Source organism: Eimeria necatrix, genomic scaffold (assembly GCF_000499385.1).
Source record: "Eimeria necatrix Houghton genomic scaffold, Enh_scaff58, whole genome shotgun sequence".
Classification (NCBI taxonomy): domain Eukaryota; phylum Apicomplexa; class Conoidasida; order Eucoccidiorida; family Eimeriidae; genus Eimeria; species Eimeria necatrix.
The window spans coordinates 1-139,263 of record NW_013654440.1 but is presented as its reverse complement, the minus strand read 5'-3'; the positions used below and the strand labels follow the sequence as shown (position 1 = coordinate 139,263).

Here is a 139,263-nt window from a genome sequence, read left to right as displayed (position 1 = left end):
CAACTCACAAGCTAAGCCAGCGCAAGCCCTCTATAAATACCGTAAGCACAGAGTACGGAACTCCCCCCTTGAGACACATCTTCGGCCTGCAGTCATTGTGCTTTCACTGGCTGTCAGTTCGTACAAGGTAGGCTCATTATCAACTACAAGCCACAAGCCTACATTGGCCCAAAGTACGGCGAAAATCAAGTGCCATCACTGTTTACTCACAACGGATATAAAACATGCCTTGGCATCCCAGGTCAAGAATATAACATCAAGTCAGAACTAAGCCGCTGCGAGGCGAATCGCAGCACAACAGCCGCACTCAAAGCTGTCTATCTGAATCCATAGATTTCCACGTAGCGCGCATCCTGGTGTGCAGCGCATTGAAATTGATGCAAGACTTACGTACTGTTTGACGTTAATGCTTCTTTTTTGCTTCACAACTTGAACAGACGGTCGCAAGTACAAGGGAAGCAACTGATCGACAAAACACCCATGTTGTTCAACTTCCTCGCCAATGCCAACTTTAACCTTCAATGCAAACACAATGCTACAGGCAACGCGGAATAACCGCCGACTGACAAGAATCATAAAACGCACTGCCTGTGGTACCAACGTGCGCTCCTCAATGAGTTGCGACTTTCTGCTAAGCTATTAATGCGTGGAAAAAAGTGCATCGCACAACGTAACAGGGGCAAAGACGAGAGGAAAAATATACGGTAGTTACTGTCTCTCGCTCCGCTGCAATGTTCCCCCTTGCAGCCTGAAGACCCTATGACACCCGGCAACGCGAAACAAGATATTTTTGTCCTAGCCACTCGACCGATATCACCTACCCATGAATATCACTTCAAGAGACGAGTACCATGCACCAGCCGCGCCATAGGAATTTTCCAACACACGGAATGCACGGTATGCGCTGATAAAATACGTAGCCATACGTCATTTCTGAGTAATTCTGAAGTTGCCACAGCATGAAGTAACAAAGCAACGTAAATACTTGAGGCTCAATCCATATAGGAGCACTTTACACACTCGCTGCGCCAGCAGTAACCACGGCAAGCACACCGTCCAATCCTGGGAAGAAATGGCGCTTGCCGGAATTATCGGAGAGATGTCGAAGTTTTAAAATGGCAGCGAACATGGTAAGAACGCACAAGCTATGAAGTGATGCGGCAACTGCCGAAGTTATGGCATGTTTGCAGACCGTCAGCAAACCGCAGGAGCGGTTGCTAACCGTAGAAGTCGCCTAAAATGATGCTGCACATAGCATTGAACGCACCTGCAGGTGCCTGCTACTGTGGAGTTACCCCACTACGACGCGATCTAGTAGCATGGCCTTTTACTTGCAGCAACGATGACCTTGTGACCGGAATGCACAAAAAAATACTCCGCAGTGCAAAAGCTCTAGATGCTACGAAAAGCGAAGGGAGCCTTTGGCCGTGGCTATGCAGTATTCCAATCAATGGCCCATGCATGCAATGCCTTCGTAGAGAATGACAAAAGACAAGTTTTCTGATGGGAGACCACCTACAAGCTGTTCCACGCCGTTGCTCTTCAATGCTCTCGTAGAGCACACGACACTGCTTGTAGTCCTAACTAAATTAGCCGATTTGATCAGCTGCATGATGGCGAAAAAGTCATAATGTTACACTGTTTAGGCCAACTGCACAACAAATTCATGTGCACCCACGGGGTCAGCATCAAACCATCCAAAAAAAGCACTACAAACCGTCAAGTGCTGGGAGCTTATCGGACGTACTGACTAGCACACCAGACACCCCGTTGCAACTAGCGACCCACATTTAATTTTCAGACTACTGCCATCTGAGGCAAGTCCCTGATAAGGTAAAAAAGGAACAGCACTTCGGCAAAAGGCATATCCATTAACATACTCTCTAAAAAACACATCCCCTCAAAAAATGTCCCAACATTCCACCCTACAATGCTTGGGACTCCACTTCCTTTCGAAAGGCTTCCCTTCCCTGCTATGCTTAGCGCACTGTCTTTAATACCTCAGCGAGCTTGATGTCGATATCACTCTAATGCACATGAAAACTCACAACGATACCAAGCCTCATTTTCAGCGTACGCATTTCATCTGAGCGCTTCAAGGCTACTGCCTCTTTCGCCTGAAGAAGCTCACTGCCTGACCCACACGAACAACAGGGAACAAGTTATAGACACATATGACTAAAACGTTTCCATTCATTGCCGCAGCTCATAGTGCTTCTAACCAAGCTCAAGCGCAGCCTTTTTCGCGCAGATGCAAACCCAAAGTAGGTGATGCCTTCTGCAAGCCACTCACTTCCTGCCGGAGACCGCTTTTGTCTACTTGCACAACCCTGGAAAAAAGTATGTTCTTACTCTAAACGTCTAGATGCTTTGCTGAGATACAAGTGTCAGTGCTCCTGGACACGAGTCTTGCTGGTATGAACCCCGGCAGCATCGTTCCGCGGCAATCCAATCTGTTGCTATTGCCCTGTTTAGAAACCTCAGCAACTGCAATGCCGGCGTGTGCGCTACCGAAGCACAACGAGGGCTGCTGCTTTGTATTACGTTAGGAACACGTGCGTATGTGACCGTCTCTCCTAGTCCGACTGGAATGCCCTCCCCAGCCACTGTCTAGCTCAACACCGTAGTGGCTGATCCGCTTCAAGAAGACAAGCAAGAGTCCACGCACTGCCTGGTATATGCGAGAAATTCGGACAACAAGCATGGCATACAACTTGCAGATCTTCTTGCGACTACATTGCAAGATCCCGCGATACGAACACGAACACACTTGCATCTTAGTTATACAACTTATACAACGAGTTGTCTCATTCATCAAAGCACGTGTGAGCCTTTCACCATGCTAGTTCTAACGTTCAATTCGTGTTCATAAATTACGCCTAGTTTCTGCCATGCTACTCTCTCTGAAGATAATATGCGTGCAGGCTCCTAGCAGCGTCATCTTTTGAAAAATGTGTCAAATTACTGCCTGCAAAGCGCCAGAAACACTGCGCGGGACGTAACCTCTTTTAATCATTTCTGCCCTCATCCAAAAATGCTGGGTCGCGAGGCCTGAAAAGGCCTGCAGAGACAAGGCGTGGCGGCAGGTCCGAAGAGGCTTGCAGAGACGATGTGTCCCAACAGCTGAAAGTGCCTCAAGAATTTACGCAAACCACGTGGCTGCAGCCTAGCCCGCGGTTTCAGTCAACTCCGTGTACAAGTGTACATTTTCTGGCAAAACACACTGGCTACTCCCGGGCATACAACGCATACACCATGTACAAATCTTCGTCAGTCCCGGAGTTTCAAAAGCGGCTGTCTGCTTCACATGTAATCAACATGTAACTAGTGAAAACCGCCCCCAACATACTGACTAATTCATGCAGAAGCCTTCAACCCAAGCAATTCGACGCTGCCGATATGCCTTCGCTATTCATTTTCCCAACTATGATTATGCGGCGACTAAACTGCATTCGACAGGCGAACCTTGGCGTTCGAATAGTGCCGTTACGCGATCTAGACGCTAGAGTCAGCAACCATTTCATCCCTGCCTGTGCAAAGAGTCTTCGTTACGGACGCTGCTTGCCTTTCCCGCATTAGGTACCCCTGAACTAGACTAGTCATTTAGGACCGTCGCTGCAGTCGCACGCTGGCCCGTACCATGCATTCACAATGCAATAAAAACGTCTCCATACACCTTAATCTCCTAAAGTTAAGGCCGTAATTCGCTGAAGACCCCACAACTGTGTGAAGTGACTGATATCCTGCAAGGGATTCTGTCCGTGTTCATTAAGATAGTCTAAGCTACTAGAAGCTCCTTCACTCACGTGCTGCATCAAGGCGAAGACCGAAAGTTCACGACAGTTCACTGAACTCAATTGCGGCGCCGCGTTACCTTTTGCAGTGCATCTACCCGCGCCCAATCAATGCTGCTTGAGAATTTGCCACTCACATCCTGCACAAGCAGGCATACCGCAAATTCCCATAATTCACTATGCCTTGAGAAGAATAACCTGCAGAGATTACAACGAGCGTAGTGAGCGGCTTTCATGGCACGCAGATACAATTAATTAGAGACAGCTTCATATCTGCACGTCAAAACAGACAAGAACGTCATTTCTTACGAAGACATCCATCTGCTTATGCACGCCCTAACAAACTTACATCCTTAACCAAAAATGTGGGTATCTCGGAAAAGCTTTGCTCACTCTTCGAGACTCTTCTGTTTGCTGTCTGTCATGTACACTTCCAATTAATCAAGCAAACTGCATCACTACCGTAGCAGGCCAAAGAAGATGACCGGGTGTCTCCGGTGCACTAACCATGATCAATACAACAAAGTGCCCCTTGGACAAACAAAGAAAGTCCAGAGCTCCTGCCTAAACTGAAGATCGTCCTGCACTGTGTTCGCATACGTCCTGTAAACGCCATTACTTATCTACGCCGAGCACCATAATCTAAGTCAACACTAAGGTGACATGACAAGAAAACATCCGTCACAAGAACATCGCTTTGTCCCCAGCATGCAAGACTTCTGCGTGAATGACCCGGCAATACTATTGGCAATGCACTATACTGCGAACGATCCTTTCATCAGTCCTTACTTCGTAAACAGCCGCGAATTACCCCAAAAAAGTGCACATGCACATATGGTCCGAGCACAGGCAAGCTCTAGCTGTACTCGTGCTCCTGATCATAAGCGATGATCCCTTTGCTCAAATGCATTCAACTAGAGGTGCCAATAGCCACGTAGACCTCCATAGCATTAAAGCAAATGAGAGAAAACGCACATTCTGCTCAAGGCTAAGTAAGCTGCTCGCTGAACATGAACACCCGATGACAGCTTCCGTCATCACCCCAGCATTGATGCACGAAGGCAGCACCTTGCCATAAATAACAAGAAATTCAGCGAATGAATCTCAGAGCCAATCACTTTCGCAGGCTGCGTCCTTATTATGAGTTCAAGGGGTCTTTCTCACCAAGGACGTCTTTCCCATGCCAGTGTGCGAGACCTAACCATAAACAAAAGACCGCGGCTGTCCTTGATCCCTTTATATTAGGCAACTGGTGAAATGCTGCGCTCGCGCATTGCTAAACAAGGCACAGCCGGATTTATCAGCATAATGTGAATTGACGAACAAGCTGAGCCATTCAGGTAATCAAAGTGCACCCGGATTGAACATTCCGCGACCCATTTTCACCCTCATCTACAAAACACTTCGGTACAAGAGAACAATTTACACTGAACACAGTACGATGCTTGCAAACTTGCCCAAAATGCTCGCTAATCATTCGAGATAACGACTACCCGAATCACCAGAGGAACAGAGGAATCAAAGCTGGACAGCAAACGGCAGCAAACATACAGACTAGCACATGACAACCTTCTGCAATATTACCATTATTCGCTTGGCTCCGGCAAACCAAACCAAGGTTACAAGCTCTCCATAAGAACGCCAAAGAATGTTTCAAGTTGAGCGCCATTCTCACACTACATCCGGTTTTCCCTGTACAGAGTGAAGGGCAAAGGAGGAGCCCAAGTGCGCAAAAAATTTGCTCGTCTTACGTATCCGAGACGCTTGAACAGACTTAGCGGCGGTTCTGCGTCGCACTACACACCAATCAGGTGCCAACGCACGCGCTTTATTTGGCAAATTCACCAGCAACGTAATTAATACTTTCGAATTCACGGATGACTTGTAGATGTAATAATTCGCTTGAGAAGCAGCGCCTTGCCTTCAGGCAGCCACTCAATTCTTAAGCACGCAGCCTGCGATATTTAAGTCAAAAACACATACCTCCTGCAGCGTGTGAAACCAAATAAAGAAAGCGGGCTTCCACTAATCAATTACATAAGCAATTGATTCCTACAGGTCCACTAGCTATGTGGCAGCATCATGCTCACCGACTAAGCAACGAAAAGTTTCACGAGGACATACTGGGCCGCTATTAAAGGCAGGTTACAAAAAGAGACATGGAATCTAGTGGGACCTACGCGTTCCCGAAGGGCCAGCTGCACCCAGTGCATGCGCTCATTAAATGGAAAACACTTGGAAACAGCAAATGGCATCAATCACTGAAGGAAGTGTGCCTTGACGGCTCGTCAATCCTGATCACATTCCACGTATAGCAAACCCACCAGCTGGCAGAAAATGCCTCTTTGTGCATGGGTGAATAAGCTCTAAAATACAAACATCACGCACTGGAATTGCTAACATGGACGATTCGCCCACTTGACTGGCAAAGAACGAAGGTAACCTACCCGCTGCATATTCAATCAGCTGGCGTGTTCTGCATATGTTGAAAGGAACGCTATCTTTCCATCTCATTATCTGCTTAAACACTGCCTAAGTAGTTTCAAGCAAAATACTGAAGTGTAAACAGCAGCGAACGCACTGCCTGAGCAAAAGTAGTGTTCTTTATCCTGTTGTCGCTCCACATTGGGTTTGTGTGCTCACAAAGCCGAAATATGTTCAACTATGCACGTTAATACATTCCCTCGTACCATAAGAACACAATACTGTTGCGTTTGCCCACGGGGAAAAGTCAGACAACATCTGGCGCCCTTCTCCAAAAACCAAAAAGCAGGTTATCGATGCACAAATATGGCGGCGTGCACCATTCTTGGAAGATGGAGCCAAGCCGGACAATCTCCCGTGTTCTCCAACCAAAAAAATATAAAACACATAATCGGCAAGAATGTGGCGCCGTACAGCACTCTTGTGATTCAACACTCCATGAGATTTGCGTAATGTGGCGGCGTACAGCACTCTTGTGATCCAACACTTCATTTGCCTCCAACAGGGAGCAACAACAAAAAGCTGCGAACCGTTTTCCGCTGAAGCCACTATCAGCGTCTAAGATACAATGAAGGCAGATATGCATTATAACTTGGTATTTTCTCCAAGAATCCAACCCACTGCCTGCGGAGAACCAAGTACTGGCAAGTCCTCACTGCGCGCCCGTCAACACTAGTACTCCAATGCTGCACCCGAAATATGGGCTCAGTGCAGCTGAATTACAGGCGGAGTCAAAAAAGCATTGGCAGTCAGCTCGAACCATATAAAGCTTTTGTTGGAGTACGGGAACAGCACAATGTTCAGAATATTGCGTGTGATAACACTTCAGATCCAGCATCTTGCTGAGATTCAAGCGGAGCACCACACATACATCCTGCGCAACAAGAGATAAAGCGTGATCAAACGTGTGCAGGACTCCAGATTTAAATGCTTCCGGAATGTCTTTATCTGTATGGAGTGACTATGCTGCGTTTTTCGCCGCACTTGCTTAGATACCCGAGCATGCACAGGGCTATGATCAGCGCATCAAACACCCAGTTCCCTAAAAGGTATTACTATTAAGCGCTTACGACTTCATCAATGACCGATTTGCAATAAATTCTGCAATGCATGCGGGCTCTTCGCGCCGAGCTCTGAAATCTGCGCTGCCCTACAACGAAAGCACTGCTGTCAGACTTATCCACCCAAGCCCAAATGAAGAACCAAATCAGCAGCACAAATCACATGCCAGCAAAATGAAAGCGCATGCGTTCTTGCTGCTCCAAACGCACAAGCTGCACGTGTTTACAGTCTTTTCAAGCGTGTGCGGCGCATCCAACCTGCGTTCACCCGTAAAGGTCAACAAGCCACGCACTCTTTCAACCGCATTCTAACTGCGTGCCGGCCTGCGGCAAACTCTCCACGTCAGCTGAATACACAATTGATATATTTCCTGTTTTGAAAAACCGCAACGCCAATGCACCTCCCTAAAGCAGCTAGACAACAGCATGACACGTATTGCCTAGCTAGCGTTGCTGACGTAATACGAAATTAGTCTTTAAACCACAACCTTACATCAGCTGTCAATACGGCACATCTCCAAAGTGTCCTCAACGCAGCTGCCCATAAATTTTGCGGCTCGTAGGCAACATTCTCTAATGCCTGAGCCTGTATGAAAGGAACTAACGAGCCTCGGATTGCCCAGAACACACTGGCACAAATCCACTAGTAATAATGCACAATGTTAGGTAATTCTGTGTCCGCCTGCTTAGTCCATATTTTTTAGCCTTAAATTCCACCCACACACTGCGGAAAGTCAATGAGCAACGTCATATGCTGCCACCTCTAGGCTCCCAACTGACATCTCACATTGACATCCTAAAAGATACTGTGCCGTCCTGCGCGCTATACTTTAGGTTTTTAGGCTGAGCATGAACCGTGAAACATTCATATAGAACAAAATCAGGTTACATATACTTAATGCCGTCACGACAAATTGCACCAGTATAAGGCAGTGCACAATACTTCGTGACTTAAGCCGCTTTTCACGCCTTCCAGGCAACAAGAAAACGCACTCGCTGTTTCAAAGTACCAAATCAAAAGCACAACTGCGTCCATTCTCAAGGAAGCAGCTTGCCAGAGTCATACTAGACGTATGCAGTCCTTTCTCTTAAGCATACAGCTTTGCAGTCCACACTTCATTCTGAAGGAAAAGTAAATCTACTGTGAATCAAAAGTGCTGCCAAAGCCTTCAGGCTGAGCACGAAGCGCAAAACATTTATATAGAACAAAATCAAGTAACATATACTTCGTGCCATCACGACAAATCGCACCAGTACAAGGCAGTGCACAATACTTCGTGATTTAAAGTGCTTTTCACTCCTTCCAGGCAACAAGAAAACGCACGCGCTGTTTCCAAGTACGAAATTAAAAACGCAACTGCGTGCACTCTGAAGGAAGCAGGTTGCCAGAGTCACACTACACGTATGCAGTCCTTTCTCTTAAGCATACAGGTGTACAGTTCACACTTCATTCTGAAGGAAAAGCAAATCTACCGTGAATCAAACGTGCTGCCAAAGTTTACATTTGTTGTTCTCGACTTATTTTGTGCTATCTTCTGTTTCGGCGGCCTTCTGCTCAGAAGGGCTTTCTTTTTACTACCGTGGCCAATATAAACTCAACTCCATTCAGAAAGTTACAGTGCAGCACAGTGTCTCCTAAGGGCTTGAAGGGTTTGAAGCACGTCTTCAATATTTCCCCACTTTCAGGGGGGGTTTTGCTCAATGCCTCTTTACTCACTTCCTGTACTAGCAGAGCGCATATATGCATTTCAATGCGTTGAACCGGCTAAGTCGTGGAGGTATTTTAGCGAATCAGGCGCTAATGCATGACGAATGCACCAAGGCTTGTCCCCAGGTAACCGTCCAACGCTATTCACAGCCAACATGAGCCAGCCATTTCCGACTCATCCAACAAGAGTAGCGGCGACGACCAACATTGGCGTCTGTAGCAAACGCACTTCCTGTTCGCACAAAAATCCAATTGCACATAAAATCGTTAGCCTTTTTTTTCTCTTCGTATGGTCGTTGGTACAAACGCAAATATAGTTAACCCTGCTTCGTTAATAGTACGAAACGTCATTAGTACGCAATACTCGTTGCGGTAAAGCCAGCAAGTATGTCACTCTGGAAGCTCACAGGCTGCTCAAGAGCAAACCAGATAGCACTGCACACCTGTATTCTGAGGTGTGAAGGTCAAACGACTGTTTCTCAGCTGCCCTGGTCTATTTTCTCCAAGGCAAAACACACAATGCGGCATCTGCCCTTTACGATAGAAAAACAACACACTCCCTAATCCATGAAAACGTCAACGAGCAGATCCGCCTTGCCGGGTAGTACTTTAGCAGTTTTGACCTGAGGTACAATCCACCACAAAGTCGATGTAGACGCAGTGCCAGTGAATACAAATTACCACGGTAAGTGGTTCACTGGTATCACTTCAAGTATTTTGGCCTGATTCGCAAGGAACAAACGAGCGCGAAGCTTGGAACATTCTAAAACATGCGACACACGAACACGTATGCTCGGGTGTAGCACAAAGAAGACCTCGAAGATGTGATTTTACAACCCACCTCCTGCTGCAGCCCACCAAAAATGCACTTTATGCACTGCCACCCGTTCTACCCTCAGAATCCTCGGTTGAATGTACTCCGCTATCGTGTACCCGCTGTGACTGATATCCCATCGCATGATCCCGCCGTGACATAGACGTGGTTTCCCGCAATTTTTCCAGGATATTTTCCCCCTCTTCGCTAACCTTCCTTTCACTTTGATCTGACCTCACCTTTGCAAAATGTATGGCGAAAAGCGACGTCTTCATTTGACAATCCACGGGACTCTGGCTCTAAGAGCGGCTATGCCTTTTGCATGAAGAAGTGTAGCCAGACTTGAATGCCAGGCACGCCTTGAAGCCGTAGGATGTTCAACTATAGAATTTGAATTCTGAACTCTTATGTGCTAAAATTTTCTTAAGCATCCTAATAGTTCTTCGGCAGTGGAAGGCAATTGCTGGCATCGCACTCGATAAAGATGATTTATTTCATGCGCTTCTGCTTCCAAACACAAGACAAAGCTGTTCACCAGCACCATCTACCGTTCTGGACCACCTAATGCAGTCCACAGTACCCAACATACTTCCTTAGCCCCGCAGTTGGCTGCGAAAAAATTGCGAGTGACCCTGCCTTGATTCATTGTATCTGTTGTGCAAGATCACGCAGGATCTTGGACAACAGATACAACTGTAGTTGTCATCACGTCAAATTTTTCTATGCTGATTCTGTATGGCACCCACACCCTGAAATGCAGATTGCGCCTGCCAAGCGGCTCGTTAAACTGCTATCGCCTGTCCTTGTATAGTCGAAATTCCACAGTATATTAGAGCACATTGCAATATAGCCCGGAGCATGAAGCAGCACCATTTCGTGCCTTTCTCCACCTACGCTCTGAAGCAGCATAATGCTAAAAACACTCACGGCTCTCTCAACAGATAGGATACAAGTACGGCACTCTGGTAAGGCACACTTGCCTACCTTCATTATTTACAAAAAGCGCGAGAGTATAGTAGAACAAATCGCACAATAATGCGCGGAGCATGAAGCAGCGATTCTTTCTGAATTCCTCCACTCACGGCCTGAAGCAGTACAAGGCTAACAGGAAGAGAACAAGTAGACCGCTCAGAAAAGGCACGCTTAGCTAAATACTAACCAAACCACGGGCGCACAGCCCAGCATATCGCAAAAAGGTGCCCGAACCATGAAGCTGTGGCACTTCCTGGCCTCCTCCACTCACGGCCTGAAGCATCACAACGCTATATCTACGGCTCTCTCTGCAGAAAGAATACAAGTAGGCCACTAAGGGAAGGCACGCTTACCTACCTTAATATACTATACATATCCAAATACGAAGAACAACCGCATACATACAGACAACCACAAGCTGCATTCGCCCAGAAAAGAAGCAGCTGCCGGGTTAGCTGTATATGCTTCGTATATCTCAAGTGCAATCTCGTACCAAAATTACGCTCCTTAGCCATCGTTAAGCTAGACAAATCCAGGGACCACTAGCATTTGCCTTAAGCATCATTCCCATAGCATATTTGAAATGTTCCTGGAGAGAAGCTGTGCCTTTAGGCAGCAGTGAGCAGAAGGCTTCGTTGGATACCAGAATCCGAAAACGCACACTCTGCGCGGGGCAAAGCTACTAAAAAGAAGAGTTCGGCAGTAGCTAGCTCAACAATGCTCAACAGAAGCCATCAAAACGTTACTAGCTAGAGAGCTCAATGCTAAAGATAATTTGTGGTACTTAATCATTTCTGTTAAGATGTTTCCAAGGGCAATTTTGACGTCGCAGTTTTATCTCAGTGCGAGAATGCGGTGGCTGCACTTTGAGCCTACTGACAAACGCATTCAGCTCAAATTTCACAGCCATCTAAAAGTGTTTGAAGCCTAATAGCGTGCAGTCTATAGCTCTTCATGCGCAGCAAACGCACCAGCTGTGCCAGGAACATACCTTGCGCACACTGTAGGAAATTCGTATCGAGGTGCTTGCAGTTTCTTGGTGCTCTGCAAGCCTGAGGCACCGTTAACAGCAAGTCAGGCCCTACTTTTAGTTCTGCCAAACGTTTATAGCGGCCCTTGCGGCCTCGTCATCAGGTTAAATACCTTTTGTACATCCGGAGCACTATGCAAAATCCGAATTGCCTGGAACGAACTTACCGAATTGCAACTCACAGCCTGAAGAAGTGAAGTGCCAATGGCCTTCATTACTTCACATTATCATGGTGAATCAGCACAGTGTTGCAACTGTCTGGAAACCAGGGCTACCTGCCAAAGCGACGCTTCGTGTATCCGCATTCCAAAGGCGCCACATTCCATGTCCTCTGACTGAAGAGAACATACTAGCTACTCAACGTCGTGTAAATGCCAAAGAAAATTTACTAAAGGCGTTTTGGTACTAGCATGCAGATGAATGAAGCATGCCTTGCAACAAAGAAGGCTAAATAGACGTGTGCCGCCTTTACCACAACAGATTGAAAGTCAGGAACACACTAACTGAGCTTTTTGGTTGTTGCGCTGTGAGCAGGTGGAGTATTCAAGCAATCCGGAAACTCTTACTAGTATCAAATTAAGCAAGCCTGAAAAAAAGAAGTTTGGGCAAGCCCGCGTTCGCATGCTGCTTTGCACTCAGCGTACTGCCTAGGAGACCGAGAAGCACGGATGACGCATGCCACGCACAGCGTGAAAATCTTCATTTTGCAGACTTAAATGCCTGTTGTTCCAAGGCCTCCCCCAACTAACGCTAGAAGAACCAGTTGGTGACTTTCAAAATTAACAAATCCGTGTCTCTTTGTTTTGCTATGTCTTGTGGCTCACAAATCGACGTGAGCAGTGTTTGAACATGAAAAGCTCTGGCATTCGTGTCAAGCGTGTCAAACGCACTACCTTCATCAGCGAAACGCGATACAACACCACACGCAAGTGTCACAACCCTGTATGCAGCAGCCTTAATCAAAAACGCATAAACAGACCAACAACGAAGCTGTGGACGTACTTCCTGTGTCATCAACGTGGAACATATGCTTACGCTTTCTCCTGGAACTGCTGGGTCGTCCAGTAGATGGGCAGATGATGCAGAAAAGCCTCTCACGTACAACCTATGCCAGAATAAATCCACTCACGCATCTCCTCCAGAAATAAAACCGCAAAGCCGCGCTGTCTGCTACTTGCTAAGTGAGTGCGCCTTTCCACAGGCGATGAAGTCAAAACAACAGTAAGTGCTCACATAAATCAGCCTCTGCCGTTATTTTTCTACTAACATGGGACAGGCCCTCATGATACACTGGAGAAACATGATGGAGGTCTATGCTCACAGCGGCGTTTGAAAGGTGAGAGAGCTTTCAGGCTGTTTGCTACTCACCGTGAGTACCTGATACCTTATAGAGTCACATGTACTCCAAGGATACTAGATTCTTCCGAGCTGCGTAGACAGTTTCACAGTACTACGACGCAAACGCACATCCTATTCACCGACAACCATTGCTAGTGCAACACTATTTAGTAACGACTGCTTGAGAATAGATCGGGGCGTCTTCTCAACGGTCTACAAAGCTGTTGGCCATCTCTGCCCATCGAATAGGTTTTTTCAGATACTGTGCACGGCTCTACTTTTCACGATATCTTCGATACTCCCACCAGATCCATTCACGATACGAAATTTACCAGCCAACGCAAGAGTTAAAAGAGCGCCTTGATTCACTACAAAGCTGACGTAGATAAAGGCGTGATTCAGATGACAAAGTGCTTTAAAAGGACGCGTCCTAGTTTGCTCAACAATTACTGAATAGAGCATATATTCCACATGCCTGAGCGCTCCTAAGCAAGACTCGAGAAAAATATTTCGCATTGGTGCTTTACACACTTGCTTGTACAAGGAATATTTTGACAGCATTTTAGTCGTGTGCATCCTTTGACAGCATTTTCATCGTGCATTGCGCAGGCACTGCACTACTTTCTCAGCATGCAGATTGGAACATTTGAAGTACCTGCGGTTGATAAGACTACCATCTTCCTGACAAAAAACTGTAGCGAAAGAACGCCTGCAGGACGTATAGCAAAATTGTATTTGTTCAACACTACTGAGCTTCCTTGATCTTTTACTTCTGAATCAAGGCGAAGCTGCTCAGCGAGAAGAAGAATCAGTAGGCAGTAGACGTAGCCCTCCAGAAGACAGGAAGTTTCAGGAACAAACGGTTTTGTTGTCGCCCGCATCAGTCTGTTGCAAGGAGCACGCATTCTTTTGAAAGCGCAGACGCACTGCCTGAGAGACGCAAACATGCTACATACGGCAGTATTACAATGTCGCACAGTCAGGGCCACTAGACGTGGCTAACGCGGTAGTGCTGAAGCAACAACGCAGCTGTGAAACAGCGAAGTTGCCGAGGAGCACGCTACGTCGCAGGCTGTGTTCAAAGCCTCGGCGTGCATATTTCCACTTCCTTAGTACTAGACTAAGAGCTGGAGTTTCGGAGCGCCTGACTAGATGTTGAAATCCTACAACGTTACCAGGAAAACATCTCACCGCCTGTTGCATTAGTACACGCCGTGCCTCCATTCCTCGCAGTAGTCAAATGCTAGCTGCAATAACATACTCCTATGAAACAATCGCCACCACGCCAAGCTACTATGTACCATTCCGCAGCGACGAAAACGCTGCTGCTTGTGCTTTGGGATTGCAAAGCCACAGTCTCTTCCATGTAAGAATGCAGCGGCTTCATGTTTGTAACTGATATGAACATGAAATGGCTCAATCATATGCAAACAGCACTTAGAGAGCACGGTCGTTCATCGCTGTGCATGAACCCGTGGAGCATTTGCCTACACCGCAAGTGGTTCCTTCACTGCCAAGCACTGGACTGTTAAAGCCAACCGAGGTCCATCACAGAAACCACCGACAAAAACATACGGCCTGCATCATCAACATACCCACTGCACTACAGCTCTGTGCCTCCGTTGCATATGCCAGATGCTTGAGTTCCATTCATTTCCTGGGACCGATCAGCCACATATCAAGGCAGATGACGTTACATTACGTGACTTACATGTCCGACTATCCATTATCCACAACGAAAAACTACCGGTATTTGTGTCGCGCCGCGCCGCAGCAAGGAGCTATGCTGAAAGCGATGTATCAGCCAGCTCACTCCCTAATGCACGCAAAAGTTAAAGAGCGTCACACCAAACCCACAACGCTGGGTTCACCAGCTCCACTGTTATGTAGCGGCTATCCAAGCCGCCGCATTTAGCGCTAAAGCGAATTATCCACCGAACTCACTCCCTATTACACAGGGCAAAGTTCCACGGCACGTGATTGCGCTACAGTTGCAGATACGAAAAACTAGTTTAATCGCTGCAAAAAACTCTTGATACGTAGTTGTCCTCCTGCAGAAACGTCTGGGAACATGACCAAAACAACAAGCGCACAATCTGAATCGCTCAGTTTTGCTCGCAACTCTGCTTCAAGTGAACTCCTATTATACTACTACCATGCAAACTGCCTATTTGGTAATCAGCTGGAAGTCTGTAAGCATACAGCCTGATCGATCATATGACTCGCGCGTGCCGCGGACACAGGTGAGCGTACACCTCTCAAAATGTACGACCAGGAGCTGAGGTATTTTAAAGTTTTGCAGAGGAGATAAGACCAGTGGCAGCGTGGTGCTGCAGACATACGTCCTGCGCCATAATTTTGTCCTATGCAATGTTCCTGCATGATCCTTCGGGCTAGCTAGGTGAGCCCTAAAATGCGTTGGCGAAAACTGTCTTCAAAGCGACACAATTTCTAGGTGCACTTGGTAAACCAGGAATGCCGAGACTATGGATCAGTTTAATTCGTTAGTGACGCATCTCTTCTTGAATCAAATTTGCACTGAAGACGCGATAGGTCTTCCATAGATAAGCCAACTATCATTCCTACAGTCCGCATTTTGCATTAACGCACTCTCTAAAGTGCGGAAAGCAATAAGCGCAGCTTGTTCACAATGCTCATGGTCATCCACACAGATGTCACAGAGCAACGTGCACAGCGTTCGATCACAGCAGTAGAGCAGAAAAGCCCATTACTGTACCTCACCTAGTAGACGTCGCACCAAACACCGGGACATTCACGTAACGGGAAAAAACTCACTGCCTGCCCTTCGCGATTTCTGTCTACTCATCTGCGTAGAGCGCTTCTTCAGGACATTTCCTCACTGAAGCCAATAAAGACTCCCCACTGTTGACCGCTATGTCCTTGAAGCAAAAGTAACTTGACCCACTTGCTGTGCGTAACGCAAAGCTTCCCTGAAAAGCAACATCATATTCCGTCCGCACTGCCTGCGCCACTTACTCGTAACGCACAAAAATGTTCACCTCTTGCAAACTACACTATAAAAATACCGTAGACGTACACTCTATGACTCATCAGCCCACCCAAATTCTGGACATTCACAATTCTCCAGCAGAAACCAGTGAATACACGTCTCTCTCGCGATACTCGTGTCCACAGACAGATTATGATAGTGTACTTAGGTCAGCAATCGTTTCCAAGGAAGAAGCCTTACAAGCTGTTTAACGCAAATGCTGTGGTGACGGCCCCATGAGCAAAAAAAAGGAGATAATGCGGAAGTGTGTAAGTAAAACATAAGATTGCAACAGACACTTACTGCCTACACCGAAAAGACACCAGCCAAAACTATTCCATCATCCAGTTTCTTCCAATGCATACAGCCCAAATATTTGCTGTTTCTCGTATGCTTCAGGAAAAGCCACAGTCATCTGAGCAAGAAGACCGATTCATCTTCCCCGTCAACTAAACGAAAGTGCCTAGAATGTCGCCGATCACCACAAGGAGGAACTGCGGGTAGCATATAAGGCAAAAACCAAATCTTTGTGACCGCTACACTCCAAAAAATCAATAATGAAGGTTGGTTTCCGAAACCGTGGGAGGGCTCTCACAGGGCGACAAATTGAAACAATACTGCGCTTATTCTGCCTGACTTCTGTTCCGCTGCGGCCGATGCGTGAGTCTTCCTCGCTCCTGTTGAGGCTGCAAAAGCCACACAACTATAAATATGAACTTATACTGTGCCAAGCCATACCTATGGCCAGGACGCTAACGCACGTCCTGCAACGCGACGTCAAGCAACCCCAACGTTGCTAAAGTTTCTGTTTAGGGTTTGGGGTTTAGGGTTTAGGATTCACTGGCAAATTGCGGCGCTACTGCTGGAGCCATGATACGGATGAAACGCACTACCTGGGCGTGTCAGCGAAAGCACTCGACGTCTCCACTGTCTTCTGCCCACCTCACAAAACGGAATTATAGCAGCGTCGTGTCCTAACACAGGGAGGACCATCGGTGCGATAAGTGCGGGTGAAACACACAGCCTGAGACACATATATTAGAATACAGCTTCCTCATCAGCATACAAATAGGTCGCCGCACCACCGTAGATGGTCACTTGACAACTCATGCAACGTCCCGGCAACGTGCTTTTGTGTTTTCCGTTATCAATGACAAGAGGCGAGCCGAAGAAAACGCACGTCCTGCGGTGTCACTACGAACCGCGCTGAGTAGATCCCTTGCTGCTCTCTACAGGAGTGGAACTACCAGATTTCTTCGGTTTCGGAATCCTCGCAAGTAGAGGTGCTTCACGTGACGATCTGCTCTGCTAACTGATTTCACCACAGAGTCTGACAGAAAAAGAAGTTTTCGTCGGCAACACACATTCTGCATTCATTGTCAAGCGGGACTGCCATTAAGCACACTCCGTTGGAAGCCTCATGGACCATGGTTAAAACAAAAAAAATCCTGAACGTGGAAAAACTCGCAACTTTGAAAGTGTGGTAAACGCACCGCCTTAGCCACGCGAAAACAGTTCGTGATTTCCTGGAAGGTTACCTGTATATCTTGTCGCCGCCGTCCCGCCTCTGCTCAAAAGCCTCCGTTCCTGCTCAGAAAAGTTCTATTAGAAGCGAAATCTAACGCATATACTTGATTTCTTCACTTCCGTGCTTAAATAGTTTGAAATTTTGTTTATACATATATTATTTTTGGATAGATTAGAACAAAGTAATGAAACGTAATAAATATTTGTAAAAGGCGTCGTCACGTGAAGAAAGACAGCGCTAGTTTTCTAGTTGTAAAATTTTATGACTCAGAAGTGAATACTGACACCTAATGATCCGACAGTTCTTTGTGGAAAGGCTCTCAAGCTAAAATACTACCTATTTTCAATTTTATTGCTTCTTCTATAAAAATAAGACCCGCTTTGATCCTTACTACGGGATATATTACTGTACTAGGATCACCAGTATGGGTTCCTCATTTTATATCAAAAATATTGACCGTTTTTGAAAATATTCTACTTTAAATAGGGGATACGGCTGTTGCGGGACTTAAATCAGTGCTGTGCTAGATGGAATGAAACAAAAGCGTATCTCCTGAATAGAGAGGATGCTTGCAAGATGCAGGGCATTCAATGAAGACTTTTAAGAAAGGAGGCTACTCAGGTGCAAAAGATATTAAGGCTAGACGCACTCGCTATTACAAAGGAAAGCAATGTGACAATAGTGTACTGGTAGTTTCGCTGAAGCAGCTCAAGCGACCAAATCACCGTCCTCCGCTTTACGCTAATGTGAGTAAAAGTCTTCTAAAAAGTAGAGTCAATTTTTCCAACTTCGCCTGCTTGAAGTAATAAGACATGTATATATAGGCCACAAAAACTTTCTATTTGCCATGGCGTCCAATTAAAGGGTAATCTCTAATTCCTGCAGTGCACAGAAAAGCGAAGGCGTGGAAAATTGCGATCGGAAACTGTTTTGTGAAGCGGAAGTATCCACGTATATCTGCAACAAACTAGAAAACATACAGGCTGATTTAAGCCGATTCCTTGCAAAACGCGCCACGTTCTAACTTCTACGCGGCAAAATTAAGCCGATTAGAATGCTTTGCACCAGCCCAGTAAGGCGCTTGGAATGTTCCATTGAGGTCGACCCAACTCCACGCAGTTTAACGTCATGTGATCATTGGGCAACTCTCTATTTTCAGGGCGGCGGCCTTAAATCATCAAAAAAATCTATCAAAATGTTTAAATAGGTCCACGCACTGGCTAGTGCGGCATGCCGCGGCGCTGCACTTATGAAACATCCCCTATTCTGGCTGCACACAAGGGAGCCCGGCGAAAACAGGGGAAAATTCTGGGCCAACTTACAAAAGCTCCTTCGAATTAGAGGCGTTTCTCTGAAAAAAGCTTAGTGACTGTGCATTGCAGGCTCAACGGCATGGGAAGTTGCTAGGCTATTCGATTCGCTCAGTGTGAACACATACACATGAAACTGTTTCCACGCAGTAAAAGGAGACAGAAAGCCACTAATTTAAAATCCATATGCATGCGAGCATACAGTAAGAAGCAGTAGCATCCATTCATGACCGAGCATATCGCCATTTTTTGTTGCTCAAATTCAGAAGCTCCCGGGACACTCGTCAGCAATTGAAGCGACGCTGATATTGCCTTCCAAAATGGCAGCTGAACATGATGGTGATAAATAAGCGGACCTGTCAAACCAGAACTCTTTCTCTAAATCTGAGACAGGGTGTAGACTGATCGCAAGCCGAATCGCCAGCGAACCTTCCAATCCGGAGGGTGGACATGTGCTGCACGAAAGTAGTATCAGATTGGACTGCGAAAAGCAGACCAGTCAGGCACCACTTTCGTGAGGCCACAATGCCTGTGTCCTCCAGTTCTGCAGACCTAAAGCAGTGTGAAGACGAGTGTGTGGGGAATGTGAGGACGCCTGTAAAATTACCTGTTTGTTCGAGGATGCTCCAAGGCATCAAACTAGCAGGTCCCCTCTCGTTGAACCGCAAATTGACATGGTTACACGTTTAAAGAGTACGCACCAACAATTTGTGTCATCTACAAAAATGCATTATGCTGGCAGGACTTCATACTGTGCCGTTAATTCCGAGCTGCACTGTTGATGTCGAATGTGTGGGCCCCTCTCCGACAAGGGGTGAGTTCATGCGTTGAACTTAGTTTACATATATATATGTCGGCATCGTATGGATGGAGCTCGCCGGACGTTGCTTCCCTGGATTCCAGGTGCATCGAATTTCTGCATGCTCACTCCCTAGTACAGCAAAAAAGGCACAAAAATACTTTTATGTACTATAAAGTAAGCTATTTTGAAAGCTGAACATTCACGTTTTCAACTTCGGTGTCCTTCCCTGATGATATCCACGATAGGTCACTAGCTTTTCATAGAGGATGCCTTCAACTGAAGCAGGCTTGAGTGCTGTCTTCATACTTCCTGTTCACAAGTACAAAAATGCATTCATCTATTTCTCTCTGAGAGCCTCAAGCACTTAATGATATATGTAAATGAGCCTCAACGAAAAAGCAAGAAGAATACGATGGGGGCCCTGTGGATGGAACACACCAAACATTTCTTTCCTGAGTACCGGCACACCACCTTCTGCACACGTACAGGCTGACACAGAAAGAAGCCTGAGCAATTCATCATTTCTATCTTCACAGTACTATTCGTTGTTTCCCTTGAGCAATATCCTTCGGCAGCGGAGCGCTTCTGCCTTTACCTTCAATATCCTTCCCGTGTGGCGAGCTCCATCATGGGACATTAGGCTTCCAGGAAAGACAGCATCAGCTTTACCAAGTTTGCAATCTTGTCGGCTTACTGGCTGTCCTCAAGTATAGGAATTCTTTATTATTACATGGCAGTTCTCAAAGTGCAAGCACATCCCAGAATTTCAGTTGCCTCTCAGCTTCACTCCGTTTAGTCAGTAACAGATGCTTCAACTCTTTTTAGTGTTTGTGATCAATTGAAGCCCAGTGGTTCATTCATTTTATCGGAATGTGCCGAGAGCAACTGATGACTTTGAAAAATATTTTCTGTCTCATGCCACTAACAACTGTATCGAGGAAGGGATTTTCAACCTCGGAACGACCACCAAGGCTACGCAACTGCATCCCCCACGTACAAGCTGTTAAGAAACGCACTAACGTCCCTTTCAAGTTACAAATAGCCGTACCACACCTCCCTGATCGTCGCCAAAGTGGATTTCATTTTTACTATGTATCTTGTTGTGCCCTAGGCCTTTTAAGTGCTACCGCATTGCTTCGCTTGATTCCATTTCCAGTCTATCTTGAATCTCTTGCACTGGCCCATGCATTTGCATGAAAGGCTGTGGGAAAAGTGGTGAACCCACGAACTGGCCAAGCACCACGCGCAACTGCAGACCAAGTTGCGTCGTGGTGATTTTGCGGCAGAACTATTAGCTTTGGTAGCTAAAGCCATGCCTAAAGTTTATGCTCGCCATGTGTGAAGCTTCGCCAGGGAGGCGTTCTTACTCCTAGCTGTGCTCAAATTCGCATTAGCAGTATACTTGTTTGCCTGGCTTTCCAGTGCCTCAGCACCGAGAGCAAAACATCAAAAATTGTCACCCTCGCTGCAGTGAGCGCACTTCCTGCATTCATTAAGTCGTACTCAGTTAGTTGCCCACAGATTTGCAGCTAGTGGCATTCTGTTGTTAGTTTCTTCGCATCCGCGCCAGTGGCGTTTTCTTCTACGTTCGCCAAAAAACTATTCCCTTGCAGGGGGCTTACTGGCTGCATAATGCAAGCACACACGACAAAGTTCAGAGTTAACGAAGCGTGGCCGATGAAAAGCAAATACAGTCAGAGACACTGCAACACGCACGTCCTGACAAATGGCTCATCTGTGCTTCAACTCACTGACTGATTTGCAGGATATAAAAGCTTGTGAAAGCAGACGGCCTGACTACGGACGCCCTTCTGAAGACCGACATGAACGTGTGCTGAGCCGTGATGCGTCTGGTTTGCCTATGCTTCAACACATTGACTGGCAGCGTACCTTGCAACCAAGAATGGCACAATTCTGGCATCGCCTCGTCTGAATTGATGTTTCACTCCCTAAACCCATGAGGCGTTGTCGTAGTTGCTTTCATGCACACCTTGCGCTTTGGAAAAGTGGAGTGCAGGCAGAGACGTATCAAGTTTTCATCCAGAATGGAACCTAAGCGCAGCGCTGCCACTGACACGTGCAAGAAGCAAACGCTGCCAAACGCACTGACTGAGCAATAAGATACCCTTGGGAGAGCAGTAACATCTTTCAACTATTTTCAACGCTGGGGTGGTGCGTGATCTAAAACGCGGAGAGCATAAAGTCACACCTGGAACAATTTTCAGGCAAGTGGCTTCGCTTTCTTCCAAAATGTAAGAACCTTGGACTGCGCATGCTTTCTTATTCTCTGACGCAAGCACATATGCGCCCCACCTAAAAAGTGCATAATCCTCAGAAATGTAAGGTAGTAGGCCTACACGTGTTCCATAACGTAATGGACTTCGCATTTGCGGGTTACCTAAAAATACCGCTTTTATGGTACAACATATAATAAGATGCACTTTCCCAAGAGCAGACTGGTGACAGTCACTGCACTAACGTTTTCGTTTGGCAAACCCTGTGCAGTATTTCCTTCTGAAAGCCTCCCAACATATCGCAAAGTACGATTACCTCCGATGCCAACGTGTGCGGTTTCGACGCTTGCGTATTTGACGCTTGGTGTGCATTGCTAGCTCAGTTCTACCCTTACACGCTGCATGCAGGAAGCAGCTCATCCTCCAGGTACTAACTCTCAGCGACACGGAGCTAAATTTCCACAAACAATAGTCTTCCGAGACTTCTGGAGGCCAGGGAAGCTTCAATAATTTTTAAGTTTTCGACGCCAGAGCAGACAATAATCATAGTTGCATCCGTGCCGCAATGCCGAGTACCCCTGAAACATCAAGAGCAAATGTAGTAGTGGATCCTTGCACAGGTGCAACATTGGTTTGTCAGCCAAACATCAGCTAGATTCACAGCCGATCCTTGTAGAAAACTCTCGTAAGGACAATGCACATACACGCTGTTCCATTCATGTTGCGCGAAGCGCGTTTCAGTATAAACAAAGTTTCAATTCTATTTGAAAAGAACAGGATATCCGGTTAATTCTGCAATGACTTAGGAAGAGCTCACATTCTGTTGCCGAATCACGGGAGACTGCGAAGCTTCACACTGCATCAGTAAGCGATTTCACTTTTGGCAAATGTTTCTATAATATCAAACTATCACGCCTTCCTAACAGGAAATCTTCGAACAGCCTGTCTACAGCATTACGACTTAGCACCGCTGACTCATAGCGGTTCATGCAAAGCATGCTAAATGCCCATGGCCATCATCAATCACACTTTTTCGCACGGCGCAGCGCCTAGGCGCTCTGAAAGTTGCCTTGTCATCGGTTCTCAAGCATGTTTACGCAGACGCACTCCCTGGCAGGCAGAACAACCGAATAACGTTGGGTGCCACGCTTGTTTAGTACGTAGTCCCAAGAAATGAAACTTCAAGTAATCGCAAATCACTTTTCAACGGCTCTTAATATGTAGTGCCAGTTTGCCATCAAACACTGAATGGCCTGCTTAATGACGCATTCTGTGAAAGAGTCAGCGACGCTCGGAGGAAGAGTGCACTGGACAACGCAAAAACTCCTACAAGATTCTGTGCACGTGACACACTCGCTATCGTCACCAAGTATCGACCAAAATCTCCAGTAACTACTGCATCGACATACACCGAGTTCTCCAGGGGAAAAAGTACCTTACTAATGTTGAGGGGTATTCTGATGCCAAGGCACGATAACGTACAAGCTAAAAATCCCAGATGATAAGCCAATTAATTTTCCGCTAAAAGATAAGGCTGGCAACAAAGCTTCCCGAACACGAAAGACCGACTTTCCAGCGTGAGTCTAGGCAGATTGTACAATGCACCATGGAGCGAGTTAAGGCTCCTACGCGTAGCAGGACAGCATCGACTAATGCGCAAATCATCATTCTCGCTGGTCTCTCACTACCCAAGGCTTTCCAGCTGGGTTACTAGAAGATAACGCACCAACTGTATTGCTCACCTAAAGCTCTGCATTTACAGGCATCTTTACAACTTCAAACCCTCAGAGTACGTATATACCCTATGTTCTCTCCGATATACCGCAGTAAGTGTAACGTCGCTAACAAACACACTAGCTGCGGGATCGACGTAATTTGCTCGCTGACCACTGCTAGTACCTCCCGTGGCAGCCTTCCTGAACGAACCGCGGAACATCATATGAGTATCTGCTTATGATAAATGATATGCAGATGCTAACAGGTAATCAGTTTACTGCCTGCGCGGTGTGGCGGCCTATGAGCATTCGGGCCTCTACTGAAAAGGCTTCATGTTTTGATGCCACCGCAGCTATATGCGGCTAGCTGCATCTTAAAGCACCGTGCAGTTCACCGGCTCCAGTGCTACCGTACTGCCTAAAGAGGATGCATCATACCTAAACACTCTCTATTTGCAGCGCGTTTCAGGATAGAACCTAATGAAGTGCGGGGCCACATTTTATTTATGCATTTTGGACTATTCGGGCTGCCAGATTTCACAAGCGTTCATGGGCCGTTTTGTGCTCCAGGAATCCAACTCACTTCCTGCGCCACAGTACTTTTAACACGCTGAACTCTGCCACGTAAGTTGATACGGACTGAAGAGTCTGTGGACAAATCGGCACCTGCCACAGAACGTTTGTACTGATGTGCTCCAAATATTTCTTGGTCCTTTTCGCCAAACGCAACAACTGCTGCGACCTAGCAGCTTACTCCCTAAGGAGTGCAAAAGCTCGTTGGATTATCCGAGCAAATGGGTCATACTGGATTTGTCAAATTCCCAACGTCTGCTTGTGCAAACATATTCCTGTACTTTACCCATGCTGCCAAGAAGACGGCTGTTCCGTTGCGTTCTAATATACGAAGCTGTAATGCGTCGCGAATGAAAGCAGTAGCACCCAGCGCACTCCCTGCCATTTTTAAAGACTGAGAAGATGATTTCACGCTACAGAATGCAGGAGTGGAACACCCTATTTGCTGCAGTTCTTCACGGCAGCTGCACGTTTTAAAGCAGTTTGGTCAGCTGCACTCTGCAGTTTAGAGGCTGAATGTTGCGTGTGAAGACGATGTGGGAAACGCACGACCTGTGCAGGACATAGCTCATCGCTTCTAAAGTCCGCTTTACTAGGCCGACGGTGTCAAAAACATGCATAAATGGACTTGCTAACCGGTACGACCAAATAGGGCCAGGAAAGAACATACTGCCTGCGCATACGCGGTTGTTCTTTGTTGCACCTAATCAACATGAATGCCTACTTCACTATACGTTCCATAAGCAAGGATCGCCAAGCAATCTACAAGGGCAGAAGAACTGCAGTACGGCGTAACACACTGCCTATGCGGCGCAAGCCCCCCAAACGTCTGTGGCCACTTATGTTGTTACACTGTTATTACACATTGTAAAAAAAACAAGCATAATAGACTTCGTGCTCTACAACGCAACACACAGAATAATCCAGGGTCCAGCAATGCTTGCTCATAGCAGTGTCATCCAGTAGCGCAGAGCCCCTATGACTTTTGTGTGCATATAGTTGTGGAGCGGTTAATGGCTTTCTTCCTCTTAACCATCGGTGCTGCACAAGGCAGCAAACACTTCACAACAGCTTGCAGGTCTAAGTGACAAACGCACTGCCTGCAACACGTGGCAAGACTATATCCGCAATATCAGTTAAAACGCACCTCCGAGGCAGTTTGGGCTTCGCCACTCCGTCTTCCTCTCTGCTCCAACAAGAAGAGAGTTCCTCCATTCAATGAATGGCCATCATAAGAGGCCGAACAGGACGGCAAACTATAGCTACAGTACTTTGGGCACTTCCTGTGCCTGGTGACGCCGTGACACCCCAATATGGGCCAACAAGCCGCACTCTCTTTTCGTTTGTTGGAAAAGCATTGCCCTCATTCATTGATGACAGGAAGCCCAAAACAGCATGAAGGAAGTTTGGTAACTGCAAATCACCGGTAGGCGCACTCTCTACGCAGTGGACAAGTTTCCTGTGTAGCACAATTTTAAGCTCTTCTTCACAGGCACTCCGCATCAAAAGCCCAGCTTTACCTCGGAATCCATCAGCAAAGGATACGGCCACGTGACGCTGTCCAATTTGATCGCCCTGAGCAGCTATCACCTAACACTATCATGCGCATTCCGTTAGTTTGCGCGACACAGTAGTAGACATACAAGCTATGTGATAAACGCGCCTTGCTGGAAGTCACATGGGAAGCCTTTTCTGATTTTTATTCGTTGATGTCTGGACATACATCAAAGTTGGGGCCCAGTCCGATCCAGGGGTTAAATAGTCGCACGTACTAGCTGTACGGTACATCACACGAAAGCCACTCTCCTGGCTATACTTAGCATGATAAAAGCAGCACGATCTTAAGACTTTGTAATCATTGACACGCGCCCGTAGCTTCGAACGCACTGCCTACTCAACGCAAAACAATGCACTCCAGTGCTTTGTTTTCCCGTTTGTTGAGGGCTGCGGAACACCGTCCACCTGCAACATCAGCATGAGCACGCCAGTGACGTCTGCAGGCGCACCACCTGTGTAATGTTGGGAGCAATTACATACACTTGAGCACCGCATAGCTTTACCTTCACCGGCCATGAAACACGACAGCTACAGCGCAATAGCACAAGGTCTGACGGAACAGATATAATCTAGGAGGCACAAAGACGTACCGCCTAGGTCACGCAGATGCAAAGCACCGCGCTTTTCCTTTCATTTGCAGTCTGCAAAATGGAATAATTAATACTTAAGCTTGCTCTATGTTTGCAAAGCCGCGAAACTCACTTGCTGCGTAATGTTGCACTAAAACAGCACGATGAGCAAGTTTATAGACGCTCAAACCTCCGCTATCCCCACATGTATGCCTGGTGCGCTCTTGCAGCAAGAAGAGAATCCACGCTCCTACGCCTTTCCCACCTTCAAAAGCAAAGCGCACTTCCTGAGCCGCGCAAATTTCATTTTCGGTATTACACAAGTGCACAAATGATTCCGTCGCTTCGGAAGTCACAGATAGGTAGGTTCCAAAATTATTAGTCCTGTTGGCAGATAAAACAGCTTATGGGCCCCAGGCGTGCACAGTTTCAAAGTAGCGGGCGCACGTCCTGCATATCATTGCGGTAAGGAGGGCGTTTTGTTTATGTTTCGCCCCTCAATTTTTACATGCAGTTGCCCTGGGTATATCAGGTGTCGCAGGGTACGCCTGTTCCACCCTGAGCACGCCAAACACAATAACTAAACGCACTTCCTGTTTTCATGCAATTCCAAATGCCACATGCTGCTACATAATAAATACTAACAGATGCCAGGGAAAGAAAAGCATATGGACTCCTCAGAATGATAAGCGAGCCTGTAAGCCAAGCGACCTCTGAACTCACGTCCTGAAAGATTTGAAAACACGAAAGAAACATCCTCTATCCTGCAATCGACGCATTCTTGCATTCGATAAAAATTCCGAACTTCGCGCAATTGTAGAGCAGCAAACGCACTTGCTGCAGAATTCCACAGTAGTTAAGCACCGCGCACCTGCTGCATCTAATTACGAGTATCGGGAGAGACCCCGGAAGTCTAGGACAGCGAGACTCTGAAATTGTACTGTGCGCGAATACGACAGCCGAACGCACTGGCTAGATTGTATGAATTTCTTTGCAGGTATTTGAGCCCATCCTACTCCTGCAGTCAGTACAAGCGTATCACCCTCCCATTCTCCCAGAATAATAGAATGCCAAACGCATTCGCACTGCCACATCAACCCACTACCTGCAAAATTCACTTGTAGCAAGGCGGCAAGCGCATGATTTGGAGCATACTGCTCATCAGCATTCGTTTTAAATAGCAGTTACCGCGGCAGCTTAGCCGCTTTATATCTAAGCAGTAAAAAGTGTGCAAAGCTCCTTTAGAGCCAACCTAACGCAAGACATACTGACAAGACTGTTTTTGACTACCTAAGATAATATGGCTTGCATATTGGTCTTCGAAGGAGCACTGCCGATCGGCATTTTAATAGGGTGAGCAGTATTTTGTCACAGCTGAAGCGCCTTAACCGAAATAATGTTGCGAATTTTGGTGTATGTGTGGAGTTAGCACAACTAAGCATTCAATGTCTTCAGAACCCACATATGACCGGATGTGTTTCAATCTCACTGCCACTTACCTAGTCAAACGCGTGTACAATTCTAACATGAGTTGGTCGCATTCATACCACTACCTTGGAAAGTAGTAGTGGTGGTTACCAAGCTGGTGTTTCTGGCAGCTACCTCGTGACCTACTACCTGTTCCGCGGGCATGAGTTGCCAATCTACACAATGGCCCGTACCTATCGCATATCAATATACCCTGCAAGCGCTTTATATTTACATGACTTCCTAGTGAACCTATTGCCTCATTAGCCAGGCACTAGTTGTGCGAAGGCCACCGTCCACGTGCATGACAGATGCACTTGCATCCATAGAACAGCGTCACAGGGCGCAAGCCGACATGCCGTTTACTTTTTGACAAGAATAAAAGCATCCATTTTTTTAGTAGCTCCACACGCATTTTCAAACTTTGCAGGCTGCAGTAGCCTTCACACGCGAGGGACCAGGACGCCAGTCTCTAAGTGCATCTGAAGGCGTGATATATATCGTAAATAACTGGATTTAACGATATGTGCTCCTTACGCTGTGGCGTGCCTTGGACGGCAGTGCGCTAATGCTGCAACGACACAAGCTCTTGTCAGTCACAGGGCCTTACCCTAGTGAGCTGGAATATGGCTTGTAGCTGGAGTTCGTGCTCTCGGGAGATGGCATGCAGGCGCGATACGGGCCGAGGGCTTCCGTTACTTCAGCAGCCTAACAGCATTCAGAAACCCAGCGACAAATGTCTCAACAGAAGGCATCGTCCAGGCGCAGAAGCGTGTACCTAACGCACTCCCTTTTCCAAATGCACTCCTTCAACATAGAAAATCCAAGTTTCTGATGATTGCCAGACTTCTTTCGAGTTCTCCTCTTCCCGCTGAATGGCTTTGCCTCATTATGGATAGCTAGGCCCGAACTGTTCAATTTCGGCAGAGAAAGTAACTCACACACTGTACAAAGCATCGTAGTGCCGTGAGAGTAATACGTAAGCGACAAATTCAAGCAGGCAGCAAAAACGTTCAAATGAGATCAGCCTAATCACTGTTTTTACAAATGGAAGTCGAAGCAGACGTACTTCCTGTTAGGAACAGGCCCGCAGTAACGATCGCATGCTTTGTTGCATTACATATCTATTTCTTTAAGACGGAGCAGTGATTACGCGCACTGAGTGCGAACACCCCAAAACAACGCACCTGCTAAGACACCAATTCCTTCCTGACTGTCCCTTAGGTACAAGATTTGTTGTTGAAAGAAATTCTGCCCCAAAAATCAGCAATTCTGTCCGTTCCATCACACGCCTGCAATATCCACTGTGCTGCAATCAGGGACTAGCGCACGGTCTACATTTAGATTTGCTTTCGCCAGGACAAAGAAGCAGTCCTAAGAAGTTGCAATAAACCTCGTCAAAATTACGTTATTTCTACAAAAAGAAAGACAAGTATTTTTCTTTTTTACACCAATGCCTGCTGGCCGCGTCTGAACTCCGATGCTCTGATGTGCGCACTCGTAAGCCCTTTCCTACACAACAGATTAGCTGATCTCCAGCACATCTGATTCGGGCGCATCTTCGCAGGCTCACAAGCTTAGGCATGGAAGTGACGTGATCTATGTCACGGAGACTCTTAGCAGGACCCTCACTGCACCACAATGCACCCAAGCTTACTTAGCCAGCCACGCTACCTCCCAGAGCCAATGTGCTTCACGTACACGCTGGATTGCGATTTTTGAAAATCGGAGTACAAACCTGACTTTTCCCCCTAGAAGCATAACTACTTCTCAGATAACATGATTGAGGGCTCACGGCCTGTGTCATACCCAAATTGCTCGCGGAACAGCATTGCACTGGCTAACTGCACTGACTCCGAGCCTACAAAACGATCAACAACATCCTATAAGCGACTTTCCATGGAAGTTGGGAAAAGAAAAAGTACATGAAAAATACCAGAAAAGAGACGTGACTAGCAGAACAACTTGCACCATATCAACAGTGCGGCGTGCCTGCCTTTGCAGGCAACTCACTGCCTAAGCAATCCCATATGCAATGCATCCTTGAGCTCATCCACTACGCGTAAAGATTTCGTACCGCTGCCAAAGTCTGTACCGTCACAAAATATCTTAGCAAGAGCAGCTGAACGCGCCAAACCAGCCAACTGCAAGCACTTCGGAAAGGCTCACCGACTACCCCAAGCCAGTCGTCCTCTAAAATGCTTTGTGACAAGCCCTCGCGAAAGCTTTTACTACAATTTAAAAACTAAAAACAATATGAAACGGGGGGAAACGCACCGCCTACTCCACAGCCATATGCGCCCTATCATTGTAGCCATGCCATTACTTAGTTTCGTACGGAAAAATAGTCTCCCTACACATTCAAATTATACACTTCACAAAGATATCAGTAACTTACCAGCTGTTATGTTCCAAAGCATTTTGAAAAACGCGTTAAACTTTTCTCTTACAAGCATACCGGATAGAGCTCCTAGTTACATATCGGACCAGCCGGCAAGATTCCGTACTAGCCTGCTGAAACCGCTTCCATCTCCATCAGCACGAAGTTCATTGGGGGGCATATAAATGTCAAGATGCAGTAAACTGTTAGGCTGTATGAGATGAGCAGCTCTGCGAGCCCATGCAAACTCACCGACTGGTCGAGCTCACTTACTCTGAAACAGTATGTGGCCACCTCAGCATGTGTGCGCTTTCTAATGAAAAACGAGTAAACCACGTCGAAGCTGCTACCAGCAGTACTCCCAGCAATACTTCATTTAAGTGTAAAACGTACTGCCTATGTTGTCAACCCGATGTGGAAGTCTAATGCAGCAAGGTCTTGGCCTCTGGCAACAGCCGTAATCAGCTAACAAGAAACTGTTGAAGGCCTCAACCCACTGCCTGCATGATGCCAAATGCCTTTGGAAACCCATACGTTTCTTGGCTTCTCAGCGAGCCCCAACATCTGTACTGCACAAATGGGACAAGAAACTAGTAGGTCCTGCTGCGCATCACGCCCGAGAGATTCCATCCACGGTACCATTCCGCACTGCTGGGATTGGGCGCGTTGGTGCTTCTTCGCTCAGATTCTTTACACAAGTATTTTCTGGTCGAAAAGAAATGTCATGTTCCTACCAACTACATTGGTCTCTGGTTTTAAGAGACTCGACTGCTACACAACCCAGTTAGTAGCCCCATTCGTGCTGTTCATGCTAGCGCACAGCCTGAACCAAAGGGGTAACTCAGCATCCTTTTAAATCTAATAAAACAATGTAAAGGCATCTCATGCGGACGTGGGAACAAAACAAGAAAACACGCAGCTGTGGCGCCGTGGGCGAAGGGGTAGTATGCTGGGCAGAGAACCACGGCTTTAGCATTTATTTAGCAAGATGTAGAGGGCTGTCAATCCCTCAGTGTTAGAAAGTACATTTCACCTGTCCTGGACCCTCAATAACTCTACACCGGGTGCCAAATCGCGCTCGTTGTAGATGCATTGAGGGTCCAAAAGAACAGTGGAGTGCCAACATACTGCCTGCAGTAGCGCATGGGCAATTTCAAAGTAACAGCTTAATACGGAGTTAGACAGGCAAGCCCTGTCAGAGGCGAACACTGTCCTTCACAGTGTGTTTAACTCACAAGCTGCGTTAAATGTATGTGAGTTGGCGCGCAGTTCCTCTCCACCTCCATGCAAGTACTGTTCCCTAGTCTACTCTGTGGCAGCGCAACCTGTTGTGTTCGGCAGTGGCATACTGCCTGATGTCCAGGATCAGCTCCGATCTCCGCTTCTTGTTTAGAAGAGCTGCGTGTGCTGCAGTGGTGTGCTGGCACCCACAACCGTCCACCAAGCCATATCTCGCATGAGATTTTGCTGTAAACGCACTGCCTATATAGTTTAGTCAACGTGGTCCAACATCAGTTGCCGCCTATGTGCGTGTATATGGTACCACAGCGCGTCTGTCCAACAGTCAGGTAGACCAGGTCAAACGGTCTGCTTACTGCCTGTTTTTGACAATGCCAGCGATTGCCCGTTCAACGAGCGATTCTCGTTCCTCTCCGAAAGCGAACAAGAATGAACCCGCAAAAGGACGTATCGTGAAACAGATTAGCCAACCGGCCTGACACCTGATCCAACCTACCGTCTGAGACAGATTACTGTGATGCAGAATCGCCGTTGCAACGAAGCACACCAGTTCATGCACACTTCGCTTGCGAATAGCAGATGGCAGAACACTTACTCTCTACGTCATGCAGCGAGATTTTGCAACGCAACGTCCAGACGGTTTGTTTCTACCGAACCGGGGGAATATACATGTGGCCACCTTCAAACACTAAACCAACATACTGCCTGTAAGGATGAGCTGCGTTTCAGAGAAAGATTCCGTTGAGATGGCAGTGAGTAGTTGCGTTACCCCTGAGAGAACCCTAAAACGCCGTTGCGAAAAGCCAAACTGCGAGTGGGCATCACACGCACAGTCTTCGTGAGAAAACCAGGTAACTGTTACTAGGAAAATGCCTATTTAGCGCCAGTTAATTCTTAACTCCAAAAATATACCCTCTCTAAAGACTACATAATGCACCGTGCCCAAAGTGTACAGCACAATTTGCACGCAGATCGTTGTGACGCGCAGGCAGAAGGGCAGCTGTTTGCCACGTATATCAGTCAGCACGCAATACGATTTGACTAGAGCCAGAACTGTGAACCAGAGTTAGCAATTTCTAACAGAATGACGTGGCATGCCATATTTCCCTAAATCTATTAAATGCTCTAGAGCTACGCTGTCATCTCCTGAAAGCAAAGTTACAGTATCCAGCCTGTCTAGAAAACAGGTCCTCCTGAAGGTGAGCTCTGGCTCTGAAGCACGCAAGGGCGTTCTGTAACCGCCCAAAATTGTGCTGGCGAAGCGGCGGATTCACGCTGTATGAAACTAAGCGCATATGTGTGGTTACACACTGCCTGTGCAATGCAACGCCAATGCCCCCTTCTAAGCTATCGTATTCCCAGGTATTCTACTCACTTGAACCGTGTACGCACACACACAAACTAATCAGAACAGCGCATGCTGCTAGCTGCTTCCCCAACACACTGCCTGTCACGAGTTGTGTAGGCAAAACTGTATGCTCCATATTTACTGGCAACGTGCCCACAACGCCAGTTTCTCAACGTCATCCTATGTGATGTCTCATATCTAATTATCCCGGCAATAAACGTACGTGCTAAACAGTTGCGATGTCCACTGTGAGGCGCCATCCGGCTTTTTGCCTTTCGATTAAGCGGCATCGCGCAATGCATGTCCTCACAGAGATTCAAAGGGATTTGAGCTAGAAACAACATATGAAGAAGCTCACTCCCTGTTGGGGGCACTTTCCATTTCTCAGGTAAACTGTATTGCGCGTTGTCTCAAAATTCAATGTCAGCGCCCCACTATGTAGTTTCGGCTATTTTCGAAAAACATCACCACACGCACGGCCTGCGCCAGTAAAGCCGCTAAACCCCACGGTGTCATACTGCAACAAAGTTACAGTGCTTCACAAAAGTGTCTACGTGAAGCTTGCGGCCAGCAATAGTTGCATGCGGAACATACACTCTGCCGCATCAAAGTTAGGCTCCGTACCCTCACTCGGCATGAAACAATCAATAACGCCTGATTCACTTGAAGAACAAAACACATGCCTTGGGCAGGCGACTCAAGCGCGCGTACCGACTGAATTACATAAATCACTTCTACGACGCAATGCTGTAACCCACCAATACAGTGACGTAACAATGAAAGCCTCTCTATTCATCTGCCCACCATCGCAAAGATGTATATGCAAGCTAGCATGAGAAAAACGAACAATCTTTCCCGCAGCCGGCATCCTGTTCGACACAGGCGGAGATTGATTTGGAGAGATATTTCACATGAAAGCGTTTGTAGGAGTTCTAGCTCCCCAAGCACCAAGTACATTAGCGAAGTGGCCTCGGCAGCCAGTGCCAACACACAATCTTTGCCATTTCCGGGCACGTTTGACGGCGCTCAAACCAATTAAGCAATCCTCTCCTTCGCGAACTGATCTGTCGAGTGATTCTCTTTTGTGCATCTGAGAGTGCAATTCAAAGTACGTACATCCTGGCCCAGCCAGCATTTTAACCGGACAAAGGCGCGTGAAAGACCTGGAAGTTCTCTCGAAGACTGGATATGTTTTAGCGGCTCCCTCGAAACACATACCGTCTGCTCATTTTACCAAGCTACCGCCGGTTGCGAACCTTGTACTTGCGTAAATAAATTGGTGGGACTGATCCAGACAGTAAAACAATTTTGCAGACGCTCTAGATGCATGGAAATAGCCTTTTTGGTTGAGCCTGAACTCAGCTTACCAACTGCCCCACGTTATGCTCCTAATCAGCTCGATATCAGTTTTCAGCTTGACATTCCACAAAGGAAACCACAAGTCGTATGACCAGCCTCTCGGTTCGGTAGCACTTCGCGTAGACAATCCCACTGCCAGCATCTACTTCGAGCCCGCTGTCTGTTGCACGGCTCTGTATGTGATTCAGCTGTATCTGCCGTTCCTGCTCAATAGACGATAGCTCTTGAAATTCATGGCCAGTTCAGCTTGCGTGCAAGCCTGTCCTGTGTAATGCACGTTTCTGATTGAAACTACTCCACGCGCTCTAGCAGCAGGGTCGCGCTTACACTGTCTCGCGTCTGCACGGTACCAGGCCAAAAGCTTATCGCTCACTGACTACACCACGCAAGCATTTTCGAAAGCAAACTGGCACCTGCTTAAAAGATACCTGTATTCCTCATATTAGGTTCCGCTAAAGCATAACATTTTCCTTTCTGCAGCACCTCAGTTCGGCACCTGCAGCATACGGGATAATCAAGCAATGGGTAGCAGATGCTTGTTGGAGCTGTTGCCTGGAAAGGCTCGTGCGCCTCTTCATGATTCATTGCGGAGTATTGGCTACTAAAGACAAGATCTCTCTGCAGCCTTTGTTTTGTTAAGGCTCCCGTCAGTTTTCTGATTCACTGGAAACTTATTGTTTGCAGTAACTCCTATTTTAAGCATGGGCGCACTTCCTGCTCCATACATGCACTTTGTACATTTAGCCACTGGTTTGCTGCATTTGATGCAACGTCTGTTTAAGTCATCCAATTACCCGAGTCTTCAGCGGAGCGAAAGGCGATTAAGGTGTGCTTAGCCCAATCGTTTGAATGGGATTTCGGCTTCTGTTCCTTCACATCTGTAGCAGCTTCACTCAACAAGTCCCCGCTATGAAAGCCCAATGCTCCCAAGCATAAACGCACTCCACAATTCAAGCATATCACTTGAATAAGCAAATTGAGTGCACGCTTATACAAAAAATAAATGTATAGCTCCCCGTATGTTGCTTAGATGCGCAGATGCAGCAAGCTGCTGCCACTTTCTTCGTTTCACGCCCTTGTGTCCTTTACTAGGGCTGGAAAAGTCCTGGTCTAACCCTGCTCCATGCATGCACTTTAGACATTCAGTCGCTCGCTTGTTGCATCCGCTTCACCGCGTTGCTGACGAAATGCCCAGCAGGGCGAGTGGTAATTCAGGCGTGCTTAAGCTAATCTTCCAGGTAGGAGGTCACCGTCTGTTCCTCAAACCAGCATTGACATTTTCATTCAAAACAAAAACCCGTTTGAAAAACTCACCATGCTTTAAGCATAAAAGCACTTCACAATCCGAGCGTATTGCTTGAACAAGCATCGTAATCAAATTTCAACCAGCGCTTCTGCTAACCACATCATCTGTTCCACCTCCCTAAAACATAACGAAATATGTGCTTTGAAGGCTCCATAACCCGAACACAAAAAAGTCTACAGCCTCTTGCATGTCAGTCAAACGCGACGCTCTACCAAATGTCTGCCATCTGCTTCATTAGGCAGCCCGTGTCGCCTCCCTGATCCATTAAGAACTCTCGTTTCCAGGGAATCCTGGAGAAAGCGTAAACACACTTGCTGGTTCATGCATGCTCTTTGAGCACTTAGTCGCGCTCGTTGCCTCCGCTGCACCGCGTTACCGGCTCATTTAATATTCCCTTCAGAGCACACTCTGACTATGGTGTGCTTAGGTCGATCCTTCGATTTGCATGAAAATGTCTGCTCCTCCACATATGCAACATCACCAATGACCAACGAGCTTTCGCTTTGAAAGTCCCCTGCCAGGCGGACTTGATATTTTAAGCACATGACTCGGATGCGAAATCTAAACGAAGCTCAATCAATGCCTGCAATCTCACACCACCTGAATTCCGCTGTCACGCGTTTTGAAAACCCAACAAGCCGCTAAGCAATTCCCCTACAGTTGTATACATGTCACTGAACTGTGCAAATTCGGCAAGTGTCAGCACATTTGTTTCGTTACGAGCTTCTCGTCATTCTTCTGATTCACTGTAAGCTTCTTGCCTCGAGGGACTCCTGGCCTACGTACTGGCTGCTCCATGTATGCAATTAGCTGTCCAAATTCGGCAAGTGTCAGCACATTTGCTCCGTTACCAGCTTCTCGTCACTTTTCTGATTCACTGTAAGCTTCTTGCCTCGAGGGACGCCTGGCCTACGTACTGCCTGCTCCATGCATGCAGTTAGCTGTGCAAATTCGGCAAGTGTCAGCGCATTTGCTTCGTTGCGAGCTTCTCGTTATTTTCCTGATTCACTGTAAGCCTCTTGCCTCGAGCGACTCCTGGCCTACGTACTGCCTGCTCCATGCATGCAGTTTGCTGTCCAAATTCGGCACGTGTCAGCACATTTGTTTCGTTGCGAGCTTCTCGCTATTTTTCTGATTCACTGTGAGCTTCTTGCCTCGAGGGACTCCTGGCCTACGTACTGGCTGCTCCATGCATGCAGTTAGCTGTGCAAATTCGGCAAGTGTCAGCGCATTTGCTTCGTTGCGAGCTTCTCGTTATTCTTCTGATTCACTGTAAGCTTCTTGCCTCGAGGGACGCCTGGCCTACGTACTGCCTGCTCCATGTATGCAATTAGCTGTCCAAATTCGGCAAGTGTCAGCACATTTGATTCGTTGCGAGCTTCTCGTTATTCTTCTGATTCACTGTAAGCTTCTTGCCTCGAGGGACTCCTGGCCTACGTACTGCCTGCTCCATGCATGCAGTTAGCTGTGCGAATCCGGCGGGCGTCAGCACATTTGCTTCGTTACGAGCTTCTCGTCATTCTTCTGATTCACTGTAAGCTTCTTGCCTCGAGGGATGCCTGGCCTACGTACTGCCTGCTCCATGCATGCAGTTAGCTCTGCAAATTCGGCAAGTGTCAGCACATTTGTTTCGTTGCGAGCTTCTCGTTATTTTCCTGATTCACTGTAAGCCTTTTGCCTCGAGGGACTCCTGGCCTACGTACTGGCTGCTCCATGCATGCATGCCGTCTGCTCTATCAAATTCGTTGCACTGCTTTCCCGACAGAAATCTCTGTCCTTTTAAGGTCGCTCTACTACGCATGGAGCAACTTGCTTCTCCAAACATTTATATGCCCTACTGCAGCTACGGTCAGCTAGATTATCTGGCTTCTCTTACTGGAAGGCGCGTTTTCATTAAACAATATACAGCTTCCTCATGGGCCTCACATCGGTCTCAAAGCCACCAGGGTAAGGTAAAGCAGCGCCCACCTCTCCAAGTAAATTTTCTACGACGAGCCGGTACAATCATCAACTAAAGGAAGCTGCACCGTTCGCCGACCCAATGGATGCGTCTTCCTGGGAGCAGCATCTGAAGTTCAACCAGACCTCATCCGCCCAACAAACATTGTCGTAGCGCACATATCTCGCAGCATTGGAAAGTAATGTCAAAGAAACGTCACAAGCTCCCCGCCTCAACAAAACCCAATATGCAGACAGAGGAATAGTCCCAAGCAACTAACCGGAGCCACTAACTTTCCCAATATGAAGCAAATCGCTAGCGACGCCAAACAGCCACTAATAGCAGTAGACTCACCATCTGTTGAGAGAAAAAAGCATGCTCACCGAAGGAGAGATGCACAAACAGTTCTTGGCAAACCCCAAGCCACAGGTCGGTATCACAGGAAAGCCTGAAATGCATCTATTGCTCATTCAAATAAATAAACTCCGTACTGGGACTGTGGGGCTTAAGCTTTCACACGGAATTTCAATAGTGCAAAGGCTGACTCGGATGTGGGCATTCTTGCAGAAGTCGTGAGCTGCGTAATACAATCACTACCCATATACGTTCGCAAAACAGGCAAAAAGTTCGCATGCTTCCAGATCTGGGCGGCACACAAAGACATTCGTCAGTTACGACATCTTTTTGGCGCACTGGGGCAACGACATCAGTGGCGCAGCTCAACGGCATCAAACTTACAATCTGCGTAGCCCAAACGCCCCAAAGTGAGCGCTCACCCTCGAAGTCGTCTCATTTGAAGTCCAGCCACAGCCAAATATTGCCAATGTGGGTAGCATGCGTCTTTCGCTTCAAAAAACCCAGTTGTATGCAGACTCTAGCGGCCTCCGATTTCTTCTTTTTGCGCAAATCTGTTCTGTTGGCGATAGGAAAGCACGGGCGTACGACCTTCGAAAACCCAAACAGTAAAATTAAAGATAGAGTTTGTAATGTACCTAATCCAAATGTGCGCTATCCTTCAAGAAGGCAATTATTTTGACACAAATTCTTTTGAATACAGTAGCGGAAAACTACGTCGACAGTCAAAGTCAGGCGTACGACCTTTGTCGCATGATTGGTTGACCGAGATATCTCCCGCCGTTCAACTTTCATCCAAATGCTTTCCCGCAACACACAATCAGCATATCAGCGACCTTGCACATCAGGCGGATATGCATACAAAAACGCATTCAATTTTAGCAACGCATGCAATCTCGATCTGCCACAGCACAAAAATGAAGCCATACCACTCATTAGTCAGCATACTCCCTGGACAAGAGATGCCAACTCACGCCATAGAGCGTTACATAATGTGTTTCTTACGCACCAACAGTATGCAAATGAATAATTTAAATGCACAGAGCTGCTACACGCTTTGCCAAGCAGCACTACGCAGCCTGGCTCAATGAGTTCCGGAATACGACGCTGCGCCACAAAACGACGGCAGCAATTGACTCACTTGCTGAGGAAAATTACCTTCGCATGATTGCATTTCTCTCCATCATATCCGATATTAACACCCTTGACACCGCAAAACGTCTGCACACAAGCCAAGTGGAGCAAACGTAAAAGACACGCGATTCATTGTTCAACGAGAGGCAGGAGGCTACTTTTATTCGCAGTATTCATTCGCTCACTCTACAGGGAACATAGTAACTTACCGTCTGTAAGCATATGATTTCAGCTCCGCAACAGCTGCACTACTTTGCTGCCCTTGATTTGCGCTGGTTATCCTGCCTTTGTTTCCTGCGAGCATGTGTGCATGCATGCGAGGTAGGCAAGATAAAAACGCAACTTACTGCCTGAGCAACATGTAGAAGCATCGAGCCACTACAACCGTCTGTTGTACACGGACCCTTCGAAATTTGTGAGCATACCGTTTGATATCTCTGAAAGTTGCTAGGACCACTCTTACACGCATCTGACTAAAATCGACAATGGATGCTTCGATGAAGGCATATCTGTAGATAGCACTGTTTTAGGATGGGCGAACGCACTGCCTGTACCATGTTTGTTAGCACCGTGGCTTTGCTTGTTCGCCGCATCGTAAACGTGGAGACTATGATGCGGGCATATCAAACGTAACAAATACGATCCGGAAAGCAGCTTCACAAACATACTTGCTGGACCATACGTGCTGCGCCTGAAATGCTGCACTGTATGCTCTGACTGGCAATCGCGATACATGGCGCGCCCATTACCGTTTCAGAGATTCACAAAGATTTCTCTTCCTGAGGAAACCCAGTCCACTCACGTCCTTGGGTATTGCATTATTAGCATCCCACACGTATTTCCGTGGCTACGCAGCACTGCAATTCATTCTGCCCTTCATGTGCCACTGAAGCTGCTTTTTGTTTACATCAATGCATGCTTGTGCTGCGCGTTCTGCAAACGCACCATCTGTAGACAACAAATGCATCCCAAACTGGCCGCATCACTGCTAAACGCCGTCTTGAGACTAACTAGAGTGCAGCTGTGCACCCTTCTGCAATGTATTTGCCGTCAACATATGGTCTCTTTGCAGAGTCTTTAACCCTACTCAGCATATTTCCCGACGTGAATCCAAGAGCTCATACTTCTGCATAATCCCACCCATTACGTCCACCAATGCTTTTCGTCAGCACTGCAAATGTGGTCTAAGTCCGTACAGCCTGAGAAGTCCGGACTCAGCCACAGATGCTATGCTTAGCAGACTGTAGCCTCTTCCAGCCCATAAAAAAATTTTCTACGCACGCCGTATGCTTACACTCTGCACCAGTCTCTCCATACACACTTTTTTGACATGCTATTATTGTTATTGCTTAATACGGTTTATTAGGTTAAAAAATGTGATTGTTTGTAAACCAAAAATGCAATGAAAAAATATAAGCTTCAGAGGGTAGAGATTAGGAGCGAAATGCTCATCAAATCACGGTTTATCTGGTTCTCCTCCAAATGCGTTAAGGCGCAGCTATTAAGGGTCTTTCCACAATGTGACAGGACTGCTGTGGTCTGATGGCAGAAAACACGCTCAGGCTATGAAAAGACGTACAAACTGCTCAAAAGCGCTTGGCTTTAGCATACCTGCGAATGAACTATCGCTGAAGTCCCAGCCGTTTTGCCCACCAACACCGCCATTGTCTTGGCCGTACAGAGCTTCATTAGGGATGCCATGTGCACGTAGTGCAATAGCTCTCTTCGTTCACAATGTGGCTACCAAAGAGAAGTGAGAAACTCGCATGATTCGAAACACACGAACTGAAACATACGAATGCAAGCTTTCGAAGCCCAAGGAACTTCTCCCGCGAATTAAAATTTTACATTATACGCATCCAACGAGGCGCAAGCGCTCCATTCAAAGCAAAAGGGACTGTAGACGCACTTCCTGCAATCGTCATGATCCATCGTCCCAGTCCGACACCACCACTTGCATGAACTCCATCAGGCCATCTCAATGATTCAGCTCTGCGTGCATGAAAGGCCTCTCATCCCTAACGCACAACCTGCTCAATATGGTGCGAGCGAGGTTACTAACACATGCAAAGCATGCTACGTGCAAAACGGATATCCGTAAGAAGGTATCAGGCCTGCGAGCGTGCTAGCCTTGAGGTATAGAACTCACGGCCTGGTCAGTATGTCGCCATCCTCTCGCACAGTTAGTGTTCCTCCTATGTTCTGAACGCTCGCTAGTGCTTGGAGAACCAGCATGTCTTGTGAGTGAGCTCGACTAACTTTCTGTTTCATCCACAACAACTCCATGCTATCATCCTGCGTAATTTGATACATTTTTACATACATTATTTGCACCGAAGGAATTGCCTTCTGGAACAAAAAATCCTTCCCGTCGAAAATCCTCGACCTACCCCCTTAGCCACACATGTAAGTTAAGCCCACTGTCAAAGCCGTTCCGTCGCTGCACAATTTTTCCCTTCGCCGAGCACAAGCTGGCACAGGCAACTCTGGCTGCATATATGTTTCTTCTCTACGCACAAACTGCGCGGTGCGACAATGACTCAGGGGACGCTGACACGCATGAATTCAAATCAGGCAATTGCATCTAAACATATATATGACTAAGTGCACAAATCTGGTGCCGAGACGCACTAGCTGTATTAAGTGGCATCCTGTAGAGCGCGATCATTGCTTCTTCACGCTGGTGCATATCCACTAAACCAAATAACTAGCCAGTGCTTGGGCTATGGACTTACACTCTATCGCCCAAACCACTCATTTACCATTTTCCGTGTAAAATAACCCTTTGGCACGCACTTGAGCAAGCAATCTGAAGAGAAAATCTGTCTTTCCAAGGATGACAAAAACCTCACGGTCTGAGCCACATGCGGTGACGATTTTAGACTCTATACTCTTGCGCAAGGATACCGAAAACGCAATCGCCCCAAAACGCCAACGCACGTGGCGCATTTCATCAGGTAGATGCCCAGTAACGAAGATGTAGCACGCTAGAAGCGTGACAGTCATCGCAGCACACTCAAAAGCTTCTTCTTCGGCTCTGCACTTGGAGTTTATCGCTGCTCAGTCTCAATCAAACTTTAAGAACGTACGAGCTGGACATTTGCCCTCAGCGGAATAGACCGTCATGCCCCCATGAGCTTTTCAGAGGGCAAGTAAGCGTTGGAGGTCTGAAAGTCAAACTCGAAGCTTCTAATGCCAAAACCGCTTTCACCTTTTTTTTGTCTCTGAATGGAAAATCATCTGAATGGAAAATGATTTTTAACACCTCTTGCCGCAGCTGCATAGCTCAAACCATTTTCATGAACGAACTCTGATTTAGTATCATACATTAATGAACCGGTTCTCCTTTCCAGCTTTACAAGTCAACCTCCTTTCCAGCTTTACAAGCCAACAAAGCTTCTTCAATTTTCCTTTTCCGCTCCAAAGAAAGGTGCCACCAATTAGTGTCATCATAGTGGCTACTGTGCAACTGGCCCGTAGGGTGACAGCCGCCACTTTAACGGCGCTGGACCAGCTATTAGTGGCCCCTCCGCCATGCCAGACCCACTGACTATCCCGATTAGAAGACTTATTCTAGATATGCTGCGCACTTAACCGCCATGTAGCTTCAGGAACGCCATGCGACCCAAGCTTGTCTCTTTGGCGCAGTACACAACACAACTCCACTATGCCATATGCCATACCTGCATCCTCTTTACCCCGTTGCAACGTTAATCCTCGATCCACTCTTTCAATCCGTCCAGCATATGCAGTGTAGCAGCATCAACGTACGCCACTGGCGTGGCCTCAGAGCCCGTCAGAGCAAAATCAAAGGCACATGTTCGCTTAAAGCACATCATTTTCTATTCAAAACCAAAACCAGCCTGCCACACACAAGGGCGGAAAATGCAAAATTTCCGGCATGCGCCATAAGCAACAGGTGTTACACTACAAAACTTGCATGCCGCGTTCGCCATTCCTGCACTTCGCAGACCGTCTAGGCTTGATATGCCTCTTCTTTGCTTATCACATTTAAAACGAGGATGTTATTATTACTTTTTAAAAACTCAATTACTACTTGCTGGTTCCCCAGTACGAGCATGTGAACAACGCATCGCACTTGCGGTCTAGAAAAAAAGGCTCACAGGCTTTCAAAAAGTTCGGCTAATTCTGTCGCAGTAACCGCTCGGCTCACTGAGTAGCGCAAAAGCGTTGACATGTCGTCCTGAACTTCTTACCAGACCGGCAAGCGCCATACACACACTTGCACCAATGCTCATCAGGCAGATGCCCCAAGATACAGCAACCTAGAAGCCTTGCAGTCATCCCAGCACACTCTCAAGCTCCTTCCACGGCTCTGACCTTGGATTTGAACGCTTGCTCAGTCTCAATCAAGCTCTAAAAATAAAGACGTATAACGAAGAACGCACGAACTAGATGTTTGTCCTCAACTGAATAGACTGTCATGTTCCCATGAGCTTTATAACGGGCAAGCAAGCGTTGAAGGGCTGGGAGTCAAACTAGGAGCTTCTAACTACAAAAACACTTTCACCGTTCCTGTCTCCAAATAGAGAACGAGCGTTTCATCTCTTTTCACCGCTGCATAGGCCAAGCCATTATCATGAGCGCATTCTGATCCAGTGTCATGCATTAATATACTCGTGCTCCTTTCCAGCTTTACAAACCGACCAGGCTTCATCAATTTTCCTTTTCCGCTCTACAGAAAGGCACTACCGCTTAGTGCCATCATAGTGGCTACTGCGCAAATGGCTTTTTAGAGTGACGCACGCCACTTCAACGTTGCTGGACCAGCAATTAGTGGCCCCTTTATCATGCCAGACCCACTGTCTATACCGGTAAGACTTATGCTTGCTGTGCTGAGCACATCACCGCCGTGTAGGTTCAATGACACCATGCGTTTGATTTGTCATCGTTTTGCCAACGTCCCAAGCATGTTTCTTTGGCATAGTACGCAACACAATTCCATTATGTCATATGCCATACTTGAATCCGTCTTACCCCGTTGAAACGTTGGACCTCGACCGCACTATCGCCTAGAACCCATCTTGCTCATTTTCTATTCAGAACCAAAACCAGCCTGCCACACTCAAAGGCGGAATGTGCAGTTGAAAACGTCCGGAATGCAACACAGGCAACAGGCGTTGCACTACAAAACTCGCATGCCGCGCTCGCCATTCCTGCACTTCGCAGACCGTCTAGGCTTGATATGCCTCTTCTTTGCTTATCACATTTAGAACGAGGATGTTATTACTACTTTTCAAAGACTCAATTACTACTTGCTGGATCCCCAGTATGAGCATGTGAACAACGCATCGCATTTGCGGTCTATAAAAAAAGGCTCACAGGCTTTCAAAAAGTTTGGCCAATTCTGTCGCAGTAACCCCTCGGCTCATTGAGCGGCGCAAAAACGTTGCCGTGTTGTCCTGACCTCCGATGCAGGCTGGTAAGCGCCATGCACATAGATGATGCAGTGCTAAGGTTACTGCCACCAGCCAATGTTGCAATTAATTTCTGCGCAGGTTCTTCATTCCACTAGTATCGAGTAACTAACACCCACATACGCTTCCTTCAAGGCATGAATTTATTAGAAGACAAATCTTCAGAACTGTAATGCTGCGCTCCCACAGGCACGCAAAATGCAAGTAGGCCTTCTTCCACTGTCATGCCGTTTCGGTGCTTATGGTGTTCGAAAGAACAATTCATTTTTCTCGAAACGGCATGATAAAATCACATTCAGTATAGCCGTAAGCGTACAATCTAAGCAAAGCAAGAATGCCCAACCGTGCAAGTAGGCACTGACCAAACAGCACTTTGTGGCATGAGACAGGCAAAGCCAACAACTCAGATTTTCGCCCATCTGCCAGTCTTTTTGCAGTGCCATCCTTGATGCTACTGGGCGCACTATATAATGGGCGGCACAAGAACAAAAGCGCACCATCTGAGTAAGAGCGAATAAATTCCCGAGAAAGCAATGCGGGGCTTCGCCTGCCGATTCGCATTGTGTGTTTTTGCCTACGCAGAAGTATGAGTTCAAGCCGCAAGCTGTGTAAATCGTTTTCATTACCTCCGTCGGACACCATAGAAAGCAACGAGCAACTGGTCTCTTTGGGCTTTCCAAAATGCTCTCTGAATACAATCTCACATCCTAAATTAACAAACCCCTTCAACAGCAATAGCGTTCCCCTGTTGCGCTGCGCCGTCAAAAACAGCACGCTGGAACTAGTCACTGTTACGTTGAACACTGCCGAGCAACATCAGCGCACCGCCTGAGAGAAAAACTCCTTTCTAGCACAGCCATGGCCTGTGTTCCACTTGATAAATCGCATCTACCCCACTTGTTTGATACAGGGGTCCGCCAGGAGATACTCAAGTCCGACGCACAAGCTGGCTCAGATCCCCCAGGAATGATCATGTGAAGGCAATGACACTCAGAAAAGCCTGCCAAGTGCGTTCAGCCGTTCAGGGTGGAAGGTGAAATGCGGGGAGGGGTAGAGACACCAAACGCACGCGCTAAACGGTATCATTCCTTGCCAAGAAAAAAAAGCCTTCGCGGTCTTCCCAACTACTTTCACTGAGCCACCTAAACGACGATGTGCCGCCTGACAGAAACGTACATGCTTAAAGGTTTGCGTCATTTCTAAAGTAGACGGTTGTTAATGCTTGTCAAAGCTTCTCAGCCGAGGAGATTGTGAGATCATCTACCTCGTGCAACTGGAATATATTTAACGACACCCACTGCCTGCATCCCGCAAGTGTGCTTCCAACAGAAGCAATCCGTTATTATCCAGGCCCATGACAAAGCACTGAGTACACGCCATTATATCCATGAATTTTTTACGCACCAGCTGGTTCATGCCATCAGATCCCACAGCCTTACTCACGCTGCAAAAATAAGCCTCCTGCCACTGCATGGGGCGTTTCTCTCGGATGCAAGTGTAGTGGAATGATACGGGCGCATGCAAACTTACTCTCTTCGTAATTCATACACGCTCAAGTCACCGCTGTCATGCGGGCTTGCCTTGGATGCAGTCAGCAAGCAGATAAGAATACTAGTAGTGGCTATCGGTGATTCATCTACATCAAGCATTCTATTTCTTCGGCGCACGATCTGTTTCAACAGTACAACTAACAATTCAGCCAGCCGAGTTACAAGTCAGGGTCTTGCGAATTCGGCCGAAAGGCAAAACATTGTTGAAGCTGCCTGGCAAGATGCAACTGCCACAAGCAGGATTTGAGTACAAGCCCACTGTCTGTGTCACAACGCAGCTCAGCTGCACACCTCCGCATATTCCACTCAGCTATGGAAATGGTGGCGTTGCCTTGTTGCGTACGTTGCAGTGTAATGTCAAAAACCTACCGCAGTTCCTTACAAGCAGGTATCGCGGAGATGCCGAAACGTGCAATGCAATCAGTCTCCAGAACTTACCTCCTACGCAGTGTAATTCATGACATTGTTTGAGTATCACGTATCTGAGCATCAAACACTTAATATATTAATATTTGCTAATTTCGTATGCAAAGCTCTCGAATTTTTATTGTCCTCATTAGGTCTCCCTGGAAGAGCAATTTGTTTTATTCGTTTCGGGAACAAAACAAGGAATAGTCTTTGGGAAAATGTAGGCATTTCATACGGACAAGTACAAGGCAAATCAGGAACTCATGTAACGGGCACGGACAAAATAATCTATTAAACAAGGCTACTCAGCACCAAAATGCATGCAGTGTAGTACCAAAATGTGCTGGAAAGTGTCCAATTCTTTTCCTTTAACGGGCACAGACAAAATAATCTTTTAACACAAAGCTACTCAGCACCAAAACGCATGCAGTGTAGTACCAGCATGTGCTGGAAAGTGTGCAATTCTTTTCCTTGGGCGTACTTCCTGTTCCAACAAAAACATGCGCCTGTAGTCAAGGTGAAAGAAACTAACAAACTGCCATGCCAGTACCTGTTAGACAACCATCAATGTAGCATCTAGGTGCTTCGTCAGCTAGCTATTGATCGAGCTCACGTGCTATAACATGTGAATGTAGCTCGCGCTTGTTCTGTTGACGTCAGAGCTGACTGCACCCAGGAACTGCGGAACAGGAGGTTCGCCTCCGCATCAATTCACCATCCGAACAAACCTGGTGCACTCAACACGTTCAGCAACAAATAGCTCATGCCGCACCAAGAATCAAGGTGCATTAGATGTGGACAAGCATCTACGGGAGTGCTCAAGGGCCTGCTCTGCTGGCTGTTGGCAAATCGTCTGCCGAACAAAAATGTTCCATCGCCACCACGCAATGCATCAAATGGCACACGCACTGACTGTTCCACACGAAATAAGTTTCCCCAGTTGCTTTTCATGGTTCACGTCCGAAAAGTGTTCCATACGAAATAAGTTTCCCCAGTTGCTTTTCATGGTTCACGTCCGAAAAGCACGTACTGCGCATGCTGCAGAAAAATACTAAGAGCAGGCCTGATTAGCTTCTATTCGGAAACGAACTCTCTATAATGTCAACGCAGCACTGGTTACTGGCTAACTCCATTCTAGACAGAAAACAGTGCAGAGGTAATCGCCGTGCAACGCGTAGAAACGCCGAATATTCGTGGGCTACTTCGGTCAAGATAATTGCCGTCAGTATCCGCAGGCAACGGAATAAAGCCCACTGAACGGCCTCCGGCTACCAAGTGGCGCACACCAGCATGTATGCTATTCTTGGATTTAGACCTTGTGGAAACGAACTTCCTACGACATCAAAATTTACCACTTTATGCAGCTTTGCCTCAGTCACCGCACGCCGGCACTGTGTAGTTCCATGTCCTGCCTTTTTAGCTAGCAGCGTGCATATGGCTGACTCTTAACCCTCTTATATCTGTTAGTGGGAGCCTGCGCACTGTCTAAGAAATGCAATATGCTCTAGCAGTGCAGCGCAAAGAAATGAACAGTTCCCTTTTCGAAACGTCAGCGGATTGAACTACGCACGTTTAAAAGGAGCAAAGCCTCTCTGCTGTCGCCTCATTCGCGATGCGAAAGTGCAAACTTATGTCACATGGAGAGTCTGGTCATCTTGCAGCTAGTTGCATGTCCACGTGGCGTGTGCTTCGAAGCCCTCCAACATTACGAAACAGAGTATGAGCTACCAACGCGCTGTTCATCGCTACACATTTTCGCATCACATGCCGATCTAAAAGAGCCAAATCGCGCACGGCCTATCGTCAAAAATGTCCTTCCGTAAACCGCCTTGGCTCAAAGCCTTGATGGGGTTCAGTAGATGCTGAGAAGATCGCCGGCGTAAAATCTAGCTCGCTTCACCTACACTCTGTTTGGTATCCCAAGCAACGTAGATTCATGCCTCAAACGCAGGTTGAAGCGGCGCTGCCCAGACAGGTTTCGTAGTAGGTTTGCGTAAGACGCACAATCTACACGATAGCGAACCAATAACAGCGCAGCGTCGCAAGTGGTCAAGACGCATGCCAGGCGAAACGGGGATGTTGAAGAGATAATAGTAACGCAAGCGGTTATAACACAGCGCTGCTAGTGGCTGGGTACTGCCAGCTCACTCCCAACAACAAAGCACCGCCGGTGAGCTGATGGGTGTTTTGGCAGTCTTCCGTCAAAAGCAACGATTGATTAACATAGTTGGCCACTAAACGGCCCGTACGAACGTACATACTAAACTCATAAAGCACGGTGGCTTCTTGCACAGCATTGAGCACGCTAAGAGTTCCTCTCACGTATTCAATGGGGCCTCGGCGAAACATTCTCTGCCTTCAAAAGGCCATGTTGTTACACTCACTTCCTGCGCCATCAACTTGCACATTATCAGTGCTTAATCGTAACTCCGCAAAAAAATCCTCCGCCCCGAAAACGCAATCCTTTCAACGTCTTGTAGGACAACGAGTTACAGGAAACACACTCGCTAAGCCATGCCAATATCCATCACTAGTAAACCACAGACTCTGCGGCCGGTAATTTATGAGCTCGTCGCCTAACCACGCAAGTGAATGCCAAGAACACCTAGTGGACACGCAATATCCCGGCGCGGCAAACGTACGAACTGCATCAGGAGTATGCTCTCTTCTGCTGAGTAATCAAACGTACTTTTGGCCAGCATTTCAACGGAGGATACCTAGTAAACCCTTAACCCTAAACCCTAAACCCTCAGTCCTAGGCTCTAAAACCTCAACCCTCGTACCCGGTATGGCCAACTGAGTGCCAAAAGCCATTCAGGGGCCTCCGTAGGGGATGGCCCTAGGTACCAGTGACGCAGCGTGGCACTTGCTCTACTCATCAAGTGTCCAAGCATACTGCCTGTGTCGAGCAACATTAACTTCTTTTAGTGGCTCCGCATTTCCACTGGGCATATCACTACAGTCCAAATCACAAAGGTGCTCACTAACGCACCCTGAACTCAAGCTTCTTAAACGTTCAAAGCAACTAACACTGAAAATATACACACGTCCTGTTTTGACAGTGATCCAATTTGCCTTAGAGGTATTTTGCTTTCCCTTTACGGCCCCTAGAGATGAGTTTGCCGAAAAACTAACATACCATCTGATCATTCCACATAATCCAACACTGAGGTTCGGATATATGAAAGTTTGTCCTGCTCTATCGGCAAGCATCTATTGTAGCAGTAGCAGCGACAGTATAGATGGCGCCTAAAAGACTTTCTGGCCGTCTTACTGCAAAAACCGATTTGCTCCAGTGCTGCCACTGTGCTCTGACTGCCACTGCTTCTGGAGGGCAGCGTCGGCCCTGTACTCACACAGCCCACCAACTCACTGCCTAGGAAATGAAAGGCTAAGAAAACGGGAAAAGCTGAAAAACGTGGCGAAGCGCTAGGCGTCAAATTCCCTGTACGATGCACCGCATTTCATCATGGAGATGTCCTGCGCACTTGCTGGTCCATGTTTGCCGACCCCACCGCAGCAGACACTCAGATATGCTTAGCTCCACAATTACATTCCTATTACAATGAGCCCAGCTACGTAGATACAAGCAAACCTCCTGCCCAGAGGCAGCCGGCAGGCGACCCACATCCTGGCACATCGAAATGGCGATCCAAAAATTAGAAGAAGGTGTCCAGTCCCCACAAGGCATTTCATTTACAAACAATATTAAAGCAAGAAATCCAACACACCCTCTGTTTCGATCCAATCTCGAGTTCCTCTGTTTTCTCCTCGCTACCTCTGCGGAGAAATACCCCAAAGCAGCAACCACTATTTCTGTTTGACAGTAGCCTACTTATTTCAGCCGGCATACGCCCGTTTCGCCTGGCAAAAGCGCAGACGCACCGCCTGGAGCATGTTGGTGACCAAGTCAGTTAAGTGCAGATAAGACCAAAGTTTCTAAGCCCAAGTTCCATGAGCAGAGCAACGCCCCAAGCAGTAAAGTAAGCAGAAATGGAAATGCGTTGCTGTCGGTTTTCTGCCAGACACACTTTCTGCCCCAAGTGCGTTAGGCTTGTGCTCCTCCTATCACATGTTCCATGAGTTCAACAATTATTTATTAGAAAACCTGGTTGCTTGTGCATTCCGAAGTGGCAATGCTGGACCATTCGCGTCCTGGATAGTTGTGCACGGCTTTGCCTGCATTTTGCAAATCGGCGTGCGGCACCGTTTCAAACGCACTCGCTAGAAGAAACAGTAGTTTACTCGGCATGGAACTCGATCATTATAAGATCCCAGAGATCCGTCCTGGGCAGGCACCTGAACAGCAGAGATAGCCGCATCGCGGCATTAACGCACTGCCTGCAGCATGCGAACAAATCAAATAAATGCGGCTACGCAAATAGTTGTTAGTGATGTACACTGTGCTGCTGCGCTAGCCAGTGGCAGTAGCGGCAGTTAAGAAGACCTGGACCGGTGGACGCATGCTTATCAACTTAGATCACCAAAGAAGCACCCTGTTGCAGCTACTTCCTTCCATTGTCTGCCTCACAACGAACTAGAGCAATTACATGCTGGGCCGGCACACTCTACTGGCGCACTTCCTACAACACCACAGTGGCAAGAGTAGCAGTACCGCATGGTGTACTGTTTCTCTGCAAGTACGCCGATGGCTCTCTTGCCAAAAGACTAGATCGGCACTTTTCCCTGTAGACTTAACTGGCGGCCCGCCCCACTGGTACGAGGAGCGCGCTGTCCCACCGCCGTCTTGTCCCATCAATTCGGCAGCCTGCAGTACCTTTCCAACTTATTTTGGTGATGAGCTAGCAAATTCTGTAGACGCACTTCCTATACCAGCAGTGCCATCTCTGCCACAGCGCCGCACGCTGTACTGCTACTCTATACGCACCATCCTAAACCCTGCACTACTTACAGCGAAAAAGTGGCCCGTACCTTCACTATGTGAATTTCCCGAATTCGTGACTGCTTACGCAGTCCTCTAAGGGCCGACGAGTGCTAAAACACACGCGCATCATTTGCTTAGCTAGCAACTGCCCCATTGTTTTTGTCCGTGAGCTTGGCAGTGCCTTCAATTAAAGCAGTGACGGATTGCGGACAGCTACAATGGCAGGAAAGAAGGGGACTGCTGCGCACTTCCTAAGTCATGCATATTCTTCTCAGCAAGTGGCGAACCACTCCCGCCCATGGGTACCACTGTACCAAGCAGGCCAGCTTGACTGAGCCGTGCATATTAAAAGCAATCATGAGCCGCTTTCGGATATATTCCGTTGCCAAATTGTGATATCAACGCACTGTCTGAGGCGACGAATGACAGCAAGCCAGCAGTCACTACCCCACGACGTCGCCAGCCCATCAAACCCTGCAGCACTACCAACCACTGCCACTGCTGCGTGCGCCAACAAGCTGTGCAGAATCATCCAAAACCCCATGAGAAGTAACCAGATGCCAGGGCCCATAGCTGGTATCTTAGATGCGCGCCACCTCTAGCTGAAGTGCTGCACGGCCTCATCCCGCGCAATCACAAACGCCATCCTTAAAAGATCCACCGATTCTTCAAATCAGAGCCACGTATGGACGCACTACCTGGGGAACAACAAACGTGTCTGACACGCACTACATTGCTGCCGCAGCGGCAATAGACTGTTCTCAAAAGGAAAAAACCGATGTACGCATGATGCAATCAACTGCAGCATTTTCTCCTTGACTTCACTGTGCAACTGGAGCATGCGCAACACAGCGTGCCACGCACGCATGTTAGCGCGTAGCAGCTGTGTGTGACTTCCACACGTCTTTTCCCCACCAGCACCAAGTTGTGAAACTCAACCGACTCCAACACCACTGAAAGCTTAATCGAATGCATGGGCCTATAATCAATATTGCACGAAACGGGAAGCCTGCAAGCTCTGTCAGCAGGAAACCTCAACAAGTCACTCGTATGCAAAAGAATGCTTTCACCTGCAACTTGGAAACCATGATCAGGAGACTCCTGTCGCAAAGACGAATGTCGCGAAGCAGGAAAAGCGCCCTTCATTCAGCTCTCGCATGCCACTCAGCCGCAGCGTGCATATCGGTAGCCTCCTATTCACCACACTCCACCGTCTCACAGAACAAGCAGCAAGCCTGCAGGTTCATGCCGTGTATGATTTGCACAAAACGCTAAGCACCACTAAACAAGGCGTACTCCCTGCAACTACACATAAGCTGTGCTAGTCTCGCCATGGACCCCTGAAGCTTCTCGCGAAGCAAGCAAGCCGCTCTCGTTCTTATGAAGACACAAGTCTGAGCTCGCAGTTGAAAACACACTCCCTCAGCCTGGAAGAAATGAATGAACGCGGGAGACCGGCCTCACGCAGAGGCACAGAGCATTGATGCCCCGTTGCCAAAGTAACTAGCACGAGGCATGAGAACATACGGAAAAGAAGCGAACGCGCATAGCATTAACAGCATGAAGCGAACGCGCGTAGCATTAGCAACATAAAACAATTAACGGACTCCCTGTAGCAATGAACATCTCACGCGAATCTTGCCACAGCACTCCAAAACTTTTGGGCAGGTACGCGAACCGATCCCACTCCTCCGGAAAGAGATGAATCTGAGCCTGCAGTGCAGAACTCAAATCCCCCGCTTGGAAAGAATAAATGAAGGCACAATTAACGGACTCCCTGTAGCAATGAACATCTCACGCGAATCTTGCCACAACACTCCAAAACTTTTGGGCAGGTAGGCGAACCGATCCCACTCCTCCGGAAAGAGATGAATCTGAGCCTGCAGTGCAGAACTCAAATCCCCCGCTTGGAAAGAATAAATGAAGGCATAGAACTGTCCTCACGTGAAAACACGCAAAACGTGTAGAAAGAGTCCAGAAAACGCCATGCTAACATCTGCGCGACTAAAACGGCACACGGCCAATAATCTATATGAATGGACATTCTTCCAACAATCCAAACGAATCGATACGCTCCCAACAATCACGCACACCTCATGCAAAACTCGCCACAATACCCTGGAGCGTTTGTGGGGGGGTTTGCAGGCCGCTCTCGCTCCTCTGGAAACGCACGAATCTGAGCCTGCAATGCAAAACTCACCTCCTCAGCCTGGCAAAAGCAAGTGCAGGCGGCAAACGGGCTTCATGCGGAAACACAGAACACACCTGGGAGTATCCGCGAGAAAAGCGCTGCGCCGCGCCCCGTAACTTGACGAACACAGAACTGTCCAGTTGACAACACGAGCCACGCCAGGCCCAAGGAGCAAACAACCAAGAAAACGAAAACTGAATGATCGCGGCGTCAACAATCTAAACGAATGGACATGCTCCCCACAATCACGCACACCTCATGCAAAACTCGCCACAATACCCTGGAGCGTTTGGGGAAGTATGCAGGCCGCTCTCGCTCCTCTGGAAACGCACGAATCTGAGCCTGCAATGCAAAACTCACCACCTCTTCCTGGCAAAAGCAAATGCAGGCGGCAAACGGGCTTCACGCGGAGACACAGAACACACCTGGGAGTATCCGCAAGAAAAGCGTTGCGCCGCGCCCCGTAATTTGATGACCACAGAAATGTCCAGTTGACAACACGAGCCACGCCAGGCCCAAGGAGCAAACAACCGAGAAAACGAAAACTGAATGATCGCGGCGTCAACAATTTAAACGAAGGGACATGCTCCCAACAATCACGCACGCCTCATGCAAAACTCGCCACAATACCCTGGAGCGTTTGGGAAGGTATGCAGGCCGCTCTCGCTCCTCTGGAAACGCACGAATCTGAGCCTGCAATGCAAAACTCACCACCTGGCAAAAGCAAGTGCAGGCGGCAAACGGGCTTCACGCGGAGACACAGTACACACCTGGGAGTATCCGCAAAAAAAGCGTTGCGCCGCGCCCCGTAATTTGACGAACACAGAACTGTCCAATTGACAACACGAGCCACGCCAGGCCCAAGGAGCAAACAACCAAGAAAACGAAAACTGAATGATCGCGGCGTCAATAATCTAAACGAAGGGACATGCTCCCAACAATCACGCACACCTCATGCAAAACTCGCCACAATACCCTGGAGCGTTTGGGGAGGTTTGCAGGCCGCTCTCGCTCCTCTGGAAACGCACGAATCTGAGCCTGCAATGCAAAACTCACCTCCTCAACCTGGCAAAAGCAAGTGCAGGCGGCAAACGGGCTTCACAAACAACCAAGAATACGGAAAGCTCCTCTGGAAAGGCACCAATCTGAGCCTACAATGCAGAACTTACCACCTGAACATGGTGAAGGCAAATGCAAGCAGCGAACCGATCTCCCGCGGATACCAGCAAAACCGTATGGCAGCAGTCCCAAAAAAGGGCGTGCGCCGATCATGTAATCAGGCAACCGCAGTACTGTATTGTTGACAAGGCAAGTTACGCCGAGCTCAAGGCGCAAGAGAATAGGCGAGAAAGCGATGGAGGCGCATGAAGTCAGCAAGATAAAGGAATAAGTGTGATCCCTACATTTAACCACCACTCATGCAAACCATGCTGCAATACGCATGCACTCTTAACGTAGGAAGCTCAAGGGAACACTGGATATACGCTTGCAAAGCAAGACTCAATATTGAGTAAAGGAGGCCCTTCACGTGCTCCCTGTATGCAAAGCAGGGGCTGCATTGACAAGACCCACTTGCTGCAAATACAGCGAATTTACGGCCTCTACCTGACGAGCATTTCTCCTCGTCCCTCGATATCCGACGCCTCATCCCCCCGTCTGTCCCCATTGGCGAGCTCGGCAGCAGGCGAAGCCACTACTGGCCAATCTGTATCTACTTGTGGCAAACGAAAGCGTCGGGTTCGCAATCGGCAGCATAACGTAAGACCCAATGAGCTGCGGTCGTTGGAGTCGATTCGCATTCGTTGGGCCACCTGCCGGCGAACCTTATTCATCCCTGAATCACCACGGCTTACTTCGCATGCACCTTCATCATCAGACGAAAGTCGGCGCAGGCGGGAGCCACGATGTTGGGAATTCTTTAGCAACATGAAGCAGTGCATGATGAGGAAGGCCATTGCTAGTGTGGCGGCTAGCGCAGACGTCGCCAGGAGCACTCGAGCACCCCTAGAGCGTCTACGTAAAATTGCTTCATGTTTCTGCTGGCCCAGAGGAACATCAACTGAAACCTGTGAGGCGGTTTGAGCCTCATATCCGAAGGAACCCAGCGCCGGCGTCGGGCCGCTCGCAGCTGCAGTCACAGCTGCAAGACTGGCGAAAAAGACAAAGGAGGCGAAGGAACGAACCATTTTCGCTTGAAAACGTTAAGCTTGCCGAAGTTTCAAAAATCAAGAAGAAAAACAATTCAAACGCTCTGAACCTCTCCAGTGCTGATTTGGAGACGCCGTCTGAGAGCCAGCCCCGGTCGGCTTCGTGTGCGCAGCGGACAAGAAGCATGGGGTTCTGACACATTTTGGGGGAAAAATTAATGGGTTCGGACTTCGAATCAATGTTTCAAAAACCCTTAAGGAGTTAACTATGGGCTTCTTATAGCTACATTACAAAATTCTTCGTAATTCTCCTTTTTCTGAAGTTACTGCGGACTGTTACTGAATGATTACAAACTGGGCCAATCTCTGCTCCCTTACCACATTTGCCAGTTGTAACGGGAAGGAAAGAGCACTACTTAGTTTCACGGTGCTATTTATTAATTTATTCTTTTTCTGTGGGAAATTTAACGCTTAGCCGCTGCATCGTTCTGGTCTTGTCCCAGTGCAACTGTGGGGACAGTGTGGCTCGCCAGCTGGCACGCACCACGCGTACCCCTCCAGTCGCTCACAGCCTCTCCCTTCTTATGCTGATATTTTCTGTTATTTTACAAATACTTTTTAAGGGTCAAATGGGTTATTATACCATGCTGCAGCAACGCACAGTTGTAGCATGTGTGAAGCGAACTAGGATTCCACGCTGCAACAATGGGTAACACTGCGTGGAGCACACGATGACGCAACGCCGTAATGGGGCAAATCATTTTCTACACAAAGGCACGATATTGCGCTTCAATTATGAAGAAAATATTTGCTGCAACTGCTTAGCGCGAGTAGAAGACGTGCGCGGAGATGGCTGCTGCGCCTTTGCTTGCACTGATACACTAAACACCCTTGCGCATTTCACATTGTGTCACAGCCTCAGACTATAAGGATTGTGGTCTGCTGAAAAGCAGACCTCGTCTGATGCCTCTACATGGATAAACAGTTTATGTGCAAGTAGTGTTGACTTCTGCTGATAACCCCTCAGCTGGTGCTGTTGTTCCTACCTTGTGGAGACTTTGCCAATTCTTCGTTAGTATTGAACTTTCGTTTGTAGTTGGCATACTGTGGTGGCAGTTCAAACCCGTGGGAGGAGGCTATCTCGCCATCCTTTCCCCTACAATCTTCGGAAAGGCGGATACCGAACAAGCGCCCACTGCAAATGCCCACGAAAAATCACACAATCAAGAAACTTTAGCATAATCAGTTGCTTTGAAAGGTTTGAAGGCTAAAACGCCAGCGATTGCAACAACCTTTTGTTTCAAAAAGCTTGTTTGAAACAACTGAGAAGAGAGAAGCCAGTGTATTTGGTCTCATACTCCCTTTGTAATGCCTGAGGTCTGGAAAGTTGGCACTCTCGACCTTTGGTTTGTCCTAAAACGCCTAAACTGAGCAGAACGCCTCGGTGGGAGAAGCGCGTAATTCTATAGAAGCCCTCCTACCAAGGTGTTGTAGGTCACAGACTTAGTTATTTTTAATTTTCAATATTTTTTTATAAAGAAAGAAAACTTGAGTGAGAAATCTATCAGTAACGCAGCATGCTGTCGCAGCACTTGACGCTGTACGCAAACAAGCAAAAGATTCTGAGTGGGAGAATCAATCTTCTTTTTCAGGTTGCAGTAGCGGACCAACCAGCTGTGCCAGAAAGTCGCTTGTCAGTTGCATGATTCCGGTGTCGGATATGAAAAATTAATGATTTTTGTCAAGTAGAAAATACATGTGAACGCAATAAACTTCGATACTGTGAGAACAAGAAACTTCTGTCAAGCACCAAACAAACGTGAAGGCGAACTTAAGTTACACATACTGACGACAAGAGAGAGGTAACCAAAGCTAAAGAAACGTAAGTGAACGGCTGTCACTGACACTGTGCCGCTCTCTTTGGGGCAAATCGTGGTGAAGCGTTTCATGTCGTTGTCGCTCACAGTTCCTGTATGTACGTATTCGACGTATGGTGGCGCGATGTAGCGGTGCATTTGCTGCATGAGCGCAGATTTTCAACGCTGCACGTGAGGTGTAGGAGAATTCTGCGTCTCCGTTGTGGGGAAAAAATAACCCTAGAGGGGATCAGCAACAAACCGCAATAAGTAGAAATCAGGAAAGGTATACTGCGTGCTCCTATGTGCAAAATCTATGTCAACTCTCATTGACAGTTGCTTTGTTTATAGGAGCAAGAGACGCTGCAACAGTGGCAAACCCTGCCGCTAGTAGAATTTCATCCGTGGGCGCTGACGCTAGCAGCATCACATCCGTGGCTGGTAGTAGTGGCCCCATAACTTTACTGTGCAGGCCACGGTGTTGTATCTGGGAGTACCTCTGCAATACTGTGCAGGTCTTGACAGAGGAACAGACCTCTGGGACTGCTCTTCTACATACCTCAACAGTGAATACATATCATTGGACGCGGTTTTTGTGCCCGCAGACTTTCCCATGAAGGCAGCTTATCACAGTTTGCCAGTGTATCCATAAAAAGCTAGCTACGCGAGTGGCTGCTTACTGCTACGCCGCAAGCCCGGTCTTCCGGGCTATAGCTCGCACTCTTCTCAAGCGCATGGTGCACAGACAGACGGAATACCTTCGACGGAACGAATCCCCGCGTCAGATTGCAGAAGCCAGATTCGTTTGTCACCGCACCCGTCAGAAGCAGGCCACGCCTGCCGCACTGGGGAACACTCTACGCGTACTCACCAGCCCTTCTCCTTCCCGCATGAGGGCTACGAGTGAAACTGAATGCCCTCCACACGTAAGGTTCGAAGAGTGCAATTGGCCCTTTCCGTGCAATGCTGTGCTGCGCTTTTACTGCAGTACAATTGTAGACAATGCTGTGAAAGGCTGTACGTGTGCAAAGGCCACCGTCTCCTCAAAAATGGCAATGCAGTATCTTAGCACGGGACTTGGCCATAGCCATTATTATCGCCCCTGCGTCCCGCAGCAGTGGGCCAGTTCGCTGATGAGCAGCGGACAGAGCCGAACCTGCCATAAATCTTAAGGCTTCGGATATTAAAGTGGCCAGAAATGACAATTTGAGTTTATTATGGCACAACAAAGAGTTTCGAATCCATAGGGCAGTGCATCCTCGACCAGGCTTCGCTCAGCGAGGCATGCGAACATGTCAGTCAAAAAGGGGACATGTCTGGTGGTTTGCTGCTCATTAAAAGAAGAACGTTTCACACGTATGTCAAATTGGATCATTCGAATCAATTTTTGTGAGAGATTCAGGCGCTGCCTATCTGCCGGGCCGCCGCCCAAAGACTGGCGGTAAGTACGGCAGCTGCTATTTGCATGCTGCTGCGACCACACCAGCACGGCTTCCTTTGAGGGGCTAAATTAGAATGCATTTCTTCGGAACTCTTGCAGTAAGTGCGCAAAACATTCAGAGAAACATCCAGCACATTTCTATATCAGGCAGGCGGTGCCGTTCTAACTCTGGAGGTGCGCTGGCGGAAGCACCAGTATTATCCCACAGGGCTTCGTTTAACTCTTTGGACGCAGGCCGCCGTCGCTAAGTCCTCAGATGTTCAGAATTACTGCAGGCTTTGTGCGGAGGTCCCCACCAGAGCCACAAGGTGTAAGTGTGCAGTTGTGATTGTCTTCCCCTAATCGCCAATCAACTTTTCGCGTAATAGACTGAAGTTTCGCCTTCTGCGCAACTGAAACGGTCCCCCTACGTTCAGATTTAGGCTGAAGAAGAGGTGAAGGGTCTGTTCGCACGTCCTAAGGGCTTTGCTGCGCGTGCTGATTTCAGCTGCAGCTTGCAGCAACTGCGGGCGTGCAGAAAAGTGGAAAGCGGTGGCCATTGGCTCTGAAATAAGCATTGTTTCGTTTACAACTATCTTATAAACAGAGTGAAATGGGCAATCCGCGGCATCTTCGCCGGGCGTCTTCACAGGACGAAGACGAGGGCGATGTGTTTGATGACAAGTCGGAGAGTGAGACACTGCACCCACTGGATGCGTGTCCATGCTGAAGTGTAAACCCAAACGTAATCGTAAACCACATCCTGATGTAAAGCCCTAACTTGAAGCCTTGGAGTGCACATGCAGGTTCAGAACCCAGGTGTTGTTTGCTGCGCCGGGACCGTCCCTTTTCCCGGCCCGTGTTTCTCGCCTCGCCCCCAAACAGCTACCGCCACCCATATTTGTTTCAAGGGTGCTCATTCTTGCGTATTTCCGTTTATTTCCCGACGTGCGTTTGCATGCATCCTTAGTAAGCTCGGGAAGCGATGAAGAGGCAGAAGAGGCAACTCGTGACGCAGCCGCGACTGGCGGCGACTCGGTGGGCTCCGCCTCAGCAGTTCAAGCCACGACTTCTGCCTCTCCGTCTTCCGCTGGGGCTGCTGAGGCGTCCCTTGCGGCTTCGAGTGACCCCAAGGCCTCCAAGGAGTCTCCAAAGACCCCGGAAAATGAACAAACTGCAGGAAATGAAGCGGCGAGGGACGAGGGCAAACACCACAGAAGTGCATCTTCTGGGGACGGATTCAGAGCCCGCCCAAAGTCAACATGGCAGGTGAGCTCTCCTGCTTCCTTTGCTTCCATTTTGGGCCACAAAAAACTCTGGTTAATGGGAGGGGGCGGTGGATTGGTTTGAGTATATTGAAGAGGGATATGAGTGCATTGGGTCAAGTGGGTAATTGCATGCATTTTGACGCGGTTTCGGGTGCCTTCGGCCCCTTGGCCAATACAGCTAACTGAAGCCCTCGTGCTTTGGCTCTTCTCTTTGTGGGGTTCGTTCAAGCTTCGATCCCTCCTAATGAATGTGTTCTTTGAGTTCACTAAGTGCATTCGTGTCCATGAAATTCAAAAAGGACATGCAGCGGGTACTGAATTTGCGTTCAGCTTATGCAAGAAGACCCCTCCTACGTGCCAAGAGCCACGCGGTACTTTCTGCATGATGATAGGCGAGATGGCGACAGCAGCAAATCAGAGGCCTCCGATGAGGACTCCGACAGCCAGCCGGATACGAGAATACCTCGGAGCACTCAGACGCGGTGGGTATCCTTCTTTTGTGCAGGGATATTAGCACATTGGCTACCCTTTCACGTCATATTTGGCCGATAAAACAACTCCTAAAACGAGGGAATACATGGGGAAACTATGTGCGTTTGTTTTAGCTGATAAAGCAAGTAGTAAAATGAGGAAATGCATGGGAAAACTATGCGCAACATGCAAGTGACAGAATGGAAGGGAAACGCAATTTAAAAGGAGATGCGGTCCTGACTTGCTGTGATTCCACTCCTGTATGGTGGACGCCCTGCAGAGTAGGCTCCAGCAAGAAACTCTGGACCCCAGATGAAAACGAAGGCGAGTGGAAACACGACATGTGGGAGCAACTGCAGAAAGAGGAGGCAGGAGAAAGGCCGAACTTTAGTAATTGGAACAGAGGACGGCGACCCGGTAGGTACCTTGAAGGCGGTGAATGAAATAGCAATTGTTTCGGTTAGTGTTTGCATCTGTTTATGTATGCCTGCGGTCATGAATATGCTAAAGGCGTGCGTTTGATCGTGGGAGACAAGAAGGATCAAGCCCAACGCCGTAGCCATCTGCGTTCTTTCTTTGTTCCCTCCGTCACCTCTGCACTAGCTGCTATTATGTACTTGACTAGTGCCTAGAGGAAAGCAGTGCATTCCTGCACCGGTTTACGCGCGTCTAGGGTGAAAGTGGATATGGTTTTTGTCACCATGGTTTTATTGAGGAAGTGTAGACATGCGTGTCCTCCGCGACAGCATATCGCTGAGGCTAGAAGAAACAGAGCCTGAACACGTAGCGTTGCTCCTTTCTCTTGGTTTTCAAATCTTTTTATTCGGTGTTTTGGGCTGTTTATTGGCTGCAGGACGGCGCGGGGGCTCTTTCGGATACAGACGTGGAGGTCAAGTGGATTCTTGGGTTCCTCGCGGTTCTCGTGGCGGCAGGCAAGGGATGCATGCGTTTGTTAACATCATGCTTTTGTGTGTTTCCTTCATTTGCGATGTGGTATCTCGCCACGGCTCTCTGGCCGAACGCGCAGAACATTTCTTTGTCGTGGTTTTTGACGTTCATACGTGCCACATTGATATTGCTGTATACCATATTCATGTTTATTTGCCATGCATTCATGCATCCTCTTGTCGTAAGGCTTTATATTTAGTGCTCCATTGAACAATCTTTGCTGTGCGATGACTATGTGCAGAACTGGTGGAAACGGCAGCTACAGAAATGAGCCTTGTGAGCACAACGTAGCACGCGAACTCATGGAGGTTTGCACAAGACAAAGTAGACCACGTTGCTTGAAGCTAGATTACGACATTGTGACGATCGCGCACTAATGAGGCAGGGTTCTGTGTGAGTTCTTCTCGTCTGAGGTCGCACTTGTATTCGTTGTCATGTATGTAACTGATTGTATGTTTCTAATTTCGTTGCTTCGAAATGCAGGGAGGGGAGAGTGGCGCCCGAGAGGCCGCAGTAGGGCGCAGGATTGGAGCAGCGAACGACAGAAACAATACGTGCCGAGACAAAGCGCAGAGGCGGCATAAGGAGAGTTTAAAGTCTACATGAGGGTTAGGGACCTTTCTCAGAATTTTGAATACCAAAGCGGACATGCACTTGAGCTATAGCAGCAGTGGGTTGGCAGAAAGCGGCGGACTAACAAGAAGCCCATTGTACTGCCAAGCGCCTATGAGAACACCGCAAGTGGACTCAAAGCGTCTGCATGATGACTCAAGGATGCTGCAGTGGCTTTATCTTAGCGAGCGGCACATGTGTGTACGCGTGGATTTGTATAAACGTCTAAATCCTACATATGTATGGCACAAAACCAGTTCGGCGGAGGCGGGGAAAGCCAAAGCAATACTTGTTAATGCTTGATGATTGCTGTTGCTTTTTCTGTTTTGTACTTCAAAGTTCTTTAAATGCTGTGACTCTGAGGCGTGGGACGCTAGAAAGGCCCTTTGCCAGCAGCCTGCTGCTGTGTTAGAGGGTCAAGGGCTGCCCGTAGCCAGCAGCAGCCCCCTTGCCTTAGTTGACTACCCGTGCAGGTAGTTTGTTAGTGGGTTCTTTTGTGTCCGTGCCAGGTGGCTAGCGCCATTCAGGGGTGCACGTTAGGCGTGCGCGTTGTACAGAGCAACCGAATTTCTGCGGGCGGCGCAGCTGCTGAGGCAGCAGCACGCGGGTGCAAGGCTCTTTGAGAATGTAGTTTGCACAGGGTACAAAGGGTGTGGCACAGAGTATAGCTTGTACAGGGCAGGGTTGTGCGTGTACAGAACACAAGTCACGTAAACAGCGCATCGCCCGCAGCCCCGGCTTTGGACGTGTTGTGCTTTGAACGGTGAGGTGAACGGTACTCAATCTCTTTTATGTTTCGCCTGTAGCCTACTTGCTGTTCTGGTCCCTACTTTCAGCGGAAGTGACCGATGTTTTCCCCGGTCGGCTCCGCTACATCTAGCGTCTGCAACAGTGACAATGTACTCTTTGTATCACCGAAAAGCAAGATGAGGCCTCGTGCACCGCTTACCCATTCTCAAACGCAGAACCTTGAGCACTGCGCCAGCAAACTCGTAACCATAAACTGTGGAACTCTCAACAATGAAAGCCCTAACGTGGCCAGCCAAAAGTACCAGTGTATGCGTAAAGGACAGCGCGAGCCAATGAAGCACTGTAGAAGTATCCTCTTGACAAGCTTGCTAGTTCGCTAGCTGGCCAGCTAAGCAGCCAGTTGCGTGGCTAGCTCACTATGCAGCGTTGCTCGTGAGTAGTTCGTGGGCCGCTTTGGGCCAGTCAAGGGAGCAGCGAGCCCTTTTTGGTGCACCGTTACGTAGGTTGTGGCTTGCTGCTTGCAGTCACACCACCAACGTTCATGAACACAAGACGGAGATCAACTCGCTGTTCCTGCTCGCACTTCGGCTGACGAACGAAGCGAGAACTATATTTCCTGGCCTCTGCAAGTTTGCAGTCGAGCAGATGAGCCACAGCGGCGGGGGTAGGCTTGCTGTTCGCGCCCACTGCAGCAGCTGCAGGAACAGCAGCAGCTGCAGGATGACTTAGTATACCTGTTGGCTTGTTTCTAATCTCTTCCAAGCAAAGGATCGACGTGACACCGTCAGGCCTCCTCCGCGTCTGGTTTTTTGCGTATCCATCCAGCAGCAATCGAGAGGTCAAGTGGGCAGACTTCAAGTGCTTCAGCCACGGCTCTTCTTCCTGCTGCTTGGGAGGCCAGCCGCTGCTGCCTCTCCTCCATTCTAGACAGGAGGGAGTGGAGATTTGGCACGCGCTGCTTCCACAGACGTTTCAGCAGAGTTGGTAAACAAGAAGGAGCTATGCAGAGGGAAACGTCAGTTACGTCCTTGCTCTGAACGCAGAGGCAAAAGATTTGTGGTTTTGGCTCAGGGGCTGTGCGTTAATGGTCCAGTGTGTAAGCTGCACACTTTAGGGTTCACAACAGCTGCTCGTTTACCTCGACTGATGTCAAACAACAGGAGAACAGATGGCGGATTTCGTCGCAGTTGACTACATCGAATAGAACTGAAAGAGACAGTGAAACAACAAAAATAACAGTAAAATGAAAAGCATTTGCCACTTTGTTTAGTTAGGCGCCGAGCACATTCCGGCCATACTTTCCTTTACTGTGTTCCCCACTGCACGAAATGGAAATGAGGCAACGGCGCGTGGCCTGGGAAGGGCTGCTATCGCTGCGTGTTGCATGTGTCTACTAGTTTTTCTCCACTGTTCAGCTGCATATTCAGGCAGGACCATGCTGCTGGTTGATTCTCCTAGTGCTGCTGGTTGATTCTCTTAGTGCTGGTTTTCCTAGTGAATTGACTGTTTCTCTACTTATTATTCGAGTCCTTCATTGCATAGCTTACTATCGTCAGCAATGACAAAAAAGTCGCCTTCCTGCACAAATACTTCCTGCTCAACCATTCCCCGGTGGCTCCAATTTGTTCCTTGGTCAGCCCACTCGACAATGCGCATTATACCCTGTCTGCATTGGTATACAACACAAACTAGAAACCCCAAATCATACACCTCAAGGCCCATCCAACTGTGCCGTATGTCTGCGCATTCAACAATGAGCATTATCCCTTCTATGAAGAGGCATTTAGAAGCACACGCTGCAAAGCGTGTTCACGTAATCTAAGTCTGAATATCAATTGCTCACTCCAAAACGGTGAATCCTTAACGCACAAACCCTGAAATGTTCAAAATTTTCCATGTAAGAGCAGGTGAGGTCTACTTCTTCTGCAGATTCTGTTTAATATCGATATATAATCATCGCAGTGACTGTCCGCAGTTTACCTGAGCGCCCCCGGATCAATCTTTTCTTCTACTTTGTGTGCCTCCCGAGTTCTGTAGCTTTTGTTTTCAGTGCAATGTCCCTGCTGCTCGAGTATCTGCTGCCGTGAGGGCCACTTGAAGATTTGCGTCTCGGCAGCAATCGCTGCGTTGCGCATTGGTGCTTCCGCGACCCTCGACAAAATTCCCGACGCCGGAGAGCGCCGCAAGACGAAGAGGCGCATGTAGCCACTTGTCGCGAAACGAAGTCGTTCACCTTCATGTACAGGCCAAATATTTAGAAAATTGAAGGATAGAAAGGCATACCACGAATACGAAGTTGAAGGCAGACATACAAATGAACACAAAGTTCCAGCAAGCACAAACGACAGAAAATAAGACCTAGAGAAAAGTTAAGTTTGGCGAATAATCATGGTAGAAAGGAAGTAAAACGGCTCAGGGCAAGGACGGAATCTGGCCTCAATTATAAATAGAAATATGAAATCTACAAGTACAAACAGAAATGCCAATATTTGATATGCAAGTATCTACAAAGAGCAGCTTCACAGTTCGCGAGGAAATCTTTTGTGTCCATATTTGCATTTAGGAAAACGGAAACGCAAGTAAACGCACGCACGAATACAAGCGGAGCTCTAGTCTCACGCACAGTCACAAATTTTTTCCATGGCTACGACCACAGAAACAAAGCAGCCAAAGCCATGCGCTCTAACCCCGAACACCAATGGGCAGAGCAGCGGCAGCACAACGGGCACAAATAAGCAAGTATAGGCAGCACGAGACTCTGACCAGCCTTGATACTTCAAGCGAACAGAGTATGCTTCACGGCTAAATGCAACAGCTTTATGCAGGGTAGAACGAAGTCTGTTTTTTTGCGTCGAATAACACCTATACTAATACACTGAATAAAGATCAATGGCAAACCGTTTCATGCTAAACAGCGAGCACGAAAACATATCTAAATTAGCACCGCAATGCTGACCTGCATCGTCAAGCCACAGTAAACCGATGCTGCAGGCGCCGAATTCTTGAGTGTTAACTAGAGCTTGTTCGACAAGTTGAGCCAAGCTAATGTTTGAATGAAGTTGGGACAAATTGACGTTTGATTCAAGTTGAGATGAACCAATATTTGGGCCTGATGGCCTGGAAACTGATTCAGTCTTCAGTGTTTCATCCGCCTCTTTTGATTGCTCTGTCTGTTTGGCTTGTGCGGCTTGCTTTATTTGTTGAATTTGACGCTTGCAGAAATTCAAAATATCGGTCGCGAAGGCCCTTGGATCCTTGCATTTGAGCCAGGGCCGCGTAGATACCACACCGCACGCCGAGTCCCCACTAAGCAAAAGAATAGGACAAAACAGTAAACAAATACAAAAGTGGAAAAGCAAGAAAAGTGAATATAGATAAAAGAGGGAGACACAGACAGTCTGTGGCCCAGCATGCTACAGGTTCTTCTTCTTGTGATTAGTGCAGATACAGCTGCATCTCCTCAGCAGCACAAGCACCACGGCACAGTCAACACAAGCACAAGATCAAGCTACAGGAACAAGAGAGTATAGCAACGGCAAGCTACACTAGGCCAGGAAAGGCAGTAAATCATCAACTTGTGCTATACAAGGAAGGTGCAGCACGCCAGCTTCCGCACAAATTTGTATTTTTCCTTTCACGTATCGAACGAAAGACAGCGCATGCAGCACTCGTGGCCCTAATTGTTCCATACCCTCTTTTCTTCTTTAGCAAGGCGTCTACTCTGCTTACACTGCAAATACGTTGGGTTGTATCGGCGGGTCACAGCGTAACAGTGGCTGGTCGGCGGTAGCGGCGTAAAGGCAAAGCCCAGAGGTAGCCCTGCGTCTGTCGCATATCTTGAGGCGCTGAAATTAGTTGTAGAAACATGCAGTAAGCACATGTAAATCGATGAACAACACTGGAACACACAATGGTAGTTCAAAGTTTGTAAAACAGTTAATAGAAGCACTTGAGGACAGTGGCCAGATATGCAAGCTCACTCGCCACTGGTTCCAAGAGACTAGGATTTTAGCTTGAATATATGACGTGAAGGAAAAAGCCAGTATATACATGCATGTGGAGGTGAATGTGAACAGAAGTCAACAGGCTAAACAATGCGATGAAACTAATACACTCTTTGTGCTTTCACACCCGACGGTTCGGCCTGCAGAAGGCTGTTGTCCTAAAGGCCAACTTGCGCCTTATTTCCTAGAGGTTGCAGGCGAGAACATAAGTCCTAAATCCTCCCCTCAAGCTCTATATCGTTCTCCCTCAACACTCTATGCCTTTGTGCAGCATCAGTACTGCTGCACAAAGGTCCATCAGTAATGGACCTATATCGGTTGCCGTTCAGTCTACATTCTGTATTCTTCAGGACCTAGCACCTAGGGGTTATGGTCAAGGGCGTACCTGCAGGGTTTCAAGTGGCGTGAGGAACAGCTCGAGCTCTGGAGTATGCCTCATTTGCATTCTCATTCTGTGGAGCCTCATGACGGCATCTCTCGACAGCAAGGGCTGCTTGGTCTTGTCGACAAGCTGAATTAGCTGTTGCTCTTCATTCGTTTGCAGTTTTTCCTCAATCAATTTGCCGCAGTTAGTCAAGGCATCCCCCAGGAAACATAGCGCAGGAAGGCGGCCAGAACACTCCAACGAGAAGGAACGCAGCAGTTGCAGGCTCTCTTGCAGAACCTAAAAGCGGAAATTGCAAATGAAAACGTGTATTAGGCACTGAGCTAACAATAGCATGCGCATAAAGCTTGAACGAAAAGCACTGACAAAAGGAAGCGGCACACACTGAATCGATGTATGGCAACAAATAATGACGAAGCCAAGTTACAAGATGCACTCCACCCATTGTTCTTCAATTAATTCAGTTGCGCTGTCTATAGAACACTATCGCCTGTTTTCCTCGACTCGGCTTTATTTTCCTGCTGGCTCTAGCAAAGGAAGAAGGAAAAAATAGAACGAATGAAATTGTTACAGAACAAGCTTGCATGTGAAGTTCCAGGGGTTAATGCGTCCCAACTGCACTGTATTGAAAGTGCTGCTCACTTTAGCGTCTTCACTGCATTGAGGCGAAGAAAGATTGACTAATTGCTCTATCATTTGCTTCATTAACTTCAACACAAGGACACTTCGGCACTCGGCTGTTTTTTGTAGCAGCTCCTTGGGGGTCATATCTGCTTCAGCTGTTGCTGCTGATGTATCCGCCTGCTGCTGCTGCAGTGACGTATGTACGTGATAAAGACCTGTATTATAGAAAGCTCCACAGCCAGAAGCAACAGCTTCTGCTGTTACTGCTGGTGAAGGTGTTGAGTCCCTGAATTCCCTTGCGGAAGCCACTGTAGCAAACCGCACCCGCCTGTGTCGCGCCGCGACGCCTGCCCCAACCCCAGCAGCAGCAGCAGCTGCTGCTGCTACTGGAGTGTCTGCAGTTCCTTCGGCGCTCCCAATTGAAGAGTGTGAATATGACAACAGAGCAGCTGAGTCGGATTTTCGCCGCAGAAGCCCTGGATTTAGTGGTGGAACCCTCCTCGCCCCCAGCCCCGCTGGTCCCCCTGCTGCTGCTGCTGCTGACGAGACTGCAGCTGTTATTTTCGCAGGCTCTCCTGGCCATCGAACGCGATGATGCACCCGTGAAGCGACCGACAATCGCGCCACTGAAGTGTTGAGGGTCTGACGATAAGAGGGCAGCTCGGGCAGACACTCACGGCGGATGCAGCCGGCGAGGGGGTCGAACCAGTCAGGGAGGGCAAGGTGGGGTTGCTGTTCTGCTGCAGCGGCTTCTGCGGCTAGGTCGTGGCTCTCCTTCAAGGCCTGCTGCACCTCCTCAGGCAACGAAGCAACCTGCAAAGGTCGCTCTTGCAACAACAGAGAAGAGCGATGAGCCCTTCCTCCTGCAACGGCAGCAGTACCTGTAGCAGCTTCCGCTGCCTCTTCTTGTTGCTCTTTTTTCGGGGTCTCCTGACAACTGGACCCAGAGGATTCCCCGCGCAGCTGTCCCTCTTCCAGGGGAGTGCCGCCATGGCAGAGGGCAGTGGGCGTAGGGGTAAGGCTGCAGTAGAGAGGAGTGCATGATCCAGCAGTGCAGCTCGTCTGGTACTGTGCCCAAGCCGGTGAGCAGTCTGTGGTGGCCACAGCAGCTTGCGGGATCCCTAGAGAGCTGGAGGGGGTCCCGGTGGGCAGCACCGCGATGTACTGGTGCTTGAGAACGGTGTGAGCGCTGCTGCTGCCCCAATTCGACTTAGCTGCAGTGATAGAGCCATCTGCGGAGCGGGCACTGCCGCTAGCGTTACTGGGGTAGCTACAGCTAGCTGGGGTGGTGCACCCTGCGGTGTCTGCTGAGCCGGGGATGGCAAAGGAACCACCGAGAGACTGCAGCGAAAGTGCGCTCCCACTGGCAGTAGAGACAGAGGTGACAGAGACTCCTGGATGGCATATGTTTGGGGGCTTCAGGGGGAAGTCACATGGTGCGTTGAGCTGCTGCTCGTGGACACCAGCAGAAATATGATTCACCATGGCAAAGAAACACTTGAGTTATCTTGTCCCAAGAGTGTTAGAGGCACCTGTTAAGAAAATTTAGAGCCAAGAAAAGGGAAGGAACACTACGCAGACGAAAATAATTGTAAGGATGAGCGCTATTCATGTTTGCAGCATGGGGAAACCCATGGGAGCGGCGCTGACTGGTCGAGCCGGCGAAGAAGCCCGAAGGTAAACAAAATCCACTAATACGAAATAGTAGACAAACTGAAGTAATATGCTCTGATGAACTACTTCTCGCAGAGTGAATAGATTCCTGCAAGTGGATGACTTACTGCGGCCGAAGGCAACCGGCACCTATCTGATCTGCAGGCACTGCAAGTTGAAGAATAAGACCTGAAAACACCTTTTTAGCTCTTGAAAAAAAAGCATTCAACGAGAAATAAGCTATTTAATTCAATATTACCCTTTTTTCAGCTTATTGGGGCTTAGGAGAGCTGCCGACGCTCAATGTACAGTGGTCACCGGTAACTGAGCATAGTGACCTGACCATGTCCCGCTGGGGCTGGGAAGCTGAAAGCATATACTCGCAAGTGAGGACACACTTTCCGAAGCAGACCGAAGCCTCCAAAAAATAAATTGTTTTGGGAAATAAGGAAATAAGTGCAGGAAATCATCAAGCGTATTCTCTGCTGGTGCTCCCATTTGCCACTGGCTTAGGACAATGGTCACGTGACGATGTCGTTTCTTACTACTGTCAAGTCGTGCGACAATTCTGCCAAAGTGAACGTTCAGGAACTCAGCCAAACTTACCGTATCACTCATATGCAATTTTAGAGCATGCGTCAATGTAGTTCTCCAGCTTAACACTGCCTTGAAAAGAGGGGCGACAATCAGTGAAGTAATTGAGCTGATAAAGACGCATAGCGGGATTGAAAAAGGTACTCCTAGACATATTTATTAGGATCAAGCTACGCATATCAACGATAAAAAGGACGAAACAGTTCGGTGATCACCTATGCTGGTAAGTGCAGCGCTTCCCGCCAGATAAAGCACTGATTACTAAACAGTTTGCGATAAAATGGTAATTACAAAGCCGATAGTCATAATGTGGTGGGGATCATCTTCGGGCACGCAGAATGAGTCATGCAACTGCGTTTATGAGGTAAAGGTTTGCGTTAGCGAGCAACCAATTCTTCCATGTTGCCTGTCGACAAGTACTGCAGCAAGACAACTGGAGTACAGTTCGCGGTCCACTGTGATACTTGCAATAGTTACAAGGAGAATAGTAGCATTTAATGGAAAGGAAAAAATGCGCGTTGCATATGCAACACTTACGCTATGATTTAGCTGTTCTGCGGAGCACAAATACACACAGAGGCCGCTAGCTGTGGCTAGCTGAGGCGATACACACAGAAGCCGCTAGCTGTGGCTAGCTGAGGCGAGCTGCACTAAGTTGTAGCCTGCTGCAAGTAGCTGTAGCGAGCTGCAGGCAGCTTTGTCTGGTCCTATACTGCAGCAGCTAGCTGTCAGTGGCTGTAGGTAGCTGCAGCAAGCTGCAGCTCGGCGCAGCTGCCCGCAGTTACCTCCCACTATCTATAGCTAGCCATAGCAATCTGAGGCGGTCTAATTGCCGGAAACCGGCACTTGTGTTACAGGGGACTAAATTACTAAGCTGCTAGCGGTGATGTGCCCTAACTAGCAAAGCCAAGAACCGGCAATGTCAGTGGTGGCCAACAGGAGAGAAGGCGCTGCTGCCATGTAGCAGAAATGATAAAGTGCAGCGCAAAATAGCTTTTAGCAAGTTGCAGTGAAACTTGCGACTCTAACTGGTGCTTAACAGGCAGCTTGAGAACCATTGGGAAATGAACGCCAGCGGTAACTGGGAGCCTATCACTTTAGACCTAACGAGTGCGACAAGAAGGACCAACACAGAAGCCTTGCAAGCAACTGCAGAATGCCTCAGAGCTGGTTCATTAGCTGAAGAAGTCTTCGGTAGGCACCACCTCCAATCCCCAAGGACCCAACTGCCCTCGGGAGCGGAGCTGTGGGGGCGTCGCCTGCATGCAGAGGCGGCGGCAGCGGCTGCATGCATCATACTGGCCTAGTCAAGAGGGGAAGAAGTTTACGAAGCTGCAGTGAAGACGCTGAGAGCGCTTTGAAACTTATCAGTCGGGCTCTGATGCCCACAAGAGACGCGGAGAAAGTGTGGGACTTCACGCAGCAGTGCCTTGCTGAGGCTGTGACACTTCTCGCTGTCTTAGCCACTCCGAGTCACCCCCAATGCAGCCCCTAATGGCCCGCAGCTCTGGACAGGCCTGTCTCTGTTGGACAGGCCTGTCTCAGTGCAGTTTGTGCTGCATGTGACCCTGCTAGAGCCTCGTGAGGCCATTTGCCACAGCGGCAGCACTAAACGCTGCGGGGATATAATGCCATGAGCTGCCTACCAAGCTGCGACTAACTTAGGTGGCTGGTAGCAATTTGTGAAACGCGTCCTACTGTTCATTTCCGAGAGCACGTAGCAGTGCTGTGGCGCAGCAACTAGAAAAGAAAGACAAGCAGTATGCAGTAAAAAATAATGGAAAACGTAAAACTTGCAGCCAGCTGGCAAATTAATAGATCGAGACAAAAATAAGCTTCAAGTTGATGATACTCTGATCGTAGCAATTGCCGAGCAATTGCCCCACGGACTCAGCGGATAGCACAAGTGTCGTTTGTCTAGTAATGCTGCATCTGCTGGGTTACTTCATGTAAATATTGAATTTAAAAATCAATATGGGATTATGTAAGCCAAGAACTAAAGTATGAGGAGCTGAGCCCATGAGTTTCATTTCTCAGCAGAGCTTAGTAGGCCGTGCATGCGTCGTCGGCGCTCGGTGGAGGTCCCGGCTGTCGATTTGTTTCTTTTCAGAGACAAAATAATGAATTGAATGGATTTATTAATTTTTGAATGAAAGAAGAAGACAAGAAAGAAGACCTACTTGTCCCAACTCCGCAAAACCAAAACCCCAGCTGGCTGGCGTGCATACACTCTAGTGCGGCGGGTTTCTACTGAGCCGTGATCCTCTTGTATTTTCCTTGTCTTTGCGTGTTTTAAACATCACTGGGAGTTTCTATTTATTATTTTCTCATTTATCCCCTCTTGCTTCCCTGAAACTTCCCCGTCGTCCGTTGGACCTCTGGTTACCATTTGGATGCTCTGCACTTGACCGGATCTGCTGCTTTCCTCAGCCAAGGCACCGCTTGCCACAGAGGGCCCCAAATGAGCCCTCAGGCGCCACCACCAGCTGCTCGCCGCCGCAGCCACAGCCGCAGGGCCGGCAGCAGCAAAGCGCAGCAGAGGAATGGCAGACGCAGGTGCTGCAGCTCCCGCTTCTGCGCGGGCTGAACAGCAGCAGCAGCAGCAGCAAGAGCAGCAGCAGGGCCACTCTGTCTCCAGCTCAAGCAGCCCTTGCGTCTCAGCGGAGAAGAATGCCTCTGCAGACAACACCGAGGGGCCACTCCGCTGCGCCTCAGCTTCAGCAGCAAGTAAAAATGAGGGCAAGAGCAGATCCTGCGCTGCTGCTGCTGCTGCTGAGGCGTTCGTGGCTCGCCTCGCCGAAGTGTACACAGTAGACGAGTCCGCGTCAGCAGCAGACGCAGCAGCAGCAGCAGCAGCAGACACAGCAGCAGCAGCAGCAGGCACAGCAGCAGCAGCAACAGGCGCACGGACACCCCGCGCCTCCGCCTGCGTCGCCTGGGAGCTGCAGCAGCTGCCGCAGCAGGGCGAGTTGATAGTTAACGTTCTTGTGCGTCTGGAGCAGCTGCTGAAGCACAAGGGGGAGGTCAGCGGGGCCACTTCTTTGCACAACTTCCTCTTTAGCAAAAAGTCTTAGACTTATCTTCAACTCTTGGGGCTGCGGCTAACTATGGGCGCTTCTCTATGGACGCCCGCAGCCAGCGGCCACGGCCAAATGGCCTGCGTTTGACTGCCCCTTTGTTTGAACGGCTGGGGCTTCTCTCCACTTTAGCTCTTTTACTTTCAACACAATATATATATATATGTTGTATATATATGTATATATATATATATACATATGTTGTATATATTTGTAATGCATGCATATCTGTGTATATATGTATTATATATATGCATGCATGTATACGTATGCACATATATATATATGAATATATATATATTATGTATGAGTATATGGATATATATATATTATAAGTATAGATAAATGTGTACATATGAGTGCCTAGCCGTGGCTGGTGTCTCGCTGTGTCCACGGAATCCCTTGGGGGCGTTTTAGAGGCGGAGGCTGCAGGGAGTTTCTCAAGCTAACAAAACTTCAGAAGTTAAATTTGAAATATATTTTTAAATTAATCAAAAAGGCCTTGAAGTTGGCTGCGTGGGGGCTCTTAGGCAGCCAGTTGGGCTCCAGCATAAGTGAAAAAGAATGAATTAATGAAGTGCCTTTTTGCAGAAATAAAGCGCGCGAACACATCAGGCTGGAGTGTATGTACACTAGAAGTGTATGTGCACTTTGCGAACAAATGCAACTTCACTTATTTCTACTTTTCTTTTTTGAGGTGTATGTACAGGCCACTCAAATCTTAAAGGCTCTGGTGGCGGAGCAGAGAGATGAGCTGACGAAGGCTGCTTCGGTTTTGGGGTGGGGCTGAGTTGTTGAATGAATAAATTCAGTTATTTGCATTTTATAGTTGAACTTTTTCACCATTGACTTATTTATTTAGTTATTTTGCAACTTGTTTGCTCTTTTCTCGTTGCTTTTGACTGCTGCAGGGGCCTCCAATCAGCAGTAGAAGGTTTACTTGTCTCAGCGAGATCGCTTCGTTTTTATTTGTCCGACTTTCACCGCAGCCATTTGCTGCTGCCTTTGTCAATTCTGGAGCAGCAGCAGCGGCAGCAGCAGCTGCAGCAGGAGCAGCAGCAGCTGCTGCGGCTGCAGCAGCTCGAAGCCGCCGTTACTGCTGCTGCTAGTTGCTCCTTTGCGGCTGCTGACTTGCCGCTGCAGGCAGCTCTTCTCATGGAAGCTGCTGCTCTAAGCATCTCTACGAAGACAAGCAGCACAAATGTAACAAATGCAACAAATGCAACAAATATAACAAATGCAATAACTGCAACAAATGCAACAAATATAACAAATAATATAATTGATGCAAAAGGAGTGAACGGCGCAAGCCCAGAAGTGGATCCAAAGGCGCAGCAGAAGATACAGCTGTATGCAAAAAGAGCAGCAGCAAAGGTCTGAAAACCCTAAACCCTAAACCCTAAACCCTAAACACCAAACCCTTGCTTTGTTTGGCAGTCCAGCTTAGGCGCATAATCCAGTGGCCAAACTTTTGCTGCGTCCCAGCGCATTCGTTGTGGAGCCCTGTGCGGGCAGCAACATTTCTTGTTGCGTTTGCTGCTGCTGAGGTTGCTGCTGCTGCTGCATTTGCTGCTGAAGCCTGTTTGTCTGCCCGTAGTTGCTCTTCTGATTTGCTGCCTCTTTAGTCCTCACGTTCTGTTTGCCTCTAAACCCTGCAGGAGCTGCAGTTACCTGCAGCTGCGGCGGAGAGCAGCAGCAGCAGCAGCTGCCTGCAGCTGCTGCAGCAGCGGCTGCACTTCATGCAAGGAGGCACATATATATGTATATGCACTGTATGCATATATTTATTAAGTATATATCATATATTTAAGTATAAATTTATATATTTATTTGCGCGCGAAGACATAATTGCTTCTTTTGTGTCCTCAGGCGCAGCAGATGACCAACAGACTTAAATCCGAACTCAGCTGCGTGCTGCAGTTGGCGGCGCGTTCACTGCCGCCCCCCTCTTGCAGCTGCTGCTGGAAAAGGCCTGCAAAACCTGCTGCTGCTGCTGCTGCTGCTGCTGCTGCTGCTTCAGGCAGTAGCGAGGACACATGGGGGCTGTATTACTCTGCGGTTAGCGCCTTTTCTCTGCTGCCCCCCTCGTCCTCCGTGGGCGCTGCTGTTGCTGCAGCAATAGCAGCAGCAGCTGCTGCTGCAGCACGTCAGGTGCTGTTTGCGTACGTGCCTGCTGATGCTGCCGCCTTCTCAGAGGCAGAGGCTGAGAGCCTTGAGGTGCGCCAGCAGCTGCGGAGCAGACTGCTGCTGCTGCCGGACGCTGCTGCTGGTCCGGGGACAGCAGCAGCAGCAGCAGCTGCTGCTGCTGCAGGCGCAGCAGCAGCAGCAGCAGATGTCTTGGGCCTCCCGTCTGCCGCTTCTCTCGCTACTTCTGTTGCAGCAGCCGATGGCGCTGCTTGTCTTATTAGGCTGATGGGCTTGCTGTTTGACTTTCTCGTCGGCGCTGCTGCTCTTATTAGGTGGCACGCAGCAGAGGCTCTCTGGGTACTGGACGAATGGTCACAGCAGCAGCAGCAGGCACAGCAGCAGCAGCTCATGCTGCTGCAGCAGGAGCAGCTGCATCAGGAGCAGCTTCAGAAGCATCGGCAAGCGCAACGCGAGGAAGATGGTGCTGCTGCTGGCAGCAGCAAAACAGACTTCGACATTGCAGCAGCAGCTGCAGCAGCAGCGGCAGCTGAATCGACAGGTGGCAGCAACAGCAACAGCCCAAGCGCAATGGAATTGGCAGCAAGAGCGCGGCAGAGGCTACGAGGTCTCCCGTCTGGTCTGCGACTGGGTTTATTTTTGCTGCAAGTGCGGCGGCTGCTGCTGCAGCAGCGGCGCAGCTTGTGGGAGCAGCTGCAGCAGCAGATAGCTGAGGTGGCTGCTGTGGTGCCCATCGCTGTAGATGACTCTGCTGCACTTTCTGATTTTATATCTTTTGCTACAGCACTGAGAGCCTTTACTGCAGCGGGAGAGGCGTTCGTTGCTGCTGCTAACCCAGAGGCTGACAAATTGTTGCAGGCAGCAGCAACAGCTGCAGCAACAGCAACAACCCTAGCAACAGCAGCAACAGGCGCAGCAGCGGCAGGCCTCAGTGATGGGCTCTTGGATTTGCAAACACTTGCAGATGCGACAGCAGCAGCTGTAGCAGCGGACGCAGCAGCAGCAGCAGCAGCACTAACAGCAGCTGCTGCAGCTGCAGCTGATCCTGGCGCGGTGGACTCGTGCAGAGGTACCGCCAACTCCAGCAGTACCACCAAAAGCAGCAGCAGAAACAGCAGCGGCAGCAGTAGCTGCAGCAGCAGCAGCAGGTTGCATGAGCTGCTGCTGCTGCGAGTTGAAGCTGCGCTGTCTCACCTGGAGACAGAAACCATTGCTGTTCTGCTGCAACAAATCAGGAAAGAGAGCTGGGATCGACTCCCGGTGAGACACAGGCAGCCCGTGCTGCTGCTTTCCTTTCACAGCAGCAGCAGCAGCAGCGGCAGCATCTCTTGGCCGCTGCCGTCGGCTGCACTAGAGGACTCGTGCTTCGCCACAGCGCCTCCGCTTCCCACCAGCGACGCCGACGGGAATGCCTCCAGTTTAAATGCAGCAAACGGAAATAAAGGAAGACAACTAAATAAAAGCTCAAAGAGGTGTCAAAGGTGCGGGCAGCAGCTGGTGGCGGCCAACGCACAAAACCCATTTGCCACGTGGCAGCCAGGCAAGCCCTTTGCTGCAGCAGCAGCAATGGATCCTGCTCGGGCCCTGCAGCAGCAACAGCAGCAGCAGCGCTCGTTAGCTGCTGCAGAGCTAGCTGCGATAGATTTGGAGCTGCGAGCAGCAGCAGCAAGCTCAGTGAGGTGTACAGGCAGCTCTCCGGTGGTCGTTGCTGCTGCCGCTGCAGTAGCGAGGAAACTTGAGGTGTATTGGCAGCTTGCTGCCGCAGCGCCAGGGGCAGCAGCAGCCACAGTAGCAGCGATGCTGCGGTTGCTGCGGCTGTACATTGCTGCTGCTGCTGCTGCTGCCCTCCCAGGGGAGTTGAGCTCGCTGCTGGCTGAGCCTTGCTCAGCCGCTTTGTGTCTAAGTACCGAAAAAAGCAAAATGGAAAAAATTAAAACTGAAAAGAGCAAGAAGGACAGGAGGATGTGCGCCTTCGTTGCAGCAGCAGAGGACGCCCAGCTGCTGAAGCTGCTGCTGCCGCACCTCGCGTTGTTGCTGCAGCAGACAAACGAGCACCTCAAACCCTTAAAGCACAGGCTGACATTTCAATTCAGCAGCAGCAGCAGCAGCGGTGAAGGGCTGGACAGCAGCAGCTCCTCTCTATCGCTGACGAGCAGCACGCGGCTGCCTCACTCTCAGCAGCAGCAGTTGCTGCTGCTACAGCTGGTGCCGCCCATGCAGCAGCAGCATAGCCCGGGGTCCCTATGGGGCCTCACGCACAAAGTTTCTGCTGTGGAGTCAGCTCAGCAGCTGCTACAGGCTCTACACACCCAGTTAATTATGCATGGCCTGCAGCAGGAGCAGCAGAAACAGCAGCAGCAGCATGGGCGACAAAGCTCCCAGCAGCAGCAGCAGCAGGAGCAGCAGCAGCAACACCAGGTTGGTGCTGGTTGCAATACGGGCTTGTTATCATCTTTGTCCTTTGAAGAGCAGCAGCAAATAATAAACACAATAAAAGATACGGAGATGGCGGTTAGCGAGTTGCGGGCTCTAGTGTATAGACACCTCGCGTCTCTCCTGTGCAACAGCAGCGCCTTCATGGACGCAGTTGCTGCTGCTGCCAAAGAAACAGCAGCAGCAGACTGGGGGCCTCCGGCTGTAGCAGGAGGAGTAGCAGCAGCAGTGCCTGCTGCCTTTGCTGCGGCCGCGCAGCAGCAGCAGCGGCAGCTGCGGGACCTGTACTGGAAGCTGCGCTGCGCTGGCGGCGGCAGCATCCCGCAGCAGCAACAGCAGCAGCTGTGGGCTAGCATAGTGAGTCAATGCGTGGCAGATGCAGCAGCAGCATTCGCCGCTGCACCCTTGCCTGTAGATACACTCGACAACTGCTTCTGTGCTGCTCCGCTGGTGGCTCTTGCCGAGTCTCTCAAAGACATTATTAGAGAAGCAAGCGCGCAGCACGCCAGAGCAGCAGCAGCAGCAGCTGCTGCTGCTGCAGGAGAAGGAACAGCAGCAGCAACCGCAGAAGCGCCTGCCGCTGGGCGCCCGTCGGAGCACGGGCTGCACGCATACCCCGCGAACCCAGCTAGGACTGACTCAGCAGCAGCAGCAGCAGCAGCAGCAGCAGCAGCAGCGGATCCTCTGTCGCTGGAGGCTGCAGCTTTCGACTCTCTGGTTGACATATGCTCGCGGCCAGCGCAGGAGCAGCTGCGGTGGTGCCACGAGCAGCGGGAGAGGCGCAGCGCCTTCTTTCAGCAAAGGCAAATGAACTGCAGCGAAGTATTCAACAATATGAAAAGCAATCTAAGAAGCAGCAGCGCGAGCGGCGGCTCGGGGCAGCTGCTGCTTGCCCAGCAGATCCAGCGGCAGCTGCTGCAGCGGCTGCAGCAGCTGCAGCAGCTGACGGACAGATGAGGAAGCACAAACGAACTGAAGTGCTCTTTGCGTTGACTTATGTGCATCTCCTATTTTATCTTGCGTGGACCCTTTTCGTTGGCTCCGCTCCCGCTTTTCAACTCGACCCGTTCGTTCAGTACCTTTTGATCCCTTTGCTGCTGCTGCTGCTGCTGCTGCTGCTGCTGCTGCTGCTGCTCGCTGCAGCACTTTGCGCCAGTGCACCTCTGAAGGTTTATTGCGAGAGTAGTGGAGCGCTGCAGCGGCGCCAGCCAAATAGAAGAACTAGGTAGAAGAAGTGCAGCAAAATAAACAGAAGCCATCTCACGGCGAGCCATTTAAAGGCCTAAGCAGCAGCAGCAACCAGGCAGCAGCAGCAACCAGGCAGCAGCAGCAGCAGCAGCAACCAGGCAGCAGCAGCAGCAGCAGCAACTAGGTCAGCAGCAGCGAAACTAAAGCGCAGCAAAGCTGCTTCGCGGGGAACAAGAAACGCGTGGCATTCCGTGACTGAAAGATCTGTTTCGGCCTCTCTCCTCCACACAAGAAAACGACAACAAGGCGCAGCAGCGCAGCGCCGCCCCTGCTGCTGCTGCTGCAGCAGCAGCAGCAGCAGCGGCGCCGCTGCTGCGGGGCGCTCATCTGCGCCGGCGCAGCTGCAGCATCTGGCGCCGCTTCCAGTTGGCCCGCACGCTGGGCATGCGCTTGCTGTTCTTGGAGCCCCTGCAAGTGAGGCCCCTGGACTTCCTGCCGGCAGCAGTGAGGCCGCGGAGCTCGCGGTGCTTCATGGTGCTCTTGCAGAGGTACTTGTAGCGGGGGCAGTTGCGAATGGCCGCGTGGCTGGGGTCCACCAAAATGACTTCGTAGTACTTGTAGACGGCGTCCTGGCCCACCCAGTAGCTGTTCAGGCAGCGCAAGTTGCCGCAGACGCTGCGGCTCACCCGCCGCTCCGCCACTTCCCGCAGATTCATCTTCGCCTTCTGCTTCCGCACGCCCTGGTTCGTCGGCTTTCCGTAGACAATGCCCTTCGCCACCATTCGCTTGCGGTCTCCGCGGCGCACGCGCACGCGGTAGATCACGAAGCCCTGCTTCTTCTTGTAGCCCAGCCGCCGCGCCTGCGGAATGCAGCGCCAAACGCGGAAAAACAAAACTATTTAAACGTAATTCATTCATTATAATTAATTTAAAACAAAATATCTGCAAAGTTCGCTGCCCAGTTCGCACACTCCCCGCAAAGTTCAACTTATTCAAGTGCAGACTGCGGCGCCGCGCAGCCGAAGCCCGCGAAACGGGAAACGCGCAGTCTCAGCCAATTCCAACTGCGAATCCACCTGAAATATGCTAAAGTTTTATTTATTTACTAATTTTTAACTTTTATTTTCCTGTTTTGCTGCCCCATTCACCTTGTCAGGCCTCGTCGGCCGGCTGCACCTATGCACGGCCGGCAGCTGGCGGTACTCCCACGTGCGCACACGCAGCAGAAAGCGCAGCACATCTGATTGCTTTCTCTTCCAGAGCTCTTCCAAGTACCTAAAAAGAAATCCAACAAAGGACTCAATTCAAAAATAAAACAATTAATTAATTCGGACACAAACATGGGGCTCATTCCGCGCACGAAAGCTTTCTTGCAATCGAACAAAATTCAACATTCGCCGAATTTGTAAACGGAAAAAAGAAAAATTCTGCACATAAACAAACTAAAAATAAGTAAGAACAAGAACAAACAAATGGAATAAGTCCCAGAAGAAGAAAGAAAAAGAAAACTGAAGAAACGACACGAAAGAATAACTCAGCAAAGCTGCCTCTCCTTGTGCAGCATTTGCCGCAGCCGCCCACAAAGGCACTCGGCGCTTCACAGCTGCAAACATGTGGCAATCTTTGGGACCTTTTTTGCCTGAGACTCTAAAGGAAAGAATATAAATAAGTAAATGAATAAATAAGAGAGGAGTGTGGACGGCGCGTCGATGCATGCAGAAGCAAACTGCGTTCGCCCGTGATTAGAAGGCTTTGCCTTGAGAAAAGGGAATCAAAAAAGAATTAAAAAGAGAGAAATAAAGGGGAAATAAAAGCAGCAAACGCTGCTGCATGCAAACCGCCAACGTGTCTGCCTATTGGCTGCTGCCGCGCCCCTGAGGGCCCATGGGGGAGGTGGGTTGAGCAGCAAGCGCTCTTAATTGCACAGCTGAATTTAAAAATTAAAAAATAAGCAGATGGGGAAGACAAACGCGCTGCAGGCAGCTGCTGCTGCTGCTGCATGCGTGGGGAGTCGCGGGGTGCTGCTGCTCCTCCTGCAGCAGTGGGGTGTAGAGGCAGCAGCGCCGCCGGAAAAGCAAAGATGGGAAAGAAGAAAACAAAACAAATGGAATAAATAGTATTGCCACGAAAAAACTACACTGCGGAACAAAAGGGACACAAACGGAAGCAACAAACTCACTTGTAGGCCCCCATCTTCCCGGAATCGAAAGCAGCAGCGGCAGCGGCAGCAGCAGCCGGAAACACCAAAGAAATAAATATCTTAGGTGTATGGACACCTGCCAATCCAAATTTGTCCAATCAAATCCAACAACCAGCGCGCGCCGCCCACTGGAGTAGCAGCAGCAGCCGCTGCTGCTGCTGCTGCAGCAGCAGCTGCAGCAGCCCCACGCTACTGCCTCAGCCCCAAAACGTTAACTAGGGTGACTACAGCAATTCGATGCATTAAATTAAAGTAGTCGATTTAGTTTAACTGGATTAAATCCCCACTTTCTGACTGCCGCTTATGCGGCAACATGAGCAACAACTGCAGCGGCTGCAGTTGCAGCAGCTGCAGCAGCTGCAGCAGTAAGTCTAACACGAACAACAGCTAGCGTGTGCTTCTTCTGCTGCGCGGGACTTTCCGTCGTGTGTGTTCTTCTCGGAAGACAAAAAATAAGTTTAAAAAGTATTATTTCATGTTTTTTGAATTCATTTTATCTCGGCTGTATGCTCACCGCTGCTCAACACTGGCAGCTGCCCGCAGCATTTGAAGGGCGGCGGCGGGGCCCTCTGCCCCTTTATTTCCTTCTTTTTGACATTTAAATAAATAATTTTTGAGTTTTCTGCTGCCTCAAGAAAGAGCAGCAGCTGCAGAGGCAGGGACAAGCTGGCGGCTGCTGCAGCGAAGCGACAGCAGCAGCTGCTTCAACAATAGCTCCTGCAGCAGCACCCCAAGAGAAAACAGCAGCAGCAGCAGCAGCGAAAATATCCCCCGGTGCGGGAACAAGACCAGCAGCCACAAGAGCAGCTGCAACAGCAGCAGCAACAGCAGCAGCAACAGCAGCAGCGACAGCAGCAGCTTTGTGTCCTTAATTGGTTCGAAGTCCGTCAAAATGACAAACGCAGAGCAGCAGCAAACGCAGAAAAAGAAGAAGAAGCAAACAGAACAAGGAACAGGAAGATCAACTCAGGAGGAAGTTAAACAAATAAAGAAAGATAAAAAAGGACAAACAAATGGAGAAGCAAATAAGGAAATTGTCTTGCAAGCCAAAGCCAAAAGAAAAGAGGCGCAGACAAAGAAACGACAGAGAGAACAAACAGCAGCAGCAGCAGCAGCAGCAGCAGCAGAGTCTGAGGAGGGAGAGAGCGACAGCAGCCAACCCACCAAGTGCACCAACAAAGGCAGCAGCAGCAGCAGCAGCAGCAGCAGCAGCAAAGGCAAGAGCAGCAGCTACAGCAACAGCAGCAGCAGCAGCGAAGATGAAAGCGACAGCGGAAGCTCTGAGCTTCAATTCGTTGGCGGGGATGACCGTGATTCAGAAGACGTAAACCCCGAACCCTAAACCCTAAACCCTAACTCCCGAAACCCTAAACCCTAATCGCTAACTCTCGAAACCCTAAACCCTAAACACTAACTCCTGAAGCCGTGAGTCTGGTACAACTAGAGCCTCTGCCTTTGTTGTCGAAACTGCATACTAACGAGGCCAGCTTGGTCTAGGGTTTAGGCTCTAGGGTTCAGGGTTTAGGGTTTAGGGTCTAGGGTTTAGGATTTAGGCTTTTGGGCACATAGTTGCTTATACTATGCGCCTAAACCCTAAACCCTAAACCCTAAACCCTAGACGCCTTCGGGTGCACGCTGCTAGTATATGGGCCCACGGAAATGAGTGCTATTCGATGCACATCAGACGAAATCGAAGCAAAATGGAATAAACTTTGAGTTGCAAATATAAAACAATGAATAATTAAATTAATAAGTTGGAAATTAAACAAATAAGTTAATGCAGAGGCAAGAGCCGCCTGAGTCCAAAGTTTTCAGTTTGTTGAACTGGCTCTCCTGAACAGCCAATAGCCAATAGAGCTCCATTTGTTTGCGCGTTTCTGCAATTAGGGTTTAGAACTTTTAATTTAATTGAGTTTCTGTGTTTTGGGCTGCTTTACTTCAATTATTTTGCATTTGTTTGCACTTGTTTGGAGTCTTTTGTCTTTTCTGAATTCTTTTGTGTTCACTCCTCGCCTCAGGACTCTGACGGCGAACTCAGCGCCTCTTTCGAGTTGTTCGACCCTAAAGAAACGGACGAGCCGCTGCTGCTGCTGCTGCTGAAGCAAAGTCGCGTGTATGGGCAGCTGCAGCTGCAGCAGCAGCAGCTCAAGCCCTTGGCGCATGCAGTGGCTAACCAGGTGAGCCGAAGCCCCTTTGGTTTATTTGTTTATTTCTGCATTTCTGTACGGATTTGTTTTGATTGAGGTTTATTTGCGGGCACCTTCAATTGCTCTAGTCACCTGCCGCTGCTTGTTTCCAGCTTCAAGTGAATTCACGTTTTCTAGTTTCAGTTTCATTTGCTTCTTCTCGATTTGCTTCTCCTTTATTTGCCGGCGTGTTGCTGATTTATCGCTTATTATTTACTCCATTAATTTATATATTCATTTATTTTGTTATTTGTTTGCAATCTGCTGTTCATTTGCTGCTGCTTTTCTCCTCTTCCCAGGGAAACATTGGCAGCGTCATCCGCATAGCGGAAGACGGGAACACGGGGACAGCCGTTGGCTTCGTTTCTTTACTTTCGCTGCAGCAGCACACTCCTGCAACAGATCCGATCTTAACGAAAGTTCTGCAGCTGGCGAAGTGAGCAGGTTCAAGTTCAGCTGCTGCAGCAGCCCACTTACACCCAGCTGCTGTTGCTGCTGCTGCTGCAAGTTCAGATTCAGTTGCTGCGGCTGCAGGCTGACAGCTGCTAGTTCAGTTTCAACAGCTGCAGCAGCAGCCCAGATACAGCAGCTGTAGCAGCAGTTGACGCTGAGCTGCTGCTGCTGCTGCCAACTCATGCTCAGCTACTGCAACCCCAAATTCATATCAGCGACTGCCTGTGGCCATTCTAATTACTAATTGCAAGCGGCAAACAGCCCGTCACTAATATCACCGTATTGATTTATTTATTCTAAGTTCAATTCTCTTGTGTGTCGCAGGTCGAATGCGCCGCAAAGCACAGAAAACGAAATAAGTGAGGCGAAGAATTGATTTGTCTGGAAAGTTATTTGGCCATTCGATGAGCGACTAATTAGCTATTAATTGTTTTTCTGAAAAGTTGATGAATTCAATCAATTACATTTGTCGACTGATTGGTGAAATCATTCAGTTGACCCAATTAGTATGTCCAACTTGTGCTATTTTGGCGGCGACAGTTCTTTGAGTTCTTGTGAATTTTCCTCAAGATGGTTTTGAATTTGTTTCAAGTTTGTTTCCCGTTCATTATAAGTTATGTCTCTTTGCATTTGCCCGAATATATCTGCCTATGGTCACGGCCACTTGCTCTGCAGCAGATATTGCTGTGCGTCTTTTCCTTGCCGCAGGAAAGCTGCTTACCCCCTGTATCAGCAGCAGCAGCAGCAGCAAAGGCAGCAGCAGCAGCAAAGGCAGCAGCAGCAGCAGCAACAGCAATCCCTGTGTGCTGATTTGCGGGAGATACCGCAACTTGCCGCTCGAAATCGTTGCAGAGTCTTATTTGTCTCTGCTCGAAGACGTCAATTGGTCGCTGCAGACAGAAGAGATGGAAGAAGCTGAAAGAAAGTTTTACAAATTTTCTCACGTGCTGGGCGTGGCGCTGTGAGTGGCAGTTTGGCTCTAGCTTTTCATTTGCGCGTTTGCCTGCATAATGTGCATATATTTTTTACGTTTTGATTTCATAAATGTGTAATTAAAGACCAACGTATTGCCATTGTAATTAGTTGCTTTTTATTTACTGTCTTTTATTATCACTTGTTCATTTCTCTCTTGTTTAGTTCTGTGTGCCGCTTCTTGCTTGCAACTTCTCTGTTGGTTGTTACATCTTGTTCCGCAGTGCTGCCTGCATCTTTGGCTCTTATCTTTCAGCCATTTGTTGTTTTGGTTCTTTTCCTTTCAATTTCGCACCTGTAAAAGTTCTCCTCATTAATTATTTCTCAAGTTTTTCCCTTACTAGCTGTTCGCCCTTTATTTACTGATTGCAAGCTGGTGCTTGCTCCCTGGCTCGATTACAATTTCATCCTTTTACTTCCTAGAGTTTTGTCCTTTTACTGCCTCTAGTTGTTTAATTGGCCTGAAATTTTTTGTAAATTTGCTTTCTTTTATTTGGAAGTTTTTTACCAATTCTTATGTCGCAGCTTCGGAGCTGAATTCCCACTTTGCTATTTAAGGTGGATGTCGTCATATTGATAAAGATGGTGATTAATGTGCAAATCTATTTGTTGTGCTTTGTTCTGGTGATTAATGTGCAAATCTTTTTGTTGTGCTTTATTTTTTTGTTCGCAGAGTGTACAAAGAGAAAGGAGAACAAAAGCAAAAGGCCAAAAAGCAAAAGGCAGAAAACGCCGCAGGTCGGCAGCATGGCATTTGGGTGTTTTAATTCATTTATGAACTTTTCAAACTTCGTGTGTTAAATGCGTGGGCAGTATAAATTGTATTTATTTTTCATCCCTTCTCAATTTGCTGGACACTGTTCTGACGCGCCAATTTTAATTTCTTTTCCAGCTTATCTTCCCATGCAGTGTCCTTCTTCTTAGTGCTTCTTTTCCCTTTATTTCAACTTCTGATTGTACTTTAAGTTCTTCCTTTTCTATATCCTAGCCCTTTTTGCTCATGGGTTTGTTTGTTTTTCTGGTCACCAACGAATTACAAAACAGACCAGCCTTCATGTCAACGAATCGTCACTTTGTTCATTTGTTTATAGCCAAATAAAGAAATAAACAAACTTACGGATAAGTTTGTTTATTTCTTTATTTGGCTGTTCTCCAATAATCTCAGGCCGTTCTAACTACATCTTTGCGGAAATGGAACATCAAATTTTGTCCGAGGGATCCGAGCTCACGTTCGCCGCGCCGACAAACCAAACAGTAAACTAAATGAACAAATATATTAATTTATGTAATGAACAAGGCAATAATAAATCAAGTGGCCCCTGTAGGTAGCCAAGTAGCTGCTCATTAATTACCTCCCTTTTGGTTTTGCTTCTGCTCTTCGCAGGTGCGCTTCAGCACTTTACCCGACAGCAGCAGCAGCAGCAGCAGCAGCAGCAGCAGCACGAAGTCTGTTGTGCAGACTCTGCAGGAATTCATTTTTATTTACGTTTTGCCTTACGAAAAGTTTGTGGCAAACCAGAAGCAAATCAAGCAAAAGATGATCACGCTGCAGCAGTAGCCACTGAATGAATGGCTGCTAAGGCCATCACACCCTCCTCACTTGCGTACTTGGCTATTAAACAAGTATGGAGAAGTTTTGTTCTCCTTCTTTGCTTTCACTTTGGCTTTCCATCTTTTTTCTCCCAAGTTGAACCTCCCCTCTACGAAGTCACTCAGCCTTTAGACTTCAGTGGCAGGCAAGTCAAGGAAATGTGCAGAAGTAGACAGAGAAGAACAAAAGTGTAGAACGAAAAGTCCGAATCTGCAGTTGTAGCTGCGCACCCCCGGCATGCAGTCGGAAGCTTGCCTTTTCCCACGCCTCTACGTAGGCATATATGTAGAGTTATATATATATATATTATATATATATATACGCCGCTGTGTAAGCTCTATAAAAGTATATATATAGAGGTGTATATATGTATATATATACACATTTATAGAAGTAATATATATATATATCATATATACATGCGTATATAAATTTATACTTTGTACTGTATTGCAAATGCCAATACAGATAAAGGGCTGCCAGATCAGCCGAGGGCGAAGGGGCTGCCTTCTTGCTGCACTTCGTTGTTCACGCGCGCCAGCAAGAGCGACAAGTTGTCTTGAGAGCCCCGGCTGTAGGCCACTTGCAGAATCTCTTGGACAGTTTTCAGCAAATCGAAGTTCGTCTTTTTCAGCTGCTGCCGCACCAAGTTGTCCAGGTCCGCGTCGACTGTTTCGAACACTCCTGCCGCGCAGCAGCAGCGCAAGTCACAGGAGCTTCTTGTTTGCTGCTGCCTGCTCTTTTGACTCTCCAGCGGTCTATTCTTTATTTCTAAATTGTTATTTAGCGGCTTTTCTGCTGCAAGAAGCAGCAGAGAGCGCCGCAGCTACACCCGCGCTGCTGCAGACTGCGGAGGCAGGCGGGGAAGGCTAGGTAAAAGCTAGCCTGCAGCTAGCCAGGGCCGACCGCCGCACGGGATTGCGGGAAAGCTGCAGCTATTAGCTAGCTAGCTAGCTACATTTCGAGGCAAATGGGAGAGAATGCCATGGCTCACCGTCACAGGCAATTAGAATCACAAAAGAAGGCGATATGAACTCCTCAAGCTGCCCCGGCAGCGCCACCACCGGCTGCTCGTACGGCGGGCGAGCCGAATAGTCCTTGAGGATCTGCGGGTGCGAACAGAGCTTTCTTGAGACCCCCAGATGCATAAAAAGGCATTTAAACAATTTCTCGGGATTTATTTAAACACTTTCAGCAAAATGCGCCGTCAAATGAGCGTCAGAACTCGCCAACGGCCCGCGCAGCAAACAGAAAGCTGAGGAAGCTGATCCCAGCTGGCTGCTGTCTAACTCTGCCTCCTAAAGCCCCAGCGCGTCACTTCTGCTGCTTCTTTCAAGCCCTTAGCACCTTATTAAATGAATAATGAAAGCCCTGGTGCGTCACTAGCGTCTTAGCATTTAATAAATGGTGGAAACTCTGATTTATCGAAGGAAGAAACGAAGCGAAGCCTGCAGTTTCTTACGCTGTCACCAAAAGCCCGAGACACGTTCAGAATGCCGTTGACGCGGTACACATTATGCACTGCGTAGACGCGGCCGCCACTGAGTTCAATTCTGTGCTTTTCTTCTTCTCTTTCTGGCTTGTGATCTTCAGTGAGGTAAAACGAGCGGTCGCTGGACAAGTCAATTGCCTTGATGCGGGAATCCCCTGAGCCGCACGCGAAAGCAGATGTTTATAAAATTAAATGTTTTATTTTATTGTTTTAATGCACTTCTCCATTTTAAATTTATTTCCCAACTTCCCTCGCCGAGGCAAACGGCCTTCAGCCGCCCCGCCACTCATTCACCACTTCAGCTGCCAGCGAAAGAAAAATGAATTCTTTAATTAATTGCCCACTCTTCAACGCGAAACATAAACTCAGTTTCAAGTTTAATTAAGAGCACAGTTGGGCGAATCAAGTTGCACTAAGCTGCACAGCAGCAGCTTGATGAAGTAAATATATTTCATCAAGTTGAATATTCAACATCAAGTTGAATATTCAACTGTTAGCTTGTTCGCTGCACAGAAGTCCGTGCAGCTGCAGATCTGCTGCAAACTTGAAATATAATTCTTCAAAGGATCTTAAAAACAACTTGTTATTTGTTCTCCTTTTCAACTTTGTTTCCACCGAAGAAACTGGTGCAGCCAAAGGAAGTGCTTCTGCTGCAAAGGGTGCAGGCGAGTCAAAGCCCGGAATGAGTTTGTAAACAGAAGAATACAATTAAATATTAAATTTAAAAGTTTTATTTCAAATTAATGAAATACTTTTTAAAGAAGAATCAAATAAACAAGGACTTCGCTGCTCGCGGCCTACCGACGAAAACAGAATGCAACCTGAAGCTTCGCTCCTGCAAGATGTCCTTTTCAACAAATAGCATTGCAGCTGAAAGAGAAAAAGCAAATAAAGTAATTTAAAAATTAAAGCAGCAAATAAATAATTAAATTCAGTGGCAGATTAAAGTGGTTGCGCTGGCATCTAAGACTGCTGCTGCTGCTTCTGCTGCTGCGTCGGCTTCTTCTGCCACTGCTGCTGCTTCTTCGTCTACTGTTGCTGGCCCCGGCATTCTGCTGCAGTTGTCACTGCTGCGGCTATTGCTGCAGCTGCTGCTGTTGCTGCAGCTGCTGCTGCTGCTGCTGTTGCTGCTGCTGTTGCTGCTGCTGAAGCGTGCCCTCGATATCTCTCCATGTGCTCACCTGTCGATCCTGATCTTTTGCAAATATTATTTTTGATTATTTTTTTGTCCATTGCGATGCAAACTTCGGAGATCTTTCCCTCGTCGTATTCCAGAGGAATATCGGCGGACACTTCCAGTGCTGCAGCTGCAGCAGCAGCAAAAGCAAGCAGCCGCAGCGAAAGAAGCAGCAGAAATAGCAACAAAAATGCAGCAGCAGCAGCAGCAACAGTGGCAGAAGCAGCAGTGGCATGTCGACGATGGGCACAGAGCACTGCTACTCCTGCTACTTGCGTCGCTGCTGCTGCTGCTGCTGCTGCTGCTGCTGCTGCTGCTGTTACTGTTGCTGCAACTTAAAAGATAGCGTGAAATTGCGAACGGGAATAAAGACAGGCAAAAATAGAGCAAAACAGAAGGGGCCGACGCAGTGCAGCAGCAGGGACTTGAGCAGCTAAGAAGCAACAATGAAGTGGACTTCAAAGACGAGAATGCAGCAGCAAAAAAGAAAACAAGATTTTCAAATGTGCAGCAACGCAGACACCAAACACTTTGCTTCTGGGCTTTGGTTGGTGGCTGGGAGGAAATGCCACAGGGGGGCAAAAAAGGCCTTTTGCCTCTTAGCAGCAACGGCAGCAGCAACAGCAGCAGCAACAGCAGCAGCAACGCAGCAGCAACAGCAGCAGCAACACCAGCAGCAACACCAGCAGCAACGCAGCAGCAACAGCAGCAGCAACAGCAGCAGCAACGGCAGCAGCAACAGCAGCAGCAACAGCAGCAGCAACAGCAGCAGCAACGGCAGCAGCAACGGCAGCAGCAACAGCAGCAGCAGCAGCAGCAGCAGCAACGGCAGCAGCAACGGCAGCAGCAACAGCAGCAGCAGCAGCAGCAGCAGCAGCAGCGGTGGGTGGTGCCTCACCGAATTCCTTGTGGGCATTTTGCTTTAAATATTTGGCAGTTTGAGATCCGCCGTGGCCGTCGAAGAGTCCCATGAAGTAAGTGTTGCTGTTGAGTTGTTCAAGAGTTGTTATTTCCTGAATTTCATTCCACTTGGCCCAAATTTTGATGTTTAGAAAGTACTTTTAATCCATTTTGAAGCAGATCTGCCTGCTGCGTTGGGCTTTATTGTTTAAAAAACATTTAAAAGTATTTAAAAGTATTTAAAAGTACTTTAAATCAATTTAAAATCCTTTTTGTAATTCAAAAACGCAAACATGAGCACTTGCCGCTCCCTAGCTGTGGCACTGGGTGCTGCGAGACTTGTCTCGTGTCACCTTCAATTAATTGATTAATTAATTAATTAATTAATTAATTAATTAATTAATTAGTTAATTAATTAATCCCTACGTCTTCGTCTGTGGGTCTCCTTCCCCTCATGGTCCCCGAGACTGCCTGCACATGTCCGGCGGTCTTTTCCTCGAATTTGATTTTTGTTTCATCTTTGTTTGCAAACTTTGTCATTTTTTGGAGTTCTTCTTCGATTGTTTCTCCCTCTCGCTGTCCATAGCCTTCCCCAGCCTCTGGAAAGCCTTCAGAGTCTTCAATTCCGGCAGGTTTTGCCTCATTTGGGTCGAGTTCAAGTTCGGGTGTCTCTACAGCTTCGGGGGTGTCTGCAGCGTCCTGCGCTTCTGCGCCTTCGGGTGTATGTACACCTCCGGGGGGGTACGCAGCAGCCCCGGGCGAAGCTGCAGCGCCGGCGGCGAGGGAGAAGTCAGAAGAAGAATTCAAACGAAAAGAATTCGAAAAATAAAAGTTGGAAAGCAAACAGGAAACAGAAAGAACGAAAAACAAAGAAGAACGCGAAACCCGAAGAGCCGCGCGGCGCCGCCCAAACCTGAAAGCCCCCGCCATCCCGGCGACCCGCTGGAGCTCTGATTAGCAGCTTCTTTCAAATATTCGAAGTTATTAATTATTCATTTCTATTTTACTTTCAATTTTGGAGTTATTTGCAGACAAATTCGACTTCCCCCGCCGGAACTGCCCTGGTCACTTGCCCGCCGCGCTTCGGGGTGAGAGGCTGCAGGCCGCAGAGGGGGCTGGGCAGTGCGATTTAGATGAATTTAAAGTTTAAAAAAGACAAATTAATTTTTTAAATTTGTTTTATTTTCTTTCAAAGACTTTTTTGCGAGAGAAAGCCGCAACGGGCCCACTGGTCAGTGCCACTGTCGGCGGCCCGCGGTGGTCGGGGCTGCAGACGAACCACTGGTTCACTTTCGCTGCATGGAAGCGAAATAAAGCATTTTTTAACAACTTCAACCACTTAAAATGATTTAAAGTTTTCAAATTGATTAAAACCAAAGAGAACTCCTTTTGAAAAGGACTGCATGCATGCATGCATGCATGCTCCCTGTCTTGCACCGCAGGGTGTGCTAGTAAAGCCCAGAGGCGAAGACGAACTTCTAAGAATGTTAATTTAGGAATATTAATTGAACAGAATAAAATTGCTTCCAAGTATTCCCTTCAGTATGTGGCACAAAGGCTGCAGCTCAGCGCAGCAGCAGCAGCAGCAGCAGCGCGCGCAGCAGCAGCAGCACCGCAGCTGCAGCGAAAGAAGCAGCAGCAGCAGCAGAAACAGCAGCGCGGAAGGGTGCAGCAAGTGCCACAGCGAAGCGCTGCAGCAGCAGCAGCAGCAGCAGCAGCAGCAGAGGCAGCTGGATCGCTTTTAATCTCCCGACAGAATAAACTGAAAATGGAATGACGAAAGCAAACAAAGCCACGACTCCTGACAAGCTGGGGTGTACGTACACCTCAGAAGGCGCTTCAATTACAACATCACTTTAATTATATTTGTCTCAGCTTCTATATATTACATTGTCTTTTAAATACATTCTATAATACTATTGATATATATATATACACACATATATAGACATTACATATATAACGTATATATATGTAAAGCCCAGAGAAGCAAAGCGCCTACATGTGCAGCAGCAGCAGCAGCAGCAGCAGCAGCAGCAGCACCAGCAGCAGCAGCAGCAGCAAGTGGCTGCTGAGCAGCAGATGAGTTTGTTTTGCATTCTCTCATTAAATATTAAAAAGATAAATTTGGTTTTATTTATTTGCTGCAAACTTATTTAAATTATTCTTCAAGAGGAAAGCCGCTGGCCGGCTTTGCTGGGGTTTTATTTGCTGCCTTTTCGCGGCAGCGCTTTGACTTTACGGGCGCGCACAGCTGCTGCTGCTGCTGCTGCTGCTGCTGCAGCTGCTGCTGCTGCAGCTGCTGCTGCGGCAGCAGCAGCAGCTGCTGCGGCTGCTTCTGCCGCTGGGGCAGCAGGCAGGAGCCCACGTGTGCAGCATCGCCAGCTGCTGCTGCTGCTGCTGCTGCTGCTGGCTCCTCCTTTATTGCTTGAAAGGCTGTCGGCAATGCAGCAGCAACAGCCTCAGATGCAGCAGCAGCTGCAGCAGCAGGTGCTGCAGCAGCAGGAATGTCCTCCGCAATAGGCTCTTTAACCCTTCTAAACCGACTGACTACAGTCCTAGCTGGTCTGCTGCTGCTGCTGCTGCTGCTGCTGCTGCTGCTGCTGCTGCTGGTGTCCAGTGCGAAGCGCTCGGGGGCTGCGGGGGTTCGCACATCTGCTTGTTTCACTGCAGCAGCAGCAGCAGGAGCTGCAGCAGCAGCAGCAGCATCAGCAGCAGCAGCGTGTCTAACGCGCCTTGCTAGAGCAGCAGCAGAAAGGTCCTGCTGCGGCAAAGGGAAAGCAGCAGAAGAGAGCAGCACGGCAGCGCCGGGCTCTACTTCCTCTGCGTCTGCTGCTGCTGCTGCTGCTGCTGCTGCTGCTGCTACTGTTGCTGCTGCTGCTGCTTCTTTGGACAGATTCTTTTTTACTGGGAGGCCGCCGGGGCTGGGTCTCTGCCGCTTTGCACTGCGGCATGCACCATCTGCTGCTGCGCTGCTGCTGCTGCTGCTGCTGCTGCTGCTGCTGCTGCTGCTGCGAAGCGAGTTCTTTTTGGGTGGCCGCAAGACTCTCCCAGCCGAAGTTGCAGGGAGGGAGGCGGCGGCGGGCGCTGGAGCAGCAAGAGCTGTTCCTGCTGCTGCTGCTGCTGCTGCTGCTGCTGCTGCTGCTGCTGCTGTGCTGCTGGTCTGCTTCTCGGAAGGGGGGTTTTTAACTGGCCCGCAGCCGTAAGACTTGGGGGGGTAATTCGGCAGCAGCGAGAGAGCGCCGAGGCGGACTGGCTGCGCTGCTGCTGCTGCTGCTGCTGGCGCTGCTGCTGCTGCGTCGCTGGAGTTGCCTCTCTTGCTGTTGCTGCTGCTGCTGCTGCCCTCGGGCTTGCCCGAAAAGGAAAGCACAGTCTCCGGCCTGCTGCCAGCAGCAGCAGACTCGCACTTGATGTCTTTGACGCACTTGGAAAGAGAAGCTCTGAAAACTGCTGCTTCTGTTCTTATCAGCTTCAGCAGCTGCTCCACCACCACAATCTTTTCGTGCATCAGCGCGTGGGCCTCGCGGCCCTTAACTGCTGCTGCTGCTGCTTCGGCCTGCAGCTCGGGGTCCTCGTAAAAGCCCTCGGGCACCGCAGGGCAGTCGCTGCTGCTGCTGCTGCTGCTGCTGCTGCTGCTGTGGAGCGCGTGCAGCTTCGCGCGGGCGATCTCGAGGTATCTGCCGCGTCTTCTCTCCGCCTCGGCCCCGCATTGAAGGCTTTTTATGTCTAAGTCCCGCAGCAGCGAAAGAGAGCGGTGGAGGCAGCGCGGCAGAGTGAGGATCTCTTCCATGAAGGCTTCGACGCTTTCGCCCATGGTGAGGTGTACCGGCAGCTGCGGAGCAGGAACTGCGGGAAACCGCGGCCAAATTCAAAGCAAACGAGTTGCTGCAAAAACTATTCTTTAAAAAACTAAAAATGGAACTCAATGACGCAAACTGTTCAAAAAACCAGCGGTGGAAACTCGCAGAAGGTGGAACTGGTCAGACAGCCGAGTGACTGACGGAACGCCGACAGTGCACACCCGCGGCGAACGCTCCACGCGGGAGGAGTCCTTTTTGAAGTTGAATTAAAACGCAATGAATTTCAATTGTGAATTCATTTATTAATTTTATATTATTATGTTAATTTTATATTATTATATTGAGAAACAAACGCAGAACGCAGGAGAGCCGCAGGCCACATGCACACATCAGCGACGAGCCCACTGGCTTTCCTGTCGCGGCACATTGGCTGGCCCGGCGCGCCCAACGCAGCTCGAACTTTAAGGATTCGCGCGAGTTGAATGCAATTAATTATTTATTTCATTTATTCTTTTCTTAATTTTCCAATTAAGCCACTCTTTGGCCAGCTCGCTGGCAGGCACACGCACGTGACCTGCAGCAGCACGCCACTGCTCCTCCGCTCTGCGACACAGCCCACGCGCTGTACACCGCGGAACAGCAGTCTTCTTCTCTTCTTTGTTCGCTCTTAATGTTATTTTTCACTTTAATTCATTTCCAATTTCATTATAATATCTTTTTAATTCGTTTTCGCCATTTGTTCTGACACTTCCTTCGCTGACAGCGCCCGCAGCCGCGGCCACCCGCCAGCCCCGGCGGCTCCAGATCGGCTGCTGCTGCCCAAGTTTGAAGCTAATAAACTAAACGAATTGCAGTTAATAAATGCTAAATGAATTGCATTAATTAAATGCTAAATGAATTGGAATTAATTAAATAAAAGCCACTAAAAATAAACCAATGGAGGATATTCAAAAGGACAAAGGGGGGCCCCCCTCGCCCTCGAGGGCGAGGGGGGCCCCCTCCTCCGCAGCTCTGGCTGCGGCGCTGAGGCCTTCATTCAAGTTGTTGCTGCTGCTGCTGCTGCTGCTGCTGCTGAAGTTTTCGCCCAAGCTGCCGGCCAAGTTGGCCGCCAAGTTGCTGTTCAAGTTGCTGCTGCTCAAGTTGCTGCTGCTCATGTTGCTGCTGCTGCTCATGCTGCTGCTGCTGTACGCGTCCACTGCGGCCTTAAAAAGCGCCCCCAGAAAAGTCAACGAAGTTCGCTGGCGCCGCACAGTCTCCAGGAACAGCTGCAGCGGGGAGACCTGGCCACAAATAATAATAAACAAATAAATAAATAAATAAATAAATAAATAAATAAATAAATAAATAAATAAATAAATAAATGATAAATATAAATAAAGGTAAATAAATAAGTGGAAGTGAATTCGTAAATAAATATTAATTGGTTAATCTCGCGTGGAATTGCGGACGGAGGATTTGCACAAGTGTATGTGCAAGTTACAATATGAGTGCAAATATACAAACAAAACATGAAAATAAATAAATAAATAAATAAATAAATAAATAAATAATAAATAAATAAATAAATAAATAAATAACGAATAAATAAATAAATAAATAAATGAGTGAACAAAGCATGAAATAATTTTAAGCATTTGAAAGGCTGTAATAGTTTTAAATACTTGAAAAGTTGAAACAACTTTAAATATTTAAAAACTTGAAACAGTTCTGAGTGTTTAAAAATTGAAACAAAGAATAAAAGAGAATAAACAACTTTCAAAAACAAAAAAGAAACTAAAAAGAATAAAAGAGAATAAACAACTTTAAAAAACAAAAAAGAAAATAAAAAGAACAAAAGAGAATAAACAACTTTAAAAAACAAAAAGGAGAATGAAAAGAATAAAAGAGAATAAACAATTTTAAAAAACAAAAAATAAAATAAAATAAAAATAATTTTCTCCAGCAGGCAAACACACCCATGGGCTCCCCACGCATGCAAATCTAAATACAACTACAAATCTAAATATAATTACAAATATAAATATAAATATAAATATAAATATAAATATAATTAAATTAAATCAATCTATTTAATTTAATTAATTTAATTAAATTAATTTAATTAAATTAATTTAATTAAATTAATTAAAGTAATTTAATTTAATTTATTTAATTTAATTCAATTAAAAAGCCCCACATCCACCGCTTGGATGCGGAGTTCAATCGAAGCCGTCAGCGGGTGCGGCTGCCGCAGCCCCACAAACTTCACCCTCTTGTCCCGCAGCAAGTCACTGCAGCAGCAGCAGCAGCAGCAGCAGCAGAAGCAGCAGCAGCAGCAGCAGCAGCAGCAGCGGCAGCAGCAGAAGCAGCAGCAGCAGCAGCAGAAGCAGCAGAAGCGGCAGCAGCTAAGCCCTGGAGAACAAACCCTAAACCCTACTGTTCAGGCCCCAGTGAAGCCCAAACGCAACGCTCTTATAAACCCTAAACTCCGAACCCCAAACCCTAAACCCTAAACCCTAGGCCCTAAACCCTAAACCCTAAACCCTAAACCCTAAACCCTGCTCACTTTCTGAGGAGGTAGCCGACTGTGTAGTCCTCGAGGTAAAGGGTGAAGGTGCCGCAGAGAGGAAAGCGAAGGTCTGGGGCCCACTCGACTCTGCAGCAGCAGCAGCAGCAGCAGCAGCAGCAGCAGCAGCGCCGGCGGTTATCCTTTGCTGCTGCAGCTGCGCTTTAGCAGCAGCCGCAAAAGGAGGAAAGAAAATAAAAACAAAAAAGGAAAAAAACGAAAAAGACAAAAAAGCCAAAAGAACAAAAAAGGCCAAAAGAGGCGCGCGATAAGAGTGGATGCATTAAGACAATCAGTGCACCAACTAGCACTGCTGCTGCTGCTGCTGCTGCTGCTGCTGCTGCTGCTCCTGCTGCTGCTGCTACTGCTGCTGCTGCTGGTTGGCGCAGCTAGGAGTTAGCTGCTGACGCAGCTAACTAAGACTCGCTAAAGCCCCCTGGATCTATTTGAAGAGGGAACTGGCCCAAGCTGGGGCAGCAGCAGACTAAACCCTCAACCCTAAACCCTAAACCCTAAACCCTAAACCCTAAAATGCAGCAGCAGACAGACGCACTTGTGAACGCCGGGGGGCAGCTCGAGGAGGTCTGCGGCATCTGGCCTGTTGACCGCCGAAGACTGTTTTGACATCTTCTTTATTTATTTATTTATTTGTTTGTTTGTTTATTAAAATATTTATTTATTTATTTATTTATTTATTTATTTATTTAGTTGTTTATTTCCTTTCTTTGGCTCTCTACGGCCAGCTGAGGCCCCACGGCGAGTCCACAAAGCAAAGAAAGTCCTGAAGTCTTTAAAAGAAAGTCCCGAAGTCTTTGGAAGGAAGCCGCGAAGTCTTTAAAAGAAAGCCGCGAAGGATTTATTAAAGTGAAAGGAAGTGGCGGAGCGGGCGGGGCGCCGTCGCCCCTGCGGAGCTGAGGTGTACATACACCTGGGGTCGCGGCGCAGCTGCTGGCGAGGTCGGGGGCTCAAAAGAGAAAACAAAAAAGAAAAAAGAATTTAAAAACACTTCAATAATGCCTTTGCATGCAGTGGGACAGCTAAGGAGAGCCGCAAGCTCGAAAAGCGGAGAAACTGCAGCGCGCATGCGCCGCCGCCCGGCGAGGCGAAAGCCGGAGTTGCAGCCTCGCCAGAAGCCCCTTCAAAGATTTGAACGAAATTAATTCAACTAAATAACTCAACTCGCATTTTCTTTTCATTTTTTCGAAGGAAATGCAATTAAAACGGCAGAACGCGAGCGGCGCGGGGCTGTGTTTGACTGGCATGCAGTTCAACTTTTGGCTGCGGCCGGTCGGCAGCGGCGGCGCCAAACTGCATTGCGCCGCAAATATTCCGAATAAAATAATATTTATGTTTTTAATTTAAATCTTTTACTCAATTTGGAATTTCTGAAGGCACAGAAGGCCATTTAACCCGCAGCTCTTTTGTCTTCGCCGCTCACCAGCCCCGCCACACACATACACCCTATCACCACCCGGCACCACCCGCGCTGCTGCTGCTGCTGCTGCTGCTGCTGCTGCTCCAAAGCCCGAAATGAATTAATTTTCTTTTTTGTTTTTTGTTTTTCGGGAGCTGCGGAGCTGCAGAGCTCTGGGGAGTCCCCGCGGGTTTGTCTTTGCGCGTGCGGCGGCGGTGGCTGGCAGCAGCTGCGCTGCTGCTGCAGTTGCGGCCTTTGGGGCGGCTCAGTTGTTGTTTTTTCGACTTTTTTGCGTCAAATTAATCAAATTAATCCTTTTCAACCATTTAAATCAATTATGGACCCTCTCTACGGCCTCCACTCCCGCCAGGGGCTGCTGCCGCGCGCCTGCGGCTCCCCAGGTGTATCGACAGCTCCCGCCCTCGCCCCCCAACAGCCCCTCACAACTCCCGCCAGAAATACTTCTTTGCTTTCTTCCGGGCCTGCGGCGCTGCGCCCCCCCTTGGCTCCAAACTGCGGCCCTTCCCTTACTCACTTGGGGGCCCCCCCCAAGCCGGGGGCCCCCCTGGGGGGCCCCCTGGGGGCCCCCCTTGGGGCCCCCCTGGGGGCCCCCCTGGGGGCCCCCCTGGGGGCCCCCCCGGGGGCCCCCTCGGGGGCCCCCGGGGGGCCCCTCGAGGCCCTGGGGCCCCTCGGGGGGGCCCCCTCGAGTTCTCTTTGGGGTTCGCATTTGCTCAGTTCTTCTCTGAGGGCCCCCTCGCCTTCCGGGCCCCTCCGCTGCACCCTGCAGCCCCTGCGCAGCCAGCAGCAGCCAGCAGCAGCAGCAGCAGCAGCAGCAGCAGACGCGCCGCTGCCCCGCCCCCACCTCGGCAGCAAGCGCCTGAACCTCAGCAGCAGCAGCAGCAGCAGCAGCAGCAGCAGCAGCATGGGCCCTGCAGCCTTGGACTCGCTGCCGAGTGTCTCTACAGCTGCGAGCGTCTCTAACTTGACCACTGGTCACCGGGCGGGCGCCTTTGGGGTGTACAGACACCCCGCGCCCCGAGCTGCTTCCAGCTCGCGACTGCAGAGCAGCAGCAGCAGCAGCAGGGAAGCAGCAGCAGCAGCAGCAGCAGGGAGTTTGAGCTGCTCCTTCTCTCCAAACTTCTCGCCTTTGGACTCCCAAGTGACCAGTGGTCACTTGGGAGTCGACGCCTACTCTGGGGTGTACAGACACCTCAGCGCAGACGCCACCAAACCCCCTCCTGTCGCCTGCGGCCTTGCGGCTCCCAGCAGCAGCAGCAGCAGCAGCAGCAGCAGCAGCAGCAGCAGCAGCTCCTGCAGGGGCAGGAGAGCTGCTTCTCCTTTTGTTTCTTCGGTAGCGGCAGCGCCAGCCGCGACTCTACGAGCAGCAGCAGCAGCACCGGCAGCAGTAGCAGCACCAGCAGCAGCACCAGCAGCAGCAGCAGCAGCAGCAACGGCAGCAGCAGCACCCTCCTATTTCCCGAGCTCTGCGAGGTACGGCAGTGTCTCTCGGTCTGTCTTGAGCTGCTCCCCTCCCCGCACTGGCTTCAAACAAAGTGCAGCAGCAGCAGCAGCAGCAGCAGAAGCAGCAGCAGCAGAAGCAGCAGCAGCAGCAGCAGGAACTGCAGCAGATGGTCCCCACTATGGCTTTTCTGCCTTGCCGCGCCCGCAAGCGCGCAGCGCTGAGGTGTACGTACACCCCAGCCCAGAGTCTGGACTGGGCATTTCCGCGGGCAGCCGCGGCTTTGGGAGCAGCAGCATTTCAAAACTCAGCAGCAGCAGCAGCAGCAGCAGCAGCAGCAGCAGCAGCAGCTTCTCTTCTCTTTACAACTGGGCGGCTCCCCCTGCTGCTGCTGCGGCGAGCCAGCAGCAAGCCGGCGGCGCGGGAAGCAGCAGGGGGAGCAGCAAAGTGAACTGCAGCAGCAAACCGCCGCCGCCAGCAGCAGCAGCAGCAGCAGCAGCAGCAAAGTGGCTGCCGGCAGCAAGCAGCAGCAGCGAAGTGGAGGGCGCGGAGGAAAGCGCTGCTGCTGCTGCTTCCCCGCTGCGGGCGCTGAGGTGTACGTACACCTCAGAGGCCAGCGCTCGCCGCACTCCCCGCGTCGAAGCTTTCATTTCTTTTTTGAAAGAAATTTTTGCAGACAGGCATTTCATTCCTCCCGCGAGTGTCCTTCCTTGTTTGTTGACTCTGGCTTCCTACGCCCACGGGCTCCCGGCGGCGCCCCCCGCTGCTGCTGCTGCTGCTGCTGCTGCTGCTCCTGCTGCTGCTGCTGCTGCTGCTCGCGTGCCTTGGTGCTGCGTGGCCCACGAGGAGATCGGGCCTGCAGCAGAAGAGGGCCTCTGCGTGAAGGACTTCCTCGTGCTGCAGCTGCTCAACCTTTTGCTGAGTCAACAGGCCCTCAAGACGGCCCAGACAGGCAGGCCCGCAGCAGCAGCAGCAGCAGCAGCAGCAGCAGCAGCAGCAGCAGCAGCGGGTGGAGGCTGCGAGGCTCCCGCGGAGGCGGACAAGTGGGGCTCCGCTGTCGGCGATAATCCTCTCGTTTTGTTTCTCGCCAGCAGCAGCAAAACTGACAGAGTCCGCGTGCACCTCTGCCCCTACCGCGCACAACGCCCAGCAGCAGCAGCAGCAGCAGCAGCAGCAGCAGCAGCAGCAGCAGCAGCAGGGGAAGGGGACGGCGAGGCCCTTGGAGCGCCTTGCTGGATCTCGGTTGGCTGCTGCAGCTCCCTGGCCCTCGCGGTGTCCGCGCTCGAAGGCCTTTCTGCTGCTGCTGCTCCTGCTGCAGCAGCAGCAGCAGCAGCAGCAGCAGCAGCAGCAGACGGCGGCGGGGCCCGCCCCCGCCGCCACTTGAGTTTCTCTTCTTTGCTGCGGTGGTTCTGTGGGGAGCTGACGGGGCGGCTGGACGAGTGCATGCCTTTCGATGTCTGTACACTGCACTTAGCAGCAGAAAAGTACCACCTCAGCCCCGCCTGCAGCAGCAGCAGCAGCAGCAGCAGCAGCAGCAGCAGCAGCGGGGGCGGCGCTGCTGGTTTGCTGCCGGCAGTGTCTGTGCTGCCGCAGTGGCTGCGGTGCTGCAACGCGGACTTGTCGGTTCTGCTGCTGCTTTCGCTGTGCTCGGAGGCTGCTGCTGGGGCTGCTGGCGGCGCTGCTGCTGCTGCTGCTGCTGCTGCTGCTGCTGCTGCTTCTTTGTGCGTGCCGCTGCTGTACGCAACTGCTGCCAGTCTGGGCCAGTGCTCGGCAGTGGGCGTTGCTGCCTGGCTGCGGTCTGCTGCTGCTCTGGGGCTGTCCTTTTGCTGCTGCTGCTCCCTCTACTCCAAAGCGCTGCATGCACTCAGCAGCAAACTGCAGCAGCTGCCGCTGGGGGCCCCGCTGGCTGACGTGCTGTGGGCCCTCACTGCTGCAGGGGCCCCCTGCTCCTTCTTTGCTGCTGCTGCTGCTGCTGCTGCTGCTTCCCTCCACATGTTCGAGCCCGACGACGTCGCCCTCATCGCTTGCTGCTGCGCGCTCCAGGCCAGGGGGTACCTCGGCAGCAGCAGCAGCAGCAGCAGCAGCAGCAGCAGCAGCAGCAGCAGCAGAGGGCGGGGGCGGCTGGGCGGGCGGGAGCGGGAAGTTTTGGGGCGGCGTCTGCGGCGAGGTGTACAGACAGCTGCCGCGGCCGGCAGCAGCAAACGCCAACAAAGCTGGCGAAGACTTTTTCATAAATGCAACTTTTGAAGTTAATGGAAACTCCAAGTTGGGGCCAGAGGCCGCAGCAGCAGCAGCAGCAGCAGAGGCCGCAGCAGCAGAAGGCAGCAGCAGCAGCAGCAGCAGCAGCAGCGGCAGCGCCGAGGCCCTGGGCGAGTCGGCCTTCCTGTCGCCCCGCGAACCAGCAGAAGCAGCAGCAACAGCAGCAGCAGCAGCAGCAGCAGCAGACGTGCAAGTCAGACAGAGGCAAGAAAGCCAGGAGCAGCAAGAAAGCGCAGCAGCACTTCAGGAGCTGCAAATGGATTTCATGCGAGCCAACGGCTGCGAACAAAGACGCAAAAGAAACAGCAGCAGCAGCAGCTGCAGCAGCTGCAGCAGCAGAAGAAACGGCGACATCTGCAGCACGAATACTTGCAGCAACTGCGGCGGCGGCGACCATGGGAACTGGTCGTGCTGCAGCAGCTGCAGCAGCTGCAGCAGCTGCAGCAGCTGCAGCAGCTGCAGCGGCGAAGCTGAATCAACTAAAAGCGCCAGCTCAGACAAAGAAAACAAAGAAGACAAAGTTAAGAACTTCTCCAGCAGCAGCAGCAGCAGCAGCAGCAGCAGCAGCAGTGAAGACATGTGGGGCGACGTTTTCGCGCCGCTGCCTGCGGCGCTTTCCCCGCTGCACAGCTACGGGGCCCTTTCCGTGCTGCGGAGCAGCAGCAGCAGCAGCAGCAGCAGCAGCAGCAGCAGCAAAGTAAATAAGAATGAAGAAGGAGGGAAAGAAGCACTTAATGGAAATGCAGAAAAGCAGCAGACAGACACCCTGGGCTGCGCGCTGCGGTGTCTGTACACCTGCTTGTCCGTCGCCGCCCGCCTGCTGGTTGGTTTCGCTTTAATTGTTTTTTTCCTTTTCGCCTTTTCTTGGGACTTCTGACTCTGCTGCTGCTGCTGCTGCTGCTGCTGCAGCTGCTGCAGCTGCTGCTGCTGCTGCTGCTGCTGGGTGGGACTGGATTTCCGCGCAGCAGCAGAGGCAGCGGCGAGCAGAGAAAGGAAAGGCAGCAGCAAACAGCTGCGGCTCATCGCCGTCTCCGGCATTTCTTGCAAATGAACTTTTAAGACTTTTGTTTATTTATTTGGCCTTTTGCTTTTGCTGCTCTTTGTTTGCTTCTCGTTTCGGTTTGCTGCTGCTGCCTTCAGCTTTTTGCTGCAGTGCGTTTTTGCTGCGTTTTCTCACTTGTTAGTTTTTCCCTCCCCTTAATAATGAATTACTATTCACTACTTGCTGCTTGCTGCTGCTGCTGCTGCTGAGATGCTCTCCACAGCGCTTTGTCCAGGAGCAGCAGCAGCAGCAGCAGCAGCAGCAGCAGCAGCAGCAGCAGCAGCAGCAGCAGAAACAGCAGCAACGGCAGCAGCAGCAGCACCCGTGGAGTCCCTAGGTTTTGTGTGCGTGTGTGTGTGGCGAATTTGCCAACTCATCCTCTGCTGCAAACTGGCAGCAGCAGCAGCAGCAGCAGCAGCAGCAGCAGCAGCAGCAGCAGGTGTCTTTGAAAGGAGGCGAAGAGCAGCAGCAAGAGATGCGGAAAAAAGCAAACAAGTATTTCTCCGTTGTTGAGTTCTGCTGCCCCTGTTGCTGTTGCGTTTGAAGCTGATTGGGCCTGCTGCTGCAGCTTTCTGAGTTGTTGAATTAAATTTCTTTTAATTTCTCCAAAGCTCTGCTGCACTTTGGCCGTTGCTGCTGCTGCAGCTGCTCTCGCGAAGTTGCTGCGCTGCTGGTGTTTGCTGCTGCTGCGCTGCAGCTGCTGGGTACCCGTTTGAGCCGCTCCCGCTGCAGTTCCCGCCGCTGGGCGTCCGCGCCCGCCGCACAGCCTGCTGCTGCCGCTGCTGCTGCTGCTGCTGCTGCTGCTGCTGCTGCTGCGGACTAGCAGCAGAGTTGGGCGGCGGCGACGAAGGAGTCCAGCGAGTGGCCGGCAGTGCCGAGGAGGCGGACGAGCTGGGGCATGCGGCGCTTCATGGCGAGGGCCCTGGCGGCGCGGTAGCCGACGCCGTAGTTGGGGTCTTCGTCTTTTTCCATTTCGGAAAGTCTGCGGTTGAGAACTTTCAATTCATATTCTGTCAAATAAAGTTCGAATTCCAGTTGGCAGCGGCTGCGCGCGCGCGGCGGCGGGGTGTACGTACACCCCGCGCGCGCGCGCGCGCAGCCGTGCAAGTTGCAAACGGCCTGCAGAAACTCCGCAGTTTGCGGCAAACCTTCGATTTCGCGGGTCGAGGGTTTTGTTTTCGGAATAATTCCGCATTTTGCGAAGCATTTGAGGAGTTGTTGGCGCTTTTGCTGCAGCGATTCCACGCGGATCTGCAGCGCCGTCGCGAGCACGCAGTTGCAGAGCCCCTCCTCAGCGGCCAGCGCGATCTGCGGGCCCCCGGCCTCCAGCGACAGCCAAATGAAGGCGTGCAGCAGCTCGTGGGCCAAATGGCCGCAGAAGAGGCCCTCGGGGACTCCGCGGGACAGCAGGATCCGCTGCACCACGCGGAACGTCCGCGGCGCTGCTGCTGCTGCTGCTGCTGCTGCTGCTGCTGCTGCTGCTGCGGGGGGCTCTGCGGGGAAGGTGAGCGCCCGCGCCTCGCAGCGGCCGTAGACGTTCTGGCTGCCGCCGCGGGACAGCTGCATGTGCCAGACGGGAGTGATCTCGAAGGGGAGGCTCTGCACGTCGCCGTGGCAGTCCTCCTGCAGCAGCAGCTGCTGCTGCTGCTGCTGCTGCTGCTGCGCGTCCGCGGCGGGCGGGAGGTCGAGGAGGAGCGTGCAGCTGCTGCTGCTGCTGCTGTCGTCCGCTGCTGCTGCGCGGCGCAGCGCAGCGAGGCAGCAAAGCACCTCCGGGCGCGCGTGGGACTGCAGCAGCTGCTGCGTAAAGCGCACAGCGAAGCAGTCGCGCAGCAGCTGCCTGCTGCTGCTGACGAGCGGCTGCAGCGCAGCAGCGTCGGCCACGGGCCGCAGCAAACTGCACTGGCCGCAGGTGGAGAGGCCCCCGAAGTTGCGGAGCGGCTCCGCCCTGCTGCTGCTGCCGCTGCTGCTGCTGAAGACGAAGGGCACTGCCTTTTTGCTGCAGGAGTTGCACTGCGGCAGCAGCCGGCAGTTTTCGCAAAACAAAACTTTTGGCCAACTCGAAATGAAGTTTTTCCGCCTCCGCAGCAACGCGTTGCAGTACGTACACCTGAACACCCGCTGCCCGCTCGGGTACACCACTTCCTTCGTCTCCTCCACTTCGCCCCAGCCCACCACGCACGGCTCCCGCTGCAGCAGCAGCTCCTCCTGCTGCTGCTGCAGCAGCAGCTCCTGCTGCTGCTGCTGCTGCTGCTGCTGCTGCTGCGGTGAGGGCGGCGCTGCTGCGGCGGCGGCGGGGCGGCGCGCGACGAAGCGGGGCGGCCCCCGCCCTGCTGCTGCTGCTGCTGCTGCTGCTGCTGCTGCGGAGAGGTCCCCCGCGCGGGGCAGCGCCGGCGAGGAGGCGGAGCGCTGCAGCAGCAGCTGCTGCTGCTGCTGCTGCTGCGGAGTCCAAGACACAAAGGAAGGGTCCCGCCAGGCGGGAGGCACGAAGGTGAAGGACTGCTGCCGAGACGGAGTCGGAGTTGGCAGCAGCAGCGAAGACTCCGAACTCGCCCGCGAAGCAGCAGGCGAGGAGCCCCGCGAGGAGGCCGGCAGCGAGCTGCAGCCCCCGCGGTAGTAGCCCCCCGGCACGCCCGCTGCTGCTGCTGCTGCTGCTGCTGCTGCTGCTGCTGCTGCTGCTGGGGGGGGGGCGGAGGCGTGGGGGAGGGAGGGGGAGGAACAAGTCACGAAGGCCTCCCGCAAAGGCTGCTGGCCACTCCGGCGGTAGGCGCTCACCATCTGCTGCGACAGAGAGCGCGAAGGCGCAGCGCCCGCGCTGCGCTGCTGCTGCTGCTGCTGCTGCAGTGTGGGCGCAGCAGCGCGGCCGCTGGAGGCGGAAGAGCTCGCCTGGCCCATTTCCAAGGAAATCAAACAGAAAAAATCAATTTCAATTCAAAAACAGCTCAAGGGAGCTCTGTGAGGCGTTTCGCAAGGCAAAGCGGCCGCCGGCAACCCCTAGAGAGGATCGACCGCGGGAGGATCCGGCTGCAGCGAACCGCAGAAACCTGCGCAAACAGAAGCCAAATTCAGTTTATTTCCTCTTAATTTGAATAATTTAACCTTTTCTACTTTCAATAAGCTGGCCAAGAGGCCCGTCAAACCCGCTTTCTCATCTTCCGGACCCGTTTTCGCCGCCACACGCACACTGGCAAAGGCAATGCGGCCAAGGCCCCGATCAACGCGTCACTGCGCGCGATCTTGAAAACAAGGCCAAATGTCTGTAAAAAACGCGAAATAATACTAAAAAATAGTTAAATTGGCTGAATTTGCATAAATAACGAAAGTTGCAGCTTTATGTCGCTCGAGGAGCAGCGGGAATCCCCGGAATCCCCGAGTGCCAGAGGTCGGGAGGGACCAGACCGGCCCTGAAACTCCTAAATCTGAGCACTGAACTCCAAACTCAGGACTTAAAAATAACTTTTAAAGTTTATTTGAAGTTTTGTGAGAATTCAGGCAAAAGATCTCCGCTGGATTCTTCTAAGGGGCATTTTCAAGTCGCAGGAAGTGAAGTGCAGATGCAGAACGAAACAAGAAGAGGCATTACATGAAAGCTCCACTGAAACTGTCTAGCAGCCACGCAAAGCAACTTTGGCATAAAAAGGTCTTTTTTTCTTGTGAAAAATGAAAACAAATGCAGTAAAAGGGCGAATAGAAGCGAACAAACAGCCAGCCGGGCTCTTTATGCTGACTTGAAAATGCTTGAACTTCCTTCCTAGTTCCAATTTGCGGCAGTTTTCAGCGTTTCCCACAACATGTGTGAGCAGACTTGCGTAGAAATTACTGTGGAGATGAAAACGCAATTAGTTCCAGCAAAGGAATTTGAATAATATAAAGATGAATATGCATGCATTTGCCTACACAGTTATTTGCTGCAGTTGGTATTTGAATTGGCTGCACAGAAAGAGAGAAATTCAGTTTGTGCTGCGTCTGCATCTGCAGGCCGCCAATATGTGCGCTAAAAAGTTAAACAAAAAGGCAGATGAAGTATTGGCCGTCTGATGAACTTATAAATTAATAAATAGAGTTGAGTTGAGCATACGAAGTGGCAAATTAATAAATAGAGTTGACTTAAGCAGATGGAGTGGCGCAGCGAAGCCTCTGCAGGCCAAATATATCAGTTCAATCCGAAACAAACTAAATCGAATTCAGCGCAGGGACTTTAGAGAAAACAACATGAAGTGTCATTTCTCTTTTTCTTGACATAAGCTACTTTTGCAGCTAAACTTGAGGCCTGAATTGGCTTTCTGCTGAGCCTTCTGGATGAAGCGCTGCTTCTTTATGAAGTTTGAAGGCGGTTTGGAAACAAAGCTGGCGCTAAGAACTCAATAATGAACAAATAAGATTAAAATGCGGCAGAAGAACAAGTGATTCGTCTATTTTCATGTTGGCTTCCTTTTGTTCACTCGCAGAGCAGACGCAGGAGCTGCGCAGCAATTTGAATTTGAATGCGACGAGCTTCTCGCTAGCCTGACACATTCCTAAACATGCAGACACAAGTAGCTAATTTATATCTTTATGAGCTAATTTATATCTTTATGAAATGCCAAAATGCACGATTAAGCTGTATAGATGTTTGTGTATAAGTGGCCGTGTCAGCTGCTTCAACTCCAGCGCGTTTGGGTTTCTTGGAACGGAAAGAAATGCATATTTATCTGCGGAAATCAACTGCGTGACTATGAATATGAGCTGCATGGTTGTAAATCTCGCAAATCCAATCCAAATTCTTCTGTCACCGATGCACATTCTTGTCTTGAAGCGTCCACAGAAGATGCCACATTTGCACTGCACACTGTGCAGTGCAAATCAGCGAATCTCACGCTGCTGCAGTCATCTCTATTTATTCGCGTTATATATCAGCTGTGTGTGTATATTTGCATATTTTATATATGTGTTATGCACAAAGCACCCACGGGCTCAAAGACACCACGATCCATACTTTCGTGCATGGTCGCTGCAGAGCCCGTTGAAAGCATTCGTCCTCAAGCCTGTGGAAGCAACACATTGAAAGATTATTTTGCGAGACTCTCCCAAACTTAAATTTAGAATGATTCCAATTGAACATTTTCACCGAAGGCCTAAGTTTCTTTCGAGCCTTTGGCGTTTCCCCTTCATCTTTGGTATTGCAAGTTTCGGCAGCAAATCCTTAGGGATCCGTGCCTCAAGGAATTTTAAGTATATCATAGAACACAATTGTATTTATCTTTATGAATTGTTTATCTTTTGCGCTATCTGCGACTGCTTGTGAAGAGCCCCATTAGGGGCCCCTCGGAAAACATCGGCAGGTTCGAGGACGTAGATGGTGATCAGAGGCTAAACTCCAACAATCTGCGCTTAATTTGGTGTATTAAGTGTTTACTTAGACATTTGAAGCGCGTATTTCATTTTCATACGGGGAGATATCGCAGAATTCCGTCTGTAGACCTGCCATCGGCGATCCGATGACATTCGTGGCCAGGTGGCCTCGCCTAGGCCGAGTAAACGGTCTTCACGTGGTTTTGCCCAACAAATTTGACCATTTTGGCCTCTTAAAATCCTTTGCTTGCCACTTGCGTGGAGAAGACAGGCAATGGAAGCCACGGACCTGTCCCCATCGCATGATTACTGGGAATTCAGAAGTAGAGAGGGATGCTGTTATATCCGCCACACAGATATGGCCGCATCTAGCGGATCAGAGGGGCCTGTCTACGGCTCTAACGTCGCGTGAATTTGCCAATGGATTCGCAAATAGGGGAGGAAAAGCACGGCAGCGCCTGCGGATGCCGCAGGTGAAGGGCCTGCGCACCCAAACTGGCGAATGCTCGCAGCCAGAGGCCGCGCCTTCGAACTGCGGCTTCAGCTATTCAAAATTTGTTCGAAAGTGCTCCGACTGGCTCACAGATCGGCAGCTCGAGCGCGTGGCCGTCCGCCTCAAGGCGTACAAAGCGCTGAAGAAAGCGCCAAGGGCTCACAACAAGCTCGCAGTGATACGAGATATTGGAAAGATCGTTCCTAGTAAGTGCGCTGCTCCGAATTTTAAACGCTTTTCCTCAGTTTATTCCACTTCCAGCGCTGCAAACAGCCTATTCGCGGCGTTGCGGCTGCTGCTGCAAACGGAAACAAGCAATCAGCAGTGGGCTGCTCGCGTTGCGGCTTCATGCTTTGCGTTTTGCTGCAGAAGAACATCAAGCGGAGCTCACTAAACTTCTGTCAGAAAGCCTCGACCTCGTAGATCCTCACCACTTCCTCCGCCTCTCGAAGGCTTCGGCGGAGCGCATCTACACAGTACGTCACTCCCAGCAACGCCGCACTGTGCAAGTTGGGGGGCGGCGCCAGCAGCGCCTCGTGCACTCCGTGTCAGTCATTTCCAGGCTAATTAGGGACCTCTAGGGAGCACTTTGGAGGGCCCGAGGCATGAATGCGCCGCAGTTTGCTGCTGCTCCTCGTGTCCTGTGGTGAGCAGCAAGACGAAGTCGGCGATGGAATCCCACAGTCAATAATGGGCGACTACACAGTTGGCGCGGAACTTCTCAGTTTTCAACGAACAGCTCATCAGTCTCCTCGAACGCCGGCCAGCGGTGCCGGCGAATGGCTTATCAGCGGCTCGAGCTGCACAGACCCTTCAGAAAATGAGCCCCACGTGCACACTCGAGAAGTTGCCACGAGGCCCCCCACCCCCACGCGCTTGACTGAGGCAAGCAAATTAAAGGCTTATATATGGCGCTGCGTCCTCAAAGTGGAAAGAAACGGGGATTTGAGACTGCGGAAATCTGTGCATTGGCTGACAGTGCGTGCTCGTAAACTAGCTGATTCGCCTTCCGGGTGCATTTGCAGAAACGCATTGGGGAGTTTGTGGTGGACTGGAAAGACCCCTCAATTCCAGAAGCTGGCAGCAGATCAAAGAACCTCGTCTTCCTCTCCAACCTTCCTCATGCTCCTCGAGACGTTCTTACGGATTGTCTTTGCAAAGTGCGGCGACATCTCTCCCGCTGCCCTTTGCTTTTGCAGCCGCTCGCGTTTCTCGCTGAAGACAAACTACGTGCTTGCTGTTTCGTGTGATGCTTGTACTGTAGGCTTTTTCTGGCTGTGGAAAGATTAAAAGGGTGGAAATATTTGACGACAGATTGCGAACTCTCGACCAAACAGAAGATGTAAGTTGAACGCCCATTGCCTAGCCTTTGTGCGACTAAGAGGACAGAAAGAATAAAGATTGGTTGCCTTGCGGATCGTGTTTGATCAGAATACGATGCAAGCCAAGGGAGAAAAAGCCATTAGCGACAAATTAGAAAAGCGATTCTCTCCGATTTTCGCCCTAGCTGGTGAGGCGACATCCAGCCATCGCACGCGCGTTGAATATCATATCCAAGGCCAAAGTTTATTATAATGTTTTGCTACGCCGTATTTTCTTTGCAGAATTCAGCTGCGTTGAAGAGAAGCAAAAAGCCTGCTCCACATACCTTCGCACATTCGGGGTCCCTTGCATCGACCGTCTTGTATATCCCGAGGATGCTGCAGTGAAGACTACGCTAATAGCCACAAATTTACCTTTTGTTTTGACTGCCGATGGTATGGACGCATCTGAATAGGGCACTGTGCAAGGCTCTCTGGCTCTCAACTACCTAAAGAGTAACAGAATGGATTAAAGCAAATTCAAGGAAATATCTGCGTTGCCTTTGCTGCCTCAGAAATTGCACGTATATTAGCATTCGCATTAGTTTATGAAGCGGACACTGCTTGTCCGTATCCCGGAGGTTGCCGCCTCCGAATGACAAATCCCCGCCTATTCGGATATGAGCACGTGTTTGTCGAGGCGCGCTCCGACACGGCGGAACCTTTCTTTGTGCTGCCTCCCCACAAGAAAGGACCTGACGGGGACGTCGATGGCATCGTTCTTGCAAGCGGCTCGGTGCTCCATGACCAGAGAAAGACCAAACCAAAGATAAGCCAATATCCAGTGGGAAACAGCCAACCAAATTTATTTGTCAATATGCAGAGAATCGCAGGTGATAACACTGCGGAAGTAGACCTCGCTCACTCTACAGAAACACGCCAGCATGCTCCATTGGCAGCACTGGGAAGCTGTACGGCCAGCATACAACAGAACGGTTCGCATGCTGCCATATCTGCAACGCTAGACGAAAATATCTTCATCCCCGTTCATCGATCACCCATTGAAGTGAGTGACATCGGCAGAAAGGAAAGTGAAGGAAGTCGTGCGCGTGGCGTATATGCTGCTGCGGTATCGTGCGTATTTCCGACTCTTCAGGTTGAGAATAAAAATGAAATCCGCAAGACTTCTGACTACTCCAAAAATAACTTTGATCTTGGTAGACATGTGGTGAAAAAGTGCGTTTTGCGCTTGAATAACGGAGCATTCAGATGTTAGATAGCAGTTCAGATCTCGGCCGCCACATGGCGAAAGCCAGCAAATCATGTATTGTATCAAGTACTTTCAACTGACATTGAAGATCCAAGAATTTTCGACCGCCTTTTGAAATGACCAATACATTTGCTGTTGCGATGCAGGCTCCTAATGAATCGCTTAGTTCTGAACAACGATGGAATGTTCGTTCTCCGCTTTGCCTCATTCGAAGCTGCAGAAGCAGCTGTTCGCAAGTGTAGAGGTGCTGTAATATACGACTCAAAAGCGCTGCTCCTATTTTCGCCTCGTCGATGTGTTTATCACAACGGTATGTTCCTCTAGGTATCAGAGGGTGATCAGAGGGTGATCTGCCTTTGACTAATGGAATGAGCTGTTATATCTGTCTATTAAGAATGCATCATGTGTCTTGCAGGACAGCTTGTGGACTTCGTTATACCGGAGGGAAATTTCGCTATCGAATCTAAGAATTACAGTGCACGCGCATAGTGCCGCGCCACCTGTCTTCCGCAAAACTCCGCGCTATTAACACATGCACAAGTACACCAGTGCACTGTGAAAGAAAGTCATCGGAGTCTTTTGCCGTCACAGCAGACGTGGGCAGTAGCCGAGTCAACTGGCAACACGATGCACAACAACACATCGAAGTAGATGTTGCGGCAGGCATGAAAGCGAAAGCAGCAGTAGGCCTTGCGCAAGCCCCAACAAACAGTTCAGTTTGTCGGTTACAAGATCTGGGGTGTTCTTCCCCCAGCCAGGAACATGGGGATGAGAACGATCGACAGGAGGAAGAAGATGCCTCCAATTGAACCACACCAAAACAGTGAAACCTGCGACGACTCCACATTAATTCTTGTTCAACTTGTACAAGCCACTCTTGTCGCTTACCGTTATGAACGTGGCCCACCACGGTACAGGAGCGGTCACTTCGCACGTGGTAGACATGTTAATCTGTAATCCGGTTCATAAGTGAAGGAAGTGCTCCCGAGATTTGGAATAGAACGCACCATGACGGTTCCGGCAGTCATCCAGATGAAGGCGACGGCCAAAAGAGATATTTCAAACCACAGCTAAGGGAAAGAGGATTGGCTCTGATAGAGGAACTTTCATTGCTTAATCGCCTTACAACTGCTGGGAAGCCGTGTTGTTTCTTCATCCTGTCGGCAGCATAGGTAGCCGGTAAGCTCTGGACAAACCCTGTTTACTGTTGCTCCATGCTGTTGAGACTTGAAAGCCTTACGAGGAGGATGGCACCAACAAGCCACAGGTCTGAATTGAACGGATTCACGCATGTTCGTGCATTGCAGGTGTTTTTTGAACCTACTTAGTGGAACGTCACATGGTCGCATGAAATTTGTAGCGACGATTGCGGCGAAACCGAGGGCTGTCGCGCCCGATACGGCCGTCAGAATTGTCGCCTGGAAGGAACAAGGAATTTCGGATGAGTCTCAGTACTCCAAGGATGGAACCAGCAAGCATCCTCCGCGTGAACGAGTGCCTTTTCTGGTCGTCTACACCGGCCTTACCGCATCTGAAAATGGAAGATTACAAGTTTGTTTCTAAAGTTGATACAAATGTAAACAAGGCTTACATCTGAAGGTTTCGACCTTCGCCTTCGCTCCAGATGGATCCCTCATTGTCGGAAGTTTTGTGTATAGAGGCGCCGATACTATATCCAAGCAATAGCGCGCAATGTAGGAACCATGCAAAAAGTGAAGGAAGAAGTCGCGCTTAGCATAACCAATTGTGGCATGGCGCAGAGCAGGTGGCATACTGTCAGCATGAGCTGTCAGTACACCAGGATTAGAAGACGCGCTTTTCAGTAGCACGTTTCCGCAGGAATGCGAATTTTTTGTTTGAGACAACCGCCATTTCAACGACGGAAAAGTTGAGTTTTTACATAATGTTACTTCTAGTTTTCCTCTAAGCCTTCAAATTACTGTTCCTGATTCAATTCTCAGTGCCATAAACGCCTACACGAGGCTCTGCAGGGTGCGTGTTGTGGTGCGTATTCTTAGCAGACCATGATACACCACAGGAATAGGTAACTAGCAAAGTAAGCTACTTGCAAGCAGTAAATTGCTTGGGCACTGACTGCTGCAGCCAACGTTACAGATGAACCTGCACGCTTCGACCCTCAGAATTCAAAAGCGCTTGCCCGAATCAGGATTACGTTGCAGATAAAAAGCCAACAAAAACAGCTAAAAAAATGCGCCGCAAACAGGATCTGGCGCAAATTCGTCTGCCGTGCTACGGTGTTTGCACCGCAGTTCGTAAAGAAATAAATAAGTGCTCCCAAAGCGTCTCAGGAGAGCAAGGATGTTTCAAGTGAATCTGACGTTGCGTTTTGAAATTTTGTTGCGGTTTACTTCGAAGTAAACCTACGTGATAGAGCATATCTTGGACCCTGCAACTTAGACTGCCTCCATGGAGAGAAGCGACGTGCAAACTCCAAATTTTGGAAGTGGGAGGAGCAGCATAGTCCCTCCACTGCATAACATTTCCTATGCAAGCCCGTCTTCACCGCAAACTTGACGCTAAGGGCGAAGCTGGCACGGACATCGCTGTCACGACAAAACTGTTGCCTCATTCTGAATGGACAACACCTCCTTTGGAAATTGGCAAGAGGCTCCACAGGAGTACTACCTGCTAAGCTGAAAGACACCCACGTGTTTTCTTGAACGCAACCGACTGTACAGTGAGTTTGACCACCGGTTGTTAAACGCAGCTTCATCCTTCCCGTTTGAAGCTCGTATCCCAAGGCTATCAAGTGTCACGGGAACCAACGTCCATTTTGAGGCAAACTTCAGAGGCTTAAGGAGCGCCGATTCACCAGTAACACACACCAGTTAGTTGATATCCGTAACGCGTCAGTCAGACAGTTTTGCGCTGCGTGACACTTTGAATGACGGACACAAACTTTGAGTCGCGCAAAATGTACGTAATTACCCGAGGAGGCAACCACATCTGGTCCCAATGCTTTGCACCGCCAAAGAAAACCGTTCAACTGGAGAAGGCCTTTCTAATTCATCAAAATCTATCTTTATCTCGTCCTCCTCCTTAAACGTTCGGTCGCCCAAGATTGCAGCATACGCTTGTTCCTGTTCGAGTGTGCAGCCATCCTGTTGTGGGTAATCCAGCGCATCAGAGTCCCAAAAATGATCTGAATAAGACAGATTTCGTCTGTTCTTGAGCGCGCGCACTGCGAGTTCCCGTCGCATTGACGGATACTTTCCAGCTTGGCTTTTCCGAAGGAAACTCGGAGGATTTTTCTTTCTGAGCACAAGCATAAGCATAGTCAAACTGCATCCATCTTCCATACTTCAATGGCAGCTATTATAAAGGGGGAATGCAGTGGGTGATCTGTGTAAAACGTGAACGCACAAATGGCGAAGCGCATCTCGGCGTTCTGGAGCGAGCGTTGTATCCACGTTCAAAACATGATCTGCAGAGGAAACTGACAATTCTTAGTGAAGAGTAGGCAAAAGCAAATTACGCGGGCTTGCCACATTACAGCTATGTAGGCAGTGCTTTTGAAATAAATCATACTGTTCGGAGAGTAGTGCGATGCACAGCGTGTCGCAGCATTCGATTTGGGAACCAGAAACCGCGCAGCAGCGGCTCGACGTTTCTGACTGTTCTAGTCCCCTCGGAGGAACGCACCAACGCATAGGGTGACAGCGCCTGCCATCCTTTCCGCAGAGCACTCTACCAGTTGGCGCATTCGTTCATCTTCGTCCTTGGTTGCCAAGCGGATGAGATCTGCGCCATTGATGCTCTCCTCAGCTCGCAAGCTTTCTTCTTCGAGCGCCTGCCTGCATTTAACCGATACGCCCAAGGCGCAGAAACTAGAATGAGGCCTTGCCTGTAAATGAAAGAGGAACTAGCGCGAAAATTCTGCACTAGGAAGCCCTTCTTGAAAAACCCACTGTCGTTCACAGAAGATAGAACTAGCTGAGGAATAGCTGCAAACCTCCATGTGGAAACTCACCTAAGAGCTCTTATTTCTTCTTCGGCTTCTTCCCGCGCTCTGTCCCTTAGCGTTTCGCGTTCACTCTTTGCCGTCTGGATGATCCTCTTTGCGTGATTCGCGGCGTTCTGAAGCATCTGCATGACTTCAGCTTCTTGGTCTGCGCTGGTGAGCCCAATAGGGTGGGAAGAGTGGTGCAGCCGCCCCTCAAGAATGTGCGGCAAATGAAGGTGCCGCAAGGGGATTGGCATGTGCAGGGCGTGTTCACTTGTGCCATCCTGCCCCCCAAGAACTCTGCCGGGGAGAGGGTGATAGGCTGCGTGAAACCGCTGGCGTAAGCTGTGGAATCCTCTTCTTGTGTGCTCAAGATCTGCTGGGTTAGGCGCTTCCACTCCTGGCCGTATTCCCCCGGACAGTTGATCTGAGCGCACGTCGCTATTCAAGCCCATTTGTGCCCGTTCGCGCGAACCTTTGCTGCTATCCGACCGCATCTTCGGCATGACTCTCATGGAGAGGCTCGACAGAGTTCGCCTCAGAAACGAAGATGGCCGGGACTCCATAGTGGCTGCTGGGGAAGCTGCATGAGCTACGGAAGTCCTCAGGACGGCGTTGTTGGGGCCGTTTGTAGCATCAGTTTGCCCGCATTGCTCATCGTTGCGCTCTTCAACTAAGCTGAGTTGGTCCTTCGAGCCCCTCAAATCGGTGCCAGACTGCTGGCTTACTTTTCGGCTGGCCACTGGCCGCCTTAGTGAGAACCTAAATGGCATCTTTGAGCCGAACGTGCTTGTGAGCCGCTGGAAACATCCACTGGCAACTCTCCAGCAGTACACTCTGCGGCAAAACAATGGACTGCGTCAACTGGCCAGGCGTGGCTCAGCCCAGGGAGCCCCTTAACCACGTACCGGGCTCAAGGCCGGCTTCAAAGAGCAGCTGCTATAAATGAATGAATCGTAATACAATGAAAACGGTGGTAAGAAAGACCCTCCATCGGGTTCCTTTGATGACTCGGGTCTCGCCTCAACGGAATCACGTCGAGGGGGCACTGAGCGAAGCTGGCGAAGTGTAGTGCCTGGCACTACAATGGACAAATTACAACCACATAGCTAGAGCGCTCTTTAAAAAACACGGTATTCTTTCTCTCTCAGCAGATACAACTCTACTCTCAGATCCATGTGCTGCGCATGGCCTTCGTAACCGGGCTAACTGCTGACGTTGACTCGTGGCTTTGTGTGGGCCATCGGGCAGTGGACCTAGTGATTAACAATATCAAGCCGATTAACTCCATTCATAGTCTACTTAATATTTTTTGAACGCTGCTTACTCCTTGAGGCAACGTGAAACCGGGATTTTACTAAGATGCAAAGCACTGCACAAAAAGCTCGTCCCAGAACTCGGAACGGTGCGGAGCGTGAGCAGGTCTGTTGGCCTGCTGTTTAATTGTAGCATAGGTTTCCTGAATTCTAATCTCAATTAACGCTCTATAACGATTAACTATGAAGGATCAGCTTAGGTTTGCGGCGTCCCCCGGAAACAGCCACTGCTGCCCTTTAGGCGAGCACTTGCGCAGGAGAGCCTTCCAGCCGGTAACTACGTGTGTTGCACTAACTTTTACTACATCGAAACTCTTAAGCCAAATTGAAGTTTATCGCGTCATGATTCATAGTACCAAAAAGGCCGGCAGGAGCCCTGTTCTCCTCAACATCTGGTCAGAGCGCAGCACTCGGTGTGCGCAGGTCGTGACGCGGCCACTGATGATGTAAACTCCCACAAAGGCAAACAAAAGGACACGAGAGACACCAAAAACAGTCAAAATGTGGCAAAAACGTGATGACAGTGTGAAGGAGGGCAAGAGAGCTCATCTAAGCAGTACCCCAGACACAGCAATGCGGGCGAAGAGCGTCGACCTCTCTAAGAGCCCCACACAAACGCCTGAGGTGACTACCTTAACCCGTAGCTACGTTCTCCATGTGCCACATTCCCCTCCTTTGCTGCTGTAACCACCGCAGCTCCTAAGACTTCAAACATCACTGTGTCTGTGGCCTGTAGGCTGTTAGGGCTGGTTCTTTAGCACAGCCTGCAAGACAGCAGCAACACGATATCCATGTGAAAAGAGAATCCATCAAAATGCACTGGCCCCACTAAATCGCATTCTACTTCCAAAGCATGACACGCCGCCCACGTTAAGGTTCCGAGTTCAAGTTTGTCTTGTGTTCGGGCTGAGCTCTCTGCTGCTCCACTCCACACAGCAGCGCGGAAACGGAATAGAAGAGTTTTGCTGCCGCGCGCCGCACAGTGCAGAGGCAACTCAGCTGTCTGAAAGCCACCGGGGCGGGCAGCCCCGCCCGCCTGAACAGAACTGCCCAGCAACAGCGACAGAGTGCGGGAAGCTGGGGGCCCTCGCTGCAGAGCCCTTCGAGTCAGTCTAAGAAGGAGGCAAATATGCGTCTTTCTTCATCGGAGACGAAGTCGTTGTGCAGGAGAAAGTCCCTGGCGACGTCTTGGAGGATTTCCACCGAGCCGAAGCCCTCCTCCAGCGTGGGCGGCTCCACCTTCGCGTAGAACGAATTCACCACCACTTTCGGCACTTTCGCCAGCCGAAAGCGAGAGGCAGACTGCGCCGGCGCTGCAGCAGCGCCTGCAGCAGCTCGAGCCCTCAGCGCGGCCGCCAGGCTGCGGAACTGCCCCAAGTGGAGGCAAACTTCCTTCGGCCAGAGCAGCGCGAGGCCGCGGACTGCGCAGCCGGGGGCGTGTTGCTTCGCCAGCTGTATGAACACCTGGCGGTCTTCTTTGGTGGCGTTCTGCCGGTCTATCGCCACACTTCTTCCCTCTCGAAGGAGCCTCGCGCAGAGCTCCTCGCACTTCGCCTTCGTCTTCAGATCGTCCTGGCGCACGACGCCGTGCCCTGGAAACAGCTTCTCCACCAGAGTGCTCTTGCCGCTGCCCGGGGCCCCTATGAGGACGACCAGCTCCTGCGCAGGGGCCTTTGCCTCAGTGCAAGTTTCCGTGTCAGTGGCGCTCTTCTTGTGAGGCTGAGCCTCGCCCTTCAGCAGCTCGCAGGGGTCGAAGGCCGCTGCAGCAACTTCGCTTGCTTTCCGCTTCCCCGCACTCCCCAGGCTCCCCTCGCCGCCCCCCAGAAGCTGCTGCTTCCCCTCACTTGCTCTGCGGCTCAGCAGCGGCAGCAGCGGCGCAGCCTTTTCTTCGAAGAACTCCTCAGGAGTGAAAAATCGAATTCCAGCATTCAACGCGAACTTCAAGTCCGCAGCGCTGTGGTCGCCCGGCCGCCCCGCGGCGTCGCCCACGTAGAACACGCGCGGATACTTGCAGTCCTCGCTGGCTGCAGCTGCAACCTGCTGCTGCTGCTGCTGCTGCTGCTGCTGCAGCAGGGGAAGCAAGTTTTTGAAAATGAAGGCCCCGGCCGTGGGCCGGGGCTTCCTGTAGAGGTCGTCGCAGCAGCAAAGACAGGCAGTCAGAGGCACCGCCAGCGCCTGCTGGACTCCGTCAACTTTGCTGGTTATCTCTTCCAGCGACACGTGGCCAACGGCCACGCCCAGTTGGTTCGACAGAATAAAAATGGAATAGCCCTGAAAGAGACACCCACAGCCTGTCAGTGCCCTCGTCAGCAGCCGCCAGCAGCAATCACAGCAAAACGCCATCAGCCAGTTTCAAATTGAACTCAAGTGCAAGAAACCTCCGCACAGCTTACGCGGCAAAAACAGGAGCAAATTTGCACAAAAGATGAAATGGCAGCAGCATGTGCACCAAATAACAGCAAAGTTACGGAATTCTTGCCAACTGTTCTCTAAGACTTTAACGGCATGCAAAGAGAGGGAGATCTCTGAGCTCCTGCGCTCACGAGCTCGTGCAGCCGCTGGAGCTTCGCCCGCACGTGCGGGTCGAAGAGAAGCTTCCAATCTTGCGCGGAAGTGGGAAACTTTTTGCCGCTGCGAGTTGTTATGAGTGTGCCGTCAAGGTCGAAAATGGCGACGCGGCTGCACTGGCACTTTTCGCGGGCCTCGGCGCCTTCAGCTTCGCCGGGAACGGCGCCGCCGACTCTGCAGCAAGTCGGCAAGCGGAAGACGGCTTGCGAGGCATGCAAGTTGTACAAGTGGCAGCAATCGGCCCTCGCTGCTGCGCCCCTCTTAGCCGCACACTGGCTGTACAGCTGGTTCGAAGCTGCGCCGTAGTGCCGCCACCAAACGGAGTTTCCCCCCGCTGGGTGCCAAAAGGGAGAGGACGGCTGCGCCTCCACCGAATTAAAGGTCTTGCGCTTTGCCATTTCACTGAATTCCACTCACCAGCTATGACCTGCAGTGCCCCGTCCTATACTCTTCGGGCCATGCCACTTCTTGCTCCATGGAGCTGCCGTGCTCACTGGGGAAAAAGTTAGGCCACGGCTTTCTACAGAAGCTCAAAAGCCATGCATGAAACGCTTCAGATGCTTCTCATTGATGGAGGAATAGCGCGTTCGCTCAGCTGCATGTGATTACTGACCAAAAAGGCGGGGATGAACTGAAAGATCGCTTCACCATCGAAGACTCCCCAAAACGGAGAAGCATGAAGGAAAAAATAAAAAATTGATGCAGTTGTCTGCAGTGTGTGCCGGTGAATAGACGAAAGAAAAAATACCCAATGAAACCGTTGTGGACGCCTGTCGAGTGGTGGTAGCTCTTAAGACAATTCCGGAATAACAAGTGCCTAGAGGCTAACTGCACTATAATAGAGCTTGCAACGGAGTAAAAAGTAGCTTCATGACGATTAGGCACTTATTCGGCTTTAACATCATTGTCGTTTAGCATGCATCATTCGTTTGGCATAGGGCTTCTTCACAAAGGATCAGCCCGTGCTCACTTGCTGAAAGAGCTGGTCAATGGCTTTTTCAAAGCTTTTAGCGCTACACTGTTTCTCCAGTGTTGCTTCTCTTGTATCATTCTATGTCGCTTTGCGACAATAATCACAAATCTCCGGCAGCGGCAGGGACTGACTTTAAAAGAATTGGCATGCCAGTACTATTCAAAGCGGTGAGGTGACCCCACACGGAAACAGACTATTTTCCGAATTAGAGGACAACAAAAACAGCCTGAAGAGTAGATTTGTAGGATTTGAAACTCCGCCGTGCTGCTCCGGTGTGAAACAGAATTCAGAACACGCAACGCATTGCAGACTCGAAGAAGCATGACTCAAACCCATCTTGCTCTCAGATATTTTTTCGCATTGTAGGATCCATCCAATTATATCTTACTCATAACCCACCACAAGGTGGCCACGCTTTGTGTTTCACGCGCACAAATGCTACGCTGAGGCACGGCCTCACAGGTGTCGCGAGCGTCTTATGGAAACGCCCACACAGGGTTGCTAATGTAAAAGCTCAAGAGCTAAGCCACGGCGACTGATAGATAAGTCTTGGGCACATTTGCTCTTTTGCGTAGCTCGCTTTTTAAGCACTGAAGAGCCCTTCAGAAGAAGCACGAGTCGTGCGTAGGCCGTAGGCCTGTTCTGACGAACAATGATTGGTTCCTACATTGCAGTCATCGTCTTCACTGCCCCGCTCACTATTTAACATGCATCATTCTTTTGACGTAAGGCTTCGCTGGGGATCAGCCTTTGCTCAGATAGTTTGAGAGCTGATCTTTGCCTTGTAGGGCTTCTTGGCCCGTGTTGTTCTTCGGTGGCTTGGTAGACAAGAAAGGCAATCAAAATTAAGAGAAAGGCAGCGCCCAGAGACCGGTGGCAATCACAGCTCTGGCAAGGCCTCCGTGGTCCGCTGTGTGAATCTCCCTAGCATTCACAGCTTTCTTAATTCCTCGGCCAACTGCCTTCACTTCTTCTCGTATACACAAGCAGAGCCATGAATTCAAGCGCAATTGGCCGCAAACGAAAGACCCTTTTGAGCCCTGCAAACTCCCGCCATTACCATCATCATGTATTCGGATATGTTACACACAGAAAAGCTAGCACGCTTAATTTTGTCACCTCCAGTCCCAGTTGCCACTCAAACACGAACTCCCTCTTTTCTACACTATGTAGGGAAGATAGTTCGTTGAAATTCACTCGCTGCTGTACTGTTTCCAATGAACTAGCCACTGCATTTAGTGTATCAGCACACACGTGAAGTCTTTCCCGTGCTACTTTTCCATGGCACCTCTGTAAACTTCGCGTGGAGCAGCGCGACACGAGTTGAATGAATCTAGGCGCACAAATAGAGGCATTTTGCCTCCCAAATGCGTCAATAAAAACACATCGCAGTTTACTTCTTCCTTCTGTTTCGGGGCAGCATCCTAAATTCCTTGCCACCTGCTTCAAAGGTTGGCAGACTAACGCTTGCCCTTCGGCTGTCCTGTTTCCTGGGCGGTGGCGGTCTTTGCCGCACCTTGGTTTCTCTTTCTCTCTGTTCCGCAATTTCTGGAGCGTTTGTCTTGGGCCTTGGGCCCTCGTCCTCGTTGAAGAAGTCTGTTACCGGAACCGGCGAACTTGCGCCCGCAGCGGGGCTTGCTGCTGGGGGCGGCGCCACAGAAGCCCGAGGTGACGGAGACGCTGCATCTGCTTTCTCAGAATCGGAAGCCTTGACTGAGGATCGCCGCGGGCGCCTGCGAGGCTGCGTTATGGTGGCCATGGGCAGCCCCTCCGTTGGCGCTTCGGGGAACGGCTTCACCAGAACTATTTCACCGCCCTTCTCTCGCAGCTCGAACGTTCCCTGGTGAGTTCCGCCGTACTGCTGCCTCAAAGTGTCCCAGTCATCCTCTTCGTCACTATCCGCCGACTCTTCTCTCGCAGGGCTGGAAGGCCTGTCTGGTTGCGGACAGACGAATGCTTTCCATGGAGGCTCCCCTGGGATAGGCACGACAGTCTGGCGGCGTGGAGCTGACGGGGAGGTCCCCAGGCCTGCTATGCCGACGCGTGGGCTTAGCGGTGCCTGAGGCAGCAGCGTAGGGCTCTCTACTGCAGGCTGGTCTTTCTTCATTTGTTTCTTGCGGGCAGCATGGAGACTTGGCGGAGGCGTATTGTCCTTCAGGTGACGCTGCCGTTGCTCTATGGCTCGTTCCCTACGCTCCAGGTCTTCCCACTGAGTTATGTCCAGGCGGGACTCAGGAATATACGCGCGTGGATCAACTGCAAGCAAATAATAATCAACACTACTCTGCACGTGAAGAATTTGTTACGTGAATTTTCGTGACGGCAGCGGCGACCAAGCCTATTGTTTCTATCATAACAAATCCGCAAGTGTCGATGACAATGCTTACCAACTGCCCTTCTTGCTGCGTTCAGCCCAATGTCCATCCCGAGATCAAGCAGCTGGTTCTGCTCCAGCTGCTGTCTTGCATGCATAGGGTCTTGCAGCAAGTAGAACGAAATGAACTCCTTCCGTGCCTGCACCTCCTCAATCTGATTGTTCACATGTTGTATGGCGGCTTCCACCCCCGCTACGTATCTTCCCTGTCTCCTGGTGATCTTTCGGAGAATCTTCATTTGCTCCGCTGCAAAAAAGGCAACAATGGAAGAAATACTGACAGCACTCTAACCAACATTAACTACGAATCAGAAATACTACATGGTCAAGTCCTGCGTCGCGCCTTCATCGTTTAAGCAATCCCAGAAATTCTTCATAGAATTCTTACCGATGACTCCAAGGTCACGGAGAATCAGGTAGTGCTTCGCACGCAGAAATTCAATGTCCGTGAGGCACTGCTGCAACCGAACAATTTGGGTGGAGAGCAGAGCCTTGCTTATGTATTCCTGTATCGCAGCAAGCAAAACCATGAACAGGACCTGTAGCGTACGCGTAGGAACTCGACCCACTTAAAGCGTGGGAAGAAGAACCAAAAATAAACTTGTTCTCACTTAGTGTCACTATTTGACAAGGGAAGGTTGCTTGCCTGGGTACTTCTTGGTTCTTTGGTCAACTGTGGAAGGTCCCTGAGAGACATAAAAAACTCGTCCTTCAGGTTTCCAAAGTGGGTATTCACCTGCTGTCCTTCGTCAAGGTGAACACCCCATTGTTGCAGTGAAAGACACTTCACGAAGGCCTGGAAACATGAAATACACACACAACATGACAACATGGCACATGCGGGAATGTTATCCTTGCATTGGGTTGCTGCAAGTATTGAAGTATTTCAAATATTTCTCCTATCGTTGTCTTAAATCTCACCTTAAAGTAAAGGACTACCGTTTCATTAACCATCAAAGGAACGCGCTTTCGGGGCACGACGCCATATTTCGCCTCCAGCGCCGCCTGCATCTCCGTTACCTCTTCAGCTTTCAGTGACTCGTAGCTGCAAAACCAGCCGCAGAAAGCCGCAACACCCTGTCTCCTGCTGGGGACCAGTAAACAAGTAGAGGAATGTGTTGATGTACATGTGCATACGTATCTCCAGAAGCACGCAAGTGTACTCGTGAGCGGGTATGCAGCCCGCACAGACGGTGGTAGGCAAGTGTTGCTAATGCTTAACTAATGGCCTCTTTTTCCAGCGAAAGATTCCTTAAATGCACTCATGCTGCTCTATTATTCAGTAAGGGATGGAGCAACCGCTGTGCGAGCAGCATGATGAAAGATGCTGCTGCTTTTTAAGTAGAGGTTGTTTACCGAACGTATATCATGGATAGGACGATGTAATTCATGAATCCAAAGAAAAGCATGCAGACTGCGATGGAAAAGAATTCGAAGAGCCAGCCGATGTTCCGGCCCTGCTGCGATATAGTAATCACAGAGTTGAAGTTCCACTTGGCTTGTGTCAGCATCACACAAGACACAACCGCGTTTGCGTAGCTCGAAAAGCCGTTATAGGTGCCGCCCAACACGCAGTAGCCTGCAGAGAGCAATCGGCATCATACATAAGTCCGAATTTCATTCGATCTACTGCATGAACACAGTGCGCGCCCTCTGGGGTAATGGGATGACTTAAGCCCGGCAGTAGGCTGAAGCACAACTGAACATAGGCTGCCTGCCTGCGTTAGCCTCAAAGGCATCTGTTCTGATACTATGCCTCCTCTAGTTCCCTGCTTTGTAGCGCATTAATGCGCAGCTGTTTAAGTGCCAATTCACCAATCAAAGCAAATAACAGGAAGGAGCTGAAAAGTGTGCACAAAGTGCAAGCCGTTTGTATCTTGGCCGCGTGAAGGTGCGACAGGAGCTTCCGCAAGCTTTGCATTCTCTCCGGTATGGCGGGGACCATCGTGATAAAACGAATTAGGGCTATTATGAACAGCAAGCCAGTGCATATTTTGCAGAAGAAAAGGTAATGCGAAATCATCTCAAGGTGCTCCTGTAGGCGGAGGAAACGAGTGAGGGACTCGGCAGAAGGACACGGCTCAGATCGGGTGGGAGCTGCAAATATTGTACAGAAGGCGGCAGAACAGAGGCGCAACATGGGGTGCAATAACAGAAAAAAAGGAAACCTGCTAGGTCGTACGACAAAAGCTGGTGGCTACGTAAAGCTCCAAACTATTCTTGATATAAATGCATGCTATTCTTGCCACGAGGCAGAGCTGGTGGCCTGCGGCTTACTGCTGAAGCTGCCTGGGAGCCACTGCCATGGCTGCACAGGGCCTGGGACAAACTTCGGTATGTGCCCTGTGCTGGCTCCTGGAGCCGCTACGGCCAGCGAGCTCAGCTCATCAGCCCAGCCGGGGTCAAATGCAACATTATACATGCACACCAAGAAAAAGCAACAGCAAACGAAAGACAGTGCCAGTGGCAGGTCAAGAATGATGAGGTTCATGGGGTGCAAACGCCGCTTTTGCACCGACACATACGACATGCAGAGATAAGCAAGCAAGCAGACCAGAGCCAATGGCATGAAGACCACTTCAGGCCGCACGCCCGTCTCGACAGGATTAACATGCCAAGACGGGACAACCGTCACTTTCAAGCTGGTGTTCAAGCCCCCTTCGTTTATTTTAACGTTGACCTGTACACCACAAACGCATCTGACTGCCAACAGTAAAGATTTGTGACTGACGTGCCTGTGGCATGCCAAGGCAAGCAACTGCTTCGACTGCCTGCCGCATTCAATTACTACCAACAAGGGGCGCATCAGCCAGACACTGACTTTGTTGAGGACAAACATGCTCGAGTCTCCATTGTAGCTCATCCACACAACTTGCAACTCTACCAGCTGCCAGTCTAGAAAGCCTTGAGACCGCAGATACTCCATTTTGGTTCTCATTGACGTGGGCCCCACATATATCTCTTGGAAATCTGCCGCTGTCCAGTGCGTATCGCTAGCCTGCGTGATGTCTATTAAGGAATCCACGGAGAGGCGTCTTGCAGTCGTGGGCTGAGGGGCTTCAGCCTCTGCAGACAGCCTTCGGCGGTTTCGTGTTCCAGAGCTGTTTTCATTGCTCACGGATGTCGTTGGAGGGTCGTCGCCGGAGAAATATATTGGCACTCTGTACACGCGCTCAGGTGTAGGCCGATAGTTTCCCCCTCCATATGCGTCAGTGGTCAAATTGCGGAAGGTTGTTCGCTTACGGCGGACGGGATACACCTCCTTCACTGCAGAAGAAAAGCAGAACACAATAAGAAAAGCCTTCACAACCACTTAGCCGCGAGACCATCAGAGCGGGCAACTGCGTACATCACTTTCAGCGGCTAGCGTCCGCCCCAAAATCACTGGAACGAAATCTTCAGTTGAACACTGATGCAATAAAGGAGTAGTTTACGTACGACTCACATTTTTCGAACGTTTGACACTCCAAATTTACTCGTGTCAACAGCAGCAACGCCCCTGGGTTTGCGAGGGGAATAGCGTTTGTCGTCGACGGCAAATTGTAGGCAGCGTTCAAAATTTGACCAGCTAAAACCTGCTCTAGCCAATCATAGACACCCGCGATGGATCTGACACTAGTGATTGGAATAAAACGTTTTACGCCCTGAAAAAAAGGCACAGTGACACCGCACGCACGCACAGACAGCAGCAGCATGAGCGCCTGCTCCCTTGAAGTAATCAGTCCCTCAGGGCTTGCTACAGCTTTTTTGAGCTCCTCCACCAGCGACTCACTTCCGGCTGGTTGGCAGGAAAAGACTTGGGCGTCGGGTTGCATTCCGAGTGAGACGCCATCCATACGGGAGGAGCCTTAACATTGGCGTCGCGGGTCATAAAGGGGTCGGTTGTGCTGAACGGCTGCATAATTTGCTCTATAGATTTCCTAAATTCGCGGTGAACGAGTGGGGTGTCACAGAGGAAGCAAATTCCCAATGAAAAGAAGAGAATGAAGGGAACAAACAGAGCCACCAGCTTTCTGTATTCCTTCGCAGCCGTGTCTTCAGCTGTTGAGACCTGCACCTTCTTTTCCCGTTTACCAAGGTGTGCTCGAATGATTGCTCTTTCCTCCTCTCTAATCTGCAAGGCCCTGTCCTGCACCTCCTGGAGTCAACAGATCAATCACAGATGACTGTCCAGACTAGCTAGATTCCGACTACAGCTTTTAGTGTGACTGTCGGCAAGCGAAAACACGTCTATGGCTGCTGTAATTAACCAGTGTTACAAAACACAGGCGATTTAAACGTGAATACTGTAGAATTTTGCCTACGTCTCCAAAGAGGCTGTCTTCCTTGGGATCTGGTGTGCAGAAAAAAATATTATTTTGTATCCATGCGCGAGCACCACTGATTATATCGGACCCTGAAAAGGCATTTAGGGTGATAATACACACAGACGACGGTTCTTGTTCAGCAGATCAATATTCTCTCCACGCGCTGGGAAGAGAAGAAATGTGACATTTTTAAATATATAGATATCATAAGAAAGCTCTGCAGACAGACAAATGCTCCATAGCTAAACACACAGTGTTAAACGGACTCAACAGAAGCAACAACAAGTCAGTGAGTAGCCTCCTTGCTTTAAGCTTACCGAGGTTTTGTCTCTCTTCTTCGCGGACCTTTTTGACCACAGCGCTGAACGACTGAATGTGGATTGCCACCAACATGGGAACTATGACTGCCCAAAATACAAGCAGGCTAATGGCGGCCACGATGAACGCGACGGGAGGCATTGAGTAAATGAACGGAGCGCCGAAGCTTGAACATACAGTGTAGAAAATTGATGAGCCGAAGTTTTGAAACTGCGGAACGCGAGGACCTGCATCGTTACCACAGGAACAGAGAAAAAAGAGCCGACAAAGTGTGGAAAAGCTGCGGAGGAAACAACAAGCTTGGCTTGCGACTCCTACAACTGTGTGGGCTGCATCACTCCTAAACTAGCCACTGAGCACGGCAGAAACGGCCTAAAGCAAATGCCCTTTCGCTGTTTCACTCAGCCTCTCAGGCAGTTTCTCTGGATGCGACTGCAAAACGCTTAGATAAAATAGGAGAGCGTCATATCAGTGGTCTCATACCTAGAAGTATGTAGTTGCAAGCCGAAGCACCAAGGAGTAACAGCAGCGTCACTATGAAGATGCCCCCGAAATCGTTCACTGCCACTATAGCGCTTTTTTCTAGAACAAGAAAGTAGATGCTCGCGCCAGAGAGGGCATGAAGAAGCCGTAGGATGAATGCCCACCCGTTGACGATTACTATGACCCCCAACGCCCCCTCGAGAACTGCATCGCATTGCAAACCACGAAGTGTTGTGTATACTTCAGCGCTTTTAGGGGAGTTGTGGATAAGTCACACTTGGAGGCTTTCAAACATGCAGCTGAGTGATAAAGTGACGAGAATATACCTTTCTGCCTTAGAAGTAAACACAGAACAGTACAACGGCACCCTCTCAACCAGGTGAGAAAGCAAGCAAGTAAGAACTAATGTCTGACCTTCAAGGGCCTTCACTGCTGTGTAATTGAAGCCGGAGTGAGGTATGATATAGCTCAGAATGCAGCATGATAGCAGCAGAGCTCCCCCCAACAAGCTGGTACAGGCTAAAAATGCGCATGGCCACCGTTCTTCCACGTAGCGGTAGAAAGGTGTTCGGTCTTCGCCAAGACTGCACAGTGACCAAGCAAGACGTGACACACTGCATCTTACAAGCATAGGAGTCATGCCTACTCTTCTGTACTAAATTCGAGCAGTCACTCACATACCGTGGTAGTAGCACAAAACTGTATGAAATGCACTAGAACCACGTATGTTCAATTTTCTGGGCACAATTCGAGCGAAATATGCCTCCAAAATGTGTAAAGTTTGACTCTAAGGCAGAAGCGGCTTGGAACAAGTACAAAAGCATTTTTGTGCATGACGCGTATACAGGTGGACACAAGAGCAGGCAAGCTTGTGTGTCCACGTGTATGTGGGTGCACAACACACACAAATCTGCTGTGATAATTTCGAGCTCACCGCCTAGTCCTCTTCACAAGCTTGAACGCCAAGCATTCTACTGCAAAGTAGCCAACGGATGCCAGAAAAAAGATTACGGCAAAGGCAAAGGCAAAAGTACCTCCCGTAACAATCACTGAGGCAACTTTAACTTCTCCCGTCACCAAGCCTGAAGGCTGCTGCTTGAAGATGACCTCTGCCACTGAACAGCCAAACCAATCGCACTGTATGCCCTAGCTTGCAGTTCTCCGCAACATAATTACGGAAAGAAGGGAAAACTAAGACTGCGTGCACCCTTTTTGTGGTCCACTACTGGTCAGGAAGCCCTGCATGCGCCAGAGAAGGCACATCCACTCGCAAAAGGTCGCTTTCAAACGCACTGCACTCATTCCCGTTGCCGTCTCTGCCTCTGATTGTCAACGTAGCCTCAGTGGTCAGCGGCCCCCACCAGCCTTCAGTGCCGAGGGCCTGTATGGTGCTCGTCGCATCCACTGCGTAAGTCCCTCCCAGGACTTCCCCGAAATCCACAGTCTTCTCCTCAGCAACTGTATGCACACAGGCGAAACGGCAAGCAAGCGCCATCAGAATTACTCAGCAGGCGAAGCTGGACAGCATGCTGCACTTGGTCCCTCTACATTGTTTCTGCGGCCCTTTATCCTGCTGTGACGAGTCCCTAACACGAACCATCGAAGTTGAGCCTTTTGTTTATGAGATTCTTTGTGTTGCTGTTTGGGTTGTCTTCAAGACTGCCCTTGGCGAGGTACAGCGTAGCCAGTTGCACCACAACTGATCCGCCCAGGCTACCGGTGTAGAGCGTGGGGGCGAGGACTTTGAGCAGCCAGGCCTCAACATCGTCCCACGTGGTCACGGCGCCAGCTGCGATAGTGTAGCTAGTGGTTTCAGGCCGAGTGTACGCGTTTACACGCACATTGCGCAGCTCCACGGTTCTCGAGAAACTCGAAACACTCCGCCAGCCCCCCGAGTACGGCCTGAGAAAAAAGCTCTCTCCTTCTTTGAAAGGGGTGTTCGCCAGGTGCGATCTCACGGTGTCCGTCAATTCATGACGCAGGGGAACACAGTAATAGAAGACCCCCCCGCAAATCGAAGTGCCCCCAAGCAGCACCAGGAGCAGCAGCCAGTTCAGGAATGAGTGCCTAATTTCAAAAGACAAGTTGGCCGTCTCTGAGAGCCCCACCTCCACGTAGCCACTGGACGGAGTCGAGTCACTGGCTGCCGAGGGCTCGCGGGCGTGCCCTGAGGTCGACCGGACAGAGGCCACCATCTTCGCGCCTCATGAGGGCTCTGCACCCTCAATGCATTTCTTGGGAAGTTTAGTTGACTTCGCGGCCATATTCACATGAAGTGACAATGAAAAATTCCATAAAACAGGAAACTGAAGATGCTGGCACCCGCCGCGTCTAATAAGGCAATATTTGCACTGAGGTGCACGGGAAAAAACGGGAAAAGGCGAGAAATTGCCTTTTGCGTCATACCAAATCAAGCTTTTGGGGAAGCCCCAAGCAAAATTGTGTAGCTGGGGCTCCCGAGCTGGCGCCCTCTGCCCATCCGGTGGATCTCAGCTTTTGGGTTTGGCGGCAGCCAATCCGCCCCTTCTCACTGCACACTATGCGCATTCACAATGCTTGAAAAGCATACGGAACTGCCCACGTAAGGTAGGCGAGCGCCTCGTGATTTTGTTTCGGTGACCAATGGTTCGTTTCCTACACCCCATGGTCGGAGAGCAAAGAAGGCAGGAAGCCAGGGGGTCAACACACTGAACAGGGCTCTAAATGCAGCGTGGAATTAAGGTGTCTCAATTGATCCTTGGTTACACAAAAAAAAAGAGACAAACAAACCGAACCTTCGGTATATTTTGACTTTGTTGCAGCCTTGATTTTTACGTTTTTGCTTACATTGAACAATGCCGCGCCGCTGCGGAGCAATCTCAGTCACCGGGAGGACCACCCCGAAGATGGGCACTCTTCCGTTAGTGAGCACACTACCAAAACGTTTATGGTTCGTATTGTGACTCTTTGCATTACACAAGTTCTAAATGCCCTTTCGACTTTACGAAGAATCGGCTGCTTCTTACGTACAGATCAACGTAGACAAGGGCGTCGAGCTTTGCAAGGCTCGCTAGACATAAATGCCTTCCTTGAAGGGGGAGCAGTCTCGAAAGATAGTTCGCACTCTCTCCTGGCTTTCGTTGCAAGCGCATGACTATTCTTTGAGTGAAGAGTGCTCGTACATAGCTGAAAAACTTTGAAGCAGGGGCTGCACCGACAGTTGTCGCCTGTGGTGAGCCGCTTGGCGGCACGCACTCTGGTTACCTGCGAGCACACTTTGCTGTTGGGGATTTCCGGCATTTCAGCGTTCACATCTCGGAATTTTTCAAAGTTGGGCTTATTTAAAGCTAAAGGAGCAGTTCATTCTTGTAGAGTGGTGTTCCACAGCGGCCGTACTCCAGATCACCGAAGCGCTCTGCGGCCCCTAGGTGCCAGGGGTCCCTCGTTGAAGCGCTGAAGAGCTCAAGATGAAGGGCGCCAGAAGATCCGAACTAATTATTCCCCAGCAAAGGTCTCCTGGCCGGTGCCAAAGCTGTTCAAGGGAGAGAGCGATCGACGAGGCTGTGGACTTCACAAAGCTCCGTTGGGAGGTTCTTCCAACGTACCTCCGGGAACCAATTCAAACGCTTGACAATAGTCCCAAGTGCCGAAACAGGACGGAGCCTCTGGCGGGCATCCGGGCTCAGGCCCTAAACCCTGTGCCCGGCTCTGCGGGTCATCGGCCTGGCCAAGTTGGAGAAGCCAACACAAGCCTTCAGGTGCTTGCTGAGACTGTCCCGACATCCCCTGAAGAGGGTGACATCGACTGCAATCAAGAAGAGGGAAACTGCGAGACCATCCGTGGCGGCAGCAGCAGCAACGACAGTGACAGGTCTGCTCTGGACTCGTCGATTGAAAACATGCTGGCCAGCAGCGAGGACCCTGAAGAGAAGGCAACAGAGGGGAACGAAGACACCCTGGAAAACTATGAAAGCTCCACGAACGCCGACAGTGACTGGGTTTTACAAGGGACGTCGCCGCAGCAGTTCATCTCCTGTGAAACATCCCGTGCGAAGACCGTTTCCCTGGCTTCGCTGGACACGCAGAACGAAGTCGATGCGTTCTTTGAGGAGGATGTGATTGACTTGGGGCTAGTGGACTCAGAAGAAGCTGGTGAGGAGAAAGAGCATGCAGAGTGCGACATTTCAGATATGTGGCACGGCGTCTGCCGCCTCCACGGCCTGGACAGCAGAGCTTTGCATGAAACAGACAAGGGAGTGTTGGGAGCCAAAAGCGACGCCGACGACTGGACAGATGTTGGGATTCGACCATTAACTGGCAAGGAAGAGCGTGAGGGCTGCGTCTGCAGCTGCTTGGTGCCGGACTGTACGGACTTCGGCGAAGATGCGCGAACTGAAGAAGTGCAGCAGCAGCATCAAGGAGGCCCCCAGGGAGCTCAAGAGCTTCAGACACATCACGAGCAGAAGGAGCCCAAAGAAGGGACAGAAAAGGCGTCTGAGGAGGGCGGAAGAGTGTCCAAGAAAGAAGAAGGCGAGACGAAAACGTCTGCAGAGAACAACTCCACGCTTCGCGAAGTAACTAACTGCAGAGTGGAGCTGGCAGTGCAGCGCATAGAGGAACAACAAATGCGAAGGCTTGAAAGAGCCAACCTAAGCTTTGCGGAGCCCGGCCGCTTTGAGGCTGAGGTTTTGCGTAAGAGGCTGTTCTTTCCTCCAGGATCCCGAAGGTGACTGCAGTCGGCGCTGCTAAGTGTGAAGTGGCTTCAACACGATTTCAACAATGCCTCAGTCAAACCACGAGGTCTCCTGTGTAGCGACACTGCCACGTGCAGCATTAAAAAGACCTCAAGGAGACAACTAGGAGCGCAAGTAACAACATACATACCGGAGTTTACTGAATATTGTGCACATGTGAGACAAGCCTCCGGTCTCGACTCAGTAGCTCCCATGATTGCCATTTCTTCCGCTGCAATTTGCAGCAATATGGACCAACAGTGGTGCTCATACCCTTATGTACAGGAGATGGCCCAGTAGTAACAAGGCTTGCAGATGGGGTGATGCTTTCTTATGTTCGGCTGTGTTGGCCAGCTCAGTGAGCAAGCCAGCGCCAGTTCACGTTTTTTTACACATAAGTGTTTGCATACCGAGCTGACAGTGCCAGTGCACCTCACGCATGCATTCGCATGCAACCCACAGCTCATGTTGTTCCGCAGTACCTTTCGCGCGTGCAGTGCAGCATCCGCTAGCTTTGCAGTGAGCTGGGGCCGAACGCACCCGTCTTTGCAGGCCCCTCTAGAGATAACTGTCATGTTAAGGTGCCCGTAGAGGCTCTCTAAACCTCACTTTTTTGGCTATGATGTTGAGCTGTAAGTATGGATGTCCAACTCATGTGTACGGAACTCAACCTACTCGGCATAAGCAACAGGACACGAGCTAGCGCATGCACTCCACGTAGTAGCCACCTACTAGAGTATGGCCATTGCCTTTAGGTGTCGAGAGCCATCAAATAAATATGAAGTGCTGGCTAGCGAAGTTGGAGCTGCTCGTTATATCGACCCAAAGCCGCCGCACGGGTCAGAGCGCAATGGGCACGCCTATTGCTCCAACAGCCCCCAGCATACCTGACTGGAGCCACTGGTGCTGCTTTTACGGTAGCGGCAGCAAGCTGCCGCTAACAACAAGCCAAAACCCTGATTGCAAACTGTCAACCTGCCGGCACGTTTGGCGTTCACGTGCCGCACCATTGGGCTGGTGCGGTACTCACCCCTTGGGGTCGCAGCGCAGCACACACAGCCGACGCTGCCTGACCCAGCCAAGACTGTCAAGAATACGAGAGGGAGCTCCGGCCAGCTGTTGTACTGCTACAAGACGTGCGCACTCGGCATGCCTGTTGAAACGGGCTTTGCTCTGCTCGTCTCAGCGCCGTCACAACTACGGCGAGAGACGGGCAAGCAGCAGCAGCACGGCTTCTGCTGTGCTGCGACGTCGCCGCCTCCCTTGAGCCCCTTTCTCTATCCCTTACCTCCTTTTCATTTCCCGCTACCCAGCAGCCGCCATTCGGCGGCCTCGGGAAACCTTCACAGCGTCTGTCTTCTTTGCTGCTGCTGCAGCTGCTGCAGCTGCTGCAGCAGCTGCACGGCCCCTCTGTGCTCTTCCGCTGACAGCGGACACGAAAACAATGCTGCCGACGAAGCCTGAAGAAGAGTCGACTGCTGCCGTTCTGCGCTTCGCAGATTATTACAAAGAAGCCAGAGGCCACTGTCTGGCGGCCCAAGTCTCACCGCCAGCAGCGCCGAGCAAGCTAGTTAGCCAAGTAGATCAGTACAGATCTACTTGGCTAGCTAGCTAGCTAGCTAGCCAAGCAGATCGGTAGTCGCCTAAACTGTAACTGTGTATTGATTGACGATCCCATTCACATCTGTCGTCACTCCAGGGAACAGACACTGCAAGTCCCGCTAGTGCGATGCTGCAAAACTTCTGTCCCTGGCCATCGGCGGCACGCTAACCACTGCTGGGGAGGCCCCAGCTTTAAATGACTGGACAAAACCCTTGAGAGCCTCGTGGAGTTGGTCAGTGCTGATAGTGGCATCTGCTGCTCTGTCCGGGAGGTGGCTGCTCTGGCTGTGCTGCCGCAGCCTCTCCTCCGCCACGGCTGCCTGCCGCTGCAGCGCGGCCCACTGCTGCAGACTCGCGCGGGCGTTGTGGTGGCTGTCACTGCAGACCGTGCCTGCTGTCAGTGCTGCTTCCCTCGAATGGCAAGGGTCCCATGCCTCCGCAGCTGTCGGGTCTAAGGCGGTGGGGGGCTCTCCTCTGGCCATCCTCTTCAGCGGTCTGTAATACGCGGGATCATCTGGCCCCGCCTCCACTCCAGCCAGCGCTGCATAGCTCACATTCCGCGTGGCTCTCCTAACTGTACCCGCTCTTCCACTCCCGCTGCTCTGTCTCGCTGCTGCTGCTGCCGTTGCCGCGGCTGCTGCTCCAGCTCCCCGCAAGGATGGCTGAAACTCTTCTTCTTCCTCCCGCTGCGTCACAGCCCGACGGCAAGATGCCCCCGGCGACGCCCCCACCACACCTCCAGGGGGCCTCAGAGCTGCAGCCGCAGCCGTCGCCGGGCTAACAAGGCCCCGGGCTCGCTGCAGCCCCGCAGCATCCTCCGGGGCGCAGACCCTCACAGCTGCTGCTGGTCCCGCTGTCCTGCGGGGGCCGTGGAAGTCACACTCGGCCACAGAGCTCCCTCTGGTGATGTACGCGCCCTCCTCGCCGCGGCCACGACCCTCCCCGCCAGCCCCCAACTCCGAGCCCGAACCCCTGCGTGAGTTCCCCGAAAGAAAACCAGCTACAGGATCGTGCGGGCGTCGCCGCGATGCAACAGAAGAGCCTCCAGCAGCCCCTGAGATGCCCCCGCCATCGACTTGGGCTCCACCCGCCTCCACACTGCGCCCCCTGACTGCAGAATTGCTGCCCATACTGTGGCCCGAAGTGCGCAGCAGAAAACGAGATATGTCACTGCTGGTCGGGTAGCGGCTGCCAGTGTTGCCTACCCACTCCCACGACTCGCTGCCCTCAGGTTCCAAGGCAGCTCCCGGAGCGTCCAGGCCCCGCTGACTCCGGCCACCCTGCATGCAGAAGAGCAAACGCACTAACAGCAACGCAATCACCACGCGAAAACATCAACAAAGCGGCAGCTCACACCCTAGCTGACATGTTTCCTTTGCATAGCGCTGCATCACTAACGCATGACTCTTTTCCCCCCCAATCCGCCTCTCAGCAGCCTCGCTGGAATTTGCAAACGCTGTACTATTTCCCTCCAAGAGTAGTAACAGTAACATATAGGCTGTTTCCTAGGTTTTCGGTGCAAATTATGGATGCAAACATAAATATTAATATTTGCCCGGGTGCTCTCTTGTGTGGCTGCGTTACCTCAGTGTTGTTGCTGTTGTGGATGGTCGTTCCAGCGAAGGAAATGCCTTGTTTCCTGAGTCTCTCAGCCTCAGTTTCCTGTTCTTCTACGTAGAGTTCCTTGGCTTGATCAGCTGCCCTCACTGCGGCTCTGGCGACGTCGAGCTGCCAGTCTACGGCCGGCACGTTGGCAGCCGCCAAGTGAGGCAGAAGGCCTCGGAAGAAGGGCAGCGCCTTGGCCAGCAGCTCCCGGGGAGGCGCTGAGTCCCCGCCGCTGCACAGCAGACTCGCGAGGTGGTTGATGCCCAGCACACTCGCGCGGGCTGCGGACTCCGGAGCCCCCTGGCCACTGACTACGGGCTGCGGCGGCTCTGCTGCATGCGCAGCAGCATACATGGGGTCCGCCATGTCTTCGCTGCTGGCAGCAGACCGGCTCTCAGCCACGGGCGCCGCGGTGGAGCGGACAGTGTGGTAAGGATTGTCGAGCACCACGACGCCTTCGGCTGAGCCCTCCCCGGGGTCCCTCGTGGCTGCCTGCGACCGCTCCGGCTGCTGCGCATCGCTGGGGTGCGGCAGCAGCACGGGGGGAACATTGGAGTGCTCGTATTGGGGGAGGCAGAGGCGCCAGGTGCCCTGCAGCAGCGCGGAGAAGTCGAGCTCCGGCTGCAGGTAGCGCAGCAAAAGGGGGTGGGTGATGCTGTGGCGCGCAGAGCCGTCATAGGGCATGTAAATCACAATGAAGGGAGGGAAGAACGTCCACTCCCGGCTATCCTCTTGTGTCTTGTACTGCCACCGCTTGGCGTTCGCTTCCGCTGTGTCCCCCCCACTGCCCGAAGTCCCTGCGCAGCCGCTGCGTCTCATCTGGTCTGGAGCCGCAGGGGTCAACGCCCTGGGAATCGCCCACACGAACGAACTGCCTCCCATCAGCCGTGGCCTCTGGCCGGGCTCCTTGAAGATCCCGTTGTTGAACAAGTCGTACGGAAGCTTGTAAATAATGCGGCCCGCCACAAGGGCGAATTCATTCGACGCGCCGCCCGTGCGCAGCACCATCACCCGCATGGCCCGCACTAAGCAGTTTGGCCGCAGCCCTTCAACAGGGCCTGCGGCCTCTGCAGACCCCGCGAGTCTACGGCCAATTAAGACCGTTCGGCCCGCCCCGCCCTCTTCTCTTTCCCGCGCCTCCGCCATGACGTTTTTGGCCCGAGACGCCTGGTCTAAAGAGAAGTACACATCCTGCACCACCACGTCTACGAAGTACGCCCGAACTACGGAGTCTGCAGGAAGCGGCTCCTGCTGCGACGGGTTCGACACCGTCAAACCCACTGACAAGCACGCGCCTGGGTATATGTCCCGATAAGGGTCCACCTCGGGCGGCAGCAAGCGCCACGCCCGCTCGCGAGGGCATGGGCACGGCATGCGGGAAGGCACGAAGTCGCGCACGTGACACACGAAGTCCTGCGGGAGCAAGCCACACAACGCCAAGAGGCAAGTTGTAAACAAAAAGGCCAAATAATGATACAATCGGCTAGCAAACATGCGAAACACACAAGTGTGCGGGAAAACCAAGGGCAACTCAACTAGCACAACAAACACACCAAGCAAATGATGACAGTTCAGAAACGCTCATCGTGCTTCGCACGTAGAACACGCTCAAAGCCAGTCCACTAAAGCCTTTAATGAGGCAGTCCGGCAGGTTTTATGTTTCATAGATTAAGGCTAACTGCCCACGTTTCTGGTGAGTCCCAGCGTGAAAAATGCAAGTCTGAGGTGGAGCTCATGGCCCCCACTAACGCTCTCTACCACATTCCGAGCTACGTGCAGTGAACGTAGGACTCTAGGCTCAAGCAAATACTTTCAACATGAATTTTAAGCTCACAGAAGCCGCAACGCCAACTAAATTAAGCGCATCTCTGCCCTTCTGGTCTGCCTAAACCCTGAACTCTGAGCCCTAACCTGAAGTCCCTGCAGTGGACTTACAACTAACGAGCTATTATAACACTGCAAAAGCCCAAGTGCTCAGCTGCAGACCCCACAAAGGCGCGTCAGCCTCACCTTGGGCTCTCCCGGAGTGAAGCACCTGGCCCTGAAGTCGCCGCCGTGCAGCAGCTGCACCACCTCGCAGTCTCTCCACAGCATTCGGCCCGAGTCCCCCGCCTCTGAGCGGCCCCATCCCACCCACGTGGCCACCTGAATGGGAAGACCTGCAGCGGCAGCCAGCAGAGGCGCACGGGCAACTCCTGGAGACGAGGCAGCAAGCAACACGCAAAGCGCGTGCTGCTGCTGCTGCTGCTGCTGCTGCTGCTGCTGCTGCTGCTGCTGCTGGTGCTGCTGGGGAGCTTACCGACAAAAACCCTTTCAGGGAGCGCGTCGGCCCTGGGCCACATCTTGGGGGCTGTTGCAGCTCCGAATTCCTCCAAGAGGAGGTCCAGTGGTTCGTCTTTGGCGTCTTTGGCAGCAGGCGCTGCAGCAGGCGCTGCAGCAGGCGCTGCTGCTGCGTCTGCGGGGACCCTGAGGTGGCGCTGCTGCAGCGCCCACCGCCTGTCAATGGAGCCTCCGACGAAGCGCGTGAAGTGGGGTTCGAACCCGAGCGTGGCGGGCTGCCCCTGCTGCAGCTGCTGCAGCTGCTGCAGCTGCCGCTGCAGCGCGAGCGCGCCGCTGAGCGCGGGCAGCTGCCGCGTGGGCTCTGCAGCCACTTCTCCCAGCGGCTCCTCCCTGGCAGCAGCAGCAGCGCAGGGGCCTCCGCCGGGGTCCTCCTCGGCCTCGGCCCACTCGTCCGCGGCCCCGGGGCTGAAGCTGCTGCCGGCGGCGCTGCCGGCAGCAGCAGCAGCAGCAGCAGCAGCAGCGGGAGCAGCAGCAGCAGCAGCAGCAGCAGGAGCGCCGCGGGCGGCGCCGCTGCGGTCGAGGAGGAAGGCGTGGCGGACGGAGCGGCGGCCCTTGGAAGTGGCGACGCTTTCCCGCTGGAAGCGCCTGCGGCGCAAGGCGGGGTCTGCTGCAGCAGCCCCGCGGCCTGCCGGTCGTGCAGCTCCGCCAGAAACAGCAAACAGCGCCACGCACACAAACGCCCCTGCGCAGAAAGCACCCCCATGCGCACATCTCCTTGAAACAAACTAAAGAGAAACAGCGCAGCTCGAGCCAAACTCATGGGGCCCCTGTGTTGGCTGATGGCCTCCGCACTGACAAACGAGGCTGCTGGCAGCAGCAGCTCCTGGCCGTCCGCTTCCCACGAGTCCAAGTCTTCAGCGGGCGAGAGGAACAGCGCGGCCACGTCCACGGCCGCTCCCGCGGCCTCTTGGCCTTCGGGGGGCCCCCGGGGGGCCCGGGGGGGGCCCCCCTCCTCGAACGGGGTGCATGCGGACCGCGGGGGGCCCCCCCCGCTCTCCGGAGAGCGCTCCCGCTTCGCGGGACCCCCGCCAGAAGGGGGACCCTCCCCTGCTGCTGCTGCTGCTGCTGCTGCTGCTGCTGCTGCTGCTGCTGCTGGGCGACCCTCCGCTGCGAAGGCGGCGGCTCCTCCGGCTGCACGCGGGGTACTCTTCGGGGCCGCGCGCACGCGGGAGCAGGCGCCAGGCCGGCACGCCTGCGCCGGCGCCTGCTGCTGCTGCTGCTGCTGCTGCTGCTGCTGCTGCTGCTGTTCGTCAGCAGCGGAGGAGGGCTCGCGCCGGGCCTGGGGACAGTGTGCAGTTGGCTGCTTCTGTGCATGGTCTGCGGCGGCCTCGTGGCTGCCGCGCCGCGCCCGGTCGAGCGCGAGCTCCTGCTGCTGCGGCTCCAGCTGCTGCTGCTGCTGCTGCTGCTGCTGCTGCTGCTGCTGCTGCTGGTGCTGCTGGTGCTGCTGGTGCTGCTCGGTGGCTTCGGGGGAGGGCCTCCCGGTCCCCCCGGGGCTGTTGGGGGCCCCCAGGGCCTCCTTGGCCGCACAGGGCGGCGGGTCCGCAGCGGCGGAGAGCCCCGAGGTGGCGAAGGCCATGGCGGCTGCGGCGGGGCCCCCAGCGGTGCGCCCCGGGGGCCCCCCGGGCGGGGAGTGGGCTGGAGGGGAGAGCCGGGGGGCCCCCAGGCCGCTCGGGGAGGGGGGCGGGGCCCCTGGGGAGGCGCTGCTGCGGGGGCCCCAGGGGGCCCCAGGAAGACAGGGGGAGGGGGG

General features: G+C 50.4%; 20 protein-coding genes across 20 annotated transcripts; 6 read left to right on the top strand and 14 right to left on the bottom strand.

Annotated features, from left to right (window-relative positions):
• Positions 1–55,098: 55,098 nt before the first annotated feature.
• On the bottom strand, positions 55,099–55,683 carry ENH_00064650 (hypothetical protein, conserved; the record flags this gene model as incomplete). Its single annotated transcript, XM_013582177.1, has 1 exon — positions 55,099–55,683. The coding sequence occupies one exon, from the start codon at positions 55,681–55,683 to the stop codon at positions 55,099–55,101; it is 585 nt and encodes a 194-aa protein (XP_013437631.1).
• Positions 55,684–59,533: 3,850 nt separating this feature from the next.
• On the top strand, positions 59,534–62,213 carry ENH_00064640 (hypothetical protein, conserved; the record flags this gene model as incomplete). Its single annotated transcript, XM_013582176.1, has 7 exons — positions 59,534–59,612; positions 59,891–60,189; positions 60,519–60,670; positions 60,940–61,076; positions 61,513–61,581; positions 61,849–61,883; positions 62,091–62,213. 7 exons carry the CDS (start codon positions 59,534–59,536, stop codon positions 62,211–62,213), a joined length of 894 nt encoding a protein of 297 aa, XP_013437630.1.
• Positions 62,214–63,753: 1,540 nt separating this feature from the next.
• Positions 63,754–65,170, bottom strand: ENH_00064630 (hypothetical protein, conserved; the record flags this gene model as incomplete). Its single annotated transcript, XM_013582175.1, has 4 exons — positions 63,754–64,002; positions 64,108–64,175; positions 64,517–64,635; positions 64,950–65,170. 4 exons carry the CDS (start codon positions 65,168–65,170, stop codon positions 63,754–63,756), a joined length of 657 nt encoding a protein of 218 aa, XP_013437629.1.
• Positions 65,171–67,346: 2,176 nt separating this feature from the next.
• ENH_00064620 (hypothetical protein) lies at positions 67,347–69,467 on the bottom strand (the record flags this gene model as incomplete). The annotated part of the gene is made up of 2 exons (XM_013582174.1): positions 67,347–67,637; positions 68,001–69,467. The coding sequence occupies 2 exons, from the start codon at positions 69,465–69,467 to the stop codon at positions 67,347–67,349; spliced, it is 1,758 nt and encodes a 585-aa protein (XP_013437628.1).
• Positions 69,468–72,772: 3,305 nt separating this feature from the next.
• ENH_00064610 (hypothetical protein, conserved) lies at positions 72,773–78,841 on the top strand (the record flags this gene model as incomplete). The annotated part of the gene is made up of 4 exons (XM_013582173.1): positions 72,773–73,252; positions 74,016–74,086; positions 74,296–74,680; positions 75,176–78,841. 4 exons carry the CDS (start codon positions 72,773–72,775, stop codon positions 78,839–78,841), a joined length of 4,602 nt encoding a protein of 1,533 aa, XP_013437627.1.
• Positions 78,842–79,455: 614 nt separating this feature from the next.
• Positions 79,456–81,265, bottom strand: ENH_00064600 (ribosomal protein L15, putative; the record flags this gene model as incomplete). The annotated part of the gene is made up of 3 exons (XM_013582172.1): positions 79,456–79,932; positions 80,221–80,347; positions 81,252–81,265. The coding sequence occupies 3 exons, from the start codon at positions 81,263–81,265 to the stop codon at positions 79,456–79,458; spliced, it is 618 nt and encodes a 205-aa protein (XP_013437626.1).
• Positions 81,266–82,164: 899 nt separating this feature from the next.
• Positions 82,165–86,441, top strand: ENH_00064590 (hypothetical protein, conserved; the record flags this gene model as incomplete). Its single annotated transcript, XM_013582171.1, has 8 exons — positions 82,165–82,596; positions 83,291–83,449; positions 83,758–83,894; positions 84,236–84,270; positions 84,620–84,872; positions 85,557–85,621; positions 86,049–86,137; positions 86,268–86,441. The coding sequence occupies 8 exons, from the start codon at positions 82,165–82,167 to the stop codon at positions 86,439–86,441; spliced, it is 1,344 nt and encodes a 447-aa protein (XP_013437625.1).
• A 517-nt stretch (positions 86,442–86,958) lies between these two features.
• On the bottom strand, positions 86,959–90,973 carry ENH_00064580 (Protein phosphatase type 2C alpha 2, related; the record flags this gene model as incomplete). Its single annotated transcript, XM_013582170.1, has 7 exons — positions 86,959–87,158; positions 87,469–87,580; positions 87,937–88,121; positions 88,768–88,836; positions 89,148–89,273; positions 89,946–90,060; positions 90,470–90,973. The coding sequence occupies 7 exons, from the start codon at positions 90,971–90,973 to the stop codon at positions 86,959–86,961; spliced, it is 1,311 nt and encodes a 436-aa protein (XP_013437624.1).
• Positions 90,974–92,204: 1,231 nt separating this feature from the next.
• On the bottom strand, positions 92,205–93,857 carry ENH_00064570 (hypothetical protein, conserved; the record flags this gene model as incomplete). Its single annotated transcript, XM_013582169.1, has 1 exon — positions 92,205–93,857. The coding sequence occupies one exon, from the start codon at positions 93,855–93,857 to the stop codon at positions 92,205–92,207; it is 1,653 nt and encodes a 550-aa protein (XP_013437623.1).
• Positions 93,858–94,790: 933 nt separating this feature from the next.
• On the bottom strand, positions 94,791–97,015 carry ENH_00064560 (RNA polymerase II subunit RPB11, putative; the record flags this gene model as incomplete). Its single annotated transcript, XM_013582168.1, has 4 exons — positions 94,791–95,123; positions 96,020–96,113; positions 96,389–96,478; positions 96,942–97,015. 4 exons carry the CDS (start codon positions 97,013–97,015, stop codon positions 94,791–94,793), a joined length of 591 nt encoding a protein of 196 aa, XP_013437622.1.
• A 4,761-nt stretch (positions 97,016–101,776) lies between these two features.
• Positions 101,777–102,397, top strand: ENH_00064550 (hypothetical protein, conserved; the record flags this gene model as incomplete). Its single annotated transcript, XM_013582167.1, has 1 exon — positions 101,777–102,397. The coding sequence occupies one exon, from the start codon at positions 101,777–101,779 to the stop codon at positions 102,395–102,397; it is 621 nt and encodes a 206-aa protein (XP_013437621.1).
• A 984-nt stretch (positions 102,398–103,381) lies between these two features.
• Positions 103,382–105,454, bottom strand: ENH_00064540 (hypothetical protein, conserved; the record flags this gene model as incomplete). Its single annotated transcript, XM_013582166.1, has 1 exon — positions 103,382–105,454. One exon carries the CDS (start codon positions 105,452–105,454, stop codon positions 103,382–103,384), a length of 2,073 nt encoding a protein of 690 aa, XP_013437620.1.
• A 2,582-nt stretch (positions 105,455–108,036) lies between these two features.
• ENH_00064530 (hypothetical protein, conserved) lies at positions 108,037–111,443 on the top strand (the record flags this gene model as incomplete). Its single annotated transcript, XM_013582165.1, has 10 exons — positions 108,037–108,589; positions 108,753–108,859; positions 109,409–109,543; positions 109,648–109,725; positions 109,815–109,893; positions 109,988–110,140; positions 110,260–110,750; positions 110,841–110,920; positions 111,101–111,264; positions 111,370–111,443. The coding sequence occupies 10 exons, from the start codon at positions 108,037–108,039 to the stop codon at positions 111,441–111,443; spliced, it is 1,914 nt and encodes a 637-aa protein (XP_013437619.1).
• A 2,456-nt stretch (positions 111,444–113,899) lies between these two features.
• ENH_00064520 (vacuolar (H+)-ATPase G subunit domain-containing protein, putative) lies at positions 113,900–115,691 on the bottom strand (the record flags this gene model as incomplete). Its single annotated transcript, XM_013582164.1, has 4 exons — positions 113,900–114,230; positions 114,339–114,399; positions 114,618–114,769; positions 114,946–115,691. 4 exons carry the CDS (start codon positions 115,689–115,691, stop codon positions 113,900–113,902), a joined length of 1,290 nt encoding a protein of 429 aa, XP_013437618.1.
• Positions 115,692–117,341: 1,650 nt separating this feature from the next.
• On the bottom strand, positions 117,342–119,200 carry ENH_00064510 (polynucleotide kinase-3'-phosphatase, putative; the record flags this gene model as incomplete). The annotated part of the gene is made up of 2 exons (XM_013582163.1): positions 117,342–118,505; positions 118,778–119,200. The coding sequence occupies 2 exons, from the start codon at positions 119,198–119,200 to the stop codon at positions 117,342–117,344; spliced, it is 1,587 nt and encodes a 528-aa protein (XP_013437617.1).
• A 1,818-nt stretch (positions 119,201–121,018) lies between these two features.
• Positions 121,019–122,679, bottom strand: ENH_00064500 (hypothetical protein, conserved; the record flags this gene model as incomplete). The annotated part of the gene is made up of 4 exons (XM_013582162.1): positions 121,019–121,108; positions 121,292–122,031; positions 122,163–122,396; positions 122,538–122,679. 4 exons carry the CDS (start codon positions 122,677–122,679, stop codon positions 121,019–121,021), a joined length of 1,206 nt encoding a protein of 401 aa, XP_013437616.1.
• Positions 122,680–122,756: 77 nt separating this feature from the next.
• ENH_00064490 (hypothetical protein, conserved) lies at positions 122,757–126,849 on the bottom strand (the record flags this gene model as incomplete). The annotated part of the gene is made up of 10 exons (XM_013582161.1): positions 122,757–122,945; positions 123,071–123,194; positions 123,506–123,728; positions 123,965–124,246; positions 124,427–124,829; positions 124,971–125,416; positions 125,595–125,793; positions 125,922–126,287; positions 126,454–126,545; positions 126,774–126,849. The coding sequence occupies 10 exons, from the start codon at positions 126,847–126,849 to the stop codon at positions 122,757–122,759; spliced, it is 2,400 nt and encodes a 799-aa protein (XP_013437615.1).
• A 1,630-nt stretch (positions 126,850–128,479) lies between these two features.
• ENH_00064480 (hypothetical protein, conserved) lies at positions 128,480–129,452 on the bottom strand (the record flags this gene model as incomplete). The annotated part of the gene is made up of 2 exons (XM_013582160.1): positions 128,480–128,715; positions 128,855–129,452. The coding sequence occupies 2 exons, from the start codon at positions 129,450–129,452 to the stop codon at positions 128,480–128,482; spliced, it is 834 nt and encodes a 277-aa protein (XP_013437614.1).
• A 1,251-nt stretch (positions 129,453–130,703) lies between these two features.
• Positions 130,704–131,966, top strand: ENH_00064470 (hypothetical protein, conserved; the record flags this gene model as incomplete). Its single annotated transcript, XM_013582159.1, has 1 exon — positions 130,704–131,966. The coding sequence occupies one exon, from the start codon at positions 130,704–130,706 to the stop codon at positions 131,964–131,966; it is 1,263 nt and encodes a 420-aa protein (XP_013437613.1).
• Positions 131,967–133,690: 1,724 nt separating this feature from the next.
• Positions 133,691–139,092, bottom strand: ENH_00064460 (hypothetical protein, conserved; the record flags this gene model as incomplete). Its single annotated transcript, XM_013582158.1, is given in 4 exon segments — positions 133,691–134,851; positions 135,156–136,259; positions 136,264–136,589; positions 137,187–139,092. Coding segments are annotated over 4 exon segments (4,497 nt in total).
• Positions 139,093–139,263: the final 171 nt, after the last annotated feature.